Source organism: Chenopodium quinoa, unplaced genomic scaffold (genome assembly GCF_001683475.1).
Source record: "Chenopodium quinoa cultivar QQ74 unplaced genomic scaffold, ASM168347v1, whole genome shotgun sequence".
In the NCBI taxonomy this organism is placed as follows: domain Eukaryota; kingdom Viridiplantae; phylum Streptophyta; class Magnoliopsida; order Caryophyllales; family Amaranthaceae; genus Chenopodium; species Chenopodium quinoa.
In genome coordinates, this window is record NW_018743327.1 from 755,337 (window position 1) to 899,515 (window position 144,179).

Below are 144,179 nucleotides of genomic sequence, written 5' to 3' on the forward strand. Positions count from 1 at the left end.
TAGGAAAGTGGTCTGACCAAGTAAACATGAGTATTCCTTTACAAGCGGCGGGTACCGGTTGTTTCCCTTTATTGCCAATGTTTGTTGGCTTTTAACTCATAATTTGTTAACCTAGCAAGAGTAGTGGTTGAGAGCCCCTGTTTGTTAAAAACAGGCGGACGACTCATACCTTTTAGGCTCCATACTAAGTTTGAGTGACTATTAAGTTAACATAGGAGTTACTTAGTCTTCGTCACAATCTAGATTGAGTAGTAGAGGTACCAGGCGGCGGAGGCCGGCTGATCCCTTGATTTCCCTAGTTTGTTGGCTATTAACTCAATAGGTTACCTAGTAGGAATAGGGGGTTTGAGTGCCCCTGTTAGCCAAAAAACAGGTGGTCTACTCAAACCTTTTAGGTTCTAACCAAATTTGAGGGAGTGACTATGAGTTAACGTTGGAGTTACTCAGTCGCCGTCACTTTTGCTTGAGAAGTAGAGGTACCAGGCGGCGTAGGCCGGCTAGACCCCTTGATTCGCCAATGTTTGTTGGCTATTAACTCAATAGGTACCCCTGCATTTATCCCAAGTAATACAGGCGGTCATCTGACTCAGATGTCAACTGCTACCACTGGTTTGGTTAGTGATAGAGTTATCCTTGTCTCAAAAACGGCTACATGGTTGCCCTTGGGGACAGTCGTATAGGTGCCGTGTAATTAGTTTATAGAACAATGTTCCACCCAAAAGGGAGCTGCTCTCTGCGACGAATTTCATCCGGAGGGATGCCGTCGGACGCCTACTATGATGTTGGGACAGGTCGTATTAGTTTTGTAGATTTGATCAGTTGGCTTGGCGCCTGGTCTGATCATTTGGCCTGTGGCCTTGGTAAGTTCTTGGTGAACGTAGGTGCTAAGTAAAAGGAGGGTAGCCGCCTGTTAGCCACAGGGTCGGCCAGGCCCTAATCTTTTTAGCTAAGTATTAGGGGGGTGGCTATGTGTTTGGAACCAGTTGGCCATCTTCTTATGGAGAGTAGCCGACTATATGCCCAGACGACATGCCCCTATTGTGAGTGAAATACTCAATGGAGAGTAGCCGACTATAAAGGTGCAGACGGCATGCTCCTCTGAAGATAGAGTGAAAAACTCAATGGAGAGTAGCCGACTGTAAAGGTACAGACGGCATGCCCCTCTGAAGATAGAGTGAAAAACTCAATGGAGAGTAGCCGACTGTAAAGGTACAGACGGCATGCCCCTCGTAGTACAAAATTGAATAGTAAGTGCAAACTTTTATTAAGTAGCTCTTCACTTTACATCATTCAAAAGAAATATTTCTTAAGATTATCTACATTCCAAGTTCGAGGCAACGGTTGTCCGTCTGGTGTTTCCAGACGGTAGGTACCGTCCCTGACTTCCTCATAGATTCGGTAGGGTCCTTCCCAGTTGGGAGTTAGTTTGCAAGACTCATTAGCCCTACCAACTGCTTCCATTTTTCTAAGTACAAAGTCCCCTACTTTGAGTGGACGCCTGTGTACTTTTTTGTTGTATGATCTAGTCATTCTTAGGCGATAGATCTCATGGCGCAAGACAGCATTGCCCCTCTTTTCAGGAAGTGAGTCTAATGCCAGGCGCATGGCTTCCCAGTTTGCCTCTTCGTCATATAGCATTACTCGAAGAGTCGGCTCGTAGTGTTCTATTGGAAGAACAGCTTCCGCACCGTAAGTTAGGAGGAATGGAGTTTCTCCATTTGCCCCTTTTTCAGTCGTCCTAATGGCCCAGAGAACATGTGGTAGTTCATCCGCCCATAGGCCACCTGCTCGTTCAATCTTTTTCTTGAGACCGTCTGAGATGATTTTATTAAAGGCTTCTACCTGGCCGTTTGCTTGTGGACGGACGACAGATGCAAAGTAGTTTGCAATTCCTTGGTCACCCAACCAGCTTTTGAGAACAGGCGTCTCAAATTGGGGACCATTATCAAAAACCATAGACATGGGAACCCCGAACCGAGTGATGATATTTTTCCAAATGAATGAAATTACATCTTTCGTCTTGATTCCCTTTACAGCCTCCGCCTCTACCCATTTAGTGAAGTAGTCGACGGCAACAAGTATGTACCTCCTTCCGCCTGTAGCAGGCGTATATGGACCCAGAATGTCCATGCCCCACTTAGCAAACGGTAGTGGGCTGTGAATGGTAGTGAGGTCAGTAGCCGGACGGTGAATTAGTTTGCCAAACCTTTGGCACTTGTCACATTTTTTTACCATCTCCATTGCATCTGCTTCCAAAGTAGGCCAAAAGTAGCCCTGTCGCCTTGCCCTTTGAGCAAGCATCCTACCACCTATATGAGAAGCACAGTAACCAGAGTGAAGATCGTCTAGTATTTCTCGTCCCTTTTCTGGAGTAACACACTTTAAGAAGGGTTGAAGGTACCCCATTTTTGTGAAGTTCTCCCTTTATCATTTCAAAACAGGTGGCTCGTTTTTTCAGTGCTGCCGCCTGTTGAGTATCATCCGGCAGTGTACCGTTTGTCAGATATGCCATGATTGAATCCATCCAGGTTGAGCTTCTGTCTAGGATTCCAATAGGGTTTTCCTCGATGCTTCTCTTCTCCATTACTTCCCAAAAAACAGTTCGAGGAGTATCAGAGGAGGCGGATGATGCTAATTTTGACAGTGCATCCGCCTGGTTGTTTTCTGATCTCGGCACTTGGATCAGATGGAAATCCTCAAGGGAGCCGACTGCTTGTCGGACCGCCTGTAAATACTTGATCATGGCCGGATGGGTTGCTTCGTATTCGCCATTGTACTGACTCACTATCAATTGTGAATCGGAACAGGCGTCTATTTTTCTTGCCCCTGCCGCCTTGCACATGCGGATCCCGGCTAGTAAAGCTTCATATTCTGCCTCATTGTTTGAAGCCTGAAAACTGAAGCGTAGAGCATACTCGTACCTGTCGCCCTCTGGCGACTGACATATGACGCCTGCTCCACAACCATTTGAAGTAGAGCTTCCGTCCACATATACCTTCCATACTTGGTATGGAACTTGAGAGTCAGGAGGACGAGTCATCTCTACAATAAAATCAGCAAAGGCTTGCCCCTTCACTGCTTTTCTAGGCTCGAATGTAACTTCGAGGCTCTGTATTTCTATGGCCCATTTGATCATTCGGCCTGACGACTCCATGATGGTAAGTGGCCGCTTGATAGGTTGGTCTGTATACACGACGACTGCATGTGCCAAAAAGTAGGGCTTCAATTTTGTAACAGCCATGAAGAGTGCAAGACCAAATTTCTCCACTAAGGGATACCTCAACTCGGCATTTTTCAGTACGTGACTGACAAAGTAGACCGGGAGCTGACAGCCGTCTCTTTCAGCAAGGAGAACAGCGCTTAACGCATGATCAGAGACGGCCAGGTACATGTAGAGTACCTCTTTGGGCAAAGGGCTGACCAGCCTCGGCAAGGAATGCAAGTGAACTTTTAATTTCTGGAAGGCGGCCTCAGCATCCGGCCCCCATTCAAACCTTGCCTTTTTCTTAATTGCCTGGAAAAAGTATAGGCATTTGTCGCCTGATCGGCTTAGAAATCTTCCCAAGGCCGCCAGACAACCTGTTAACTTCTGAACCTCTCGGACGATACGAGGCGACTGCATGTCGATGACCGCCTGCACCTTCTCAGGGTTCGCCTCTATTCCTCTCTGATTGATAAGGAATCCGAGAAATTTCCCAGACTCAACTCCAAATACACATTTCTTGGGATTGAGCATGACATGGTGCCGCCTGAGTGTGGCGAAAGTTTCTCGGAGGTCCGACAGATGATCTTTCTGAAGTTTAGTCTTGACAATCATATCATCAATGTATGCCTCGACGTTTCTCCCAATCTGATCAAAGAACACAGTGTTTATCATTCGTTGGAAGGTAGCCGGGGCATTCTTAAGACCAAACGGCATGACCGTGTAACAGTATAACCCCTGATCAGTGACGAAGGCCGTCTTCTCCTGATCTTTCTTCCATAAAAGAATTTGATGGAAACCAGAGTAGGCGTCCATAAAGCTCATCAAAGCATGGCCGGCTGTTGAGTCGACCAGGTTATCAATTTTAGGCAGAGGGTAACTGTCTTTGGGGCACGCCTTGTTTAAGTCTGTGTAGTCTACACACATTCGCCAGGTGCCATTCGACTTTTTTACAAGCACCACATTTGCAACCCAGTCTAGGAAGTAACATTGCCGAATGAACCCTGCATCAAGTAATTTTTTAACTTCGGCGGCTGCCGCCTGACTTCTTTCTTCGCCATGGTTCCGCTTCTTTTGCCGTACCGGCTTCTTTTTTGGATCCACGACCAGTTTATGTACCGCCAGATCAGGACTAATGCCTGGAATTTCATGGACTTCGAATGCAAAGATGTCCTTGTATTCTTTCAATAGTTTGTGAAAGTTGTCACCAAGGTTTCTCAGAGCAGTCGTCCCAACTTTGACTGTTCGGTCAGGACGTGAGTCGTCTAAGATCAGGTCCGCATGTTCACCAGCCGGCTGAGGGCGGAACTCATCCGGCCGCTCCTCTGCCAATGATTGCTATTTTCTTTCTTTTCTTGCGGCCCCTGTCTGGGATGCCTTTCTCTTTTTGCCGCCTGCTTCTTGAACAGGCGCACTCTCCTTGTCAAGGTCTGCTTTTTCACCGCTTGACCCAGTAGCCATAACAGTGGGCTTGACATCCGAGAGATAGCACTCTCGGGCCATCCTCTGATCTCCCCTTAGGGAGCCGACTGTTCCATTATCCCTCTCAAACTTGAGCAACATAAGAGATGGGATTATAACAGCCTTGGAATTATTCAGGGTAGGTCGACCCAGAATCATGTTGTAGGCCGAGAGTTCCTCTACTACCAGGAACCGGACTACCATGTGTAGTCCTTCCCCTTTTTCGCCCAGGCGGATGGGTAAATTTACTCGTCCCAGTGGGTGGACGACTCCTCCTCCAAACCCTACTAAAGGGTGGGAGGCCGGATGTATGCAATCAGTCTGATATTTTAGTTTCGACAGACATTTGCTCTTGATGAGATCTGAGGAGCTTCCAGTATCTATGAGGATTCGGCCAACTCTCTGGTTGGCCACTTTACATTCAATAACGAGAGGGTCGTCATGCGGCCCCCTTACCCCTCCTAGATCTTCTTCAGTGATGACAATCTTAGGAAATGAATATTTGGACGGCCGTTCTTGGTGAACGGAATTTACATCTAACCGCCTGATATTGTCTTTGTTGCCCCTAATAGTGGGGCCGCCTCCTGAGAAGCCGCCTGCAATGGTGTAGACGACTGCATCATCTGTATCAGAGCTGTCGGCCTGCTGATTCTTTTTGGCCGACTGCTTTTTTGAGGAAGTGTTCCCCGTAGATTTCTTGACATAAGTGTCAAGATCACCTTGCTCAGCCAGGCGGTCTAGGTACCGCATGAGACTGATGCAGTCATTGGTGTGATGACCAACATCATCATGATAAGCACAGAATTTATCTTGGTTCCGGTTGTTTGCAGAACCCTTCATGGGGACCGGCTTCTCAATTGAGATCCGTCCCTTGATTTCTTTTAGGATAAACTGGTTATCCTTGTTAAACGCATACTTTGGGGAGTATGGTTTGAATTCTTTTTTCTTTTTCTGGGCCGGCTGTTTAGAGGAATCAGCCGCCCAGACCTCTTTTCTTTTCTCATCTTTGTTTGACGACTGTTTCTGTCGTCCTTCTCTTTTGTCGAACCTTTTCCCGTCCGACTGTTTTATCGTACAAAGATCAGTCGCCTGTATATAGGCTTCTGCTTCAATCAAGGCCTCTTGAAGAGTCGCCACCCTTTTTCGAACCAAATCAAATTTGAAGGTAAACCCGTCTTTTAGACCTCTGAAAAAGTCAGTATAAGCTACCTCATCCGGTAACCCTTGAATCTGTATTCTCATCAGGTTAAACCGCCTGATGTAAGAACGAAGCCCCTCCTTCTCACCCTGCTAAATTGTTCCCAAATCAAGGGTCGTTTTCTTCGCAGGGATGTTCATGGCGAAGTTGGAGGCAAATAAGTAAGCAAGCGTCCTGAAGCTATTTACACAACCAGTCGGCAGGTTGCCGAACCATTGCTGTGCAATTCCTTTGAGAGTCGCTGGGAAACACTTGCACCAAGTGGGATCATCCAATCCTTGAAGGTACATCAGGTTGGTGAATGCCATCAGATGGTCTTCTGGGTTAGTAGTGCCGTCATAGGCGCCTACTAGTACATTTTTCACTTTGGCCGGCTGAGCGGCTTCAGTAATTTCCTTGGAGAAGGCCGACGGCTGTTCACCAAGTCTAAGCAACCGTAGCTGCCAGTCCATAGGTTGGACGTTTTTTGCTGCAGGTCCACCAAACGGAGGTGGCTGCAAAAAATACTGTTGTTGCGGCACAAATGGTAAGTTTGGTACCGCCTGGTCGCTATGAAAGCCGGACTGACGGGAGGTGCCGCCTGACTGACTCTCATGGTACGACTGAGTATGCCTCATCGAGGCATTTCGCAAACTGTCTTGAAAGTTTGAAGTAGAGGCCGACTCTGACAATCGGTCACTCTTCTTCTGCTCTAGCAGTAGCCGAGCATCTGTGAATGTTTGCTTCGACCCGTCCGCCTGAATATGACGAACAGGTTTCCTATTTCCTGTAGGATAACGGAATTTTTGTGAAATCAAGGGCAGGTGGCTCCCGCTTCCTAGATTTAGGATGAGGAGTCGCCTCTCGCCCTTGAACTGGCTTCCTCTTCAGTGAAGTGGAGGGTTTCTTGGCTGACTGCTCCTTGACTGAAGCAGGCGGCTTCTTGTTGATCAACTCTTGAATCTCTCCCTTGAAGTCCCTCATGAAGGTCATGAGTTCGTTCCTTGTGATGGGAGCAAACCCATCAGTCGGCTGTTGCCGAACAGGCGGTGCGCCTGCTGGCTCGCTTCCTGTTTGAAGATGCTCCCGTTCCCCCCTTTCGGTATGACGGGTACGTCGGGCCCTTAGGGTCCCGTCTGAAGCTGTATGAGCTTCAACTTCAAATTCACTTTCGGTATCATGGTCCGACTGTACTTGAGGGTCGTCTAGGGGACGCCTCTCTTCAGGAGTCGGTACAGACTTGGATGCCATCTCAGAAGTACTCTCCCCACAGACGGCGCCAAATGTTTCGGGGTTTTCTGATGTCCTGCGGGAGAGTTACAATTCCGAGACTGGAACCGGACGCCTGTACCTGCAAAATAACGGAGACTCCTGTGAGCTCCGCCTCCAACGGTCAAGTTAGTACCTGATTAAGGAGTAATTAATGCGGAAATTAAAGTGATTTGGTCTCTCTAGGTGAGAGTGTTTAATGTAGGTAATCTGCTTTGTTAGCGAGATCAGCCGGTTATTACTGTGTGTAACTAATGTGTTTTTTCCGTAATGTTTCTGTTCTCTTTTTTGTAATCCCCCTTAATGAGGATTAAGGGAGGTATTTATAACCTTGGGAAACGTGCCCATCCTAGGTTTAGGTTAACCTAGGGCCGGTTGGGCTTCCCTCGGAAGTTGGGCCTGGGTGGCCGGTTTCTCCATTAGGCATGGAGTATGCCACATGTCTTGACATAACAGGTCCAAGGTGGACGAATAAGCGCGTGCCACGTGGTAAGCCCTGACTGTTCCAACTGGGGGACACTTGGCAGGACCTGATTGGTCCACGTGGCGCATTCCGATTGGTGGGAGCAAAATCCCCTAATCAAGTACCTTTTATCATTTTATGTTTATCTTACTAACTTTATAATCGATGTACAATATTTAATTTGTTGTACCCCGATTTATTTCAAAAGTTTAATGAAAAAAATTGTAAAATTAGTAAGATAATGTAAATCATAAAAAAAAAGATAAAATATGTGAGAGGATATATGTAATAATGTAAATATGGCAGTATGTTAGGGTAAAGGTAATTAGAGAGTGCTAACAATTAACTTCATCATAGTGAAAGTTCATATGCTTTCTTTTCTCCCAACTTTCTCTTTACTTTTTCATGAGTTCTTTGGCTCTTAAGTTTAACAACATTTTTTCACTTCTTCTAGACCAAACCCCTTTTTTGTCCCCTACTATTCGTCCATTTGTTTATCTTTTCTAACTTTTTCAATGATGGTCCATCACTTGTTATTAACTCATTTACGGAGTACTAATATATTACTTTAATTTTTTTAAAGGAAATATATCTCATACACTAGTATAATTGTAAATATATGGTTGACAAAAATTATCACTTACTCACATTTTTCATACAATGATACTAAAATTATTTAATATTTCTTCTCCTAATTGCATGAGAGTGGTGGAAGATTTGATATTTTATTATCTTTTGTGCGTGGAGCTTCCGCAGTTGTTCCGTGTAAGAACTTTTACATAAAATAATGTTTATTTAACAATAACACACATGCTAATCAACTACAGAATCAATTAAAGTTCTCAAAAAAGAAAGCACCATCAATATGCACACTTCACTTCACTTTCACTGTTTTATACAAATATCACTCTCAAATTTTAAATCTAATCATGAAATAACCTATTATTGACTGGATCCTATAAGAATCAAATATGTTAGAATTTGTGAGCTATGAACCAAAAATCGACCCAATCTGAAATGTGGAACAAACTGAATTTAACTCATCGAATTATATTGAATCCCGTATGACTTGTACGTCCTGATGTCAAATTAACCCGTGACACTCTAACATGGAACTCAATTGAACCAAATATGTTCTAACCTATTAGTGACTCGTCTCATTTAATTTCAACCTAAAAAAATAAAACATATAAAATATTAAAATAGAACCGGCCCACATTTTCCCAAGTTTTGATTTTCTAAAAGTTGTCAATGGAGGAAGTACTAATGATGGTTGCAAATGCATAACAAATACTAAAATATTAAAAAGCACATGGGGGTGAGAAAAGGTTAAGTCTTGGCGCATAGCGCTTATAGATTTTTTTTTTTGACAATAGCAAAGGAAAAGCAAAATTAAGAGAAAGAAGACAAAGAAAGACGACAGATCCTAGCAATGTCGTTAGCCCTTGAGACCTGTTCTCGTGGCACCTTTAGGATTGCACATCTTTAAAATGTAGCCCCCACTTCCCTAATTTCCTTAACCAACCAGGAAATCGAAACATCCTTGCCAAGATTATCATGCAAGTTGTTAAGGAGGGAGATAGAATCAGAAAGCAGAAGGATACCATGCTTCCCCTGAGTTTTGGCCCATTTCATTGCTTCCAGACAAGCCCATGCTTCACAATGTACCACTGATGAAGTCGCTCCATATTTTCCCCCTTCATTGGGCATAGTCGTTGACCCATTCCCAACAACCGCCCAACCAACCCCTGCCCTCAATGTCTTCTTGTCCCATGAGCCATCCACCTCTACCATAAAGCTGTCATACTCCGAGAGGTCTCTACCCATCTGCACATGATTAAACCCTGGTGGAAAAACAGGGTCTTCGCTCCTTGTCACCCTGTCAGGATTATCATTTCCCCCCTTATGAGTGAAGCCCTCATGGTCTTGCATTGCTTGGTTTATGAATTCCCCAACCAAGCTCGCATCCCCATTAGCATTCCTGAAGCACCTCGCATTCCTTGCTTTCCACAGGCCCCATAATGTTGCTATGAAAAGTGCGTTACGAGTGCTATGCTTACCGTCCTCGCTATGAAAGAGCAAGATATAGTGCTGGATCCATTTTCTCAGAGAGCTGGAACCAGTAGAATCATGGCTAATAGAGAGTGGGGAGTTCCCCCATACGTCCGTAGCCAGAGAACAATAACGGAAGATGTGCTGGCCATCTGCTTGCGCAGAACCGCATAAATCACAAGTTTCCTCAACTTGAACACCCCTTCTTGCTAAGTTAGCCTTAGCAGCAATACCATCATGGAAGAGCCTCCATAGAAAGAGTTTACACTTTGTCTAGATGTCAATCCTCCAAATCATCTTAACAAACTCTTGATCCCTACTAGATAAGGAAGAGTTGCCAAGCCCCACATCCTTCAAAAGGTAGTAGTAACCTGTTTTTAATGTGTACCTTCCAGATGGGTGAAACTTCCAATAAGTGAAGTCATCATCCCCTTTATGCGGAAGCTCCATTGCCAAGATAGTTCTAGCACTATCCCAATCAAAACAACTCCTGACTTTCCCTGCATTCCAGCTCCCTGACTCCTTGTCGATGAAATCTTCAACCTTCCACCTTATGGCCGCTCCTAGAGTCTGATTAGCATTCACCATTGGGACCTTACCATCCACCCAAGGCATACTGATGGCTCTCACCTCCTTACCATTACCAATTTTCCAAGCAAACCCATCATTAAAAACCCGAGAGACTTTTTGGAGGCTTGACCTTCCCAAGGAAGGAATCCCCTTCCTTTCATAAGGCCTAGCCATGCTGCACACACCACAAGTTTGTAACCCCCCATGTACTCTAGAAATCAGGAGCTGGGGATTGAGGTGCATCATGTATGATTGTTTGAAAAGGAGAGCGTCATTAAGGGTGGAAGTCCCTCTAATCCCCAAACCTCCCATACTCTTCGGGGTTTGAATGATGTCTCTACTCACCCAGTGCAGACCTTTGCACCCCTTATTGGACCACCAAAACCTTGTGATGAGGGAGTCAATCTTGTTGGCAATACCTTGAGGAAGCTTAAGGCACTTCATAACATGTGCTGATATACTTACCAGAACTGTATTGATAAGTATTAACTTAGCCGCCTGTGAAAGATTAAGAGAGGCCCAAGACATCACCCTATCAGAAACCCTGTCAACCAGGAATTGAAAAGCCAGCTTTTTCTTGCCCTAAATGTCAATGGGGGCCCCTAGATGAGTCCCCATATTATCCGTCTCTGGCATCGAAAGAATACTTTTCAACACTAACCTCTTGTTGTTGTCAAAACCCGGAGAGAACTTAACAAAAGATTTTTGGAGGTTTAACTGTTGCCCCAAAGCTTTACCAAATCTCAGGAGAATATCGTTAATACAAGAGCACGCCTCCTCATCTGCCTTGAAAAATAACATGGCATCATCTGCGAAGAACAAGTGTGATATAGAAGGGGACCTCCTTGAGACTCTCAATCCTTTGAACTGGTTGATGTTCTCTGCCAGAGAAAGCATCCTTGATAGAATGTCCATACAGAAAATAAAGAGATATGGAGAAAGAGGGTCCCCTTGCCTCAGGCCACAATTGGGGGAAAAATGCTCCGAAGTCTTCCTGTTGATGACTGCTTTAAAGCTAGCAGTCGAAACACATTGCGAGATCATTTTTATCCAGTGCCCAGAAAACCCATAAGCCTGTAGGACCTTAAGAAGGAAGAGCCAATCCACTCTATCATATGCCTTTGACATATCAATTTTGACTGCTGTGAAATTCGAGCCTTTCCTCGAATTAACCAAGTGCATAAGCTCATGACTCAATAGAATATTATCCTCCATGTACCTACCCGGGATGAAGGCATACTGGTTCTCAGAGATTAGACCCGGGAGAATATCCTTTAACCTGTTAACCAGACACTTTGAGATGCATTTGTAGACCGTATTGCATAAACTAATCGGCCTAAACTGACTTGCGGTTTCTAGAACCTTAACCTTAGGGATGAAAACCAATAGGGATTGGTTCCATTCTTTGAGCATATTCCCTATCCTCAGAAATTGATGCACACTCTCCACTACCAGCTCTCCTACCTCTCCCCAGTACAACTGGAAAAAGTTGCAGTAAAACCATCTGGCCCTGGAGACTTTGAGCTATGCATCTTAAACATAGCCCTTTTAATCTCATCTTCGGTGAAAGGTTTGTCTAGCCTCCTCTTATCCTCCCTAGAAATCTGAGGGATATCAAGCTGTCTAAGCAGAAGGTCAATATCTTCCCCGTGGCTATCCGTATGGGAAGGATTGAACAACTCCTTTACCGCAGTTAAAACCACATCTTCCACTTCTTTTTGACCCTCCACCCACTCGTCCCTTTCATTCTTCAAAGTTAAGATTTCATTAAGATGAAAAATGTACCACTACATGTATAATAAGTGACAGGTGAATGAAAAAATGTACCACTACATGCATAATAAGTGACAAGTGGTAAGTATTTTGAGGGAAAATATTCAACCTATAGGATAGTAAAAAGTACCACTACACACGTAATAGTCCATAAAAAGTATTATTCAGAAAATTTATACTTTAGTGGTAGATTATACATGTATAATGGTACATTATAATGTACCACTAGACCTTTGGTTTTAAAAATTAAATCACCGGAAATTACTTCTTACCCTCCTATGTACATAACTCGCCCATAGGTGCTATGCGTCCAGACTCACTCGTGAGAAAAGGAAGAGAGAGATGGATAAGTGGGGCCACTTTTAAATGTCTAATTGAAAGATTAGATAATACCAATGACTACGTCATGATATTATTTCTACACGTAGTGAATAGTGAGTACCACTGAACGAATATATAGTAGCACTACATACATACATGGTACCACTGAGTGTTCAATGATACTATTTGATCATTCAGTGATTCAATTAATCACCCAATGGTACTACTCTAAATTCAAAAGTGCATTTTTGTGAAATGACCCCCATGCCCCTTGTTATGCATTAACTCATACATCACAAACCTCCCTATAGAAGGCCTCGTTGTCAATGCATGGTTCCTACATCCAAGTGTACCATGCTTGGTACACCTACAAAGAACAAAAGGCAAAATGAAAGAACACATTTTTTACAGAGGGGATTTTTCAAAAATAGTAAAGATAACTACTGAATATTTTTTTAATCCAAAAATTAATGAGTAGATTTCAAAAATATTTACTTTCATCCCAATCATTTCCTTTCTTTCCAAAAAAAAAAAAAAAAAAAAAAAAAAAAAAAAAAAAAAAAAAAAAAGTTCCTCATTAAAATAATTATCACTCCCTAAAATTATTTTCTCTTAAATAAAATTTAAGATTTCATTTTGAAAATTCAAAATTGTAATTCAAATTGTATTGTCATGTGTATTATTACTTGTGTTGTTCTTTATATGATTTAATATTGTTTTTTATCTGAAAACATGATGTACTTTATATTTGTTGTAATTTATAATTAATAATTAACGTTATGTTAGTTCATATGTTTATTTTTGCTCAGCCAACTTTGGTGTATGTTCTGCTTATCGTGCTGAACTGCTTGCTTTGGAAGTGGGACTTCGTATGGCAGTGGACAAAGGCATCTCTAAGCTAGTTGTACAAATGGATACCAAGGCTTGCTGCATTGAAGCTTTACAAAATGGACAATTGCAAGGAGAAAAAAGTGCGATTATACTAAGAGAGTGTCGTGATATCATTATGTCTTTTGAGCTTAATTCTTGTATTTTTCATTGTTACTGGGAGGGGAATAGGGTGGCCGATAGGCTTGCAAATATAGGTGTTATCCAAAAGGAGTGGGTAATTTATTATGATAGTCCTTAGATCGAAATAAAGGAACTTCTTCGGGAGGATAACTTAGGAGTTAGGAATCATTACTCCCCCGTTTGTAATATAATTTTGTTGCTCTATTTGAATAAAGGGCTTGGCCTTCATTTGCACCAATATATATATACATATATACATATATATATATATATATATTGTAGGGAATAATTTCAAGCTTTAATCCCACTAGCTTGAACCCCACTGTGATCATACACTAAAGTACGGTGACGTCCAAAAGGGAAGAAGATAGAGCAAAAGAGTCGCCAACAAGTTTTTTTAGGAACTTGTAAACCGTTCATAGGATGAAGGTTACACCCCTTAACGATCCAAGAGATCGTCAACTCCATAAGGTCTAGAACCAAATAAGGGTTCGGGGATGAAGGTACAAATCCAACCTAAAAGAGATTGAACCTGCCCTAATAATAGGCCTCTACTTTATTCTGATCGTATTCATGTGCGCTTTCTGATTAACATGCAATCATTAGATTAACCCTAAACCTGTTTAATCTATGTTGGTTGAATTTAATGCACAAATAAACTATTATTGGCGATCACTTGAATTTATAATCACATTAACCTTAAACAAGATTATTAAATATCTTATTAAGCGTGATTACAAGTATAAATTCCCTTTAAACATGAATAAAAGGCGTGATCAAGCAATAAAAATAAATATCAAGCAATATAATAAATAATAAAAAATAATAATTATAATCATCACAAATATAATTAAGAATAATCATCATGATAACACCCATATTAATCATAATAATAATTATTATAGCGATAACAAAATTATAATCATAATAAAATAATCATCATCAAAATAATAATAATCATAAATTATAACAATTATAATTATAATCATGTTCTTGTTAATATTAAAGCATAATATACATAGCAAGATCCTAGGCATGATACTAACAAGATTAATAACAAACCCTAGCATGTCACTAAACAATAAAAATCAAAGCTTTAGCCCTAACATGATACTAACATTCATAAATATTAGGAAGAACATAGGAAGCATCGTAACAATCATATTTAATATTAAAATTACCCTAGACATGATACTAGGAATATCATAATAACAATGTAAACATGATTTCTACATCATAACATCAATTAAAACCATTAAAGCACTTACTTTGATGCCTCATACCTCTTTTAAATAACAAAATACACACGTTAGTACCTTCAAGGAAAATAATAAAACAAAACAATTAAATTAAATAATTGAAAGAGAGATTTGGGACCAGACCCTCAGAAATTAAACCTTTCCCGTCTAGGGCGAAGGCAACTTCGAATATGGCTAGGTGTTTCTAGATCTTGCGAATGCGGAATTTTGTATAAGAAACAAAGTTTAGAGAAAGAAAGAAAGAGATGAATGAAAGAATGTTAATTAAAACTGATTGTAGATGATTATCGGTGAGAATTGGTGAATGTTGGTGAATGAAAACGAAGTTTTTAAATATGTTATTTATAGAGAAAAATCAGCCAAAAGATAGAATAAACAAAACAGAGTCTGACGCACAAAAAACAGAGTTGGCGCAAACCCTGGCTAACTGGCGCCAGGCGCCAGGCCTGGTTCCAGGCGCCAAAGCCTGGGGTCAGGCGCCAAGCCTGGTTTTAACGCGTTTTTAAAAATCTGATAAGTTTGCCGTACTGGAGGATAAAATCATATAATTTCCTCGAAAATGCTAATTAAAACTCTGAAAAGTCAAAAGTCAATTTATCAATGCTAATTGAATTAGGAATGAAAAGAACCTTCTAGAAAATTCTAGAAGACTAAAACCATTCCTAATTGCATTAGGAATGATAAATACATATTAGGCCCTCCCCAAGATCATTGAGCCGTATATAAAGCTCAAACCGGACCCAGTTTGGTAAATTGACCATAACTTCCTCAATATTCATCGGAATTGGGCTTATAATATATCGTTAGAAAGCCCTTGTCAAGCCTCATCCAACTACACTATTATTGGACCCATATCATGGACAAACCAAACTGGATTGGCTGTTTTCTTAAAATAAGTTTTCAAAAACAGAGAGAAGAGAAAAGAAATTAAAACTATCCGCAACGCTAGACTTTCCACACTTTCACTTCATTCGATTATGATTCGACGTGAAAAGTGCTCATCACTGGGTTTGGTTTTGGGGAGACACAAATGGGTGTCTACTGTCTACATATGTATGTATAAATATTTTGAAGTATATATTTGTAATAAACTATTTTATATGTTACTGTTAGTCACATATTCATTGCTTACAGTGAAATTTTTTTGAATTTTGTATCCGTATCATGTTCAACTTTCAAGATGTACTTTTTTCATCACATAACATTTATTGTTTATTGTGAAATGTTATTTAAATTTTGTCTTTGAATAAAGATTGGTAAATGTACATAATGTCCATTACATAATATAATCATGTTCTTCATTAATATTACAAAAACATAAGGAATTAATTCAAAGAACAAAAGCCTTAAAGCACATAAAAGTTTAACATTATGAAAGTTAGGATAATATGAAATTATGAAATCAACAATGGAAGTATATATCGTACAATAAAATGTACATAATATTATAAAAGAAAGATCATGGAATCATATATATACAATGTACATGACATCAATAACTATATATTAAAAGACACACTAGCAATGACACGAGCACGTGTCATCATCACTTGGTGTGTCCTTAGGTTTTTTTTTTTAATTTTTTTTTTTGTTTTTAATTATTTTTGAAATTATATTAAAGAAACAAATTTTATACAAAAATAGTTCCCTAATGTTATACAATATAACTAATAAAAATATTATATTTTTTGACATATCTTTAACACAAATTTTTATATACCTATAAAAAAAAAACTTTCTTAACATAATTTTGATTATTTCCTACATCATGTTATACCTAACATATCTTTTGTAATTTAGTACTTTGATCAAAATTTGTCAACTATATTCTTAGATTTTTTTTTTTGTTTATAAAAACTAATTATAATGATAGCTTAATAATAGTTATTGAAAATTACCGTGCATGACACGAGAACTAACCTAGTGTTATAAAAAGTACATCATGACCTAATTGAAATATTGTGCAATTGAAATATTGTACAATTAATATAATATATTTTTGGGAAATTCTCTTCCGTAATACCCAATTTCTTATATTTCTCTATGGTAACTTGGAAAAAAAGTTATTATATTTGGTAAACTTGAATTTTTGGTTACCAAGGAGAATAACTATTTTAATTAAAATAGCTAACCATGGTTAGTTTCTAATAATTAAATATTTTTTTTTAAAAAAAAAAGAATCCTCCCCCACCAGCCCAGCCACCCTGTTCTCCTCCCCTCCTCTGCCGGCGTCGTCGACTCACCTTACACTGCCGGCAATTTGTCAGCCGACCCTAGCCCGACACCAAGACCCACCCCCGATTCCCCGACTCCCTTTTTCCCCCACCAAGACGCCCTCTTCCCCTTCCCCCACCACGACCCTAAACCGGCGAATGAAGTTTTAATTTGCACCCAGTTTGTCATCACCCCCATCAGCGATTCCCCACCATTAATTGAAAACCTACAAATTCTTGAAGTCTAGTTAGTCGTTTGCCATTGTTACAGAAATTCGAGGTTGTTAAGCTTCTGGTTAGTTGCCCTTAAGCTTCAATCGAATTCAAATTTGGGTTTTTTCGGCATGAAAGGCTTTTAGAGGGTCAAATTGGGGAGATTTAAAGACAAATTCAGTGGATATCGTTTGAAATGGAGAGATTGATTAAGGATTTGAGGGGTTGTTTAGGGAGGCAAGGTACGGTGGTGGTTTATTAGAGGGAAGGAGAGGTGCGGCAAGGGTGGGGGAAGCTAGCACACGGTGAGGGAGGGGCGCCTGTGTGCGCCGATGCCAGCGTGGGTGGCGGCAGCTTCGGCGGGAGAGAGGTGGCTGGCTTCCGATGAGTGAAGGTGGTGATTGAGAAAGGTGAGGAGGAAGAAAGAGGGGAGGATGAAGATGATGATCTTGATGATTGAGGGCATTTTAGTAATTTGATTATTTAAGTGAATTAAGTGGGGGGTATTTTAGGGATTTTAAGTTTTTTATTTAAAAAATATGCTAACCATGGTTAAGAATTAACTACATTGTTTCATTAAGTTCACCATTGAAAAATTATAACTTATTAAAGTTTACCAAAGATAATAAGAATTTTTACAATTTACCATTGAGAAAAATAAAAACTATAGTGTTACCAATGAGAATTTCCCTTTTTTTTTACTAATAACATTAATCTCATAATCTAAATAATTACAAATTTAATCAAATAAAATTATAAATCAAATCATATCGACATTCATTTCAGTGACAAATTAAAATTATTAATAATTTTACAATAGATTTTGAATCACGTTGTCAAAGAACATAAAACAATGCAATAAAGAACATCATCTTCATCTTCTAACTTGAATGTCATGATTAAAAAAAAAAAAAAAGATTTCCAAAACAACTATTGATCATCATAATTCATATCAATATTGTTTTTAAATAATGTAAGCAACATTAATTTAAATTAAATATGTAAATATAACATAAAATACCTTATTCTTTAGATTCAAATTCAACAAATTCACCATTATAATCAAAATAATCTTCATTGTGATCATCCTTAGCAAATCGCCGATCGGAATCGTGACAAAATTCATCTTGTTCCATCATTTTTGTTGTAAACCTTCAACTTCTCCCTCTAAAATTTGAATTTCTCTCTCTAAAAATTATTCTCTCTGTTTTGAAAACTCAAAAATGAATAGATGTGGAATATATCTAATTTCAAAAGTAATAACTATGGAATGAATAGCAGAATTCCTATAATTAAGCAAGAAAAATCTTTATTTTATTTAAAAATAAAATGTACAACTAATGCTTTACATTTACTGGTGTACCATGCTTGCTACACTTGGGTGTTCTTTAAAATTTTCAGCAAAGCTATGACATTAATTTTCAAATTGGGGAAAATGCGCGATGGTTTTTTTTAAAAAAATTAAATAGAATTTGGAAATGCACGTTGGGGTTTTAAAATACAAGCAAGTTTTAAAACAACTTGGGAAATGCGCATTTTATGAGTCCAAGTTGGGGGGGGGGGGGGGAATGCGCGCTGGTTGTTTGAAAATGTGCTGGTTGTTTTAAAAGTTTGTGGAAAACTCGTTTCATTCCCAAGTTTTGACTCTTCTAAAAAACCAACACGCATTTCCCCCAAGTTGCAATTAAAATAGAATGAAGTATTTATTATGTTTTGTTTAAACCTAGTCATATGCTTGTATTATATTATTGAAATTATTGCATTATATTTGTGTATATTATAAGTTGAATAGTTATAAAATTATGCCTTGATTTGTGTGCTTAAAAGTTGGCTTGATTTGTGAGTTGAGAAAATTGTTTCTTTAAGATTAAGGAGTCACTTTGCTACTTAAGGGTCCAATTTGAGGTGAAAATTATAATAAACATTATAGAAATGCCTCAATTTGCATGCTAAGAATGACTTGGGTTTCGTACTTCGGTTTGCATGCGAGAAAATAGATCTAAAGGGTTCAGGGAGGCTCATTTATTATTTAAAGATTATATTTAGCAATGAACTTACTAGATACGCATACACTTTGTGTTGCGTGTGTGGTATTTATTGTAGGCAAGTTAGCCACCTTAGGACGTGTGAATCTACTTAGGAACGGTTGGCAAATATGGAATTGATATTGAATCAAATAGAGCAAGGTACAAAGTAAGGAACTACCAACAAATCATTTCGAAATCAATTTTTTTTTTAATGGATCAAAAAGGACAAGACAAATCACAATTAGGGACAAATCCAAAATCAATCAACAATGATTTGATTTATGCAAAATAAACAGCATTTACAATCCATGAAATTGCTACCCACATGCGGTTACGAAACATCACGGTGGGTTCGGGAATGATGATAGATACAAAATTGCACAATTCCGTTGTAAGGAACTTTACTCATTTTGTATAGCGACATGTATTATTTTTAATTGTAAAGACACAAACAATCATTCAATTTGCTCCAAACTATATTATGCTAACTCGGTTAAATATGTATTGTACATTTAATTGCTAAATTTTGTGATTACTTTGTTAAAAGATTAATAGGATATGAACAGGTTATCCATAATTATCTTATAGTCATGATTTTAAAATACTAGTCTTGATTAGTGTTGGGAGCAGATTCTAAGCAAGCTACAAAATAGGAAAAGATTAATCAAAGAATACAATAATTGACTTCAATCCCACATAATAAAGAAACAAGCTGAAAATGGAAAGATGCATGGTTAAAGATATAAAAGAATATTCAATAAAATTACAGCTCATCAATCAAGGACTTGATTGAGTCAATCAGAGTCAACAATCAATTAAAGATTTTATGAAGACTATGGAATCAATAAAATAAAGCTAAATCAGAAAATGAAGCACTTGCTTGACGAAATATTATTTGTGCGGTGGTCCTTACTGAGTACGCACAATATGTACACACTCAACTACACCTTTCTGAGTTAGTCAACCGCCTTACTGAACCTTTTTGTAAAAGGCAACTTTCCTTCAAAACTCGAACCATTTAAAGAAGCGTAATAAATGCTTGGGCAACAAGCACAGTTATGTCCCATGATTGAAGGAGTGAATCAAAGAAATATCAATCAACTAAGTCAATATTTCTTAAAAGATGAACATGTCAATCAATATTGTCAACATTACCAAAATAACAAGGATTCTACAATAATTACCTTTATTAGATTTATAAGTCATTATAAATAGGATACTCTTTGTAATCAAATTCATTCACACATTCAAACATCATCTAATACAATTTAGTACACTTTTATACCAAAATCTCTGATATTATGTCATCTTTTCCAGATATTATTTTGTTCTTACTCATAAATGCCTTTCTTTTACGTTGTTCTTTGTTCTTCAATTTATAATTATTATTATGGTTATATTATTGTATTGCTTTTAACTAATTCATTTGGAAATTGTGTTTATTTTCTTTTGGCATATTTGATTACTAAAACCCCATAAAACCTTTGACAATTCCTAGAAACTCATTTCTAAGATTTGTCCAAATCAATTAGTGTAGACACCTGATTGTGTCTCCCCAAACACCAAACCCAGTGATGAATATCTTTCACGTCATTTATTATCGAACAAGGTGAAAATGTGAAAAGTCTTGTGATCGATCGTTTTCAATAAAATATTTCTTTCTGTTTTCGAAAATATTTCTTTTCGTACTCTATTTATGAAAAATTTCCAGTCTAGTTTAGTTTGGTCCATGATAAGGGTCCAATAATAGTGTAGTTAGATTGGGCTCAAAAAGGGTTTGCCAACGATATATTATAAGTCCAATTCAAATGAATAATGAGAAAGTTATGGTCAAAATACTAAATTGGGCCTGAATGAGTTTTATACACGACCTAATGATCAAGTGGAAGACCCATTAATTATTATTCCTAAATTCATTAGGATTAACTTTAATCTTCTAGAATAATCTATAAGGTTCTCATAAATTCTAGTGGAATTAGGATTAATAATTATATCATTTAGAAAATAAAGAATTTTATTTGGAATAAAACAAGTATTTTAAAAGAGTAAATCTGATTTTAAAAAGATAATTAGGGATGTTAATTAGTCTAATTTAATAAGATTAAGGACTCCGTAAAACTTTAAATTAACACGTTGACCATCGCGAAACGACAGCTCCATCACGCTGCGATAAATGGGCACTGTCGCGCCGCGATGGAAGCATTTTACTCCGAATCGAATTTGATCTTCTTCTAATCGTTTTGAGACTATTTTTTTTCTATAAATAAGGTCCTTATTCCCCGTTTTCAATCATCAACAATCATCTAATTCTATTCTTTCTCTCTCTTAAAGCTAGAAGCTTGTACTTTCCCCCTCTTTCTAAGCCTTCCCTTTTTTGAAACACAATACCGTATTCACGAGTTCTAGACATACCTAGCCAAGTTCAAAGTTGCCTTTGCCTTAGACGTGAAAGGTTGATAATTTCTGAGGGTTTGTTCCCAAATCCCTATTTCAATTATTTAAATTAATTGTTTGATTTAATATTATCCTGGAAGTTACTAACATATTTATTGTTTTGATAGAAAGAGATATGAGGCAACAAAATAAGTTGTTTGATTGTTATATATCTTTAGAAAGCATGCTTAGATTATATTAATTCGTAGTATCATGTTAGGATATCTTTTATTGCTTTCTAGTATCATGTTTAGATTGCTTCCTAATTTCTTCTATAATGTTAGGGCTAAAGATTTGATCTTGATTGTTTATTGACATGCTAGGATTTGTTATTTATCATGCTAGTATCATATCTAGGATCTTTATAATATTATTATGCTTTATTGAGAATATTATAATGATGATTTGTTATCTAATTTATATGTTGCTTGATAATATTGTTATCGCTTGATCACGCTCTCTCTTGCAGGTTTAAAGGAAATTTATACTTGAAATCACGCTTAATAAGATTATTAATAATTTTATTTAGGCTAATATGATTTTAATTCAAGTGACCGCCAATAATAGTTTTATTTGTGCATTAATATTCAACCAACATAGATTAATTAGGTTTTAGGATTAACCTAATGATGTATGTTCTTTAGAAAGCGCACATGAATAATTAGAAGAATAAAGTAGAGACCTATTTAGGGCAGGTTTAATCTCTTTTAGGTTGGATTTGTACCTTCATCCCCGAATATTCAGTTATGGTTCCAGACCACTATGAATTTAGCGATCTCATGGATCTTAAAGGGGTGTAACCTTCACCTTGTGAACAGTTTACAAGTTCCTAAAACTTGATGGTGATTCTTTTGCTCTAGTTTCATTCCCTTTGAACGTCACCATGCTTAAGTGTATGATTACAGTGGGGCTCAAGTGTGGAATGCTTGAAATATTACCTACAATTAGCAAATAATATTGATGATTATGCATTTACAGAAATAAAATCATGTATATAAAATAAATATCATGTGACAAAAAAATATTAGAAGGAACCTAACATAGTACATACTATTACTAATAACAACATGATACAAGCAATTAAAGAAATAAAAATAATTAGAGTTTTAAAAAAATTAAATATGCACACGCCCAATTTTGAATAATACATTACAAATAAATTATTTTTAGTGAACTTCAAAATAATTTTAATTCAATTGATATAAATTAAAGAGTCGAAAAATTGATATGGTCGGAAGGATCGAATTCTCTGATCTTGTTTTGGAATGTTGGATTATTACTTCAACATGGATAGCCTAAAATAGTAAAAAGTTACATCTAGGGTAGGAAAGTCATATTAATTAGCTCAGTTTCAGGCTATGGTTCTGAGTAGATCGAGGAAATTGAGTTAAGGTTAGTTTGTGGATTTAGAGCTAAACAAATGAGATTAGTCTATAAAAAGGCTAAAGGCGGAGGAACTGAAAATGGATGAGAAAAAATGGCTTTGGGGGATATTTAAGTAGTCATCAAACCTATTACACGAAACTAACCAAATTTGTTAGGTTGTTTAGTCATCAGACTTTATTTAGAGAGGCATATTTTTGTATTTTTAGCTATAAAATGTCTCGATTTGCTTACTTCAGTATTTAAGTCGGGTAAATTACACAGTTAAGGTAAGAGGGCCATTTTCACTCTATAAGTTCAAATTTGGGGTTGAACTTGGAAAAAAAAAATCCATCTAATCTTCTTGATTTGCATGTGCTTGCATGAATACATGATGTTCAACTGAAGTTAAAAACTCATTTATGTACGTTATATTCACCTTAGAAAAAATCAATTAGATCTAATCAAGTGTAATCAGGATTAATCATGTCGAATCAAATTTAAATATAAGGTGGTGAATATAACAGACCCTGAACTTTTATACCTATCTAATCTAATTATTTTTTAAGGGCCGAGTTGGGCCAAGCTATTTTAATTAGTTTTACCATAATCCAGTGTAATACCTTGTATTTTTGAAATGTATTTCTAATTAATTAATTAATTAGTATACTCTTAAAAAGGGTATTTTAGTAATTAATTTTACTATTCGAATTTTGGAGCCAAAATGATATTTGAATTTTGGCACCAAAAGTATTTTAAAACACAATTATTATTTTTGGATTTTGGATAAGATTTATTATCCATTTATTTTATTTTAAAAAGTGAATTATTTATATATATATTTCGGATGTTTTAATTAAACAAAATTATATTTTCTTATTTAATTTTTAAAGGGCCGAATTTCCCTAATTAATTAGATAAGATATTTGGATTTTGTAAGTTGACAATCTTATTTCTCTTAGTTAAATTAATTAGTGAATAATTGGTATTTTCCTAATTAATTATTTTATACAAAATATATTACTTACACAATTATTTTTAAGCTTAAAATCTAGCAAAATAATTTCCTAAACACTACTAATATGGTCCGAAATTTTGAAGCTATGGAAGCTCAAAATTTTCGGCCACCTTGGTTGATTTATGGGTGATTTATTTTGGTAATTTGTATTTTTAATTATTTCCCTTAAATCTATAATTTTCCTTAATTTTTATTTCCCATCTATTAAATATTTGATCATCTTATTTTCCTACCTTATTTCATCTTTGATTATTCCCCAAGTAATCTCTTTTGCCATATTATTTTCATGACAAACACACTTTCCTAAATTCTATTATTCTTAATCACATTAATATGAAAAGTTTACATATTTCTTTTTTCACTTCTCCAAGTAATTTCCTAAGTTCTTTTTACTATAATTCTTCCTACATTCTCCTACCATAATTCTTTCATTCATGAGTCTATAATACCCCCTCATACCTTTCATATTCTTCACACCAAAAGTCAATTCTCTTCTTCTCTCTTCTTCTTTTCCCTAAACCTTTTCATACTTTTCTTACAAATCAGCCCGTATACCTTTGAAGCCACTTTTCAGGCACTTCTGGTCAGTTTTTGTGGTATTAACGTTTCACAGAAGATTGTTCATCTCAAAAATTCCTTAAGGTTAGGCTCAATAGTCACCCAATTCGGAGTTTTATTGAAGGAGTTATGGCCTCTGCAAATTCTGCCTATTCTTTCCAACGAAAATTTAATTCTCTTTAAACCTATTCCTTTATATTCTTCATGGTTAGTTTTCTAAAATACAAATACCTATTTCAAAGCTATAATTTATATTTTAAAAGAGTTTTATAGTCCATGCACATTAGATTTGTGTTTATGTTGTGATAACCTTATGGTTATGTTATTTGCAAGGTGTATTCATGATTGAACTTTGAAAGTGTGAAGTGTTGATTGATATTCGAAATCAAGGTTCTTGAGGTTCGTTTTGTGTGGTTTTGCTAGCAAGGATCAAGGTACGTTTAGGTGGCTAGATACCTTTGAAAGTGACTGGTTTGAATAATATGTTTTACATGATTTGATTAGTGATTGAATTAAATTGATTTGAATTATGATTTTGAAATAAATTATGTTTGAAGGTATTTATTTTATAAAAGTATTTTGAATGATTGAATTTTAAATCATGTTTTGAATGGTTTGGATTACTTATCGTGTTTAAATAAAGGAATTGATTTTTTAAACAAAAAGGTTTGTTGAATTAAATGAAGATTTTCAAGGAAGAGTTGTTTATTTTGAAAAGTTATTAATATGAGATTTTATTCTCAAGTATTTATTTACAAGGTTTGATCTTGAAAGCATGTGGAATTAATTAAAAAGGATTTTGAATTATATTGGAACTATTGGATATTAAAATTAAAGGATTTGTTGAACAATTGAATTATTATTATTATTATTAGTATTATTATTATTATTATTATTATTATTATTATTATTATTATTATTATTATTAATGCTTTATAAGAATGCTAATAATCCCATTATACGGATTTGGTTTATTAATAAGGCCTTGGACATTAAATGACCGAGTTTTTTTTTTCTCAAGAATAGCCTTGTAATATAAGGAGACTAGCTTGGGGGTGTGCACACTTGGGTGAGGAATTGGATTAAAAGGAATTGGTTATTAATAAAGGAATTGGTTTTATTAACTATTATTTTGAATATGAATCATTGGAATCGGTTTTGCAATAATGAGTTTTGGATTTATTGGATTAATTATTGGAATTGGTTTTAAAAGCATGTTTGCAATAAATTGAGTTTACATTATCTTGCACTTATCGTACTTAGCATAATTTGCTAATCCGTATTTCTTATTTGTTTTGGTTCGCCCTATTTACCGTAATGGTAAGCAGAGTTGACTATTTTCAGGTGGAGTCATGAATGAGCATATGGGAGTCCCGGGATTTGCTTCACCTAATTTAGGAATGTTGTTGTTGTCTTTATTTTTGAGCACTTACAACAATGTTACTATTTTTATAAGTATTAATAAAAGAAAGTTGAGTTTCCGCTGCAAGTTTTGTTGTTGAGTTAAGTATTTTGAGTAGCCTTGCATAATCACGCGACGGTAATATGCCCAAATCTATCTCTACGGTATAACTATACATATTATACTAGTATTTCCGCAGAGGGAGATTTGGGGGTGTTACATCCAATGCTTTAAATCAAGCTATGGAGTATGCTATATTTTTAGGCCAAATAGGTAAACTTATCAAAATGCAGGCTCAAAATGATGCTCAAAATGGAACAATTACATTGAAAAAAATGTAAGATTTGTACAAAGTTTTTTTTTTTTTTTTTTTTTTTTTTTTTTTTTTTTTTTTTTGAAGTTTTAGTTTAATTGTTACCTAATCATAGGTAATTTAATTGATTTTGGTATAGTATTACGTAAGTGAGATAATTGTTCCTACTGTAATATTAGAAACTTTATTGAAAGATATTACGAAAACTATGAGTGGGTAACACAAATTGAAAATATGCACCCGATTACATGAATACAATTGAGTTAGATTTAATAATTTTCTTACATAACAAGTACAAACATATTGAACAAAAGTACAAAACATTTAAGAAAAAACACATGAACTATGATACAAATACTTTGATAATAACTAAACCACATAGACACTAATGGGATATAAAAATTCTACCGTAGTCGTCGACAACGGATGACTACGGTAAGAGATTAAATCTCATCTTTATTTTTTAATTGACTAATCCTAGCCGTCCAATTCGATACCACAACAAAACAGTCATCAAGTCTAGTCATCAAGTCATTAACACAGTCATCAAGTCTAGTCATCAAGTCATTACACAGTCATCAAGTCATTACACAGTCTTCAAGTCTCGTCATCAAGTCATTACACATTCATTAACTCTAGTTTGGTTAAATTTATTTGGTTAAAAGCTTTTTTTTTCTTCTTTTAGACAGTTGAATAAAAATATTTTATATTCATTTTCAACCTATATTATCTAAAACCTTCATGTTCAACCTACAACATTCATTCTTCTGGTTCAAATTAATTAAATTCTTATATTTTGTTTAATTTCATAATTAAACTGATCATCATGTAATCAAAATTTTGGCTTCATATACTCGTTTTTCCCTTTATTCATGGAGTACAAAATCAATCAAAAACTTCGTTCAATTTTAAAGTAATTTAACGATTTTCCTTCAAAAAAAAAAGGTAATTTAATGATTCAAATACTTATTATTTCACATTAGTCAAAATTATATTGTGCTTGAGTTTGATATATTATCCGCAATTGTTTTTTCAATATATTTTTTTTTGAATAGCAATTCGCAATTGTTAAATGATAAGGTTGAATAAAGGTTGAAGATGAGTATAGGTTGAAGATGAATATATTTGATTTTTTTTTTAAATTCCTTTATTACGTGCGTTTTATTAGGGAAACAAATATTCCCTACTCCTTATACGTTTAACGCTCAATCTTTTCAACTGATTATGATGCGTTTTTTGTTCTTTTTTTTTTTTAGGAAATATGATGCGTTTTTTAAGAAAAGATAATTGTTACAATAAAAATTCTAGCGTAATCGTCGACTACGAATGACTATGGACAATTATGTTCGACTATGATAAGAAATTAAATCTAAACCGTTGATATTTACTCATCTAACCCTAGACATCCAATCTAACACCTATGCTACACAGTCATCAAAATCTTGTTTGGTTAGTCAATAATTTTTTTAACCATGTACAAGAAATTTATTTTAACTTTAATTGGAAAAAAAATTAGCAAATTTTAACCAATCATCTCCAACTTAAATCATCTTTTACATTAAAATTAAACTTAATCATCAACCTATGTCATCTTATTCATTAAACATTCCATCTTCAACCAAAATACTCTTTCAATAAATTTGTTTATCTATAAACATTATTCAAATCAGTTGTAGAAATAATTAATTGTATTCATCAATATAATTATAGTACCGTGATTCGAATATTAAGTATATTAAAATAAACTTTTGAATTGTAGTATTAATCGAGTTGTGGTAATTTATTTGGACATTCAAATGTAATAATTAAAATTATTTTGTGCTTAATTTTGATATATTTTTATGATTAATCCGTCATTGTTAAATGTTGAAAATACATACAATGCCGTTGATGAATGTAGAAGATACATGAGGTTGAAGATGACTAGTATTATTCTAAAATAGTTTTTTCAAAAAATCCATTGATTAAGTGTGTTTTTTTTGGAAAACAAATTAATATGATCTTGATTAGGAGGCGTTTTTTTGGAGAAATATATTATAAGATATTTCCCTAAATATAATTATAGGTTTTATGTCTAATCTTCCATTGATGAATATAACTATATAAGTTAATGATTATCATGTCAAAATGCTTAGCAGCTATTTCATTATAAATATTCCGTTAAAAATTCATCCCATTGATTTTCTTAAAAAAAAAAAAAGGAGAAATTATATGTGATAACTAGGGATATCAGTGGGGCGGGTCAAGTAGGAGACCCGCCCCATCCCCGCCCCATTGGGGCGGGGATGTTCTCGATTTGGCGGGTGGTGGGGTGGGGATGGGGATAAAAACCAAACCCGTCATAGGTGATGGGGCGGGGGTGGATTTTAAGTTATACCCGCCCAATCCCCGCCCCATCCCCACCTCATACCCACAACTATATATCTTTTAAAGCAAAATTACATACTTTTATTCTATAAAATAATTACATAAAATACAATATTAATTATAATACTTTGTACGACACATATTATAACACAAAAATGTGTATAGAATGTTTTATTTTATAATTCGTATTAATTATATAAGATTGTGTATTTGAGATACTAATATTAGGTGAATCTTGGGTGGGGATTAGGCGGGTCTTTGGTGGGGATTATGTGGGGATGGATATCCAAGTGGGGGGGGGGGCGGGGATGGTTTTGAAGTTGTATCCGGTGGGACGGGGATGGGGATGAAAATTGGACCCGCCGCGGGGATGAGGATGGAGATGGGGATGAAAATATTAGGTGGGGATGGGGATGGGAAGACCAACATCCGCTCCGCCCCGCCCCATTAACATCCCTAGTGATAACTGATATGCGTGATCATAGGAAATCTTTTGTTCTCCAATACTCCACTATCTTTGCCTAAGATAAGATTGTAAGATTTTTGTTAATTAGATTATTTATATATATATCTTTTTTTAAAACATAGATTATTTATGTATTACATAAAACTAGCGTATATTTTTAATATATGAAATAATATTTTCACTTTTTTTTACTATACATATGTTAAATTACTTAATGAAATGTAATGGAAGTTTGAAATATAGGCTTTGACATATAAAATTTATGAATTTGTTTAAATTTTAGTCATTTTCAATTTTAAAAATACAAAGGTCCTTTTTTTGTTTTTTTTTTTTTTTGTTAAAGTGTAAATAGGTTAAGTTCTCTTCACCGTAAATCTTCTATAACTATAATTAAAGTAGAAACCACTGACATCACTGCTGCCTATGTGTTAGCCTTTTATCAAAAAAAATTCCTGCCAAAACTACAAGTGACATCATCCTTTAATTTTTTTATTCTTTTTTCCTTTCAAGACAAAGCTAATGTTTGGAAAAGCTAAATTAATTACATAATTTCATAAAAACTGAATTTTTTTTTTACTAAATTGACTAACTAACACAATTTTCTTATAGTGAAAAAAATTACTACGTAATTGGTCGTAGCTCTTTCATTTTTCCTTCTTTCCTCATATATTAACCACTAAACACTAATGCTATCATTTTTTTTTAATTATGAATTTAATTAGAATATATAACATCATGTCTTCTACGGAGTAATATATATGATCAAATATTTTATTGCTAAAACCGTGCATCGCACGGGACTAACCTAGTTAATAATATTTTATAACTAATTCGGTTTGTTAGATAAAGAAACCTTATAAGAGTGATATCTGGTTTCTTGAGTTAAATAAGAAAACCAAACTTCACTAAAATCCTGTATTTAAAATTTTAAAACGTTTGCAGAAGGTTAGTAAAATTAAGAAAACCAACTAGATTTGGCAGAATCTTTACAGAAAGATTTGACATAGGAGCAAGTTGCAGCAAAGAAAAATGAGTATTGATTTGGGATTGGTTCAGATGAGTCCTATTCATGGGAAGATTTCAAATAATCTACGAGTAAGCAATAAAGAAAATGTTGACCCTCAGAATAAATTTGGAAAAGGATAATTTCCGATCTTTTTAATTAAACTAGATTAACCCCGTGTGATACACGGTTTTAAAATAAGAATTGAATTATAGACTTTTAACAACACCAACTGAAAAAAAATAACTTCCTCATTTTTCCTAACTAAGGGTCTGTTCACATTTGCTGAACTAAGCTGAACTGAACTGAACTGATTAGAGTTGAACTGAAATTAACTGAACTGAATTGAACTGATTGGAGCTGAACTAAATATTTTATAAGAGAGGAAAATTAGGAGCTGAACTGCATTGAGCTAAAGTGAACTGAACTAATTGGAGCTGAACTGAACTAATTGGAGCTGAAATTAAGGGCTTGTTCACATTTACTTAATTTCAATTCAATTCAATTCAATTCAGCTCCAATCAGTTCAGTTTAGCTCTAATCAGTTCAGTTCAGCTCCTTATTTCCTTCTCTCATAAAATATTCATTTTTGCTCAGTTCAGGTTCAATCAGTTCAATTCAGTTTACTTCAACTCATTTCAGTAAATGTGAACATGCCCTAAGTAAATGTGAACATGCCCTAATTTCTAATTAAATATGTATGCAATTCTCGAAAGTGCATAATTTTCATTTTTAATTAAGAAATTTCAATTAAATTAATAAACAATTGTTAACAACTCGTAAATAGCTAAATAACACAATATGTGTAGAAAACCCAAAATTTAAAATTTTAAAATTCAAATATATTTCAAAGCTATGTAAAATAGGATAGCTTAAAAAGGGAAAAAATATGACATCATCCTTGGATTTTAGAGGGAAAAAAATAAATAAAAAAGTGACATGTAAGCAATGATGACATTAGCGATTGCTATTTTAGTATATACTAGTTAAGGACCTATTTTGATTTTAAGGTTGTAAAATTTGAGAATATTCTCTACTTTTTGATGAGTTATCATCAATTTGTTGTACTAATAATGATTTTTTACATCAATTTCTGACACTTTCTCTCTCCCTCTTTTTAATTATTCCCAACCACTAGATTAATCCCGTGCGATGCACGATTTTAAAATAAGAATTGAATTATAGAATTTTTACACGTACTAAAAGAAAATAACTTTTTCATTTTCCTAACTAATTAATTTATAATTAAATATGGGAAAATTTGTCAAAAATAACACCACCTTTAAGCGGTCTTCCCTAAATAACACTACCTATTGATTATTCCACAATAACATCACCTTTGACACACATCTGCCAAAAATGAAACGTAACCTGTTGGTAACCTGTTAAAAAGGTTACTAGTGATACATGTCAGATCACAATATTATGAGTCAATTTTTGTAAGATATTTTTTAAAAAAAAAATTAAAATAAAAACAATACTTAAGATAAAAAAAAATAAATAATATAAAAAAAAAACCTCCCCCCTTGGCAGCCACCCCACCGTTGGGCCTCCCCATAACCGCCGGCGGCCAGAGCCCCAAAATCCTACCCCGGCGTCGGCGACACCTCTCCTGACCCAGACCCCGACCACCAGCTCCTTCCACTGAACCACCTTCCCCTCGCCCTAAAACCCACCTCATTCACCTCAAAAACCATCCTCTCTCCCCTAGAAAACGCTCCTCTCCCCACCGGCCGGCGCCAAACCGCCTCCACTATTCCGGCGAATCAATTTCGTCCTTCCAACAACCGTCTCCACCCCCTTCCCCCCTTGAATCACCACCCGAAACTTTAACCCCAAATTGTTGTGGTGGTTTTTGTTTCCCGAATCACCACCCCCCATCAAACTTTAACCCCAAACTTTAAGCCCTCGGATTTGTTTCTTGATGTTCGAGAAAGAGGGGGGGTGCTGCAAAAGTATCGGGAAGGGGAGGAGGTTGCAGGAAAGTGGAGGGGGTGCCGAAAATGGGGTCAGAAAGGAAGGGGTGTCGAAAATGGGGTTCGGAAGGAAAGGGGTTTCGGAAAAGGGGTGAGGAAGGGGAGGGGTGCCGGAAATTGGGAAGGGGGCCGAGGAGAGGGTGGTTTCAGGTGGGTGGTCTTGGTGGGGGGTGGTGGAGGCCGGTGCAAGGGGGTGGGAAGAGGGTTTTATTTTTAATTTTTTAGTTTTTTTTTATCTTTTTTAAAATAAAAAATTAAAAATAAAACTGACAAATCATACTAAGACACGTGTCCCAGGGTAACATATAAAATAGGTGATCGGTTTTTTGTTTCATTTTTGGCAGATGTGTGTCAAAGGTGGTGTTATTGTGAAATAATCAAAAGGTAGTGTTATTTAGGGAAGACCACTTAAAGGTGGTGTTATTTTTGACAAATTTTCCTTAAATATGAATATACAATTCCCGAAAGTGCATAATTTTCATATTTAATTAAGAAATTTCAATTAAATTATATTATTAACTATTGTTAACAACTCGTAAATAACTAAATAGCATAATATGTGTTGAAAACCCAAAATTTAAAATTTAAAAATCCAAATGGAATATATTTTGGAGGGTGGCTTAAAAAGGAAAAAAAATTATTTTAATTGAAGGGTAGCTTAAAAATGGGAAAATAAGCATAGTAGGGTAGCTTAAAAAAGGAAAAAAAAAATTATATCATCCTTGCATTTTGGAGGGAAAAAATTAAATAAAAAAGTGACACGTAGGAAATGATGACATCAGCGGTTGTTATTTTAGTATATATATATATATATATATATATATATATATATATATATATATATATATATATATATATATATATATATATATATATATACTTTTGAATTATCCAAATTATCCCTTAAAGTTTTTTTAATTATTATTTTTTTTGAAATAACCCTTTAAGTTTAATAATGATGATAATTTGTTTTTTTTTTTTAATAATAATGATTTAAAATTAATAATATTCGAATTTAAAGTCTCAATCCATACAAGGATCATTGTGTAAGGTAATGTATTGGCCTATCTATTTTCAATATTTAAATTTAGAATTTGTACTTTAATAATAAGAACCATGATTATGTTTATAATATCTTGGTTGGATAGAGTGACAGTAAATCTGGACAAGAGTACTAAAAATGGATGTGATTACACGAAATAACCATAAATTTCTATAATTTGTAAAGAAAAAAAATTGAACCACTTTGTTTTAGGTACCTCCAAAATTAACTTAGGTATACCCAAAATAGGAAATAATTTATACACCGTAATCTATATGTTAATCAACTTTTATATTTGTCAATTGTCCTGGTTGACTAATTATAAAATTTCAAATTTTAGGTATGACAAAAATTGAATCCCAAAATTTGAATTGGGGATTTGGGGTATCTAAAAGAAAATTAATTTAATTATATTGTAGGGCTCTCGTGAGTTTTTTTTCTATGCAAGAGTAATCCATTGCGAATAATTGGACTAATAATCGAAATTGTTAGGATTCTTGTGTGTTTGAATTTTGATGACCATCCTTCGATTAAAAGCAAACTAATCTTTAGCAATATATTTTAGGACTAACTAGTCGTCATTTAGGACCACCTAATTTTATTGTTTATTACGCACAACGTACATTCAAGTATACATTTTCGCATATCTCTAAATTAATTTAAGATTAAAGGATCTCAATCCAAACAAGGATCGTTATGTAATAGGTAACAATGTTTTGGCCAAGCAACTATTTTCAGCATTTAAAAATTGGTCTTTTTATTTTAATAAGAATCGTGATTTAGTCATTAAGCTAATGAGACCATGATTAGATAGAATTGCAACAAATCTAATCAAGAGTGCTAAAATAGATGTGAATATGCTAAATAACTTTACACTTCTGTATTTTGTAACAAACGTATTGAACCACTTTGTTTTAGGTATTACCCAAATAAAACTTAGGTATATCCAAATTGGGAAATATTATATATATCATGATATATATTTTAAACAAGGATCATTATGTAATAGGTAATGTTTTGGCTGAACAACTATATTCAGCATCTAAAATTGGTCTTTCAATTTTTATAAGAGTTGTGACAAGCTAATAAGATCTTGGTTAGATAGAGTGCCAATAAACCTACTCAATACTAAAAACGGATGTAATTATTTTTTTGAAATAACCTTAAACTTCTGTATTAAAAAAATAAAAAATTGAACCACTTTGTTTTAGGTACGCCCAAATATAAATTAGGTATACCCAAAATGGAAAACATTTTATACACCGTGATCTATGTCTAGGTCAAGTCTTATCTTTGTCAATCGTTCTAATTAACTAAAAAGAATTATTTGAATATGCCTATTTTGGGGTTTTTTGTCCCTCGGGAGAGTTACAACACTAAGACTGGATCCAGCAAGGGGCGCCTGTACCTGCAAAGCAAATGGACCGCCGGATGGTCGGTGGTCCACCTCCAAAGATTAAGTTAGTAATGTATTTGGAGTAAACGTGCGGAAATAAAGTTATCTGCTTGGATTCCAAGCTTAGGCGTACTGTATCTTGAGAGTGACAGTTCAGACAATGATTGGTATTTAATCAAGGTTAGGTCATAAAAGTTGTCTCTCAATTCTGATCTCCATAAATGAGGGGAATGTTCCCTATATATAGGGCTCTAGGTAAGTGTGCCCCTTTTTAGGGTTTGGTGCCCTAAAAAAGGGCACGCCATTTTTTGCAGGGGCCCCTTGGGATCTTGAAAGCCGCCATTTCCAGGGGGGCCAGATCTTCCCTCCACGTGTCATCACCTGGAGGGACCAAAGTGGCATCCCATCCATTGACACATGGCTGGCTCGGGTTGGGCCAGCTGTTTGGGTAAAAATACCCAAATCATTTGCCCCTCACAGATCTTCCCATCCACTACAATTAAGCCAAGTGTAGACATGGAGGCATATTGTAAGATGGTCTTAGCTTGCATGCCAAGAGAATAAACGACACACAAATCTATACCAAAGCTTTCAAATACTTTGGGATAAAGTGGCTAAGATGTTATGTCATGATCGATAGTAAATAAATTTGAAATTACTGCCAAGACAATAAATTAAAGCACAATCATGAAAGTCTACCTCCATCCATATTTGAGACAGAAGAACTACCCCCTTTCGAACAATGTTGAATAATACCGTAGTCGTGTTTTCATCACACTCAGTACCACCAACATACTTCACAATTTGATCATGATGCACTTCACCAATTTTAACAGTATGTTTATGTTTATATAATCTGAATATCCATCAATAAGTATTCCAAAGAACCTTGATAGATAAGTTGCATTAAAAGAAAAGGTAATATCATTCGTTCTACTTGAAGAAACACCTTTTTACACAACAAAAGTTTGTCAAAAATTCATTCACAGCATTCATAATTAAGGGTTTTTTTTTGCATGTACATTCAACAATTGAACCCATCCTTGAAATTCTAGAATGTCAAGTAGTTCAATACTCACTGATTGACATCAAACGTTCCTTTGCTTTCCCTTTAGATGGACCACCATCTTTAACTTGCGTCTCTTGGTTTGGGCTTATTATAGGTGGGTGAAAATGAATATGGAGATGCGTCCATCAGAGTTGGGGATTCCGTGGAGGAAGATGAAGTATGAATTCTTTTTCTAATTTTGTGAGGGAGCGGTGTGTTGGAGCGTCTTCTTGCCATTGATGAATTTTGGTGAAGATTCTAGTTTATGAGGAGAGAGAATAAGAAAAGGTAGATAAATGTATTTAGAGTAGTTTATTTGGGGAAGAAGATTTAAGTGGTAGGTAATTATAGTGGAGGAAGGTAAGTGGATTTTTGGTTTCTTTTGATTTAGTCTGCCGTAACGTTTTGGTTTATTTTCTAACATTTGAATAAGATTAAAATATTAGAACATTTATAACAAAAAATAAATAAATAAAAATAAATTTAAGAATTTGAAAAGGTCATCGACTATTTTTATGTATGGAAGAATTTGTTCAAGAAAATAAATAAAATTTTTGTAAATAATAATAGAAAAAAATATACTACCTTCGTTTATTTTTAGTTGACACATATTCCTTTTTAGGAAGTTTTTTTAGTTGACATGTTTCCTTTTGGGGTAAATTTTTTACCTTGCATTTACAAGGCACCCTACTTGCTTTTTCGTTCTCTCTCATCTCCTTAACATATGTGCCTAAATCAAACGTGTCAACTAAATAGAAACTGAGGAAGCAAGGTTGTGAGGAACGGGATCCTACCTTGGATCGATGAGGGGGTGGGATCTAATCGATTGAATCGGATCGTAGGATTGTAAGATCCTACTTAATAACGAATAATACTATATATTATGCTATAAATTGACATAAAAACATTTCTTCTAAGGGGTTTTAATGCTAAAAGACGTTGGTTTGCTTAGATCTTCATCTAGCTTTGTGTGTATGGTAGTTTCAAGATTAATAACACAATTTTTTAATTGATAAATTATGTGCAAATTTATCAAGAATGAAACCTTAACTATGCTATTTGCAACTTGTCAATTGATAAAATCATATTAATGTCTCGGACTTGTTAATTTATTAGCGATAATTATTGAGTACATTAACTTTAGGTGCATATAACCTAATGAGTAATAAAAAAATGTTAAAATAAATTCAAGTCTCATATAATAGTGAAATGTTAGATCGGATCGTAGAATCGTAATAAAATCGTAGGATCGTGTTGAGATCCTACCACTCATAAAATATCGGAGTAGGATCATAAGATCCTACACACTTTAAGATCCTACCAAAGATCCAGATCGATCACACAATTTTGGATCGTAGAATCATAGGAGCGTAAGATCCGGATCGAGATTTTAACAACTATGGGAGGAAGTATATGATCGAATGAATAATATATAGAATAAAATAAAACGATATATGCCACATAGGCACATAACACAACATGAACTTTAACAAGTAAACATGCTTATTTTATTCATACGATCAATTAATTTGCACACATTTCAGTTAACAAGTATTTACCCTGTATGATGATCATTTATCGAATAAAACTCTAAATATGCTTTTGCACAATAATTTTATGCAAGATTTTTTCTGTCACATATATACTAGTTATTTGAGTCGTACCTGTTTAGGATACTTGTGTGCATTCATTGAATTTTTATCATATCAAGTTCCAACCTCATCTTTTCATGGTTCTCCCTACTTAAAGATTCAGTCAAAATATTTGCAATTTTATTATCAGTTGGCCAAAAATCTAAGTTAATTAAAACATTTTCAACAGTATCCTTTATAAAGTGATGATGAATTTGAATATGCTTTACTCTAGAATGATGTTCTGGATCTTTAGAAAGACATATAACACTATTATAATAATCATAATAAATAGGAACGCATTCTATAATAATACTAAAATATCTTAGCTGTTGTTTTATCCAAAGTAATTGAGAGTAACAAGCGGTCACAGCTATATATTATGCTTCAGCAGTGGATATAGAAACTGTATTTTGTTTCTTGGAACCCCAAGAACCTAAACATGCATGGATCAAGAAATTGAACCAAACATGATGTACTTTTGTGGTTACTTAGTCTCCAACATAGTCTACATCTACATATCCTCTCAAATTGAACGTATCACTCTTAATTAGGATAAAATATCTAGATATAGATTGTTTGTTCTATTTAGATACCTCAATATCATCTTCACAACAGTCATGAGATTCCATGGGATTTGATTTGAACCTAGCACATAAAACCTCATTAAAAGAAATATCTAGTCTACTAGCCGTTAGATATTACTAGCAGTGAATCACATCCCACGATAAATGGTTTAATTTACACTTTTTCCTTTATGATTTGACATCTATTTGATATAATTTAAAACCCATGAAAGCAGCAAAACAATTAAAAATTCGAATAGCTTTTAATCTAGCAATGGGAGAAAAATTCTCCTCAAAATCAATACCTTGTTGTTGGTTGTAGCCTTTAAAAACTAATAGAGCCTTGTTCCTTGTGATGGTTCCATGTTCATCTAGTTTGTTTCGAAACACCCACGTCCAATTACCTTATGATGCTTTGGTTTAGAATTTAAGTGCCATAGCTTGTTCCTTTTAAATTCATTTAGCTCTTCTTGCATGGCGTTGATCCAATGCGAATCACCTAAGGCTTCTGTATGATTTTTTTTGGTTCTATAGTGGATAAGTAGGCATAAAAGGCACAAAAATTTCTGATCAGTTGGGATCTTGTTTAGGTTCCTTTGCCAAGGTCACTCATGATTTGATCAATTGGTTGTGATCTTTGGTGTTTCCAAGGTTTAGGTTGGAAATTATGCAAAGTTGCTCGATTGGATCATTCAACATTTGTTTTTGCAGCTTCTGCATTTACTTCATCCACAACCTGTTTCAAATCTTCATTATGTGATTCATTGTTTTGTGGAACAAATGTTTATACTTGCTCTTGCAATAGTTCAGCTACAATTTTGACTTGCTACTTTGCTGGTAAAGGAACTTATTCTTCATCTTGGTCAATGGAACGGATCAAACCAATTTAGTCGAGATTTGTAATTGAAAATCATGCTTAATAAGATAATTTGGATGATCATTTAAGGTTTCGAGGCTAGTTAGAGTAGCTTAATCTAAGTGGTCACAATAATTAATTTATGTGTGCAATATTATAATATTCAACTAACTTAGATTAATTAGTTTGGAGTAAATTGAATCTTGTTTGCATGTCTTTAGGGTTGCAATTAATACATGTCTTTATAAGAGTCGAGTAGAGGACAACACAAGCAGAATTGACTTCATGACTCAATTTCGTACCACGTACCATCCTAGAATATCCACTTAAATTATGATTTAGGTTCACTATGGAGTTAGTAATTTCATGGATTAAGAATGGGGTGTAACCTTCATGGATCAAATTGTTGTTGCCTTTCAGTTTGATCCTTTTTGTGGTTGTCTTAAATGATCCATAAACATTCTACAAATTCCTTATAAACTTGTTAGTGGCTCCCTTGGTCCCTATTGTTATATATCAAATCTAAATTCCTATGATTTCCAAGCTTATTTACAACATGCTCTATGTAGGCGCACTTCATGTGATGCTTAAAATTTGGCAACTACACTAGGTAGATTGGTTTGAAAAGGTATTGCACCACCACCACACGAGTTGAGCTTGAGCTTAAAATTTTCATGCCTTTTTCTTTCTTTTGTTTTAACCCTTTCCTCCTTCATTAGTCTAGTTTAGGTCTCCATTTGTCCTTTCATACTATGTATTTCTTTCATAGAACAACTTTTCTTTTCACCATTTTCATTCAACAATAAGGGCATTTATATCCCTTGCATATGATTATTTAATTTTTCACAAAAAAAATAAAAATAATGTCGAACTAAGAACAAGGTATGCCAATGATTTGAAGCAACCTTTTTCGCTTATTATATTTTCTTAACCCTGCAAACACATATCTTCTTTTCATTAGGCACTTTGAGCCTCGTCCAGTGATCATATTTATTTCAACCTCCATGTACCAAATATTGAGATGGAAAGATGTGCAATATGTGTAATAACAAAATCAAGTAATAATAAAAAAATAATAATAAAAAAATAAAACAAAAACAACGAGGATTTCACCAAATGCCACTAAGTCATTTAAAAATTCACCAAATGACATGAAGTTTTTACAAAATCACCAAATGACACCTGTAGGGAATATTTCAAGCATCCCACACTTGAGCCCTACTGTAATCATACACTTAAGCATGGTGACGTCAAAAGGGAAGGAAGCTAGAGTAAAACAGTTGCCAACAAGTTTTAGGAACTTGTAAACCGTTCACAGGGTGAAGGTTACACCCCTTAACGATCCAGGAGATCGTTAACTCCTATAGTTCTGGAGCCATGACTGGAAGTTCGGGGATGAAGGTACAAATCCAACCTAAAAGAGATTGAAGGCCTCTACTTTATTCTTCTCGTATTCATGTGCGCTTATTGACTAACATGCAATCATTTGGTTAACCCTAAACTTGTTTAATTTATGTTGGTTGAATATTAATGCACAAACAAATTTATTATTGGCGATCACTTGAATTATAATCATGTTAACCTAAACAATATTATTAATTATCTTATTAAGTATAATTACAAATACAAATTCCCTTTAAAAATGCATAAAAGGAGTGATCAAGCAATAACAATAATAAACATAATATCCAGCAACATAATCATAACAATCGTCATCATAATAATAATATTCTCAATTCAAAGCAAGTATCATTAGCAAGATCCTAGGCATGATACTAACAAGATCCTACCATGTCACTAAACATTAAAGATCAATTAGCCCTAACATAACACTAACATGATATTTGGAAAGAAATAGGAAGCATCATAATATCAGAAATATTAGTTAAACCCTAAACATGATACTAGGAAGCAATAAAAACATCCTAACATGATACTAGGAATCAACAAAATACTCTAAGCATGATTTCTATATCAAAAGATCAATAAAGTTATTAAATTACTTACTTCGATTCTTCGTATCTCTTTCTAATAACAAAATACACGCGTTAGTAAATTCGAGGAAAATAATAAATCAATTTAATCAAAACAATTAAATTAAATAATTGAAATAGGGATTTGGGACCAAACTCTCAAAAATATTAAACCTTTCACGTCTAGGGTGAAGGCAACTTCGAACTTGGCTAGGTGCGTCCAGAACTAATGTATGAGGAATTTTGAGAGAGGGAAGGTTTAGAAAAAGAATAGAGAGAGAGATAGAGAGAGAGAGAGAGAGAGAGAGAGAGAGAGGAAGCTTCAAGATTTTAGAGAGAGAGAGAATGGAGAAAGATGATGGTTGTGAATGATTCAAAACGGGGAGATACGACCCCTATTTATAGAAAAAATAGTTCGGAATCAAATCAAGTCTCGGAATAAAATACCTTTTGTCGCAAATGACAGGAGTTAGCGCCAGACGACAGGAACAGCGCCAGGCGGCAACTTTGTCGTCTCGCGCTAAGTCAAAAGTACAACGCGCTTTGTACGCAAAATCATCTTCTTAATACGATTACGCAACTATTTTTGCGTTAAGTATATTAAAATCATATTTGTGACTAATCATATATTTTATTCAAAAAAATACTCTTTAAAATATAATTATCAATCCTAATCTCATTAAAATTAAAAAGAACCTTCTAGATATTCCTAGAAGACTAAAATCAATCCTAATTACTTTAGGAATAATAATTAATAGGCCCTCCTCTAGATCATTAGGCCAAACATGTAAAATCATTGGGCCTTATTTAATCCATAATTTCCTCATTATTCATCGGAATTGGGCTTATGTATAATATATCGTTGGAAAGCTCTTTTCGAGCCCAACCCAACTACACTATTATTGGACCCTTATCATGGACCAAACCAAATTGAACTGGCTATTTTCATAAATAGAGTAAGAAAAGAAATATTTTTTGAAAACAGAAAAGATATATTTTAATAAAAACATTCTCATCATTAGACTTTTCACACTTTCACTTCGTTCGATAATCAAATGACATGAAAGATATTCATCACTGGGTTTGGTTTTGGGGAGATACATTTGGGTGTTTACACCACCGAACTTTTTAAAAATTCACCAAATGCCTTAATGACTAACGACCGTTAGTCATTATACCCATAAGGATTAATCATGACACGTGTCATGACATGACTAGTTTATTTTATCATTTATTTCTCTATTTTTGTAGTGAAAATTGCTTAGGTAAGGTTTTGGGGTCATGATGACCCTTTAACTTAAATGACCGTCTTGTGTGTGGAGAAATATCTAGATTTGCGTGTTGTTATTTTTTTTTATCCCAGAAAATTGATCAGAGTAAGGTTTTGGGGGTCATTTTGACTCTTTATGAGTTTAACTTAAGTTTTGTTTTAGAAAAAAAAAAGATAATTGCCTAATTTTGCAATTTTAACAGTAAAAAAATAACGATCTTAACACGAAAAATGGAGCATTTACATCATTTTTTTTTGCCAATTCCCTACTTAATTTGGCCCATAAAGGGCCCAAATGACCCCTAAACCCTTACCCAAACAATTTACATATTAAATAAAGGCACGTAAATTGAGATATTTCATAACACACAAAATGATTTATTTATGTTATTTTGTTTGCCAATTATGAGCATTATTTGTATCCTTAATGCTTTGTTTGGATAGCAAAGAAGGAAGGAAAAGAAGGGGAGGAAAAATGGAGGAAGGGAAGGGAAAAGAAAGGGAGGGGGAGGTGAGCTCCATTTTCCCTCCAAATCTCTCCAATTTTGGATCCCTCCTTCTCCTTCCCCTTCCTTCCCCCAATCTTGTACCCAAACAAGAGATTTTGTCCCCCTTCATTTCTCTTCTCTTCTTTTCCTTTCATTTCTTCCTATCCAAACAAAGTGTAAAGGGCCAAAATGACCCCTAGAAACTTACCTTAGAAATATACACAATTAAAAATAACGAGATGCTAATTAAGACATTTATCGATATGCAAAACAAGGTATTTTACGTTATTTTTTTTTTTTTGCAATTCTTAGCTTAATTTAGAACTTTAAAGGACCTAAATGACCCTCAAAACCTTACTCAAACAATTCACAGAGCTAAATTAACCGACTCATAAATTAAGATATTCTCGACACACAAAACGAGACATTTATGTTGTTTTTTTTTTGCCAATTCCAAGATTAATTTATACCCATAATGTTACAAAAACCCATTCTTCATGCTAAATCAAAGTTGAAGTGTTTATGGACTCCGAAATGCATTGTGAAGTAAGCTAAAACTCGTATTTGAGACCAACTTATCTTAGAGACTTGTTCAATTACTAATTGGGCCTAAGACGTGCCCATACATGTTTAAACTTGATTAATAACGAACTCTAATGTGTCAAATGCAATGATTGGATCAAATGGATCTTACATTGTTGAAAACCGTGCCAACCAGAGCATTTTACCACCATCCCTTTCAAAGGGCTTTCCAAAGGTATATTATAAGCCCAATTTTGAGTTAAAACGAAAAGGTTATCATCAAAATACTACAACCAAGCACTACAACCAAAACCCCTATACTCAAACAACCATATCTTTTGATCCATAACAGGTTTTAACCTAATTCCAACGGCATTGGAAAGTAGAAATTTAGGTATTACCAATGATATCTTATTTGTCTTAATCAATCCAACTTGTTAATCTAAAGCTATGGAAGTTTTAAAAATGCGTTATTGTATAAGTCAAACTGTACCTTGTGCAACTTTGAGAGTTGCACGCACCACCTCACGTCACGGATCCAAAACCCTAAACCTAGATTCACATGCCTATAAAAGGGTTTGTAGGGAATATTTCAAGCATCCCAAACTTTGAGCCCCATTGTGGTCATCCATTTAAGCATGGTGGCGTCCAAATGAAAGGAATCTAGAGCAAAAGAGTCGCCAACAAGTTTTAGGAACTTGTAAACCGTTCAAGAGGTGAAGGTTACACCCCATTCACGATCACAGAGATCGCTAACTCCATAGTGGTCATGAACCATGACTGGATATTCGGAGATGAAGGTACAAATCCAACCTAAAAGAGATTGAGCCTGCCCTAAATAAGCCTCAACTTTGTTCTTCTCATATTCATTTGCGCTTTTCGATCAACATACAATCAATATATTAATCCTAAACTTGTTTAATATATGTTGGTTGATTATTTATGCACAAATAAATATATTATTGGTGATCACTTAAATTAAAATCATATTAGCCTAATTCAAATTATCAGTTATCACATTAAGCATGATTTCAAGTACAAATTCCCATTAAACCTGTAAGAGAGGGCGTGATCAAGCAATAACAATAATATCAAGCAACATGATAATATTGATACAACAAACCATCATCATCATAATAATCTCATCAAAGCATAATAATATTAGCAAGGTCCTAGGCATGATACTAACATGATTACTAACAAATCCTAGCACGTCACTAAACAATAAAAATCAAAGCTTTATCCTAACATGATACTAGAAAGCAATAAAAGCCTCCTAACATGATACTAGAAATAAATAAACTAATCTAAACATGATTTCTATAGAAATACAACAATTGAATTACTCACTTTAAAGCCACGTACCTCTTTCTATTAAAAGAATACACAAGTTAGTAACTTTAATGAAAATATTAAATCAAACAATAACAACAATAATAATTGAAATTAGATTTGGGAAGAAACCATCAGAACTATTAACCTTTCATGTCGAGGTCTAAGGCAACTTCGAGATTGATTATGTGTGTCTAAGTCTCGTGATGGACGTATGGTGTATTTTAAAAAGGCTAGCTTTAGAGACCAAGAGAGATAGAAAGAATAAGCTTTAGCTTAGAGAGAAAAAAGAAAATAGATGATTGTTGACGATTGAAAACGAGGAAATTGGCCTTATTTATAGAGAAAAATCGACCGTAAGCGATAGTAAAGAGTCAGACTCTGACTCGAAGTAAAACCAACTCTATCGCGACTCGACAAGGTTATCGTGACGCGATAGCTCCATCGCATGGCGACAGGCCTGTCGCGGCGCGATAGTAGCTGTAAGTTAAACTTTCTGTACGGAGTCATTCTTCCAATTTAATTGGGTTACCTAGAGTCCGTACTTATCTTTTATTAAAATCGGATTTAATCCTTTTAAAACACTTGTTTTATTCCAAATAGAATTTTGTATCTTTTAAAAAACAATCATAATTATAATTACTAATCCTAATCCCTTTAGAACTTAAAATAACATTCTAGATGGTTTCAGAAGATTAAGATGGATCCTAATGAATTTAGGAATACATTTATAATTAATGGGCCCTCCACATGATCATTGGGCTGCCCATAAAGCTCATTTAGGACCCAATTCAGTATTTTGACCATAATTTCCTCGTTATAACTCGAAATTAGGCTTATGATATATCGTTGGAAAAGTCTTTTCAAGACCTATTTAGCTACACAATATTGGACTTATATCATGGACCAAACTAAATTGGATTGGACGGTTTTCATAAATAGGATATGAAATGAATGATTTTCAAAATAGGAAATGAATTATTTTTATTAAAAGATTTTAGTAAACAGAAGAATTCATAAGACTCTTCAACACCTTGCTTAATATTCAATGATGTGAAAATTACTCATCATTAGGTTTGGTTTTTAGAGAGACACAATCAGTGTCTACAGTCTTCTCACAGACTTAAACACAATAGAAAAATCCGAATAATAACCCTAGAATTATGATGAAACCGTAAATAATCTCTCAAAATCTTTTCATATCATACTACTTTTCTCCTTTCTTCCTAAATATTCTTCAACCCTAATCCATCCATTTGAATTCCTTGGAGTTAAGAAGATGAAAAGAAGTCCATAAACATATAAAACTAAGATCTAAGAAAGCAAATAAAAACGGTTAGTTTCCTGAGCACTTAGATACATCACTTTTCTTTTCTTGTTTAAATAACATTTATTGATTAATTAGTTTTTTTATCACTTTTGATAAAATTTTAATTTATTAATTAATTTCACATAATATCTTGCATTTTTTAAATACTAGAATTAGAATAATTAATTATTGTTTTATTACTTAAGTCAAGGCGAATATTGTATAAATCTTGTTCTTTTCACGAATTTGAATAACAAAGAATAATGACATTTGTTGCAATGTAATCTTTATGTGATTAATGATTGTATATAAATTAAACTAACTTAGTCTTTAGAAACCACGTTGTATATAATGTTTGGTGATGAAATTGTGAAAAAGGAAGAGCTAGTAGAGGCCGCACTTGGGCTGAAATAGCGATTCCTCCCTAAAAGGAACATTATTTTAGTATCCTTGCTCCCGAACCCATTTCTGGTACAAGTAGATCAATTGGGGCATGGGTAAGCTTAAGATTCATGATAAATACCCCTTGAACCCTACTTGGGAGAAAGGCATGAACGAGGTTCATGAGTTTTCCTAAAACTCATTGGCGACTCCTTATTATTTTCTTATAAAAAAAATGTAATGATAGGATCAACTGTAATTCAAGATCCCCCAAATAGTCAAGAATTCAAATCCTAACACACCCTTAAAAAGTGTAAATTCCTAAGATTTTAAAGGGTCATGGGCATAGAGGAAGTGTTATCCTCAATGACGGGCCACCCCCCACACAGTGGCGGCTCCTTTTGGGACTTAGAGGTTACAAGATTAGATCTTAGTTATGGTTCAAGGTTTCCAACTTAGGTTACCGATGAGCTGTGATGAGGGTTAACTTGGATAGGCTCTAGTTAGAGAGCTAGAATTGAACGCATAATATCTTCCTTTTTCATAAAAGTAAAAGTCAAACAAGCAAGATTGTATTGCATCATGCATAATCATAACACCTTCTAACCATTGGTGTTTGGCTCATTGACTATGGGTCACCAACACTACTCTTCTATCTCAAAATCAATAACAATTGTCCCACCTATATCGCCAACAAAATGTTGGGAGAACCATGTCATGAGTCAACACATTGAGTGATTGATCCACACATCGTTCTTAAGATATGGTGTCTTTGGACACCCAAGCCTTAACCATAGAACGACATTATATGCTTTGACGGCTCCTTTTATGTGCTTATGTGACTACATGGCTATTGTATTTATGTGCTTTGTGTCTAATCTAATTAATATATATATATATATATATGTGTATATATATATGTATATATGTATGTATATATGTATATAATATATATATATATACATATATACATACATATATACATATATACATATATATATACATATAAACATATATATACATACATATATATATATATATATATATTAAAAAGGAAAAGTCAAACCTGCCATATGTTAATTTTGACTCATTACGAGCAACGTATTACCGCTTCAAGGTTAATGTTAAGTAGGTGCTAATAATATCTCTTTAGCTAACAATGTTGTCTACTCCCTCCATGTTTTAATAAGTGTTACGCTTATCAAATCTGACCTTTTTTAATAAGTGTTACACTTTATTTTTTGACAAAAAACTACATTTAAATATTATATCTCTCTCTTCTCATGGTTCCTACCTAAACGGCTAAACCCACTACTACTTTTGAATAAACTATTAACCCCACTATCTTTCTTTTATAATTTTTTAATACTCGAATTACCTCACTACCTCTTATTTTATTTAAGTCAATTAAATTGCCTAAAACTATGTGTCGGTCAAACTATAACACTTATTAAAACACAGAGGGAGTAACTTAGTCCATTGTTTTTTCTTTGCCTCAAATTGGGGCTAAAAAGCTAGGACATCCCCATTTCTCTCTATTTACTAATTTGAACACGCTATTTATACTGCGAAATCAATTCATCCAAAACTTATTACAAACCATCTTAGTAACTTTAAATGACAAAGAGAAGAATACTACTTCCTATTATTTGACTAAGATAATTAATTATGTTACTTGATCTAACAATTCATAATAAATATATGCAAAATTTCATTATTGAATATACAAATCTTGGGGCTTAAGACCTGAGAAACATCCCTTAACATATGTATACATGAAGTCCAAAAGTCTCCTAAGTTTACACTTGGGAGCTACAAAAATATAGGTCTCACCATAACTTTTGTTTTGAAATAAAGACCATATATTGGATATAACACCCATCAAATCTTAGTTTGATAAATATGAATTTTCAAAAAATGGTGCCTGCTTAATGGGAAGAACTCACTTTCAATTAGCAAAATATGACAATGATGACAAACACTAAAAAAGGGAGAAATAACAAAAGTTTGCTCACATTTCAACATCTTTTTTGAAATGATTTGAAAATTACAACTTTCCTTCATCAATTTTTGACAAAAAAGCCCCCTTGATTACGAGCTAGGCTTTTCTTTCCATTTTGGGTCCAATTTCGAAAATAACATGTTTATGTACTAGAAATAGTAGCTTCACTTTATTTTTAAAACAAACTTTCGTTAAATTTATCGAACCATTTCCAAATTTTGAATTCTAGTTCGAAATAACGTGTTTCCTATTCTCTACAAAAGAAGTTTTCAAAATTCCCTTTTTGAATTTTGTTTGATTTTTTCCCAAAATAAATAAATTTTTAAATTTTGCATAACCTTTTGGACAATACATGTATTCTAATAAATATTTCCAAAAGGAATGAACTAATTAAGTTTCTGCTTGTTCTTAACTCGAATTTATTCTCACCTAGTTATCCTGCGAATTTTGGCTTAGGGATGGTAAACAAACCACATACAAGACCATAATCAAAGATTGAAAAGAATGAAAAAAATAGTGATGTTCTAAATCAACTTTAAGAATGTTATATTCGTAATGATCTCTACAAATGTTTTAAAATTAGTTGAAAAATTGTAAGTCATGTCACTATCATAAATGTTCTCAAAACACAAAAATATGGGATATATGGGCTCATTCCCACATCATGATGATACAAATGGCACAAACAATAATACGTCATTGGAAATACCCCAAATTGGGGGCTCCAAGACTTGAAAAATAGCAAGAATGTGCATAACCCGACACATAGGGGCTCTAACATTCACAATGAAAAAAATGAAACATTCATGCCATTCAAGCTACTTTTGAGAATCGGCTAAGCTATAAATGGTTTACATAGATCTCAAGCCTTACAATTTTCAAATGCATTACAATGATTTATTAATCATTTTGTTCCTTTGTAAACTAATTTTTCAACCGAACATGGTCATAGAACAAACTACACACATATGACATAACTGTGGTTTCAATACTTCAATTTACTCTAAATATTAGAGAGTATGACTAATATAGAGCGAAAGAAACAGAATCATGAGTATCAAATATAGAATTCAAACGCATACAACATGCCTGCTCATACGAGAATTTAATATTCAATTGTTCATCATGACAATTGTATCAACAATTGTATCAAGACTTCATTAACATAAGAAAAACATTTTCATGAGTTACAATGTCAATAAAAGACTTTAAATTCAAAATTAAGGGTTCTTCATTCTCTATTGTTGCACGAATAATGAAAATTTTTGAAAACATTGGAACTTCACAAATAGGATAATATCTACTTTCTCAAGCTTTAATCGGTAACAAAATTTGAGTTTAAGGGAAAGAGTTCAAAAGTAGAGAGAATAGAGAAAGAGATAAAAAATGGCGAATAACGAAGAAGAGCATGACCCGTGGATTGTGTTTCTTCTAGAATTGCTCTTTGCTTAAATTCTACTCGAAACTCACAAAGTTGGGAGAGACAATTGCGTGCAACACCCAGCGCAACCTTTAAAGTTGTGCGTGGATATTGGTTAGTCCAAATGATAATTTTTCTCAGTTTTTCTTGTCTTTAAAACCAAATGTTTTAGCTCATTGAATTCGCACCTCGACAGGTGTAGACACCCAAATGTGTCTCCCCAAAACCAAACTCGGTGATGAGTACCTTTCGCGTCGAATCATAATCGAATGAAGTGAAAGTGTTGACAGTTTAGTGTTGCGGATATTTTTTTATTTCTTTTCTTTCTCTCTATTTTTGAAAACCTATTTTAAGAAAACAGCCAATCCAGTTTAGTTTGGTCCATGAAAAGGGTCCAATAATGGTGTAGTTGGATGGGGCTCGAAAAGAGCTTTCTAACGATATATTATAAGCCCAATTCCGATGAATAATGAGGAAGTTATGGCCAAATTACTAAACTGGACCCGGTTTGATGTTTATGTGCGGCCCAATGATCTAGAGGAGGGCCTAATACGGATTTATCGTTACTAATGCAATTAGAATTGATTTTAGTTTTCTAGAAGGTTCTTTTCATTCCTAATTCAATTAGCATTGATAAATTGACTTTGGTTGACTTTTTAGAGTTTTAATCGTAATAAAAGAGTGTTTTTAAGGAAAATACGATTTTGCCCTTCTGTACGGCTAAATTTTATCAGAATAAAGAAAACGCGTGAAATTAATGATTAGCGCCTGGCACTAATGCTTGGCGCCTGGCGCTATCCTTAGCGCTTGGCGCTATCCTTAGCGCTTGGCGCTAATGTCCAGCGTCTGGCGCTAACCTGTTTTATTCTCGTCGAAACTCTTATTTGTTTTTTATCCGTCCGGCTGATTTTCTCTATAAATAGCCTCCTAAAATCTCCGTTTTCCATCATCAAATATCATCAAATCTCTTATTCTCTCTAGCTTTCAAGATCTTTTCTCTCTCACTTTTCTAAACCAACCCTTTTGCATACAAAATTCTGCATTCACAAGATCTAGAAACACCTAGCCAAATTCGAAGTTGCCTTCGCCCTAGACGTGAAAGGTTTGATATTTCTGAGGGTTTGGTCCCTAATATTTATTTCAATTATTTAATTTAATTGCTTTTTTTTTTATTTTCCTTGAAGTTACTAACGTGTGTATTTTGTTATTAGAAAGAGATACGAGGCATCCAAGTAAGTGCTTTAATGGTTTTATTGATATTATGATATAGAAATCATGTCTAGGTTGTTATTATGATTCCTAGCGTCATGTTAGGGTGTTTTGATCTTCCTAGTATCATGTTTAGGGTAACTTTAATATCAAATATGACAATTGTGATGCTTCCTATATTCTTTCCTAATAGCATGTTAGTATCATGTTAGGGTTAAAGCTTTGATTTTTTTTGTTTAGTGACATGCTAGGGTTTGTTATTAATCTTGTTCGTATCACGCCTAGGATCTTTCTATTATTATGCTTTAGCGTTATTATGATTATTTTAATTGTTATAAATATAATTGCTTATTATTATGTTGCTTGATATTTGTTGTTATTTCTTGATCACGCCTTTTATGCATGTTTAAAGGGAATTGGTACTTGTAATCACGCTTAATAAGATAATTAATAATCTTGTTTAGGGTTAATGTGATTATAATTCAAGTGATCGCCAATAATAGATTTATTTGTGCATTAATATTCAACCAACATAGATAAACAGGTTTAGGGTTAATCCTATTGTTTGCATGTTAGTCGAAAAGCGCACATGAAGACGATCAGAATAAAGTAGAGGCCTATTATTAGGGCAGGTTCAATCTCTTTTAGGTTGGATTTGTACCTTCATCCCCGAACTACCAGTCATGGTTCCAGACCTATTGGAGTTGATGATCTCCTGGATCGTTAAGGGGTGTAACCTTCACCCTGTGAACGGTTTACAAATTCCTAAAACTTGTTGGCGACTCTTTTGCTCTATCTTCTTTCCCTTTGGACGCCACCGTACTTAAGTGTATGGTCATAGTGGGGTTCAAGCTAGGGATAATGCTTGAAATATACCCTACAACAGGATTTCTCGTGAAGTTTTTAAAACCTTCAAAAACATTTTATTTTTTGATTTGCATCTAGTAGTTTCTTTTCTTCTTTGATAATTTTTTGCATCATCCTGCATATACACCATGATTTGTGCATGTCCCAAGCATATGTTTTGGATATTTTCATGAAGCGTCTTAAAATATTCCGTCGTGGCGCTTTACGCATAAGCTCCCATAGATAGTTTGGAATTTTCCTGTACAGCCCCTTTTAGAAATGTCATATTTTCGTATTTTTGGTGTCCATAACAAAAATGCCGCGTTATCATGCAATGTAAAATTGTATGGTGTTTGTGCTGCGCAAAATTACACTAGCAACGAGATTTGCCTCCCGTTCAAAAAAGGTAAAACTTCTTTTTTTGTCATAATGCGTTAACTTAAATGAGTCGTCGAGCGCGTTAAACCATCGGAGCCAGATGCCCCTCATTGGTAGAAAATATGGTTAGCTAGGAATCACTCTAACTTTACCGGATAGTTTGGGTGTTCGTCAACCCCCTGTATAAAGAACTAGCCCTTGTTGAAGCCTACAACTGAGACGTGCCCCTAGTCCTGAGACGCGTGTTTTCATCTTGTAGAAAAAACTAATGAGAGAGTTGTCGATTTTCTTCTCTCTCACTGGATTTGGATATGTGCCTCCAGTCTTGAGACATGTATTTATATCCTGTGGACCTCGAGTATTTGTTTTGGGAGCGTATGTCAATCTTTTATTCCAGTGCTAGGCTACAAATGTCAGAACACCCTCTATTTATCATCTTTTACTTTGTTAAAATCATGGACTAAAGTTTCAATGAAAGATCAAGGAATTTTAGACTGTCGATGACATATTGAGAGGGTATCATCCTCTTTTACTCTTTTTAAACCTGGTATATTCTCAAAACATGACATCACCCAAGACAACCTTTGCATGTAAAAGTGTTCTATACTTGTAAAAGGTCAATCTAGATTCTTTAGTGCACTAAATCCAGAAAATACCTTTTCTTGTCTTAGGAGATACTTGTCTTGAAAATTTAGAAAATCAAGGATAGTTTTCACATTCTCAACACTAATGAAAGATTCCTTATCTTTAAGGAACTTCGCATAATGAGTCTCGGATTTATTTCCTTGACTACTTTGATCATCGTCTATTCTATACTCGATCAAAGTGGGGGCTAACTATAGAAACCTACTTTTGGCCTTCTGTCCCGACAGGAAGTGGGATAATGTTATAAAAATCCGTTCTTCATGCTAGATCAAAGAAGTGTTTATGGACTTAGAATTGCATTACAAAGTAAGTTAAAACCCGTATTTGAGACCAAGTTATCTTAAAGCCTTGTCCGATTACTAATTAGGCCTAAAACGTGCTCATACATGTTTAAACTTGATTAATAACGAACCTAAATGTGTTAAATGCAATGATTGGAGTAAATGGAATTTACATTGTTGAAAACCGAGCCAACTAGAGCATTTAACCACCAAATATACATTTAAAGCCTATACATTTGGGTATCCCTTCCAAAGGGATTTCTAAAAGTATATTATAAGCCCAATTTTGAGTTAAAAAAAATATCATAAAAATACTAAACCAGGTACTAAAATACACCCTTCTACTCAAACAGCCGCATCTTTTGATTCAAAATAGATTTTAACCTAATTTCAACGATTTTGGAAAGTAGAGTTGTGGGATACCAAAATAGATTCTAACCTTATTTCAAACAACCATATCATTTGATCCATATCTTTTGATCCATATCTTTTGATCCAATGATATCTTATATTCTTTAATCCAACTTGTCAATCAAAAGTTATGGAAGTTTTTAAAATGTATTTTTGTATAAGGCAAACCGCACCGCGTGTAACTCACTAAATTGTGCCCGCCTAGCGCGGACAAGTCCTAGAGTTGCACACGACACTCACTGCGGCTCTAAGAGTTGCAAGCACCACCTCACAACACGGCTCTAAGAGTTGCAAGCACCACCTCACAACACGGCTCTAAACCCTTAACCTAGATTCCCACTCCTATAAAAAGTGGTCATCGCTTAGACCTAAATGCAACAAAAGAACTAGAATAATAACCTTAGCAATGTGAAAACCCTAAATCTCTCAAAATTTCTTACTTTCATACTACTTTTCTCCTTTCTTCCCAAATACTCTTCAACCCTAATCCATCCATTTGAATTACTTGGAGGTATGAAGAAGAAAAGAAGTCCATAAACATATAAAATGAAGATCTAAGCATGTAAAGAAGAACGGTTAGTTTCCTCAGCATTTAGATAAATCACTTTTCTTTTCTTGTTTATATAACATTAATTGATTAATTAGTGTTGTTTGATCACTTTAAATAAACTTTTAATTAATTAATTAATTTCATGTAATATCTTGTGTTAATTAAAGACTATAATTGAAATAATTAATTGTTGTTTTATCACTTAAGTCAAGGCGAATATTATTTAAATGTTTTTTTTTACGAATTTAAATAATAAAGAATAATGACAGTCATTGCAATGTAATCCTTATGTGATAAATGCTTGTAAATAAAATCAACTAAATTCGTTTTTAAGAACCACATTGCAAATATTGTTTGGTGATGAAAATGTGAAAAATAAAGAGCTAGTAGAGTATGCACTTGGGCTAGAATAGTAATTCCTCCCTAAAAGGAATGTTATTTTATAGTACCTTTGCTCCCGAATTCATTTCTGGTACAAGTAGACCAATTTGGGCATGGGTAAACTTATGATTCATGCTAAATATCTCTTGAACCCTATTTGGGAGATATGCATGAACGAGGTTTATGAGTTTTCTTAAAACTCATTGGCGACTCCTTATTAGTTTCTTACAAAAAAACGTAATAATAGGATCAACTCTAATTCAAGGTCCCCCAAACAGTCATGAATTCAAATCCTAACACATTCTTAAAAAGTGTAAATTCCTAGGGTTTTAAAGGAGCATGGGCAGAGAGGAAGTGGGATCCCCAAAGATGGGCCACCCTCCTCACCATATGCGAATAAAGGTACTTCTTAATATGCAAAACGGAGCTTTCAATAATTTTTTTTGCTAATTTTAAGCTTATTTTGGTTCCAAAAAGATCAAAATAATCCAAAAAACCTTGGACAAACAAATTTTACAAAAAAAAAAAGAAAAAATTGTTATTTTTATTAATTAAAACAAATGATTAAAAGAAAATAATCATATTATGACACAAACCATAATTAATTCTAATGACTAACGGAGTTAATGACCGTCAGTTATTAAGGACATTCGATGAATTTTTTAAAAGGTTTGTGGTATTTAATTTGGTGAATTTTTTTTTTAAAAAAAAACTCAGTGGCATTTGGTTAATTCGTCAAAAAATAAAAAACGATATCATAGATAAAATAGAATATTTAGGACATCAAAATAATATTTTCAATATATTTCCTTATTCTATCATAACAAATCCAAATGTTTTTTTTTAAAAAAACAAAATTAAAACTACGTTATAAAGATAGATAAACAAAGCCTACAATCATTAGCTAAATGATGTGCCTTATAGCACGATCCCCGTTAACCTTCCAAATGACACAAATTTCAAATTTAAGTTCTCACTTTCGAATGTTCTCGAAAGTCGAATGTTTACAAGAATATGTAAAAACAACAATGTTAGCACAACCTTTAGTTTCAACCTACATGAGCGCATATAAGAGTGACACGGCTTCCACATGCAAAGCTGAAACAACTCTGTAATATGACCTTCCGTCATCATGAAATGCCTCTCCATCTATAGAGAAAGTCCAGCCTATACCAGAGTTTCATGTGTGCTTCTGCCAAGACCCATCAATTAACAGCGTTATCCCTATTCTGCCGTTTGGTGGCCGCTCAAAGTGGAAGGCTTGCGTCCATATTGATGTACTACCTCCGTTACAAGTTATGTGCAACGATTTGACCTAAAGTAAAGAGGAAAAATGTCTAATCGTTACACATAACCTGTAACGGAGGTAGTATAAACAAATCCTAGGAGGGGGGGCTTGATGTTGGATAAACATTAACTTAGAAAAGTGACAGCCCTGTTAGGCTATTAATGTGACCGTGTGATAGGGACCCTCCTTCCCCTTTAAAAACCTGGTAATTCCTAATAACCCAAGTACTCCATAGGATAGAAATGAATTCCCCAATCACACAATTGTGTATGATGTATCCTATCCTTGCTATAAAATAGCAAGATATAGTAATTAAGTCAAATTTTTTTACAATAAATAAGCGGTTTTATTAAATAAATTCAAATGTTGACACTACCTAAAGAGTGTAATAATGAATGCTCTATTTGTCAAATGAACTAATTAAGTCAAAAATTTTAATGATAAATTAGGGGTTTAAAAAATAGCTATAAATATAATAAGTAATTGGTCTGGATCCAAAATATTGGGTTCCACCTTATCAACATTTGTTTATTTTATCCAAAATATCTTCTATAATTTGGATTTTGTTAATTTTTATTGAAGACCGTAAATCTAAGGGTAACTTCAACTATTTAATGGTAACTTTACCTTGTTTAGGGGTAACTTTTAATTTGTAATAATTTTGATTGTATTTCGATGTGTATTTTCTAATGGATATATGTTACTCCCTCCGTTTTAAATACTTGCTCCATTTTTCCATGCGCGTAGTTTTAGGAGAAATTAGAAAAATTAATAAAATATAAAGATAGTGGGGTTAGTGGAAGGTAAATTGGAAGAGTGAGAATATAAAAGTAATAACATTGGGTCCTACTAGTTGAGATATATGAATTAAATATTATAAAAGCTTACCAAATAAGGAAATGGAACAAGTATTTAAAAATGACCGCAAAAGAAAAGTGAGAAAGTATTTAAAAAAGGGAGGTTTTCTAAACGGAGGGTTGTGATACAATGAAATTATGTCTCGCAAGAGCATTATAGGCATTTCAGACGTCATTTTAGAGATGTCTCATTGAGCTGTTAAATCATACCACTAGAACTTCAGTGGTACAAAATACACTCTCAGTGGTATAAAATGTAGTCTCAGTGGTACTAAAAAAGATTCAACTAGAGTTTTAGTTGAACAAAATATAAACTCAGTGGTAGTGGTTCCGTTTAATTTTTGTCCATTTTGCACGTGAAGTGGGGCCCACACTACCTTTTTCACTCTTCCTATCTCTCTCCACATTTCTCTCTCTTCATTGTACCTTTTATTTTTTTAATAATTGTGAGACACTTTACTATGTCTCACAACCCTACAATTTTACTTCCTCAAAAAACGGAGGGAGTATAAAAGGTAGGTAATACAATTAATCTAATATATTATGAATGTGTAGAATACATAAGAGTAACTATAAACACTTTTAGGGTAAATTTAACCTATATTAGGCCCTATTCACTTCACCTTATAAAAATAATATTAAGTAAAAATAATTTCAGTTCAGTAAAATTAATTTCAGTTTGGTAAAAATAAGTTAAGTTCAGTAAAATTCAGTTATCTTAAAGAAGAATTATATTAGAAAATCAATAAAAATAATTTCAGTTCAGCAAAAATAATTTAATTTCAGTAAAATTAATTTAAGTTTAGTAAAAATAATTTAAATTCAGCAAATATAATTTTGTTTCAGTAAAAATAATTTCATTTTAGCAAAAAATAAGGTAAAGTGAACGGGGCCTTACAATAAATTAGTAAAATTCCGCCTTATTTAAGAATTTGTGTTATCTTATTGTGGATGCCAACGCGTTTAGTAAATTTGAACGTTGAAAGTTTACATTATTACTAGCTCATCCAGATAATTATCTTTATGACTCATTAATACAAACCAATAATTATTGATTATATTTATGAATTAATTGCTAAGAAATCAATGTGTATCTCTATTTTCAATTATATATGTCAATAATTAACATTTTTCCCATACATAAACAAAGAAATCCATATTTATGGTATGAAATTGGAAGAATTAAAAACAAATTTTGAAATAACCGTATTTGAATTCTAAAGTAATAACATAAGCCATTTGGATATGAATCACTTAATGACATTATTTGACTTATGTTTGACCATAACCATTTGGATTTGTTATGATTTGTTTTTAAATTTTGGTTATTTATTTCCATCTTTTGTTGATTTGGTAATTACTAAAACATTAAATAGATTATGAAGGTTGGGTTGGTTTGTGTTGGGTTAGGTAGAAAATAATCAAGTACTTGAATGAACAGTGTAGTTGTTGTAGTACTATTATTATCTAAAGGTTAGGGGATTAGTGCTTGATTTATTTATGAGAGAAAAAAATAATTATTAATACAAATAAGATTTTCGGATTTTCACCAAATACCATTGAGTTTTAACATAATTCACCAAATACCACCAACATTTTTCAAATTCACCATATACTCTTCAGTTTTATAAAAATGTCACAGTATGTCATTAATGACTAACGGATGTTAACACCGTTAATCATTAAGGTTAATAATGCCACGTGGCAATATGTAGTTGGTTCCCTTTTTAAAATAATTTAATTTTAAAACAATTATTTAATTAATTATCAAAAAAAATTTAAAAAAGAGAAAAAAATCAACCACCCATGTCTCTCCAGCCAGCCACCACCAGCCGACAAAGCATGACCAGAACCCTTGCGCCGGCACAAAATCCGATCAGCACCTCCGTACCGGTCTGAAATTCGACCAGAACCCCCGCCGACGTTACTTCCTTTCCCTTGAACCGCGGTGTCCACGAAATTAATCAACCGAACCACCATCCGTGAAACAACCTATCTCCCACGAAAAACCCTCCCTAACCACCGGTAGGCGTCCAAACCTACCTCAGTTCCCCCGTGTTGGCAAACTGATTTCGCCCCTCCTGGTGTAATCTCCACCCCAACTAAACCACTACGTACGTCGAAACCCTAAAACCAAAATCTAGGGTTTCAATTTTGGAGTTTTAGGGTTTCGGGGTAGTTGTTTTTGGCAAGTTGGGCAGCGACGACGTGTTGGAGAGGGTTGGGCCTACCGGCGAAAATGGTGGTTGGATATTTCAAGAGGGAGAGTGGAGTTTGTAGGTGGTCTAGGGAACTCGACAGGGAGAGGGGAATTTGTAGGTGGTGGCTGGGAATTCGGGAGGGAGAGGTGGCTGGGGTCGGGAATGTAGCCGGCGCGGGAGGGGGGTTGGTCGCCAGCCTGCCGGGGGTGGAGGTCGGGGCTGGGGTGGTGGCGGCGGTGGCTAAGTTAGTGTTTTTTTTTTTAATTTTAAAAATAATTTCTCTAAAGTTAATTAATTAAATAAAATATTTATTGTTTCATAAAAATAATAATAAAAACAAGTTACAAGCTACCACGTGGCGTAATTAATGTTAATGACTAAATGAGTTAATGGAAATGGCATGTTGTGACATTTTTATTAAATTGAATGTTATATGGTGAATTTGAAAAATGTTGGTGGTATTTGGTGAATTTATGTTAAAACTCAGTGGTATTTGGTGAAAAATCCGTAAGATTTTTTATTAATCTAATGTTACAATAAAAACCTATAAATAGTAATAGTAATTAATAATTATATTAATCTTATCTTTACACTATGTAATAATTTAAACATACTTGAGGGATCTTTCTAAAATGACCGCGGCATCAATACTAATCAGTTTAATAAGCCATCTGACACATTATAATTCATTGGTATGAAATTTAGTTGGGTCGATTTATTTAGGAAATATATTAAATTTGTAAATTGACAGTAAAATATAGTATAAATAGGAGAAACAAAAGTAGACAGCATAATAACAAGTATTGCGTATGATGATCTTATTTATTGCATTAAAATTGTATTTACTTATAAATTTACATCTTTTAGTTAATAAAATTAAAAAAATAAATAAAATAATGGCGGGGCCGGTGCCACTCAGGCCCCTTAATAGCTCCGCCACTGGTTATGAGAAAACCTTGAAAAAAATCGGAAGAATCATGAAAGTTTGATATAAGGAAGGGTCTGTTCTCTTACGTTGAAATTCATTTCAGTTCAGTTCAGTTCATCTCAGTTCAGTTCAGTTCAGTTCAGTTCAGCTCAGTTCAGTTCTGTTCAGTTCAATTCAGATCCTAATTTCCTTCTCTTATAAAATATTCATTTCAGTTCAGTTCAGCTCAATTCAGTTCAGTTCAGTTCAGTTCAGCTCAGTTCATTTCAGTTCAGTTCAGTTCAGTCAATGAGAACAAGCCCGAAAAGGTTAAGCTGAACTTCTTATAAGTTTGCCCAAACTTTTAGGTGAAATGTTTCATACTTGGATTGTTCTTTGTGAAATGGCCATAAGTTGCTATCCTCTCGTTGTAAATGGAGTTATGACTAGTCGTTAGAAATATATTGAGACAAACTATTACATCTAACTTGATCTACTTAGGGCCTGTTCTCATACGTTGAAATTCAGTTCAGTTCAATTCAGTTTAGTTCAGCTCCTAATTTCCTTCTCTTATAAAATATTAATTTCGGTTCAGTTCTTCTGAGTTCAGTCAATGAGAACAGACCCTTAATATTGTAAATTGAGAGGTATGTGTGTCTATAGTCAAGCATTTTCCATTCATACTTGATTTCAAGATACAATTAACATTATTAATATTTAAAGTTGGAAATTTTGTCAAGAACTACCAAAAAGTTGTAAAAAGTTTAAGTAGCCCTACCACTCTAATAATTCCAAATAGAATATTCGGCATATAGGTTCCATTTTTTAAAGGCATATGGGGCATGGAGCTTGCATGCTTAGATACTCTATAGGTAAGTGAGTAATTTGGCTATAATCTAGGAGTATTATGAATTAGGTGACTTTAATTCCTAGGAAGTTTTTAAAGGTGTATTATTAGTTCTAAATTCGCATACATTTGGTAAATGTGATAAACTAGAAGGTGGTTCACGTAAGGCATTACCATTACCTTAATTTGAATGCATGCCATGTTTATGGATTAGAGAGCTCATGGAAGTCTTTATTGGAGAAGGATTCTAAGTTGAAATAAGAAAACCAAACTCACTAAAATCCTATATTTAAAATTTTAAAACATTTGCAGAAGGTTAGTAAAATTAAGAAAACCAACTAGATTTGGCAGAATCTTTACAGAAAGATTTGACATAGGAGCAAGTTGCAGCAAAGAAGAAAAATGAGTATTGATTTAGGATTGGTTCAGATGAGTCCTATTCATGGGAAGATTTCAAATAATCTACGAGTAAGCAATAAAGAAAATGTTGACCCTTTGAGTACATTTGGAAAAGGATAATTTCTGATCTTTTTAATTAAACTAGATTAACCCCGTGTGATACACGGTTTTAAAATAAAAATTGAATTATAGACTTTTAACAACACCAATTGAAAGAAAATAACTTCCTCATTTTTCCTAACTAAGGGTCTGTTCACATTTGCTGAACTAAGCTGAATTGAACTGAACTGATTGGAGTTGAACTGAAATTAACTGAACTGAATTGAACTGATTGGAGCTGAACTAAATATTTTATAAGAGAGGAAAATTAGGAGCTGAACTGCATTGAGCTAAAGTGAACTGAACTAATTGGAGCTGAACTGAAATTAAGGGCTTGTTCACCCTTACTTAATTTCAATTCAATTCAATTCAGCTCCAATCAGTTCAGTTCAGTTCAGTTTAGCTCCAATCAGTTCAGTTCAGTTCAGTTCAGCTCCTTATTTCCTTCTCTCATAAAATATTCATTTTAGCTCAGTTCAGCTTCAATCAGTTCAATTCAGTTTAGTTAAGCTCATTTCAGTAAATGTGAACATGCCCTAAGTAAATGTGAATAGGCCCTAATTTCTAATTAAATATGTATGCAATTCTCGAAAGTGCATAATTTTCATTTTTAATTAAGAAATTTCAATTAAATTAATAAAAAATTGTTAACAACTCGTAAATAGCTAAATAGCACAATATGTGTAGAAAACCCAAAATTTAAAGTTTAAAAATTCAAATATATTTCAAAGCTACGTAAAATAAGATAGCTTAAAAAGGGAAAAATATGACATCATCCTTGGATTTTAGAGGGAAAAAAATAAATAAAAAAGTGACATGTAAGCAATGATGACATTAGCGGTTGTTATTTTAGTATATACTAGTTAAGGACCTATTTTGATTTTAAGGTTGTAAAATTTGAGAATATTCTCTACTTTTTGATGAGTTATCATCAATTTGTTGTACTAATAATGATTTTTTACATCAATTTCTAACACTTTCTCTCTCCCTCTTTTTAATTATTCCCAACCACTAGATTAATTCCGTGCGATGCACGATTTTAAAATAAGAATTGAATTATAGAATTTTTACACGTACTAAAAGAAAATAACTTTTTCATTTTCCTAACTAAATAATTTATAATTAAATATGGGAAAATTTGTCAAAAATAACACCACCTTTAAGCGGTCTTCCCTAAATAACACCACCTATTGATTATTCCACAATAACATCACCTTTGACACACATCTGCCAAAAATGAAACGTAACCTGTTGGTAACCTATTAAAAAGGTTACTAGTGATACATGTCACAATATCATTAGTCAATTTTTTTAAGATATTTTTTTAAAAAAAAAACTAAAAAAAAAAACAATACTTACAATTTTTTTTTAAAAATAATATAAAAAAAAACCTCCCTCCTTGGCAGCCACCCCATCGTTGGGCCTCCCCATAGCCGTCGGCGGCCAGAGCCCCAAAATCCTACCCCGGCGTCAGCGACACCTCTTCTAACCCAGACCCCGACCACCAGCTCGTTCCACTGAACCACCTTCCCCCCGCCCTAAAACCCTCCTCATTCACCTCAAAAACCCTCCTCCCTCCCCTCGAAAACGCTCCTCTCCCCACCGGCCGGCGCCAAACCACCTCCACTATTTCCGGCAAACCAATTTTGCCCTTCCAACAACCGTCTCCACCCCCTTCCGCCCTTGAATCACCACCCGAAACTTTAACCCCAAATTTTTGTGGTGGTTTTTGTTTCCCGAATCACCACCCACCATCAAACTTTAACCCCAAACTTTAAGTCCCCGGATTTGTTTCTTGATGTTCGAGAAAGAGGGGGGGGGGGTGCTGCAAAAGTGTCGGGAAGGGGAGGAGGTTGCAGGAAAGTGGAGGAGGTGCCGAAAATGGGGTCGGAAAGGAAGGGTGTCGAAAATGGGGTCCGGAAGGAAAGGGGTGTCGGAAAAGGGGTCAGGAAGGGGAGGGGTGCCAGAAATTGGGAAGGGGGCCGGGGAGAGGGTGGTTTCAGGTGGGTGGTCTTGGTGGGGGGTGGTGGAGGCCGGTGCAAGGGGGTGGGAAGAGGGTTTTATTTTCTTATTTTTTTAAGTTTTTAGTTTTTTTTTATTTTTTTAAAAATAAAAAATTAAAAATAAAACTGACAAATCATACTAGGACATGTGTCCCAGGGTAACATATAAAATAGGTGACCGGTTTTTTGTTTCATTTTTGGCAGATGTGTGTCAAAGGTGGTGTTATTGTGAAATAATCAAAAGGTGGTGTTATTTAGGGAAGACCTCTTAAAGGTGGTGTTATTTTTGACAAATTTTCCTTAAATATGAATATACAGTTCCTGAAAGTGCATAATTTTCATATTTAATTAAGAAATTTCAATTAAATTATATTATTAACTATTGTTAACAACTCGTAAATAACTCAATAGCATAATATGTGTTAAAAACCCAAAATTTAAAATTTAAAAATCCAAATGGAATATATTTTGGAGGGTAGCTTAAAAAGGAAAAAAAAAATTTAATTGAAGGGTAGCTTAAAAATGGGAAAAAAGCATAGTAGGGTAGCTTAAAAAAGGAAAAAAAAATGTCATCATCCTTGCATTTTGGAGGGAAAAAATTAAATAAAAAGTGACACGTAGGCAATGATGACATCAACGGTAGTTATTTTAGTGTATATATATATATATATATATATATATATATACTTTTGAATTATCCAAATTATCCCTTTAAGTTTTTTAATTATTATTTTTTTGAAATAACCCTAAAAGTTTTATAATGATGATAATTTGGTTTTTTTTTTAATAAAAATGATTTAAAATTAATAATATTCCAATTTAAAGTCTCAATCCATACAAGGATCATTGTGTAAGGTAATGTATTGGCCTATTGGGCGAGCAACTATTTTCAATATTTAAATTTAGGATTTGTACTTTAATAATAAGAACCATGATTATGTTTATAAGATCTTGGTTGGATAGAGTGACAGTAAATCTGGACAAGAGTACTAAAAATGGATGTGATTACACGAAATAACCATAAATTTCTATAATCTGTAAAGAAAAAAAAAATTGAACCACTTCGTTTTAGGTACCTCCAAAATTAACTTAGGTATACCCAAAATAGGAAATAGTTTATACACCGTAATCTATATGTTAATAAACTTTTATATTTGTCAATTGTCCTGGTTGACTAATTAAAAAATTTCAAATTTTAGGTATGACAAAAATTGAATCCCAAAATTTGAATTGGGGATTTGGGGGTATCTAAAAGAAAATTAATTTAATTATATTGTAGGGTTCTCGTGAGTTTTTTTTCTATGCAAGAGTAATCCATTGCGAATAATTGGACTAATAATCGAAATTGTTAGGGTTCTTGTGTGTTTGAATTTTGATGACTATCCTTCGATTAAAAGCAAACTAATCTTTAGCAATATATTTTAGGACTAACTAGTCGTCATTCGGGACCTCCTAATTTTGTTCTTTATTACGCACAACGTACATTCAAATATATATTTTTGCATATCCCTAAATTAATTTAAGAGTAAAGGATCTCAATCCAAACAAGGATCGTTATGTAATAGGTAACAATGTTTTGGCCAAGCAACTATTTTCAGTATTTAAAATTGGTCTTTTTATTTTAATAAGAATCGTGATTTAGTCATTAAGCTAATGAGACCATGATTAGATAGAATTGCAACAAATCTAATCAAGAGTGCTAAAATAGATGTGAATATGCTAAATAACTTTACACTTCTGTATTTTGTAACAAACGTATTGAACCACTTTGTTTTAGGTATTACCCAAATAAAACTTAGGTATATCCAAATTGGGAAATATTATATATATCATGATATATATTTTAAACAAGGATCATTATGTAATAGGTAATGTTTTGGCTGAACAACTATATTCAGCATCTAAAATTGGTCTTTCAATTTTTATAAGAGTTGTGACAAGCTAATAAGATCTTGGTTAGATAGAGTGGCAATAAACCTACTCAATAGTACTAAAAACGGATGTAATTATTTTTTTGAAATAACCTTAAACTTCTGTATTAAAAAATAAAAAATTGAACCAGTTCGTTTTAGGTACGCCCAAATATAAATTAGGTATACCCAAAATGGAAAACATTTTATACACCGTGATCTATGTCTAGGTCAAGTCTTATCTTTGTCAATCGTTCTAATTAACTAAAAAAAATTATATGAATATGCCTGTTTTGGGGTTTTTTGTCCCTCGGAAAAGTTACAACACTAAGACTGGATCCAACAAGGGGCGCCTGTACCTGCAAAGAAAATGGACCGCCAGATGGTCAGTGGTCCGCCTCCGAAGATTAATTTAGTAATATATTCGGAGTAAAACGTGCGGAAATAAAGTTATCTGCTTGGATTCCAAGCTCAGGCGTATTGTATCTTGAGAGTGACAGTTCAGACAATGATTGGTATTTAATCAAGGTTAGGTCATAAAAGTTGTCTCTCAATTCTGATCTCCATAAATGAGGGGAATGTTCCCTATTTATAGGGCTCTAGGTAAGTGTGCCCCTTTTTAGGGTTTTGTGCCCTAAAAAAGGGCACCCCGTTTTTGCAGGGGCCCCTTGGGATTCTGGCCTTGAAAGCCGCCATTTCCAGGGGGCCAGATCTGCCCTCCACGTGTAATCACCTGGAGGGACCAAAGTGGCACCCCATCCATTGACACATGGCTGGCTCGGGTTGGGCCAGCTGTTTGGGTAAAAATACCCAAATCATTTGCCCCTCACAGGGGACACATGCTTGGCACGTGTCGCCGGTGACAGATTCGATTCGATTGGTCGGATTTTTAAATTTACTGTTGGAGGGAAAAATTAGGGTTTTACCCCCTCTATAAAAAGAAAGGTTTGACCCCCCACCTTTGAATTCACACCTTTGCAAATCTTGGAGAATCTCTGGACTTCTAACTTTCAAAGACTCTCAAAGACTTAAACTTATCAAGTATCCGACGCTCGGCTTTTTGTCCGTCAGTTCCAGCAAACCAAGCGTCTCCTAGTACCTTCTTCTAAGGTAACCGCCTTATCTCTTCTTTTACTTATTTTTTTTGCATTTTTATTTATCAAAATGGTTTCCCAAACGCACCCAGCACGGCCTAGGTTAGCGATCAGGCGGTGACCGGGGATGGTTGAATCTAGAACTAGGAGTGCCGAATGCTCGTTCGAGAACTTTGCTTTAAGTACATCTCCAAATTCGATAGTGTCTGTGCCTCTGCAGAACACGATGACCAGAACAAAGCAAACAAAAAGGAGATTTAGGGCGGATGATTCCTTTTACCATTCGGATAGTGAGACTGTCAATTCTGATGGCTCCATTAGGGTGCCTGCCAGTGAAATCTCTGAGAACCCCCCAAACCCTTCATCTGACCTTCCCCCAACTCCAACTTATTATTCTCCCCCTTCTTCGAGCGGCACCCCCAACGATACCATACTGTGGGAAGCCGACAATGAATACAAACCTGAGCCTTCAGAACAGGCGTCGAAAGAGAGTCTGGGGGAGGACCCTGCTGGCCCCGGTCGGTAGTCCCCCAGCTCTGGTGAGAGCTCCGATGATGATTCGGCCTCGTCATCCTCTGAAAATGCCTCCATTACTTCAGGAGGTCAGAGCAAAGATAGGCACTACAAGGGAGTCCTTGTCAGTGAAGAGGGGAGAAGGATGGGCCGAGCCGAGTGCTTCTAGGCGCCTGGAACGTGCTCCCTACTATCACCATGTTCTGCAAAGAAAGAGGACTTCTATGACATCCGGCCTTGCCAATTTTAAGCGTATGATCGTAATGGGTCATGGCTTTTCCTTATCTGTGCCGAACAAGGATGATACAATAACCTGGCCGATCTTGGGCAGCTATAAGGACCAAGCATTCGGCTGCTACGAGGCGGTCCTCCAAGCTGGCCTGCGCCTCCCTCTCTATCTGGCCGTGGAGAGAATATTGGACGGATACCAACTGGGTATCTAGCAACTAGTCTCGAATTCCTAGATTAATATTATCGGGTATGTTTTCGCATGTGAAATGCTGGAGGTGGAGCCTAGCTTTGAGGCATTCTCCCACATGCACTATCTCAGCCGAGCGCCGGCTAAGGGCGGCGAAGGCTGGTACACCTGCAAGGGGTACATGATGGCAGTCGGTAAGGAAAATAAATGGAAGGATTGGAGAGCCAAGCTCAACATCGTCCATTCCTCTGATAGCCGGCTGGATCAGAAATACAATAGGTGTAACAAGGATCCGCCCCTCCTGGCTGGCAAAAGTTCCTTGCCGCCTTTCCCTAGGCGGTCCCAGGAGGAAATCTTTGACAGGGGTTTGTTCAAAGTGTCCGTCCGGACAAATGAACAAGGGGAGTAAATAGTCGTCCCTTAGAGCTACATTCCCCTATACAAATGGTTAGAGGATGGGGTGTTCTTGGCCGCTTGTGGGCTAAGTTTTGATATGCCGAGAGGTAGTCGGCCGTATGATTTTATGCAACTTTAAATTGCTTTTCAATGCTCGTTTACAAATTCTAACTCCTACGTTTGGTGCAGACAAAGCCATGGAAAGATCTCAGCAACAAGGAAGCCGGCTGCCGTCTCTGCGGCGAAATATCGCTCGAACGTCCTTAATCGAGCGGGTGACGAGCAGAAAACAGTCAGGACCCCCAAGGTAGTTTTTTATAATACTTGATATTTTTGAGCAAGGTCAGTTTTTGCCCGCATGTTTTCTGACGCCTTTTCCTTTTGCTAATGCAGAGTGGCTCCACTAGACCTTCTCCCTCTAAGCAATCCCAATCCAAAATCCAAAAGACTGGGACGGGTGATGTGAGTGCATCCGGCAAGAACCGGAAGCACATTGCTCACAAGCCTAACAGAGGAGACGACTCTACTCTCAAAGCTGACAGGGAGGTCAGCAAACTAGATGTCAATCAGGCATCGAAGGGTGGCTTTAAGCAACCCACTACTGCTGTTGGCTCAGCAGGAGAGAAGAGGCACCATGGGAAGGAGGAGGAGATTCAGGCGGATGGTATCAACCACCTTTATATTGGATACCATCATATAGATAGTTTCTTAAAATTTTCTTGACTAATTTTAATCTTGCAGCTCCTGTGCAAAGGCCGACCGTTGTCCAGATGGCCAAGGAGATGCTGAGGGCGCTTGATCTAGAGGACAAGGCGTCCGTGAGAGGAGTCGACACCCTTAATTTTGATGCCATCTTGGGGAATCTCTGTGAGGTAGAGAATTATCTTGATTTACTTATTGTCAAGTATATATCCGACTGGTCTTAACCATTCGGCGCTTTACTCATATCCAGGCTATGCTGCGCATTAAGGGGCTAAGGAAGCCTCTCCAGGAAAATTCCAAAGAGGTAACATCCGCTAAAGCTCGAGCCGAGTCCGCCTTAGACCGAGCTCAATTTGAAATTGCTCAAAGTAATCTACTGAACCTTGATATGATGTATTCCCAAGCGTACGTCAACCTACAAGTAAACAAGGACCTGGATTCGGCTCGCTCCAAAATTAATGGTCTTAAAGCCGAAATTAAAGGTCTTAAGGAAAAGCTTGAGCCTCTGCAAGAGGCCAAGAAAGAAGCCGAGAGGGTCAAGGAGCGGGTTGGTCGCCTAGGGAAGCGCCAAGCGAACCAGGAGAAGTAGCTGAAGGCCAAGTTTGAGTCCCGAGCTGATGAGGAGAAGGAGGCCCTTGTCAAACAAATGATGGAAGATTATGAGGCCATCATGCGAACGGTATGGGAGGCGGTACAGCCGGGTGCTGACTATAGGACTTGGAAATCCAAGTTTGACCAAGCCAACGAGGATTTCAATGCCGACCTTCTTCGACAAGCTCAAGAGGAGGCGACCAAGGCTGCTGCTGAGGGTGAAGAGTCCGAATCCTCATCGGGCTCTTCTGGGGACGAGCAGGGGGACGAGGAGGATGGTGAAAATGCTGAGCAGCCGGCGGGTGAAAATATGGATGATACGGGTGCCAACGTTAAGAACTTCTCCCCTGATACTTAAGCTTTTGATAATTTTCTTCTGCGGCCGAATGGCCATGTGTTTGATCTTCCGGCCTGTGTGCCGAGTAAAAATGTATCTTTACCGACCAAGGGGTCGGGTAATTCAACAATTCTCCTGGCTTAGCTAGTTAACACTTTACAGTCGTCAGTTTTGACGGCTGTTAATTTTTATAAAGCATCCGGTCATTTGGTCGGTTTTATTTATATTGGTGTTTATGCTTTTAAAAATTTTCAAAGCTTCCAAATTTTATGCGTAGAATTTTAGCTAAGTATTTTAGCCTGTATAGTATGCGAATGTTCTTGCCCCTGGACGGATGTCGATTGATTTTGGTTGATTGGATTGATTGACTTAGAAATTATTGATACTTAGAAGAGTATGCATGGTTTCTAGGTCAATCAATCACTATGGTGATTTCCCCAAATAAAGCAACAGACGGCCATGCAGAGTAGTCGATCCTATGATTTCATCCGGCCATAGGCCTCGTTAAAATAAGATGCTAAGTTTTAACTTAGCTTATTCGTTAAGGAAAAATATTCCGCCTGGTTTGTCCTAGAACAAAGCACAGGCGCATCTGGCCTGAGGCCTCTCTTTTGTATAAATAGTCTGCTAAGTATTTTAGCTCGTTTTCTTAATAAGAAAAAGGTCCGCCTGTCCAGCCTTATAGCAGAAGCAGACGCATTCGGCCATAAGCCTCGTGTACGTAGAATGCTAAGTTTTTAGGCTTAGCTTTTTGATTGAAAAAGAATTTTCCGCCTGTCTTGCCCCAGAGCAAAAAACAGGCGCATCCGGCCTTATGCCTCGATAGCTTCTGGTGATGAAATAGTGACCACTTTCCAATTGTACTAAAACAACTTGAAAAACTCTTGGACTTTTAGATTTCACTTTCAATTTATTCAAACAACTGCGGATGCTTCCTTAGCATTCGGTAGGGCTTTTTGATGTTTTAGTAAAGCAATGTGCCACCCAAATGGGAGATGCTTCTCCTTGACGAATTTGCCCGAATGGAAGTCGTCGGTTATCTGACTCATGTTGGAGCAGACTGTGGCCGTCGGCCTCTATCGTTTTATTAATATCCGGCCATTGGCCTCTTTAAAAATGGTAAATAACCGTTAAGTGTTGGACTTAACTTAAAAATGAAGAAGTTAGTAGGGTCAACTGCTTTGGTGCAGTCGGCTCCTTCAGACGGATTAGGGCATCTGCTGTTGGGGCAGACGCTTTACAAATAGAGTGGTCGTCTGCACATTGTACAGGAGACGCTATAAAAAATTAGCAAAAAGACAAGTTTGGGAAATGAAGACATATTCTCATTAATCAAAACTTTGAAACATTTACAAAAATTCTTATAAGTATTACTTTTTTAAGTTGTCTACATTCCTAGTTCTAGGCAGCCGCCTACCGTCTGGTTCTTCCAGTTGGTAGGTGCCGTTTCTTAGTTCATCATAGATTCGGTAGGGGCCTTCCCAATTTGGGATTAGCTTTCCCTGCTCATTCGCCCTACCGACTGCCTCCATTTTCCGTAACACAAAGTCCCCCACTTTTAGAGGACGCTTGTGTACTCTTTTGTTGTAAGCTTGAGTCATTCTCAGACGAAAAATCTCATGGCGCAAGGCAGCATTACCCCTGCGCTCTGGAAGTGAGTCCAATGCTAGTCGCATGGCCTCCCAGTTTGCCTCTTCGTCATACAACATGATTCGAAGAGTCGGCTCATAGTGTTCGATGGGCAGGACAACTTCTGCACCATACACCATGAGGAATGGGGTTTCTCTAGTTGCCCTTTTGGCGGTTGTTCTGATGGCCCAGAGGACATTTGGTAATTCATCCGCCCAAAGGCCACCAGCTCTCTCTATTTTCTTTTTGATCCCGTTTGAGATTAAATTGTTGAAGGCTTTGACTTGTCCGTTTGCTTGGGGCCGACCAACTGATGCAAAGAAACTTGAGATCCCCTAGTCTCCCAACCAAGTCTTGAGCTGAGGCGTCTCAAACTGAGGACCGTTGTCAAAAACCATAGACATAGGCACCCCGAAACGAGTGATAATATTCCTCCATATGAAGGAACTGATATATTTAGTCTTGATGTTTTTGACCGCCTCCGCCTCTACCCACTTGGTAAAGTAATCCACAGCTACCAATATATAGTGCTTGCCGCCTAGGGCGGCTGTGTAAGGCCCAAGTATGTCCATGCCCCATTTAGCAAAAGGTATTGGGCTGTGGATGGTCGTCAGGTCTGTGGCCGGACGATGGATGAGCTTGCCAAACTTTTGGCACTTGTCACAAATTTTTTACCATTTCCATTGCATCCGACTCCAGAGTCGGCCAGAAATAGAGCCGCCTGGCCTTGGCAGCTAAGGACTTGCCGCCTATATGGGAGGCGCAGATACCCGCATGCAAATCTTCGAGAACTTCGTTACCCTTCTCTGGGGTAACACACTACAACAGAGGTTTCAAAAAACCAGTCTTGAAGAGTTCTCCTTGTCTCAGCTCGAAGTTTGCCGCTTTCTCCTTCAAAACAGCCGCCTCCTGGGTGAATCAAGGAGCATGCCGTCTGCAAGGTAGGCCTGGATGCTGTCCATCCAGGTTGAGCTTCGGTCAAGAATTCCAATGGGGTCTTCATTAGATATACTTCTCTTTTCCATGACCTCCCAAAAAACTGACCGGGGCGTTTCACAGGAGGCGGATGATGCCAGTTTTGACAGAGCATCCGCCTGATTATTTAAAGACATGGGCACTTGACTTAGATGAAACTCCTCAAGTGTCCCGACTTCATTTTTGACCGCCTGCAAATATTTTATCATGGCTGGATGAGTGGCCTCGTACGTTCCATTGACTTGAATTACGACCAGTTGGGAATCAGAGCAGGCGTCAATTTTCTTTGCCCCTGCCGCCTTGCAATATCGAATGCCGGCTAGTGATAGGCCGTCGTCGAGCCTACCAAAGATAAAGTCCTATCTTGGTCTCACTAGCTAATAGCAAGGGTAAGAAAGGGTCGAACCCAAGAGAGGCGTTGAATCAACCACCGAAATACTACCGCATAAATAAGCTAAATGAAGTCGAAATTGGTTTGGTTTTATGTAACAAGTGCTAGTTCAAGTCAACTTAAGCTAGGGGGAGATTAAAAATATTTAGAGATTTCTAGGGCTTGGGATATACCACTCAAATTTGTCACAATCACAATTTGAGGGGATAATATAGGGGAAGTCATCTAAAGCACCCAACTACTTTCTCAAGCTAGAGGGATTACTCGAATTATGAATACAACCTACTCTCGTGGTTACAAAGCATAAAACAAGTATTAAAGCATAATCATGATGACAAAAACATTCCCTTGACTGGAAATTCCTATTCTCATGGCATTTCAAGTCAATTAAGCATAAGGGAGCTAACTCAAGTTCATCTCTCGATCCTTCGTTGAGAAAGCTTAGATAATAGTTCTAAAAATGGCCATATACAAGAAATAAGCAATTAAACCACTTAAGCTCAACTATTTAACACCCAACAATTACCAAATTAACACATGCAACAAGTAATTAGTGACTACATTGAGGGTTTTACCCACCCTAGAAAATTAGACTACTCACAATCCATGGAGATTTAAGCAATTAAGGATTTCAAGTAACTCATGAACAAGAATTAACTAAAGATTAAGCTAAATAACAATCTAAGCATACAAGAATTAAGCAAGATAATTAACAATCAAAGCAATTAATATGGAAGAGAAGAGTGAGAAAATGTTACTAGAAGCTTCAACTTGAATATCAATGGTGGAACTTGTCTTCTACAATGATTGAGAATGAAATTTTCAAGCTAATAATTATAATCTAACTAATGATTTGAGAATATTTGTGTTTCTACAATTGCAAACTAAGAGGAAACACTAAAAACTTGGATGTTGTACAAATGAGCTCAAGAAGTTATTTATAAAGATCCCCAAATAAAAAGGACGGAGAAAACAAGAGTCGGGCACGGCTACAGGTCAGCACGGACGTGCTGAGGTTGGCACGGACGTGCTGAGGTTGGCACGGACGTGCATCTGGGAGGCAAAAGGTACTGTTTTGGCCAGGGCATCCTGCACGGACGTGCCAAATATGGCACGGACGTGCAGGCCTTGTTCAGTAGAATCAGTTTTGAAACTGATATGGGCTGAGCAAACTGCACGGACGTGGAGGATCAGGCACGGACGTGCTGAATATCCTGCACGGACGTGCTGAGCTCTGCACGGACGTGCAGGCCTTGAAAACAGTAGGCAGTAGCTTCTGGTCGTGCTGGAACACTTCTGCACGGATGTGCCATACTTTGCACGTCCGTGCAGACTCTCTAAAGTCTTTATCTTCACTTTTCTTCGGTTTTTCTCCATTTTTTCGGCTTCTAACCTCGGTTTATCATCCAAATGCCTCAAATGGTCGTCTTTGAACCTAAAAACCTAATAAAAACACTAACAACCCGTGAAGCAAGGGATTTACAAAAGTTGAACAAAAATAGAGTAAAAGTGAACCAAAATGCCAATATACCAAGTAAACAAGGTTCGAAATCACTCTAAAATCATATCAAATAACAAGTTATCAAATCCCCCCAAGCTAAGCTTTTGATAGTCCTCGAGCAAAACAAACATGTCAAATTAAGAAGGAAGGTTACTTCATAATGATCAAACCATGGAAAGATACTTAAAGTGAAAACACAAACACAAATCCGCATGGCAAGAACCATAAACACTTTTAGCACAAGTGAAAAGCAATTTAAACCTCTAAGTCGCCTAAGAGGACGAGTTTTTATCTCGTGAGGGTTTCCCTTAATCTTAACCCACAACTCACAAAAACCATGCCAAAATTGTCAAAACACATCATCATCATCAAGGTGATCAATACACACCAAAACCAGTGTTTTTATTACCTAAGTCAACTCATCGGGATATAAATCACAAGCAAGGAAAGTGAGCGAATTTCAAGAATTACCGATCATACAAATGTGCACATGAGTTGGGGGTAGAGAGGAGAATTAAGCAAGGTTGCACTAGGATACTTCCTTATACCTTTTACTAGTTCATTAGAGCACGTCTAGATATTCCAAAGTTGCAAAAAGCCCTCTTTCGGTTATAAAATCTCAAAATGCAAGTCCATCTCCCATAATGCACTCCCAAGCCTTTTCAACTACGCTCTAATTCGGAAATTTACACAAGAAACATCTTAATAGATAGTGTGTGGGAGGCATCCACAAATTGACCTCTAGAGAAGAAAAAATGAAAACTTTGAGAAATTTGGAGGAGTTTTTTATCTCCTTTTCTTTTTTTATTTTTTTCTTTTTTTTTTTCTTTTCCTTTTTTTTTAACATTCATTGCCCTCGCCTCTTTTAACTGTGAGCGACTCTTTCTTTTATTCGATACATGTGGCTTATTATGCCACTTATTACACAAGATACAAATAGAACCAATTCCCTAATAGAGTTTCATTTTGGGGGAGGAGGGGAGGAACATCAAGGGCACAAGGGATCGCAATTCGATTCATACATATCCTACTTTGGGCAAATTTGACAATATCCTATACTAGACGTGCAATTGAGCATTCATCGGTTTTCATTTCATATACTCTAATGCAATCAAGATTAATAGGCCTCTAAATGACCCCAACTCTTGCACACACCCTTCTAACAGAACTTTTACTCATCACTCAAGACTCAAGCAAGCAAATCATATAAGCATCGTCATTTGAGTCTCATCCAAGGGCTATTTTTCCTTTTTTTTTTTTTTTTTTTACTAAAGGTTACTAGAAAGCAAGAATAGATAAAAAGTTAAGAAAACTAAGTTAACCATAAAAAAAAAATTTGAAGCACAACTATACATCTAAATAAATAAAGAGGGAAGAGAAGAGAAGTGTTCACATATTAAGAGATTTGGATTTAGGGTGTTGGATTTCAAAAGGATCAAATTTGGATGTTTAGGGGTTTGGATGCAAGGGGAAGGAACAAACAACATGCAAAGTTTATACCAACAAGAACATACAAGAACCAACATATGAACCAAAGATAAAGACTCCCCCCAAGCTATCATAAACATTGTCCCCAATGTTAAAACAATTAAAGCACAAGAAGGGGGAGAAAGAGAACTAACTCGTTGGCTCGGGCCTCCTTGGGAACTTGAGCCCCCGGGGTACCAATGTCGGTAGACGTTTCGGAATTCACCCAATTCCGATCGAAGATCCTCAAAGATTGTCCTCATATTGTCGTAGGAGGACCTCATGTCTTCGTGAGACTTTCTCATAGTCTCGAACTCGGTGGACATGCGGTTGAACTCAACATTCATCATTTTCATTTGTTGCTCGAAGGAAAGGGGTGGGTTGCCCTCACCCATGCCTTGACCTTGGTACCCTTGTTGGTGCTCATATTGTTGTTGTTGTTAGAATTGTTGTTGGAATTGTTGTTGTTGCGGTTGTTCTTGCTCTTGCTCTTGCTCATGCTCTTCTTCATCATCACCGGGAATCCAAGGGTGGTCCCTCTCAAAGACCCAGTTTCTCTCGTCGTAGATGAAGGTCCGCTCTGGATCGGGGAGGTAGGCATAGGGGCAGCCACTCACGTGCCACAAATAAGGATGCGGCCCTTCCGCGTCCGTAACCCATCTCACGGTCCTAAGCGACTGCATGTCTAGCTGCGTCGGCCCTGGGCAAACCTGCTCATCTGCAAAATCAAGGTTAAGAGCAGAAGCAATAATAGTGATCATGCCACCTATGGTGATGTTGCCGGACCTAGTGGCAACATCCTCTAGGTGGTCGACTAACCAGGCCCCTACATCTAGGGTCGTACTACCCTCGCTCAAGTGTCATAGGAAGTGAAGCTCCCTAGTGAACACTACACCCGAACTATCACCTCTAGCAAACGTCGTGTTCGCTATGGTGCGCTGTGACATCCTAAAGGCGGGGTGGATTATGGTCGTAGCTTAATCAGTCCTAGGGTTGTAGTCGAAAAGGCCGGTGATCTTCCTCCAAAACTCACCCGCACAATAATTACAGGGGGCCTATCCTTTGGTCCTATGGTGCCGTCAATTGGCCACCCAAAAGCTTGGTTTACCCTCTTTATGTTCAAGTTGTGTTGGGTGTTCATGAGTTGGAAGGTAAGGCGGCGGGGGGATCTATTGTTGTCTCGTTGCACTTGAAGGGTGGAGAGGAATTCAAGTGTCAACCTTTTGTAGGTCGGGGCGCTTAAATCTAGCCAATTTCCTAAGCCACAACCCTCGAAAAGCATCCTAACATCGTCCCCTACCCCTAAAGCCTCGGCAACACTCTCGTCATAGAACTTTGTAGGTTGAACTCTCCTCCTACTTATTCTTATATAGTTGTTCAAAAATGTTGGGTCATTGAACACAATTCCCATAGTGTCTACTTGTGGTGGATCAACGGGAGGAGGAGGAGAGGGGTTGCGGTACCTAGCATCCGTGTTTCTAGGTCGATTTCTTCTAGACATGGTCGGTCTTAATGTAATGCAATCAAACAAACCAAGACAAAATAATCACCTCGCAACCACACAAAGAGACTAAGTCCACAACTCGACCAACCAAAGCTCAAACAAGGCCAATGAACACAACACAATCAAGTCAAGTTCTAAGTCTCCCACCTAAAACAAGAAAATCACCAAGCAACAAAGACTACTTCAATAATGCATCTACAACAATTCTACATCGATTTCATGCAATATTATCAAACAAACCAACACAACAATCCATCTAAACAAGCATGTTCTTCCTTCATAAAAATCAATTTTTCAACCTCACTTACAAAAAATCCAATTCTCAAAACACACCAAAATTCATTCAAACTCAAAAATGCTTTTCAATTATCAACTATCAATCACTCACAACCAATTCAAACAATATTTCTCAAGTAATTTCATGCAAAAATTTAAGGAATTAAACATGAAATTAGTGAAAGGGAGGAACGATTATACCGAGCTTATCGTGGGTGTAAAACCCGCAAATGAACCTTTCTAACCTTCCTTTTGCTTACTTGAACTTACTCCTTCAACCAATTGTCTTGAACTTTAACTCCAAAGAAAACCCCAAAATTGATTTTTCAAGGTTAGGGTTTGAGTATTTTGGGTGATTTTTGGGTTTGAATGTGAGAAAAGAAGTAGTAGATTGTGAAAATGTTGAAATGGAGTGAAGATTTTGGAGAAAATTGTTGAATTTGGGTGAGGATTTGGGTGAGAATGGAGAATTGAGTGGGTTTTGAAGGAGGAAGTAAGAATTTTAGAGAGAGGAGGAGTGAGAATCGTGAGATAGAGAGTGAAGGAGTGAATTTTTTTTTTATGTTATAACTATGCTGCTACCAGCCATTTTTGGGGCGGCATGGACGTGCAACATGTGGCACGGACGTGCAGCCTCAGACAGAAAAGTGGGTAGGGTACTGAATTATTTGGCACGGACGTGCAACATGTGGCACGGACGTGCTGAGTTGCACGGACGTGCGTAATTTAGCACGGACGTGCAGCCTCAGACATAAACTTAGGTAACATACTGACTTGTTTAGCACGGACGTGCAGGACTTAGCACGGACGTGCTTAGCCACCTTGCACGGACGTGCTTAATTTGGCACGTCCGTGCCAATCTGGAGAAATTTATTTCAAAATTTCTGATTGCTTCTGATTGCCTCTGCACGGACGTGCTATTCTATGCACGTCCGTGCAAACCTGCTGCTGCAAGTTCCTTCCCTTTTTTTTTTTTTTTTTTTGAGAATAACAGTAATAGTAAGGCATAATAATAATAAAATTATTATCATTACCATTATTATTATTATTATTATTATTATTATTATTATTATTATTATTATCTACTACTTCACTTCCACAAAAACCTTTTCTTACTTTTCTTTTCATCAACACCTACAAAAGACATTGAGAGAAAAGTTAGTAATATCAAGAGTGATGGAAATTAAATAATAGTTTGTGAAAGAGAGAGAAAGTTGAGAAACTCAGGTTGCCTCCCGGATGCGCTCTTTTAACGTCACTAGCTTGACGACATTGCGAGATCAATGAGAGTAGGGAACATCAAACTCATCAAGGTAAACAACCTTGGCTTCCTCATGCACAAAATCGTCAAAGTATGCCTTAAGCCTTTGGCCATTCACTTTGAACGGTTCACCATTGTCATTTGAGATTTCTAACGCTCCATATGGAAACACCTTCTTAACGGTGAAAGGTCCACTCCATCTTGAATTAAGCTTACCCGGAAACAACGTCAACCGGGAATTGAATAGTAGGACCTTATCACCTTCCTAAAACTCCCTTTTGCTAATATGCTTGTCATACCAAGCCTTGGCCTTTTCTTTGTAAATCCTTTTACTCTCATATGCATCCATTCTTAATTCTTCCAAGGTGTGGAGGTCAAGCAACCTCTTCTCACCGGCGCTTTGAAGGTCGAAATTCAATGTTTTGATAGCCTAATGAGCCCGATGCTCAAGTTCTACCAGCAAGTGGCATGACTTCCCATAAACAAGCTTGTATGGTGTGGTGCCAATAAGAGTTTTGAACGCGGTACGATAGGCCCATAGAGCATCATCAAGCTTTGTAGACCAATCTTTTCTAGACCTATCCATCGTTTTCTCAAGAATCATTTTTACCTCTCGGTTTGAAATTTCAGCTTGACCACTTGTTTGGGGGTGGTAAGCTAATGACGCCTTATGCCTCACACCATATTTCTCAAGGAGAGCTTGAAAGGATCGCTTTGCAAAGTGTGAACCTCCATCACTAATTACAGCCCGGGGCACTCCAAACCTTAGGAAAATTACTCTTTTGAAGAGCTTGACCACAACCTTAGCATCATTATTAGGAGATGCAACCGCTTCCACCCACTTTGATACGTAATCGACGACCACTAGAATGAACTTGTTCCCAAAAGAGCTCGGGAAAGGCCCCATAAAATCCATGCCCCATACATCAAAAATTTCAAGTTCAAGGATGTTGTTCAAAGGCATTTCATTTCTTTTTGAAATATTACCGGTTCTTTGATACCGGTCACAAGCTTTCACCACACCCCACACATCTTTGACATTGTTGGCCAAAAGAAACCGCATTGCAATATTTTCGCCAAGGTCTTGTTGGCACTCATATGTCCTCCACAAGGTGAGGATTAACACATTGTGATAACATCTTCAATTTCATTATCCGGGACACACCTTCTAAAAAGGCCATCAACACCTTGTTTGAAGAGTAAGGGGTTGTCCCAAAAGTATTGGAGAACATCATGAAGAAACTTCCTTTTTTGTTGGTAGGAGAGGTCGGGAGGAAAAATAGAGCAAGACAAGTAGTTTGCAATGTCTGCAAACCATGGTGCCGGTGCTTGGAGAATAGCAAATAGTTGATCATCCGGGAATGAATCGTCGATTGACAAGTTATCAAGATCACCTACAAGGATAGGCAACCATGAAAGATGATCGGCCACCACATTTTCGGCACCCTTCTTGTCCCTAATCTCAATGACATAGTCTTGTAAGAGCAAGAACCACCGTATCAATCTTGGCTTTGGTTCCTTCTTGGACAAGAGGTACTTCAAGGCCGCATGGTCGTTGAAGACTATGACCATAGATCCCAACAAGTATGACCTAAACTTCTCAATTGCATGAACAATGGCTAGAAACTCCTTTTCCGTGGTTGTGTAATTCCTTTGTGCATCATCCAAAGTTTTGCTAGTGTAGTAGATAGCATGGAGCTTCTTATCCGAAGCATCATACATTAGCTCAAAAGGAAGCTTCCAATTAGGGGGTTGAATGATAAGAGCCAAAATCAATGCCTCCTTTAATCTATCAAATGCTAGAAAACAATCATTAGTAAACGCAAAAGGGGCATCCTTTACCAACAGTTGAGTGAGAGGCTTTGCGATTTTTGAAAAATCCTTTATGAACCGGCGGTAAAAACCCGCGTGTCCAAGAAAGCTCCTTATCCCCTTCACATTTGTAGGGGGTGGGAGGCGCTCAATGACCTCAATTTTGGCACGATCTACTTCAATGCCCCTACTAGAAATTACATGACCAAGAACAATTCTTTCTTCTACCATGAAATGACATTTTTCCCAATTCAAAACCAAGTTCACCTCTTGACATCTTTTTAATACTTTAATCCAATTCGAAAGGCAAATGTCAAAAGATGAACTAAAAACAGAAAAGTCATCCATGAATACATCAATTGATGATTCAAGCATGTCGGAAAAAATAGACATCATACACCTTTGAAATGTGGAAGGTGCATTACAAAGTCTAAATGGCATCCTTCAATAAGCAAAGGTGCCAAAAGGGCATGTGAATGTAGTCTTCTCTTGATCCTCGGGTTGGATTAGGATTTGGAAGAATCCCGAGTATCCATCCAAGAAACAATAGTGACTATGTGATGCTAGTCTTTCCAATATTTGATCGATGAAGGGGAGTGGGAAGTGGTCTTTCCGGGTGGACTTATTCAATTTTTGATAATCAATACACATCCTCCACCCGGTGACCGACCTCGTAGAAATGGTCTCACCCTTATCATTCTTGATGATGGTCATTCCTCCTTTTTTAGGCACAAATTGAACCGGGCTAACCCACTTACTATCGAAGATAGGGTAGATTATGCCCGCTTCAAGAAGTTTTAAAACTTCTTTTTTCACAACTTCCTTCATGTTTGGATTGAGCCTTCTTTGTGCTCAATCGAGGAAGCATGATCATCATCAAGTAAAATCTTATGCATGCATATAGTAGGACTTATCCCCTTAATGTCATTAATTTTGTACCCAATGACACCTCTATACTTCCTTAAAACAACTAGGAGTTTCCCAAGAGAGGTATCATCAAGTTTAGCATTGACAATAACGGGATAACTCTCACTATCATCAAGAAAAGAATATTTAAGTAAAGGAGGAAGGGGTTTAAGTTCAACCTTGTAAAGAGGCGTAGTCCTCTCCTCTTTTACCTCCACATTAAGCACTTCCACTTTCTTTTCGTTGTGGACTAAAGGTTGGTTAAGAAAAAGATCATACCCCCTTGTTTCTTCACCTTCCTCAACTAAGCCTCCCGTTAGGATAGCTTGTAAAGGATCTCCTTCAAACAAATTCTCTTGGAACTTCTCTAAGTCCCTTTCCAATGTATCAACTCTATGAACTTCATCATACAACAGCTTTTTCAATGTTTGTGGGAATGAAAATGATATTTTCTCATCTCCCACATTCAAGGTCAATCTTCCTTGCTTCATATCAATCACAACACTCGCGGTGTTCAAAAATGGTCTTCCCAAGATTAGGGGCACCGTAGTATCTTCTTCCATTTCCATTACCACAAAATCACATGGCACAAATACTCTTCCAACTTGAACCGACACATCTTCAAGAATTCCCAAAGGTAGCCTAACCGTGCGGTCAGCCAATTGTAAGGACATTCTTGTTGGCTTCAAGTCTCCCACTTTCAAACTCTTAGCAATAGAATAGGGCATCAAACTCACACTTGCCCCAAGATCACATAAAGCATCCATAGCCTCCAAGTCTCCAATCTTCACCGGTATTTCATAGCTACCGGGGTCACCAAGCTTTTGAGGAAGCTTGTTTTGAATGATTGCACTCACCTCCTTAGGAAGGGAGATGGTTGCACTCTCTTCAAGCCTACTCTTGTTGGATAAAAGATCCATAAAAAAATTTTCATATGTAGGAATTTGTGACATAGCATGAAGAAAGGGGATATTCACTTGAAGTCCTCTCATGACTTTAAGAAAGTTTGAAAACTTTTCATTCAATTTCTTTTCAACAATCCTATGAGGGAATGGAATGGGAGGCTTTTATACTTTCATGGGGGGATTTTCTACCTTTTCCTCATCTCCCTCATTCTTACTTTGTGGCTCCTTTCTCTCAACATCAACTATCTCATTTTCAAACTCACCCTCATTTCTCACCACAACTCCCTCATCTCTCTTTTGTGGCTCCTCTTCACTCATAACCGGCCCTTCATAACCTCTCCCCGATCTCAAAGTAATGGCCTTAGCTTGCTCCTTTGGATTCACAACCGTTGAGCTTGGGAAGTGACCACTAGGATTGGAGGATGAACTTCCAACTTGTTGCGCAATTTGAGCCAATTGATTCTCAATTATCTTGTTGTGTGCTTGAAGTTGTTGGATGTTCGCTTGCATATCCGCATTGCTTCTTCCTTGTTGTGTAATGAAGGTCTCAAGTGCGGCTTCAAGGTTAGATTTTTGAGGAGGTGGAGGAGCGGGTTGGTTATATTGTTGCCTTTGTTGGTTTTGGTCCCTTTGGTTAGGGTGACGGTAATGAGCTTGTTGGGTTTGTGGATGAGATTGGTTGTATTGGTTTTGAGGGGGGCCTTGATTTTGTTATTTCCAACCCGTGTTTTGTTGGGGTTTCCAACCTTGATTGTAGGGTTGAGAGTATTGATCGTTTCTTTGCCCAATAGCCGTAGCTTGTTCTTGGTTAGTTGATTTGCAATAGGAGGACAAGTGATCATTTCCTCCACAAGTTTCACAAGACATGACTTGTTGTGAAGAAGAGCTTGGAGATGTAAGCGTGGCTTGATCTAGCATGTGAGCTAGCATGTCAAACTTTGATGCAATAAGGTCTATTGCACTAAGGTCGTGGATCCGCCCTTCTTTGCTTGAGGTTGCCGCCTATCACCTCCGTATGCATAGTGCTTTGCCACTTCTTCAATCATCTTGTATGCATCATCCACCGATAGCTTTTTAAGGCTACCACCGGCCCCGTTATCAAGGTTGGCCCTTGAAGTAGGAGTAAGACCATCATAAAAGCTTTGAACAATGATCCATGATGTGAAACCATGGTGTGGGCATTTTCTAGTGTAGTCCTTGAAACGCTCCCAAGCTTCACTTAAGGTTTCATCAATCTCTTGGTTGAAATTGGTGATTTTCCTTCTTAGTTCGGCGGTCTTTTTGGGTGGACAATACTTTCCAAGGAAAGCTCTAGTGACTTCATCCCATGTGGTCAATGATCCCTCTTCTACCGTTCTCAACCAATGCTTTGCTTTGTCACGGAGGGAGAATTGAAACATGTGCATACGGATGAACTCTTCCGTAATGTTGTTTTGCTTGATGGTTGTGCACAATTCGAGAAAGTTGTCCAAATGAGCAAAAGGACACTCATGAGAACTCCCACCAAATTGATCACTTTGTATCATACGGATGAGTTGAGGTGAAAGCTCAAAATTATTTGCATTTGTAGTAGGGAGACGTATGCCACTCCGAAGTGTGAAGGCATTGGGGTGGTCATAATCTCGTAACAATGGTGGAGGAGGATTATTATCACCCATGTTATCTTCTTCATTGGTTGCAAAGATTTCCTCCGGATCGGAATCTGAATATACAATAGAGAACTCAGGTGTGCCTTGCAAAAGCCTCCTCACGTTTCTCAAAGTCCTATTTAGCTCTGGATCAACGGGAATAAGCGGTACTCTTCCGTGTCATGCAAGGTCAAACAAAGCTAAGAAAAACGTTAGCAATGACTTTCACAAGTTGAAAACACAAATATACAAAAATAAAAAAGAAAAATTATGATACACATATACACACTTAGACTCATTTAACAATAATACATTCAATGTGACTTTGCCTCCCCGGCAACGGCGCCAAAAGTTGATAGGCCGTCGTCGAGCCTACCAAAGATAAAGTCCTATCTTGGTCTCACTAGCTAATAGAAAGGGTAAGAAAGGGTCGAACCCAAGAGAGGCGTTGAATCAACCACCGAAATACTACCGCATAAATAAACTAAATAAGGTCGAAATTGGTTTGGTTTTATGTAACAAGTGCTAGTTCAAGTCAACTAAAGCTAGGGGAGATTAACAATATTTAGAGAGTTCTAGGGCTTGGGATATACCACTCAAATTCGTCACAATTAGCAAGTAGCAAACAATGGTAATTTTAGGGGATAATATAGGGGAAGTCATCTAAAGCATCCAACTACTCTCTCAAGCTAGAGGGATTACTCGAATTATGAATACAACCTACTCTCGTGGTTACAAAGCATAAAACAAGTATTAAAGCATAATCACGATGACAAAAACATTCCCTTGACTAGAAATTCCTATTCTCATGGCATTTCAAGTCAATTAAGCATAAGGGAGCTACTCAAGTTCATCTCTCGATCCTTCGTTGAGAAAGCTTAGATAATAGTTCTAGCAATGGCCATATACAAGAACTAAGAAATTAAGCCACTTAAGCTCAACTAATTAACACCCAACAATTACCAAATTAACACATGCAACAAGTAATTAGTGACTACATTGAGGGTTTTACCCAAACCCTAGAAAATTAGACTACTCACAATCCATGGAGATTAAAGCAATTAAGGATTTCAAGTAACTCATGAACAAGAATTAACTAAAGATTAAGCTAAATAACAATCTAAGCATACAATAATTAAGTAAGATAATTAACAATCAAAGCAATTAAAATGGAAGAGAAGAGTGAGAAAATGTTACTAGAAGCTTCAACTTGAATATCAATGGTGGAACTTGTCTTCTACAATGATTGAGAATGAAATTTCCAAGCTAATAATTATAATCTAACTAATGATTTGAGAAAATTTGTGTTTCTACAATTACAAACTAAGAGGAAGCACTAAAAACTTAGATGCCGTACAAATAAGCTCTAGGGGTTATTTATAAAGACCCCCAAATAAAAAGAACGGAGAAAACAAGAGTCGGGCACGGCTACAGGTCAGCACGGACGTGCTGAGGTTGGCACGGACGTGCACCTGGGAGGTAGAAGGTATTGTTTTGGCCAGGGCATCCTGCACGGACGTGCCAAATATGGCACGGACGTGCTGAGCTCTGCACAGACGTGCAGGCCTTGAAAACAGTAGGCAGTAGCTTCTGGTCGTGCTGGAACACTTCTGCACGGACGTGCCATACTTTGCACGTCCGTGCATACTCTCTAAGGCCTTTATCTTCACTTTTCTTCGGTTTTTCTCCATTGTTTCGGCTTCTAACCTCGGTTTATCATCCAAATGCCTCAAATGGTCGTCTTTGAACCTAAAAACCCAACAAAAACACTAACAACCCGTGAAGCAAGGGATACACAAAAGTTGAACAAAACTAGAGTAAAAGTGAACCAAAATGCTAATATACCAAGTAAACAAGGTTCGAAATCACTCTAAAATTGTATCAAATAACAAGTTGTCAGCTAGCAAGGCTTCATATTTGGCCTCATTGTTAGAGACCTGAAACTTGAACCGTAATGCATATTTGTACTTATCTCCCTCAGGAGATTAACAGATAATCCTTGCACCACAGATGTTCGTAGTGGAGCTCCCGTCCACATACACTTTTGAAACCTGGCTAGTATTGTCCGGTGCAACCGGCCTTGTCATTTCAACAATAAAGTCGGCGAATGCTTGCCCCTTTATTGCCTTCCTTGTTCGTAAGTGATTTCCAATCCTTGCATTTCAATCGCCCACTTGAGCATTCGTCTAGAAGACTCCAAGGTTGTGAGGGGCCGCTTGATCGGTTATTCAGTATAGACTACTACCGCATGCGCCAAGAAGTAAGGTTTTAGCTTCTTGATGGCCATGTAAAGGGCAAGGCCAAAATTTTCAACCATGGGGTACCGAAGCTCTTCGTTCCTAAGAACATGGCTAATGAAATACACTAGGAGCTGGATGCCGTCTCTTTCAGCTAAGAGAACGACACTGAGGGTATGATCGGAGACGGCCAGATAAATGAAGAGCTTCTCTTTGGGCAAAGGGCTAACAAGCCTCGGCAAAGAGTGCAAATGAGTTTTTAACTTTTGAAAGGCCGCCTCTACATCATCCCACCATTCAAAGTTGGTCTTCTTCTTGATTTCTTGGAAGAAGTAGAGACACTTGTCACCTGACCGACTGAGGAATCTCCCCAAGGCCGCCAGACAACCTGTTAACTTTTGCACTTCGTTCACAGTATGGGGCGACTGCATGTCGATTACCGCCTGTATTTTTTCAGGGTTAGCCTCTATTCCCTTTTGTTCGATCAAAAATCCGAGAAACTTCCCAGACTCAACACCAAAGACACACTTTTTTGGGTTCAGCATGACCTTGTGCCACCTGAGTGTGGCGAATGTTTCTCGGAGATCAGCAAGATGATCCGCCTGTTGTTTGGATTTGACTATCATGTCTTTAATGTACGCCTCTACATTCCTTCCGATTTGATTAATGAAGACCGTATTAATCATTCGTTGGAAAGAAGCATGGGCATTCTTCAAACCAAATGACATCACTGTATAACAGAAAAACCTCTAATCAGTGACGAATGCCGTCTTTTCTTGATCTTTTTTCCACAGGGGGATCTTGTGGAAACCTGAATAGGAGTCCATAAAACTCACCAGGGCATGTCCGGCTGTAGAATCGACCAGACTATCGATCTAAGGCAGTGGATAGCTATCCTTTAGACATGCCTTGTTGAGGTCTATTTAACCAACACACATGCGCCAAGTTCCATTCGGCTTCTCTACTAACACAATGTTAGCTACCCACTCAGGGAAATTGCATGGCCGAATGAACTTGGCGTCCAACAGCTTTTTTACTTCGGCGGCTGCCACCTGACTTCTTTCCTCGCCGTGGTTTCTCTTCTTTTGCCGAATGGGATTCTTTTTGGGGTCCACGGTGACTTTGTGGACAGCGAGATTCGGGCTGTTGCCTGGCATCTCTTCCACTTCAAAGGAAAAAATTTCTTGAATTCTCTCATCAGCTGGTCCAGGCTCTCACCCAGCTTAGCAAATGCAACCGTCCCCACATTAACCGTCGGCTCTGGCTGAGTGTCGTCTAGAGGGATATCAATGTGTTCGCCAGCAGGCTGGGGATGAAGATCATCTGACCGTTCCTCGGTTAGTGATTGCTATTGACTTTCTTTTTTGACCACCACCAGCTGATCAGTCTTTCTTTTCTTACCGGTTGGTGGGGCCAAATGTTCTTCCTTGACATCATCAAGGTCGATTGTCTATTTTCCCCTGCCGACTGCTGCGGCCGCGGGCTTGACGTCCGAGAGATAACACTCTCGAGCCGTCTTCTGGTCCCCATTGAGGGAACCGACTGTTCCATCATCCTTCTCATACTTGAGCAACATGAGATCAGGAATGATGACGGCCTTACACTCGTTCAGAGTGGGTCGGCCAAAGATATGGTTGTAAGTTGTGAGCTCTTCAACCACTAGGAAACGGATGGTCATGTGCCGACCGTCTCCCTTATTCCCTAGGCGGACGAGCAAGTCAATTCGTCCGACTGGGTGCACAAGTCCTCCCCCAAACCCAACAAGGGTGTGAGAGACCTCCATCATGCTATCCGGTTTATACTTGAGATTGGATAAGCATTTGAGGCTGATAAGGTCAGAGGAGCTGGCTGTGTTAATTAAAATTCGACCAACCAGTTGGTTAGCCACTTTGCATTTAAAGACCACAGGGTCATCATGTGGCCGAAGGACTTTGCCTCTGTCTTGTTTGGTGATGACAACTTTTGGGAAGGAGGATGTGCTTGTCGCCTCTCCTTTTTTAACAAAGTTGACCATCTTTCTCAGATGGTCCTTGGTGCCCCGAATGGTCGGGCCATCCCCGACAAATCCGCCTGCTATTGTATATACCGTATCTTCATCTGTTTCGGCACTAATAGCAGGTTGGGGAGTCTTCTTCTTGGACTGCCCCGGATTTTCCTTAGAAGTCACTTTGGACTTCACATAGGACTTCAGCTGTCCCTTGTTGTCCAGACGGTCAAGCTCCCGCTTGAGACTGAAGCAGTCGTTCGTGTCATGGCCGACATCCTCATGGAAATGGCAGTGTTTGCTTTTGTTCCGATTTTCAGTGGAACTTTTCATAGGGGTCGGCTTCTCAAGATTCAGCCGATCCTTGATCTCCAAGAGGATGGAGCAGTAGTCCTTGTGGAACTCGTACCTAGGAACGTACGGTTTCCACTCTTTTTTCTTCTTCTAGGCCGATTTATCAGAGTTATCAACGACCCAGATTTGTTTTTTCTTTTTGCTCTCTTTTGGCTTAGGAGCCGGCTGAGCAGGCCGACTTTCTTTCTGTCGGTCGGACTTCTTAGAGTCCGACTGCTTACTGGAGGAGCAGAGTTCGGTCTCTTGTATATAGGCTTCCGCCTCTCGTAATGCTCCTTGCAGAGTGAAAATTTATTTGCGGACGAGTTCGTACTTGAAAGTAGACCCATCCTTCAGACCCTTGAAGAAGTCTATGAAGGCAACCTCATCAGACAGCGCATGAATCTGGATTCGCACCAGATTGAACTGCCTGACAAAGGAACGCAAGCCTTCTCTATCTCCCTACTGTACATTGCCCAAATCGAGGCTTGTCTTTTTGGCAGGGATGTTCATAGAGAAGTTTGAAGCGAACAAGAACGCAAGCGTCTTTAAGCTATTAATGCAACCAGCTGGCAGATTGTCGAACCACTGTTGGGCTATGCCCTTTAGGGTGGCTGGAAAACAGCGACACCATGCAGCATCATCCAGCCCTTGTAAATACATGAGGTGGGTGTATGCTAGCAGGTGGTCTTCCGGGTTTGAGGTCCCATCATAGGTTCCAACCAAAAAAAATTTAACCTTGGCCGGCTGTTCGGCTTCAGTTATTTCCCTAGAGAAAGTAGAGGGTTGATCTCCAAGGTGTTGCAGCCTAAGCTGCCAATCCATCGGCTGATAGTTGTATGCCGCCTGGCCTCCAAAGAGAGCAGGCTGCATGTAAGGTAAAGTAGGCGATTGGTACAATGGCGGAGCCATGTACTGGGCCGACTGTATTATATGAGGGCCAGACTGAACCCGAGGGCTGCTTGCTGGGGTCTAATGTACAGATTGGGAATACCTCACAGAGGTATTCCAAAAGCTATCATGGTAGGTCGACATAGAAGCCGACTCTGATAGCTGGGTTCTCTTTCGCTCAATGTATTGTCGAGCATCGGAAAATGTTTTCTTGCTACCATCCGGCTGTATGTGCCGAATGGCTTTTCTTGTCCCCGTTTTTGGGAAACGGAGTCTAGAGAGGTCGAATTAGGGCGAGCCTTCTCCTTGGGGGCAGGATGAGGAGTCGGCTGGCGGTCCCTGACCGACTTTTGTTTACCAGACTGGGCTAGCTTCTTGGTCGTCTGCTCCTTTCTAGGAGTACGCGACTTCTTGGTGGCAAGCTGTTTGATTTCACCCCTGAGACTGCTTAGGAGTTTCATTAGTTAGTCTCGGGTGACGGGGGTTGATCTTGCCGCTTGGGAAGGATCACCCGGCCGCCCTAAGGACTTTTTTGGCTGACTAGCAGTTTTGCTTAGCCTCGCCTGATCATGGTGACGCTCCCGCTTTTCTTTACTGCAAATGCGTCTAGAGATGAGGGGCCCGTTAAGATCCACATAGGTTTCGACATCAGTGTCGTCCCCTGAGTCATGGTCCGTCTGGACCACTATGTTTTCCAGAGGCCGATTGGTCTCAGGATTCAATACATGTTCTTGTGAAGCCATCTTAGAGGTACTCTCCCCACAGACGGTGCCAAATGTTTCGGGGATTATTGTCCCTCGGGAGAGTTACAACACTAAGACTGGATCAAGCAAGGGGCGCCTGTACCTGCAAAGCAAACGGACCGCCGGATGGTCGGTGGTCCGCCTCCGAATATTAAGTTAGTAATGTATTCGGAGTAAAACGTGCGGAAATAAAGTTATCTGCTTGGATTCCAAGCTCAGGCGTACTGTATCTTAAGAGTGACATTTCAGAGAATGATTGGTATTTAATCAAGGTTAGGTCATAAAAGTTGTCTCTCAATTCTGATCTCCATAAATAAGGGGAATGTTCCCTATTTATAGGACTCTAGGTAAGTGTGCCCCTTTTTAGGTTTCGTTCCCTAAAAAAGGGCACGCCGTTTATGCAGGGGCCCCTTGAGATTTGGGCCTTGAAAGCCACCATTTCCAGGGGGCCAGATCTGCCCTCCACGTGTCATCACCTGGAGGGACCAAAGTGGCACCCCATCCAGTGACACATGGCTGGTTGGGTTGGGCCAGCTATTTGGGTAAAAATACCCAAATCAATGCCCAAAATTAAATTTTGGGTCTGCCTAAAATTAGATTGGGGATATCAAAAAGCCAACTTTATATATGTATGCACTATTGAGGTTGAGATTTTTTTCTACGTAAGAGTAATCCTTCTTTGTGAATAATTGCACTGACAATATAATTGAAATTGCTAGAATTCTTGGTTGTATGAATTTCAATAGTTATCCTTCGATTAAAGACAAACTAATCTTTAGCGTTTTATTTTGGGACTAACTACTAGACATTTGTGACTGTCTACTTGTGATAGATATTCTTACGTATTGTGTACATTCAAGTAAATGTTTTCACGTATCCTTAAATTAATCTAGGATGAGGGGGTTTCTCAATCAAAATAAGGATCGTTATGTAATAGGTAGTTTTTTTGTCGAGTTTTTATTTTCAACATATAAAATCGGGATTTCTACTTTAATAAGAACCACAATTAAGCTAATTTATAATACCTTGGTTAAATAGAGTGGTAATTAATCTAGTCAAGACTCAAGAGTACTAAAACGGGATGTTATTATCCAAAATAATCTTATATTTCTGTATTTTGTAAAATAAAAATAAAAAAAATTAAAATTTGAACCACTTTGTTTAGGAATTTAGGTACGCCCAATTATGACTTAGTTATACCCAAAACAAGAAACATTTATTACGCCGTGATCTATTCTTTCATCAAGTCTTCTTTGTCAATCGTCTATTCTTTCATCAAGTCTTCTTTGTCAATCGTTCTAATTGACTAATAAAATTCAAATGTTGGGTACACCCAAAATTAAATTGAGGATACCTAAAAGCAAAATTTATGCATGCTCTAGGGGCTGTGAGTTTAAATATACGCAAGGTTATTAATTTGTTGCAAACAATAGGATTTTTATTTTTATTATTTTTTTAATACCATTAGGCAATAATAGAATTTTATTATAAATAAAAGGGTTGAAGAAATAAAGAAAAATTTAACTTCAGAATAGCATTAGACAATACAAAGGTCAATTTTGATAATCAGTATTATTTTTTATACATATAATGTGTTACATAAATGAATGAGGTAAGCCCAATCATATAGTAGGTACTCCCAAATATATAATGTAGAATAAAACGTGTAAGACTTTATTCTCATTATCTTATTTTACTAAATTAAATTATTTTGCATAGCAAAAAATTGAGAAGTGTTGCACGTAAATAAAAAGTAAGTATTTCACTAATAAATCAAATAGAGAGTATCCATAACCAAAAAAAAAAAAATTAGGATATCCCAAACAATTGTTCTTTAAATAACAAAAATGAAGAAATGTTTGTCTTTTACTAAAATAAAGTGGAAGATATCAATAAAGATATTTTCTTTAATTACTTATTACCTCAATAATTTTGATTTCCCAACCCAAAAAAAAAAAAAAAAAAAAAAAAAAAAAAAAAAAAAAACTCAATAATTAAAGTACTCTAATTATGTGAAGAAAGGTTTATAATGTTCTAATTATGTCAATTTTTTTTTTTTTTTTGAAACGCAACTATATTTTAAGTGCTCCCAATAGTAACACCATACTTTTGTTTAATCGAATTATTCTTAGGCTTTAATTATCATACTTATTATATATAGAGTCCTTATAAAAAATATTTGAAGGCTATTATAATTAATGAAGACAGTGCCAATTCAAATAAGTATTATAGAGTCTCAACAAAGAATATTTCGAGATAATTATAATCAAATTCGGCAGTCGTAATTTTTTTAAATAAATATTATAGAGTCTCAATAAAGAATATTTAGAGATATTATAATCAAATTAGTCAGTCCCAATTAAGTATTATAGCATCCTAATAAAGAATATTTCGAGGTTATTATAATCAAATTAGGAAGTCTCAATTAAGTATTATAGTGTCCCAATAAAGAATATTTGGAGGTATTATAATCAAATTAAGCAGTCCTAATTAAGTATTATAAAATTCCAATAAAGAATATTTTGATGTTATTTTAATCAAATTAAGCAATCCCAATCTATAAATATAACTAAAGTAATTACCGCTGATGTCATTACTTTTCACATGTCAACTTCTTGTACAAAAATTTCCCTCCAAAACTAATAATGACATCATTAATTTTTTTTTCAACATAAATAAAAATTTGAAAATGCTAAATTCATTATATATTTTTCTAATAAATTTTATATTTGAATTGACTAATTATGCAATTTCCATTGGAGAATTTAAGAAAGGTCGGACTATTTCATTTTCTTATAAACATTACAGAATATCTTTTTCTCCTACTCCATATATTTTATACAGATTATATGAATTGAGGTGTCCACTCTTTATCAATTTTATTAGATTTTTCTTAAATTATTTCTACTACGTACATATTACACACAAATAAGCTAAAAGATATTGTTAAAATCATAAATTATTTTAAACTCGTGCATCGCACGAGCCTAATCTAGTTAAGAATTATAGAGTCCCAATAATAAAGAATATTTGGAGGTATATATTATAAACAAATTAGGCAGTCTAAATTAAGTATATAGAGTCCCAATAAAGTATATTTGAAGGCTACTACAATTAAATTAGGCAGTCCCAATTAAGTATTATAGAGTCCCATAAAGAATATTTGGAGGTATTATAGTCAAATTAGGTAGTCTTAATTATGTATTATAAAGTCTCAATAAAAAATATTTGAAGGTTACTACAATCAAATTAAGCAATAGTCTAATCAAAAGAAGACACTCAGGCAGTAGTCCTAATTAAGTAATCCCTTTTTTATTTTATTTTTGTCACCTACTCATTTGTTGTTTATGTAAAGCTGTTTATAAACATTAGGATTAATTTGGGCTAAGTGGTGAGGTAATAAAAAGTGTAAAAGGGAATTTTTGACTTGAATCGAACTCGACTTGAACCCGATAATGACCCTAACTCGTTTTATCCCGTTAAAACCCTAATTAAATACGACTTATTATTTACCCGACCCGAATATAAATCGACCTATTATTGACTCGAATGTAACCCAACCTGTTATTGACCTGACCTAAACTCAGCTCGGCCCTAACCCAATAAGATATATGACCCGACGTGATCCGATTTAAGCATGACCCAACCCAAACCTGACCTGCATAGGTTACGACATAAAATCGAATTAACTCGACCCAAGTTGACCTAACATACACTAACCCGACCTAAACCGAACCTGTTTATCCGAATTGACATCTCCATATTACGTAGCTCCGATTAAGAATATTTGAAAGTTATTACAATAAAATAAGCCAATAAGGTAGTCCTAATTAAGATTGTGTGTGTACGCGTGTGTGTGTATGAGTGTATATATGTGTGCGCGCGCTATAAACTCATAATCTAATGGAATAACCCATTAAATCCAAAGAGCGATATAAATAATGAACCAATCACATATACTCCCTTCGGTTTGTAGTCCATCACTCAATATCTTAGAAAAATGTAGTAGAATATTTACACAGAAAACATAATCTTTTATTTCATTTTTCTTAAACATTGGACACAAAACATATACGGGTATACAACTATTTGCAAAAAAAAATAAAAAAAAATAAAAAATAATATATAGTTTTGCTTTATTGTATATCTATTTTGATTAAACTCTAATCATTTGAGGTTGCCTATATATTAATTGGGAGGTCCCATGTGACTGTTACAAAATATATATTTCAACATGAAAATATTTAATTCAAATATATACACACCTTTTTAATGTCTTTTTGACTCAAAAAGTAATTTTAATTTAATTTTTTGAGTCAAAAAAAGACATGACAACATAAAAATAAAGCAAGCAAACAATGATCTAGTACCCATTACTATGTAGAAATTGTTTTATACACCCGGGTGTATCGTACACCCATGATTATTTGCTCTCATTTTGATTTTTGTTTTTCATTCTATCATCAAATGAAGATCGAGCAAAAACTAACCTTGGGGTTAGTTGGGTGTACAGTACACCCTGGTGTATATAACAATCACTCTATTTTAAGGACCATATGTTCATCCTAACTTAAATAATTATACTTGACTTACACCGAAAAAAAAACTTGTATAATTAGACAAGAGAGATGAATCTAGATTTTTTTTATTATTTTTTTTTTAAGAAGAAATAGATGCATATAGTTTATGTTATTCAATTACATTTACTCAATGTATTTAGTTTGAAAAAAAATAATTATCTTCATTAATTAAGAGTATGTTAATTATTAGAAAATCTGTACTTTTAGAGATTCCAAAATGTTAATTATTAAATGTCAATGCTAATTAGGGAAAAAAATAACTATCATATTTCAGAAAAAATAAAACAAATTTATCATATATATTTATATAATGTAAAATTGAAAAGAAAAATAAATAATTAAAGAAAGATTTAGTCAAAAACTACTAATCACCCTACCCCCAAATCACGAAGGATTAAATCAAAATCACTTTTTCTTTTTTTCTTTTTTTTTTTTTTACTTTTGGAAAAATTAAAATCACTTTGTTTATCTGTGCTAAATAACTGAAATTTTCATTTTGTTCAACGAACTGAAGACTAATTAATTTTTTCTTGTAAAAAAAAAGGCTAATTAATTTTTATTGTCTCAATCTTTTTCCTAATCTATCGTTATATTGTTATAGCTAAAATATTCAAATTGGTTACATAATCTCTAAAATATAGAAAAGTTTTTTTTTTTTTTCATATAATCCCTCTTCCAATTTAAATGACGCTTTCTTATTCAAATGTTCAAATGAAAGGGCTAAAATAATGGAAGTCTGTAAATTTTTTTTTTAATTTATTTTTGTACTATTTTAAAGATAATTATGTATTATGTATTTATAAAATAATTCCGTATTTTTCTTAAAAGAGTAAATATTTCTTATTGTGTATTTATACGTATTTAAGAATTAATTGTGATATTTTATTTAAGGATAAGAATATATTTTCATATTAACATAATTGTAACAATTATCTTTTCCTAAAGAAACGCTTCATATTTCCACAAAAAAAAAAGGAAAAAAAAAAGAAAAAGAAAAAAAACCGCATCATAATCAGTAGAAAAGATTGAGCGTTTAACGTATAAGAAGTAGGGAATATTTGTTTCCCTAATAAAACGCATGTAATAGAGGAATTTAAAAAAAAAAAAATCAAATATATTCATTTTCAACCTATACTCATCTTCAACCTTTATTCAGCCTTAACATTTAACAATGGCGGATTGCTATTAAAAAAACGAAAAAACAATTGTGGATGAATCTTGAAAATATATCAAACTCATGCACAATATAATTTTGACCAATGCTGAAATATTAGTATTCGAATAATTAAATTACTTTTTTTTGAAGGAAAATCGTCAAATTACTTTAATTTGAACAAAGTTTTCCATTGATTTTGTACTCCATGAATAAAGGGAAAAACGATTATATGAAGCCAAAATTTTGATTATATGATGATCAATTTAATTATGAAATTAAACAAAATATAAGAATTTAATTAATTTGAACCAGAAGAATAAATGTTGTAGGTTGAACATGACAGTTTTAGATAATATAGGTTGAAGATGAATAGATATTTTTTATTCAATTGTCTAAAAGAAGGAAAAAAAAGCTTTTAAACAAATAAATTTAACCAAACTAGAGTTAATGACTTGATGACTAGACTTGATGACTGTGTAATGACTTGATGACGAGACTTGATGACTGTGCAATAACTTGATGACTAGACTTGATGACAGTGTAATGACTTGATGACTAAACTAGATGACTTTGTTAATGACGTGATGACTAGACTTGATGACTGTTTTGTTGAGGTATCGAATTGGACAACTAGGATTAGTCAATTAAAAAATAAACGGATGAGATTTAATCTCTTACCGTAGTCATCCATAGTCGTCCGTAGTCAACGACTATGGTAGAAGCTTCGAATTGGATATTCATAATAGCATAAAAACATAAATGTCATTATAAATGCATACAATAGCAATGTCAATATTGGGCTAAAAAATGTCCATGAGAAAAGTTGTCGGGCGTGGCCTAAATTTTTTAAGCCTATTATTTTGATGGAGTTTTGTGCGTATTCTAGAAGCTTCCATAACGATCAAGCAAGGTCAGTACTTGCTCATGATTTCTTATAATAACCTACTTAATTGTTCTAGAGAAATATTGATATTGGAAGCAATTACATTACATGGTTCGTGAACATTATGGATACAAGATGATGGAGGAATTTTTGGAATCTTCCGGCTATTTCTTCCTAGCTCTATCTTCAACTACATATATATGTTATGACATTCAATAAAATATATACATACACATACAAGAAGCCACACACATAATAAGCCTTTCACCCCTTTATAATTCTCTACCAAGTTACGAATCAAATATCCTTATTTTTGTAATACACCTTGGTGAGTTCCTAGAGTGAGGTTTTCTTGCAATACTCACAGTTTTAAGAGTTCTTGTATTCTCGTTTTTAAAGAAGAAGAGAGAGAGTTAGTGAAAACACATAATTACTATAATAACATAATAATTTATGTTTTTTCACCTAATTTTAGAGTACTAGTGTTTTTCTTTCTAGTTAGTACTAAAATCAATTAAAGTCTAGTTAAGGAAATAAGTTTGACCTAAGCCACAGTTAGGCATTGTAGATTAGACAACCTTTAAACAAAGCATTTCTTTGAATTCATCATTTTACAAAAACCTTGGTGTTAGGTTCATACTCTTTCTTCCTTATGTATCCTTTTGATAATTTAGGACAAAAACTTTTTATTATCAAGTTTACTTATGTATCCTTCATATAATTCGGGAAAAATACTTTTTAATATCAAGTTTGATAACAATAATTTTTGTAATTTGAAGAGATCTATGTTAATTAACAATTCTGCTAAGATCAAGTTAGGTTTTATTGATGGTGATATAATAAAGCCTGATGTAACGAATCAATCTTACAAATCTTTGGAACGTAATAAGCAAAGTCTTTTAGTCATTAATTAGTTTATTTAAGCATATTTATAATCACAAGTCAAACCAAACGGTTAGTGTAAACACATATAAACTATGCAAAATCAAGATATACACAAGTAGTCAAATAAGCACAATATGATGTATTGAGTTTGCAACCTAACCATGGCTCTAGTTCTGTAAAGTTCAAGGATTTTGGGTAGTCAAAAGAGGGTCCATGGTTATGAGTCCGAATGCATCGCGCGGAAGCCTTAGCTTTGGAAGGGTTGGCGCATATGGATAGGACCCCACAAGTAAAACTTGTTTCCATGGTTTGGTGAATTCACAAACTCGGACGTACCCTTCGTTGCAATGAGCGTTTGATTGCGTAGATGGAGCGTGAATTCCCAGGGGCTTATAGCCATCTGTAGAACACATATGGGTTTCAGAAAAGAGGGAAAACTCAATCAGAAAGTAAAATCGTCCAAATAGTACTAAAACCGGTCAAAGCAAGAAGGCAGAATTCGTTCTGGCTCGGTATTGGAAGAACTTGAAGCGAGACATCATGGACCATCGAGAGGAGATGGCCCTATCGCGCCGCGATATTGCTTCGCGTCACGACAAAGTATCGCACTGCGATGGGCTCTGTTCTCTCAGCAACGGTTCCTACATGCCTCTGCAATTTTCTATGTTCTTAGAATTTTTCGATTTTCGCAGCGTTTTTTCGATTCTAGTTGTGAAAGATATTTTCCTAATTTCCTACGTGTAAATATACTATGTTTTTGACGCATTACGGATGGTCTTTCCAATGCAGACCTTTTTTATGCTTATGCTAATAATGTCAATCAAAATTACGCACATGAATACTTAGAATGTTTCGAGTCTCATCCACTCATTCTAAATTATTGCCAAAATAAATTTTGGGAATTAAAATAGAAATCCTCCTAGTGGAGTCGCCAAAAACTGTAGGGAATTATTTCAAGTATTCCACACTTGAGCCCCACTATGATCATACACTTAAGCATGGTGGCGTCCAAAGGGAAGGAAGCTAGAGCAAAAGAGTCACCAACAAGTTTAGGAACTTGTAAACCGTTCACATGGTGAAGGTTACACCCCTTCACGATCCATGAGATCGCTAACTCCATATTGGTCCTAAATCATGACTGGATATTCGGGGATGAATGCATAAATCCAACCTAAAAAAGAGATTGAACCTGCTCTAAATAGGCCTCTACTTTGTTCTTCTCATATTCATGTGCGCTTTCCGATCAACATACAATCAATATATTAACCCTAAACTTGTTTAATCTATGTTTGTTGACATTAATGTACAACAAATCTGTTATTGGCGATCACTTGAATTAAAATCATATTAGCCTAGATAAAATTATTAATTATCTCATTATGCGTGATTTCAAGTACAAATTCCCTTTAAACCTGCAAGAGAGGGTGTGATCAAGCAATAACAATAATATCAAGCAACATAACAATATTGATATAACAAATCATCATCATTATAAATATCAATCTCAATTTCATCAAACCATAATATTAGCACGATCCTAGGCATGATACTAACATGATTGAAGAAATAGGAATCAACCTAATTATGATAGTAGAAAGCAATAAATAATATCCTGACATGATACTAGGAATCAAAAACATGATACTAGGAAACAAAATAATCTAAACATGCTTTCTAAAGAAATATAACAATGAAACTACTTACTTTATTGTCTCGTATCTCTTTCTATCAAAACAATACACACATTAGTAACTTCAATAAAAGTATTAAACAATAAATCTAATCAAAGAATTTAAATAAGATTTGGGACCAAACCCTCATAAATTATCAACATTTCACGTGTAGGGCAAAGGCAACTTCGAGCATGGATAGGTGTGTCTAAGTCTCATGAGACGTATGGTGTTTTTGAAAAAGCAAGTTTAGAAAGAGAGAGAAATAAAGAATAAGCTTTAGCTTAAAGAGAGAGACAGAATAAAAAGATGATTGTTGGTTATTGTTAGTGAATTAAAACAGAGGAAAATACACTATTTATAGAGAAAACGACCGAAAACGATCATAAAAGAATTAGAATTTGAATCGGAGTAAAATACCTTTTGACGCGGCGCGATAAGATGTATCGCGGTGCGATCGGATTATTGCAGCGCAATAAAAACAGTTTTTTTGTAGATTTTGTTTTTATCATATCTTTTGATCCAGAAGTCAAAATAAGTTATATAATATGTCGTGGGAAAGGTCTTTAAGTCTAATTTCCAACCCAATTATAATTAGAATAATTTTTTTTTATAATTAAAGATATTGCCGAAATAGTGGAAGGGTGTCGATTTTGGATAGAGTTTCGTATTTCTTTTATATCTTTTTTTGTTATAGATCGGAATTAATATTATAATATATCATTGGAAATATAATTTCAATAGCTATCTAAACATCTAAGATGGATATAAATTATGAGGCAGAAAAAATAATATTTGACTGTCTTTGAACGTCTTTCATTTTGAGTAGAATTAGGACTTTCAAAAAGAGGAGTTTTATTGAATTTCAAATTCTTCAATCCTACCTTTTCTAAATAGATAATTAAGATCCTTTAGAAACTTGTATAAGCTTCTAATTAATATTAATTGGTTTAGGAATATAATTAAGATTAATAGACCCTTCACATGATCATTGGGTTGCATATTAAACTCGTTTAGACCTAGTTTAGTATTTTGGCCATAACTTCTTTGTTATAACTTGGAATTGGGCTTATAATTTATTGTTGGAAAGGTATTTTCAAGCCCCATGCAACTACACAATTATTGTACCCATATTATGGACCAAACTAAATTGGATTTGACGTTTTTCATAAATAGGATACGAAATGAATGATTTTCGAAAACAGGATTGAATTATTTTTAGAAAATAAAAGAATTCACGAGACTCTTCACATTTCACCTTGCTTGACATTCAATGACATGAAAGGTACTCATCACTGGTTTGGTTTTGGAGAGACACAATTTGGTGTCTACAATAATCAAGATGCCCTTAGAGGTTTGCTTGGGGTTGCTGATGGTGCTTTCCCTTTTTAATACCTTGGTGTTCCCTTTTCTTTTAAAAAGTTTACTATAAGTCAATGTAAACCTCTTGTTGAAAGAGTTACTTCTAGAATTGAAGGGTGGGAATCTAGACACCTTTCTTATGGTGGTAGGCTACAATTGGTTAAAAGTGTGATTTTTGGAGTTCAGACTTATTGGGCACAAATTTTTATGTTACCTAAGAAGATTTTAAAGGAGATTGAAGCTAAATTTAGAATTTTCCTTTGGACAGGGTAAGCTAATCCATCAAAGAAGTCTCTTGTCTCTTGGTCTCAAGTGTGCCTTCCCAAAGATAGTGGTGGCTTGAACCTTATTTCTTTACCAAAATGGAATCATGCTGCTATCACTAGGTTGCTCTAGGATCTTTCTCATAAAGCTGATAACTTACGGGTAAAATGGGTTCATGTGTACTATTTCATGAATAAATCATGGTAGGATCTTCCAGCACCTAAAAAGATTTCTTGAGTGTTGAAAAAGATTCTGAAATGTAGAGATGAGAAGATTGGAAGTTGGGATACAGTTATGCATGCTGGTACAATGAAGATTAAAAGGGTTTATCAGAAAACAATTATGCAGATGCCCAAAGTTGCATGCAAAAGAATTATCTACAATAACCCCGCCTCACTAAAGAGTCTTTTTATTACTTGGTTAGTGAAGGGAATATTTCAAGCATCCCACACTTGAGCCCCACTGTGATCATACACTTAAGCATGTTGGCATCCAAAGGGAAGGAAGCTAGAGTAAAAGAGTCGCCAACAAGTTTTAGGAACTTGTAAACCGTTCACAGGGTAAAGGTTACACCCCTTAATGATCCACGAGATTGTTAACTCTAATAGGTCTGGAACCATGACTGGAAGTTCGGGGATGAAGGTACATATCCAACCTAAAAGAGATTGAATCTGCCCTAAAATTAGGCATTTACTTTATTCTTCTCATATTCATGTGCGCTTTCTGACTAACATGCAATCATTAGGTTAACCCTTAACTTGTTTAATCTGTGTTGGTTGAATATTAATGCACACACAAATCTATTTTTGGAAATCACTTGAATTATAATCACATTAGCATAGACAAGATTATTAATTATCTTATTAAGCGAGATTACAAGTAAAAATTCCCTTTAAACATGCATAAAAGATGTGATCAAGTAATATCTATAATAAACATCAGGCAACATAATAATAAATCATCATCATGGTCATCATCATGTTAAAAATAAAGCATAATAATATTAGAAAGATTCAATACATGATACTAACAAGATTAATAACAAACCCTAGCATGTCACTAAACAATAAAGATCAATTAGTCCTTACATGATACTAAAATGATATTAGGAAAGAAATAGGAAACATCATAAAAACATACATGATATTAGAAATCTTAGTTATTACCCTAAACATGATACTAGGAATCAACAAAAATATTCTAACATGATACTAGGAATCAACAAAATAATCTAAGCATGATTCTATATCAAAAGATCAAATAAAGCAGTTAAATTACTTACTTCGATGTCTCTTACCTCTTTCTAATATCAAAATATACACGTTAGTAACTTCAAGGAAAATACTAAATCAAACAATTAAATTAAATAATTGAATTAGAGATTTGGGACCAAACCCTCAGAAATTATCAACTTTTCACGTCAAGGCAACTGCGAACTTGGCTAGGTCTGTATGGGGAATTTTGAGAGAAGGAAGGTTTAGAAAAAGAATAGAGAGATAGAAATCTTCTAGCTTTAAAGAGAGAATAGAGAGAGATGATGGTTGTAAATGATGAAAAATGGGAAGAGACGACCCCTATTTATAGAAAAAATAGCTCGAAATCAAAATCAAGTCATATCCGGAATAAAATACGTCTTGTCGCCAACGACAGGAGTTAGCGCGAAACGACAGCTATTAGCGCCAGGTGATAGCCTTGTCGTCTTGCCCTAAGTCAGAATTAAAACGCGTTTTATACGCGAAATCTTCTTCTTGATACGATTAAGCAGCTAATTCCGCGTTAAGCAGATTAAAATCATTTTTGTGATAAATAACATATTTTATTCAAAATAAAACTCCTTAAAATATAATTATCAATCCTAATCTCATTAGAATTTAAAATAACCTTCTAGATATTTCTAGAAGATTAAAATAAATGCTAACAACTTTAGGAATAACAATTAATAGGCCCTCCTCTAGATCATTGGGCCACATGTAAAATCATTGAGCCTAATTTAATTTAATCCATAACTTCCTCATTATTCATCGGAATTGGGCTTATAATATATCATTGGAAAGCTCTTTTCAAGCCCAATCCAACTACACTAATATTGGACCCTTATCATGGACAAGGGTAAATTGTACTAGCTATTTTCATAAATAGAGTAAGAAAAGAAATATTTTTTGAAAACAGAAAGAGAGATATTTTAATAAAAAAAAATCCACATTACTAGACTTTTTACACTTTGACTTTGTTCGATAATCAAATAACGTGAAAGGTATTCATCACTGGGTTTAGTTTTGGGGAGACACATTTGGGTGTCTACAGAAGCCCTCACTTTGACTGAGTTTGGAGAAACGCAAGTTTCGAAAACAAAAGTCAAAGTAGCGATAGGGTCGGAGAATGATTCAGCATGTTCTACATCCTTAATCATTCTTGTAAAGCCAATACCTGCAAACTATCGTTAGTTAAAACAAATAAGAGAGTTAAGAAACACAAATCTATCACCTTCAAGCACACGTCTCTAGAAGTAACCGATTTTTGTTGTTGCATTTTTTGGTGACGACCTCCACAGTGCCTCGTGAATGCCATCTGAAGGTAACAGTGCCTCGCTATCTTCATTTGCTTGTGACAATCTTCCATAGTGCCTCGGGAATATCGTCGAAGGTGACTGTGCCTTGCCATCTTCAAGCTTTGTGGCAATGCCTCGCCACGGTAGTGCTTCGCCGCTATATACAATATCCTCTCTTCTTCGGGACATCGTCGAAGGTGACCGTGCTTCGCCATCTTAAGGGTTTGTGGAAATACCTCGCCACGGATGTGCCTCGCCGCTATAGACTATATCCTCTCTACTTTGGGACATCGTTGAAGACTGCTTCTTGTAGCTATCTTCCATTTTAATGTGATAATTTTTTGAGGAAAATTACCAAAGACCATCGACTATTGATCCTCAATGCTTTGCTTGAATATTTGCTGTTGTGCCTGTACCTCGGTGCATTTTGTGAATGAGCCGGTACCTTACTGCTTGTGCTTCTTTGTGAACCATTACTTCGATGCTTGCGATGAGCCAATACTTAGGAGCTTTAAGCTAAGTGAAATGATCTTGTACCAGGTCGATCACTTACTGTGATTGTAATCGAGCCGATTACTTAATCATGTCGAATTGCCTATAGGGGCTAACTGGCGTACCAAGGAACCTAAATTTCTGTATAAGGTCCGCATAATCATTTAATCATGTAGACGCACCAACGCTTGCTGGAACATGCTGTCGCCAGGATTTCACTTTGTCGCCAAACGATAGGGATTAGCGCCTGGTGGCAAGCTTGTCGTTTACCGCTGCTGTCGAGTTTTCCGAAATAAAACCCCTTCTTCCTTGTAGACACCCATTTGTGTCTCCCTAAAACCAAAACCAGTGATGAGTGTCTTTTACGTCGAATCATAATCGAATGAAGTGAAAGTGTGGAAAGTCTAATGTTGCGGTTAGTTTTTATTCTTTTCTTTCCTTCTATTTTTGAAAACCTATTTTTAGAAAACAGCCAATCCAGTTTGGTTTTTTCCATGGCAAGGGTCTAATAATAGATTAGTTGGCATGGGTTCGAAAAGATCTTTCCAACGTTATATTATTAGCCCAATTCCGATGAATACTGAGGAAGTTATGGCCAAATTACTAAACTGGGCCCAAACCGATTTTTACCTACGGCCCAATGATCTAGAGGAGGGCCCATTATGATTTATTATTCCTAATGCGATTAGGATTGATTATAGTTTTCTAGAATCTTTTAAAAGGTTCTTTTTAATCCTAATTTAATTAGCATCGATAAATTGACTTTAGTTGACTTTTAAGAGTTTTAATCAGAGTAAAAGAAGTGTTTTTAAGGAAAAATACAGTTTTACCCTCTTGTACACTTAAATTTTATCAAAATAAGAAAACGCGTGGAAAATTAATTGCAGCGCCATACGACAAGTCTGTCGCCTGACAACAGACCTGGCGTCTGGCGACAGGCGCAGCGTCTGGCGACAGGCGCGTGTTTGGCGCTGCAGTCGTGTTTTATTCTCTTTGAAACTCTGATACGTTTTTTTATCATATCTGGCTGGTTTTCTCTATAAATAGCCTCCTAAAACCTCCGTTTTCAATCACCAATAATCATTAATTCTGAGGAATTCTCTCTATCACCAACCCTCATCAAGAAATTCTTGATATTCTCTCTCTCTTTTCTAAACTAGCATTTCTCAAATACAAAATTCCGCATTCACAAGATCTAGACACACCTAGCATAATTCGAAGTTGCCTTCGCCCTAGACGTGAAAGGTTTGATATTTCTGTGGGTTTGGTCCCAAATCTAGTCTAAACTTTCTTAATTCTTTCTTTCAATTAATTAATTTAATTATTTGATTTTATATTTTCCTTGAAGTTACTAACGCGTGTATTTTATTATTAGAAAGAGGTACGAGGCATCCAAGTAAGTGCTTTAATTGTTTGGATTGTTATTATGATATAGAAATCATGTCTAGGTTGTTATTATGATTTCTAGTGTCATGTTAGGGTCTTTTGATCTTCCTAATATCATGTTTAGGGTATAGAATAAGTTCCTTAGATCAATTGTGATTCCTGCGATGCTTCCTACTTTCTTTTTAAATATTCATGTTAGTATCATGTTAGGACTAAAGCTTTGATTTTTATTGTTTAGTGACATGCTAGGGTTTGTTATTACTCTTGTTAGTATCATGCCTAGGATCTTGCTATTATTATGCTTTAACATGATTATTATTTTGATTATTATAATGATGATTATTATAATTGTTATTATTATAATTTGTTATCATGTTGCTCTATATTATATTTGTTATTGCTTAATCACACCTTTTATGCATGTTTAAAGGGAATTGGTACTTGTAATCACGCCTAATAAGATAATTAATAATCTTGTTTAGATTAATTTGATTATAATTCAAGTGATCGCCAATAATAGATTTGTTTGTACATTAATATTCAACCAACATAGATAAACAAGTTTAGGGTTAATCCTATTGATTGCATGTTAGTCAGAAAGCGCACATGAATACGAGAAGAATAAAGTAGTGGCCTATTATTAGGGTAGGTTCAATCCCTTTTAGGTTGGATTTGTACCTTCATCCCCGAACTTCCAGTCTTGGTTCTAGACCTATTGGAGTTCACGATCTCATGGATCGTTAAGGGGTGTAACCTTCACCCTAATGGTTTACAAGTTCCTAAAACTTGTTGGCGATTCTTTTTCTCTAGCTTCCTTCCCTTTGGACGCCACCATGTTTAACTGTATGATCACAGTGGGGTTCAAGTTTAGGGTAACGCTTGAAATATTCCCTACAGTTTTTGGCGACTCTACTGGGGAGTTTCTATATTAATTCCTGAAATTTATTTCGGCAATGATTTAGAATGAGTGGATGAGACTCGAAAAGTTCTAAGTATTTCATGTGAATAATTTTGATTAACATTATTGTCATATGCATAAAAAAAGATCTCATTGGAAATACCATTTGTAATGAGTTAAAACATAGGATTTTTACACGTAGCAAATTTGAGGAATATCTTTCACAACTAGGATCGAAATAATGCTGCGCGAAACTAGAAAATTTTATCGAGCACAAAAAGCTCCTGAGGCATGTAGGAACTGGCGTCCAGAAAACAGAGTATGTCACTGAGGATTTGACTTTGTTGCCAGGCAACACTCCTGTCGCCAGGCGAAAAAACCAAATTGCGGCAACATCCTCTGTTCGCTGGCGCCAAGTTCTTCCAATACTGAGACAGAACTATGCGTTCTAATTTTGACCAGTTTTTAGCACTGTTTTCTCGATTTTACTTCCTTATTGAGTTTTTCTCACTTTTCTGAAACCCATATGTGTTCTACATATGGACATAATCCTCTGGGAATTCATGCTCCATCTACCTGATTGAACGCTCTGTGCAACAAAGGGTACATTCGAGAATGTTGAATTCACCAAACCATGGAAGCGAGTTTTTAACTTGTGGTGTCCCATCTACTCGCGCCAACCGTTCAAAAGGTAAGGCTTCTGTGCGGTGCATCCGGACAAGTGACCATGGACCCTCTTTGACTAACCCATATCCCGAACATTAGAGAACTAGAGCCATGGTTAGGTTGCAAACTCATTGCATCATGTTGTGGCTACCGCCTAATTGTGCATTATTTGTTGTGCATACTCTATGTGTTTTTCCTAACCGTTTGTTTGACTTGTGTTTAAGACTAAATAAACTGATTAATGACTAAAAGGACTTTGCCTAATTAATTAATTAATTAATTTGAGTAATTTAAGTCTTATAATTTAATCGGAATTGACTTAGTACGACTTTAGGCATGTCCCGTAAAGTAAAAATACTTAAAGTAGTCCCAGATTAACGCTCCAATATTGGCACCATGATTTGGGCTGCAGCGCCACACTTTGTTGTGCAACGCCTAGCAATAGCTCTGTCGTCTGGCGCTGCACTGTAAAGTGCGACGATAGTCCTGTTGCTTTGGCGACAGTTCAGTATTTTGATCGAGTCATAACCATGAGTCTAATTAAACAGTTTGCTAATTAATTCGATTATTTTGTTAATAACAGTACCCTCGTTAAGTCCTTAATTAAGTCCAGTCGCATAGTCTAGCCACGTGGTCTTACACAAGAGTCTTAACATGTCACCTACACTCATAAGTCACACTTTATATGTCACCATGACCATGCCTTAGGTTCATGCATGAGTCGGTTTTTTCCGTCATTTGAGTTGGGGGTACATTCTATTCCTAGTTTGAATCAAATAATTAACAATGAATATCCCTAATTTCCCTTTCCACAACACTTGGTCAAGGAGAGAAGGGCGATTAATCAAAGACAACGTCTGTATTTAAGTTCAACTTTTTGATAAACCAGTGAGTCGGAAAAGAAAAGCTAAGAAGATAATGACAAGTCAAGAAGAAGTCAATGAACTTAGGAATCAATTGACTGACGTAACTGAAGTGTTGAAGGCTTTAATCCTTCAAATTAATGAACCTGTGGAGCAACAACAAATGGATCTTATGCAAGAAAGCTTGAACAAGCTATCTAGTGACTATAAATTCTAGGGCTTCAGCTCGCAAGGGGTCTCAGTAGACAAGGAGCTTCTTCCGCAGAAGTTCAATGCCACTGACATCCCTATTATGAACATTATGAACATCCTTATCTTCACTTAAGAGTTTTTGAAACTATTATGAACATTAAGGGGATTGATAGGAAGGTCTTTCATTCCTTGTTTTCTTTATCTCTTGAGACCGTTTGTCAGCAATGGTTCTTTTCTCTTGATAAAGAGAAAACTTCTACTTGGGATGCTATTGTAAAAGCTTTCATTGATATATATAAATGTAATATTCAAGTCAAAACCGATTATAGACAACTTGAGATGTTAAGACAGAAAGAGAGTGAAGGTTTTACTTCTTTCTTTAATAAGTGGAGGGAAATTTCCGCTAAAATGATTGAGGTGCCCTCCGAAAAAGAATCCGTGAGGATGTTCATAAAATATTTACAAGAAAAGTATTTAAAGCACTTAAAATATCAACACAACTTGAATACTTTCAAAGCTGTCTATGACATAGGCATCGAGATCGAAGATGATCTCGCAAAGCAAAAATCTACTAACAATAATAACCACGGTTGCTGGAAAGGAAAGAATAACGACAATCCTTCTTCTTCCAAAAACGCCCACTCTAGCAACAATGTTAGTACCTTTGATCTCAGTGAAGTTTTAGCCATGGATAACCAAGGATCTGAGAAACAAATAAGGAAAGACATCACCCCCATTGGAATGAGCTACGATACTACCTTCGATCGACTTCATGCTAAGGGACTCATTACTCCCATTGGACCTATTCAAGATCCTGCACCTGAAAAGAGATTGCCTAGTTGGAATCCAGATGCACATTGCAAATATCATCAAGGTAGGGGTCATAATACTGAGAGCTGTTGGAAGCTAAAGGAGGCTATCCAACATTTGATCGACAATAACAAGCTTCCCATGCCTCCAGCTAACAATAAGAGAGAGTGATGATAAAGCAAACTACACAAGACAAGAGGCGAGCTTCAACGACAAGATTTCGTGACCTCTTTTTCTATTTCCTTTTTTTATTTCTTTCCCCAATAAGTCTAGCATAAGAACCTTTCATTTTCCTTTAGATTTGTCTTGTGGGACTTTCATTTACTTTTTCGTTCCTTTTAATAAAATGAGCATTTTATTTCTTGCATACGATCATTTCATTACATTGCCAAAAAAAAAAAATCATTGTCGAACTAAGCACAAGGTATACCCATGATTAGAGGCACCCCTTGTAGCCTATCAATATATACCTTTCACCTTTTAAATATGCAATCTTTTCTTGATAAACCACTTTGAGCCTCGTCTAACGATAAACCTTTCTTTCTTCTACCCACATCTACGTAACTTTGGGATGGGATGGTGAGCAACTTATGCAATTTTCAATTCATAAAGCTTGAGTGACTTCAAAATATTAAAATAGCAAAAAATAAGAAAAAAAATAAAAATAAAAGTGTACAAAAGGGCAAGTGTTCCAATGTCTTTGATATGAAAATATCTTTGATAAGAATACGTCTCGGATTGCGTTTCTTATCGAGTGCTCAGTACCGTGCCTGAGAAACATGAATGCCAAGTGAGTGATAGACTGCATGATCGAGATTGCCCACACTTATAAAAATAAAATAAATAAGGAAAAAAAAAGAGCTAAAAAAGAGTGAGAAACCTCAAGCATGAAAACAAAAATATTCAAAAGCAAAGTTGCACACCTTGGGGGCTTATCCCCTTCTTCTTCAACCTTTAGCCTAACCAAATTACAACCCTTTAAAAGACCTTTTTGAGGTATACACACACTTGTGCGAGGTTCGGCTAGAGCTACGTTCGGCTTGATTCCTAACGGATACGTAGGCAACCTCACATTGAGGTACGGCCGTAATAAAAATGCATTCATATTTACGTTCATAATTGATCATATCTAGGAATCTCCTATGCTGATCCCTATCTACTTAGAGCTAGACTTGGGGGCTTGATCCTTACATTATTAGCCTACCCAGCCTAAGAGTCACCACCATTTGACTCTTTTCAATATATTTTTCCACACACTTAGCCCTTGCAGCCTAGCTTTAGTGTCACTTTCACACACATCACAGATACATGACCAAATATACTTCCCTTAGGAACCATTTGTCATGAAATCTTAACACAACGTTGAAACATGCCTTGTCATATCAAGATCAATCATCATTGCGCCATAAAATTATGAAGTACTTAGCCTCCGTGCCTAAGTTACCTAAATACTTTCATTATCGAGTCAACTAGGATAGTCTAAGATGTTACAATACCTGTACTGTGAGAGACAACGTTAACGGATTAAGCTCATTCAACATGCACCTTCAAAAGTTTTGATTCTTTTTCGCGTCTTTCTTTTTCGGGAGAAAGTCGGTACCCTCCACAAAAATGACGGAAATTTTTTGCTTTTTTGCATTTTCGAGTCGTGCGATCACATTACAATGCACACACGAGTCATGTACACATTGGTTCATGTCGTGTTATCACATTGAGTCGACACTATGCACACATGAGTCACGCAAAGTGAGCCATCATTGAGTCAAGTTTATACATTGAGTCATGTCGAGTCAATGAGTCAAGAAACACTAAGTCTTAGGTCAACCCTAAGATAAATAAAGAGATGAGCAAAGTCCTATAGTCAAAAATATAAATGCAGGTGCATCCTAGGAAGCAAGAACATTCCCGGATTTTTTTAAAAAAAACCGTGAATACGCCGCATGAGGTTCTTCCAAGATGAGAGGTGTTACATGGATCAGTAAATTAAAGATGAAGAGCTTTAATTCACAAAAGATTTGAGCAGATTTGGTTGAAAGGAAACGACCAAGTTCAAAGTTAGGAGCAAAACAGACCAGTAGCAGCTGCAAGAGAAAAATAGGGAAGATTCGACTCCAGCGCCGGACGACAAGGCTGTCGCCTGGCGATAGAGAAATGTGGCGGCGCTAGAGGTGTTTCAGCGGCGACAGAGCTCGAAGCCTCTCGGAATGGTTATTTCGACCTCATAAAGAAATTTTGGGTTCCTTGGTACACCAATTAGCCCCTATAAGGAATTCGACATGATTAAGTAGTCGGTTTGATTACAATCGCAAATAAGTGATCGACCTGATGAAAGATCATCTCACTTGGCTTAAAGCGCCTAAACATTGGCTCATCGCAAAGGCACCAACATAATGGTTCATAAACAATAGAAGCACTGACATACAGGTTCACAATTCAAAGGCACCGACATAATGGTTCACAAAGAATTCCTTGGATGGAAGATTTTCACAAATCGATTAAAGCCTTTAAGAACCACAAATATGGTTGTTGAAAAAGATTTTCCGAAGATGGAAGGGTTGATTTGAAGATTTAAGATGACGAAGCTTTCAATAGAGGGGCTATAAGATTAAAAAAAAGTCTCTCGCTTAGATTTGAGAAGGACGGTTTGAGATGAAGCGACTTTCGATAGCTTTCACTATAATTGAGGAGGTTATTTGAGAAAATAACGATTCAAGATGAAGCGGTCTTTGATAGCTTTCGCTACGATTGTGGAATTTATCACTCGATTTGAGAAGATAGCACGAGATGGGTGGTCTTCGACGGCATTCGCTAAGACTGTGGAGGTTGTCACCAAGATTTGAGAAGATAGCACGAGATGGGCGGTCTTCGACAGCATTCGATAAGATTGTGGAGGTTGTCACCAAGATTTGAGAAGATAGCACGAGATGGGCGGTCTTCGACAGCATTCGCTAAGATTGTGGAGGTTGTCACCAAAGATTGGGCGGTTTTCGACGGCATTCGCTAAGATTTTGGAGGTTGTCACTAAGATTTAAGAAGAGCGGTTCGTGATGAGGCGGTCTTCGACGAATTTTGCTATGATTGGAAAGGTTGTCACTATGATTCAAGAAAAAAGGTTCGAGATGTAGCAGCATTGATCGGCGGCGTACCGTAGCTTGTGGAAGGTTGTCACAAACAACTGGAGGTGATTTCAAGAGAAGTTATCTTCGATAGCATTCCCTAGCTTATGGAAGGTTGTCACAACAGCAAACACAACAAATCGGTTACTCCTAGAGACGTGTGCTCGATGGTGCAAGATACGCGTTTGTTAACTCTCTTATCTGTTTAACTAACGTTAGTTTGCAGTTATCGGCGTTACAAGAATGATTTAGAATCGCAGAATGTTCTGAATCATTCTCCGTCCCTATCGCTACTTTGACTATTGTTTTCGAAAGTTGCGTTTCTCCAAACTCAGTCAAAGTGGGGGCTTCCATAGATATCCATTTGTGTCTCCCCAAAACCAAACCCAGTGATGAGTACCTTTCACGTCGAATCATAATCGAATGAAGTGAAAGTGTGGAAAGTCTAGTGTCGCGGTTAGTTTTTATTCTTTTCTTTCTCTCTGTTTTTGAAAACCTAGTTTTAGAAACAGCCAATCCAGTTTTGTTTGGTCCATGGCAAAGGTCCAATAATAGTGTAGTTGGGTTGGGTTCAAAAAGAGCTTTCCAACGATATATTATAAGCCCAATTCCGATGAAAACTAAGGAAGTTATGACCAAATTACTAAACTGGGCCCAAACCGGTTTTTACCTACGGCCCAATAATCTAGAGGAGGGTCTAGTATGATTTATCATTTCTAATGCGATTAGGATTGATTATAGTCTTCTAGAATCTTCTAGAAGGTTCTTTTGAATCCTAATTTAATTAGCATCGATAAATTGACTTTATTTGACTTTTAAGAGTTTTAATCAGAGTAAAAGAAGTGTTTTTAAAGAAAATACAATTTTACCCTCTTGTACGCTTAAATTTTATCAAAATAAGAAAGTGCGTGGAAAATTAATTGCAGCGCCATACGACAAGTCTGTCGCCTGGCGACAAACGCGTGTTTGGCACTGCAGTCGTGTTTTATTCTTTACGAAACTCTGATACGTTTTTTATCATATTGTAAACACCTAAAAATGTCTCCCAAAAACCAAACTCGATGATGAACAACCTTTCATCGTCATTATTAGTCGGGTTGAGTATTTAATCTTAGAGTTCTTATATCCATATTTCTATTTCATAAACCAACCAATTCTTAGCCCATTTCCCCAAACCATAACTTATTTTCCTCTTTTCGTGCCTTATACCCAAAATAATTCATTCGTGTCTTTTAAAATCATTCATTTCGTGTCCTTTTTATAAAACTGTTTAGTCCAGTTTATTGTGGTACATTCACTGGGTTCAATGATTAAATAGTTGGATGGGGCTTTAAAAGAGCTTTCCAACGATATATTATAAGCCCAAAACCGAGTTATAACGAATAAGTTATGGCCAAAATATTAAATTGAGCCCAAACCAAACCTAAGCCCACCTTACCTACGACTCAATGATCATGTGGAGGGTCCAAATTATTTAATCCCATTCCTAAACCAAATAAGATTAATTGGAAGCTTCTATAATTTTCTAAAAGATCTTAATTATCCTTTTTGAAAAGATAAGATTAAAGAGTTTGAAATTGAATAAAACTTTTCTTTTTGGAATTCCTATTTCTATCCAAATTGAAAGACGTTCAAAGATAGTCAGATATGATTTTTGTGCCTCATATTTTTTATCCAACTTTTATATGCTTGGATATCCCTTGAAATTATCTTTCCAATGATATATTTTTTATCAATTCCGAGCTATAACAGAAAAGATATGAATAAAATGTCAAACTCTATCCAAAACTAACACAGTCTCACTATTTCGGCCATATCTTTTATTCTACAAAATATTTTAATCTGATTCTAATTGGTTTAGAAATTATACTTTAATATCTTTCCAACGATATCTTATTTATCTTATTCCAATTTCTAGATCAAAAGATATGATAAAAACAAAAATTGCAAAAACTGTAGTCTATCTAGTTTTATTCCGATTTAATTCGGATCTTATCTTGTTTTTTCTACCCTTCTTTTTTCTTTTTAAATAGAGGTCATATCTCCCCTTTTTCATTTATCAACAAGCTTGATCACAAAATAACTCTCTTCTCCCTCTTTAAACACTAGCCACCTTATTCTTCCATCATTTCTTCCTTAAGCACTCCAAGGAGTCCATACAATATATGAAGTTCTATACTTAAACTAAGGCGTAAAAGGTAAAATTGACTGAGGGTTTGGACTAAATCAACTCTACTTTTTATTTAATTTAATTATTTCAATTTGATTTATATTTTAATTGAAGGTACTAAAAGTTTATTCATGATGTAGCAATTTAAAGGAACGTGCGGAATGTGAGTAATTAATTAATTTAATTACTCTTATTTTATTTTAATATTGCTATTATCATGATTTGGGTTATTTTATATTTGATTTGACTAACGCTATTATTGTTAAATTGCTTCCAGTATTAATGTTTATTCTATTATATTTATTGATCACCATATTGCATGTTAAAGGGAATATGTAATTGAAAATCACGCCTAATAAGATAATTTGGACAACCGGTTTAGGTTCCTTTTTAATCTTGTTGTTTAATCAAGTGATCACAAATATATTAGAATTATGTGTTGCATTAATATTAAACCAATTTAGCTTAATAATAGATTGGAGTAAACTGAATATTTTGTTTGTATGCCTTTGAGATCGCAGGAATCACTTTTCACTATAAGAATCGAGTAGAGGCCAATACGGGCGAATGTGACTCCATGACTCACTTCGTACCATCATCCCCGATCCTCCTTTCATGGCTCTGAATCATATTGAGTTAGTAATATCATGGATTATGAATGGGGTGTAACCTTCACGAGTTAATCGTTGTTGCCTTTCGTTGTCCCTTTATCGTGGTTGCCTTTTATGACCCGTGAACGTTTTACAAGTTCCTTAAAAACTTGTTGGCGGCTCCCTACTTTCCTTGTCCCTAATCCTATAAGTCAATTCCCATTTCCTAAGAGTGCCAAGCATATTCACACATTCTTTTAACGTAGGCGCACTTCGAGCGACGCTTACAATTGGGCGACTCCACTAGGGAGGATTCTTGGTTATTTATCGTTTTGAGTGATCGGTATTTAATTGAGATGAGTGGATGAGACTTGAAAGATTCTTGAATTGTATTCCTGCAATTTAAGTGGCATTTTCACATATGCATATGCATTTTAGCTTACCTATTTTGCCACAATAGTACGTGTTCTACGTATGTGGCTAGCTAGGGGGATTTAAGCTCTAGCAACCCGAAAACGCTCATGGCAATAAGGGTTCATCCGAGTTTTTAAATCCACCCAAACCATAGAGTCAAGTTCGATTTCATCACGAACTCGCGGAGCCGCCCGTTGGCATACACCCTCAAGGGAGGCTACCTTGCTAACGCGTCCAAACTCTTAACCATGGTACCCTTTGACACCCAAATGCTTGACCATAGTCGAACATAGAACTTGACTTTAGGTTGCGAACTTCATTGCATCATGCGTGACGATATGCTTATATGTGCATTTTTTTATTGACTTTTTCTATTTTTTTTTCTCTTATCAAACCCTTTTTTTTTATTAGAGTCGAGTCATTGATGTTTTTTTATTATTTTTTTATTTTTCAGTCACCCGCATTTTTATTCCCGTATAGTACACAAGAGTCAACTTATTTTGGTTATAGCCCGAGTTCTAGAAAGAGTTACATGTCTTACAACCTATGGATCTGTAGCCCCGAGTTTTATCTTTCATTTAGAGGTGGTTTCGTCCCAGTAAGAATCACAAATCAAAAGTTATAACCGATATACTACATCATGTCCAGTTTAGGTGTCTTTTTAGCGTCAACTTTCTTTCTTTTTTTTTTTTTAATTTTTTAATTTTTCTTTATATCTTTTCACGTCAAGCTAGTCTTAGCCAAGTCCTTTAATCTGTGTCAACTCAAATAACATAGGATTATAGATTTTTATTTTTTTATACCCTTGAGTCCTAACTCTTCTAGAATTCTAGTCCTCTTCCTAGTGCTAACCTTAACATGTGTTCTTTGTCTTTGATTGTGGTTGATCTTATTTATGACTAATGATTGCCAATGGACCGTTTTCACCTAGTAAATATCATAAACATTAAAGTTGGACAAAATTAATCAAGTTAGTTTGTCTTTTAGTCTTCCGTGCTATTTGGGCATTGGGTCTTTTGTTTTTCACAACGTCCTCATGTCTAGCCATGCGATCACACCACGAGTCTTAATATACTCACCTAATCACACATTTTGAGTCATTGCACACACTTTGTCTTTGAATAATGCACTATATTGTTTATGATCGTATACTAGGACCATGCATGCATCGTTTTCCGTCGTAATAAGAATAAGTGGAGTATTTCCTATCAATTTTCAAAATTGTTTCACACACTCTTCCTTTGCAATCCGAGTATTGAGAGAATGCATTAAGTGAGTTAATCCTTACACAGTCCTTGAGTCTAAAATAACTAGGCAATAGTTGGAAGAAAAAGGGGAACGTCACTCCTTCCTTCTTTCCTTCCAATCAAAGCATTAACAACAAGAAACTTTTTTCCTCACCAGGCGGCAAGAAGTTACTCATAAACAACCATGAAGAAAAAGCATGATGCAAGCTTCTCACAAAGATTTCATGTTTTCTTCTTCTTTTGTTTCAAACCATTCCCCCACTCATGTCTAGCATAGGTTTTCCATTTTGATTTTTTATATGTTTCATGTATTTCGTACACCTTTTCCATTAATAAAATGAGCAAATTTCCTTTACATCTTGATCATATCATTTTTCATTCACTCATTCGAAAAAAAAAAAAAATCAATTGCCGAACTAAACATAAGGTACATTAATGATTTGAGGCGCCTTTGAAACCATGTCATTCCTTGTTACCTGTTCAATCACATTCCATTTCTTCATCAACCCCTTTGAGCCTCGTCTAACGTTTGGCCTTCATTTCTTCAACCCACATTCACTTAACCCTGAGATTGGAAGATGTGTAATTGTATAACATTCAAAAAGCAAGTAAAAAACAAAAGCAGCAAAGCAACAATAAAACAATGTCTAAAGGCAAGTGTTCCAATGTCTTTGATATGAACACGTCTCAAATTGCGTCTCTCATCGAGTGCTTGGTACCGTGTCTGAGAAACATGAATGCTAAGTGAGTAATGGATCGCATGATCTGATATTGCCCACATTGATTCAAAAGAATGAAAAAAAAAACGAAAACAAAAAAAAAAAAAAAAAAAGAAAGAAAGAAAAAAAAAAGAAAATAAACTTGCAAAATTCAAAATTTTCAAATTCACAATTACACATCTTGGGGATTCTCTCGGGTCTTGAGCCTTGTACCCTTTTCTTCTTTAAACCATCAACTTAACCATATTACAACTCTTGAATGACCTCTTTGAAGTGTACATACACTTGTGCAAAGTTCGGTTAGAGTTATGTTTGGCCTGATTCCTAATGGATACATAGGCAACCTCACATCAAGGTGCGGCCACATTCATATTCATATCCATGCATGATCAAGTCAAAGAATATCCAATGCTTACCCCTACCCATTTAGAGCTAGACTTGGGGGCTTGAACCCACATCATTTAGCCTACCCAGCCTAAAGAGTCATCATCTTTGACTCTTCTCACATCTCTTTCCATCGCCATAACCCTTGCAGCCAGCCTTAGTATCACATTCACACACTTCACTCACACATCCATATCCATATCAATCATCCTTCCCTTTAAGAGCCCTTTATCATGAAATCTTGTTTCAACATTGTGCATGTTTCATCATATTTAAAGACAACATTCATTAGAAGAAACATTGTATACTTGCTTAGCTTCCTGACCTGAGCAATATTCATTGTTTCATGCATCGCATAATGTACTGAGAAACATTTATATATCAATGATTTTAATCATAAAAAGCATATCATTCTTAGCTCCTTGACCTAAGCAACGTTCATTATGCAATAATCACTTCATCTGTATACATGCTTAGCTTCCAGACCTAAGTGACGTTCAAGATCGTTTCTTTACACCATATATGATGTTTAGCTCCATGATCTAAGGTCATTCATTGTGTCACATGATGTAATTGTCCTTAGCCTCCTGGACTAAGGATATGCATCATGCATACATTACTTTCAAGAAAAACAATTCAATCCATGCGATTCATTTTGTCTTGCTCAATGAGGAAGTTCAAAACTTCTTTCCTTTTTTCGCATCTTTTCTTTTAGGGAAGTTTAAAAAAAAATTCAAAATTTTCTCATCGAGGGAAGTTCGAAAATAAAATTTCAGTTTTCACATCTTTCTTTTTCGGGAGAAAGTTGGTACCCTTCACTCATGACAAAAATTGAAGGAAAATTTTTTCTTTTGCATCTTCGTTTGCTTGTGTCTGCACACACACATATACACTCACAAGTCATACACATGTCATGTCACATCAAGTCAAACTTGGTCAAGTCAGTGGTCAAGTCAATCACAATATATACCAGTCCATTGGCAAATTTATTTTTGCAGGTCTCATCTACAGCCCACGTTCGGGGACAAGCGGACCAACTACAACCCACGTCCGGGGACAAGCGGACCATCTACAACCCACGTCTGGGGACAAGAGGACCATCTACATCCAACATTAGAGGACAAGCAGACCATCTACAACCCACATTTGGGGACAAGCGGACCATCTACAGCCCACGTCCGGGGACAAGCGAACCATCTACAGCCCACGTTTGGGGACAAGCAAACCAACTACAGCCCACATCCGGGGACAAGAGGACCATCTACAACCCACGTTCGGGGACAATCGAACCACCATCATTTCATGACGCAAGGTTCTCGATACACAGAGACTTGCAATCTCATCATCTGTCGACTTTCCTGAAGCATGGAAAGTATTATCTGGTGGATTTCTTCAAGCATAGAAAACCGCCAAAATCATTTGTCGACTTTCCTCAAGCATGGAAAGAATTATCGGTGGGTTTCTACAAGCATAGAAAACCGCCAAATTCATGTCTACTTTCCTCAAGCATGGAAATTATCATCCGGTAGATTTCTTCAGGCTTAGAAAGCTACCAAACTCATCAGTCGACTTTCCTCAAGCATGGAAAGTATTTCAGCAAAACGTCATTTGGTGGATTCCTTCAAGCATAGGAAGCTACCAAACTCATTTGTCACCGATACACTGTGTCAGATAAGCGTTCTATCCCTTTACTCTTTTATATGTGGAACTAATATTTTTCTGCAGGTATCGACGTATACAGAGTGATTTAGGATAGCAGAACGTCTTAAATCATTCTCCGTCCCTATCGACTACTTTGATTATCGTTTTCGAAACTGACATTTCTACAAACTCAGTCAAAGTGGGGGCTTCTGTAGACACCTAAAAATGTCTCCCCAAAACCAAACCCGATGATGAACAACCTATCACCGCCATTATTAATCAGGTTGAGTATTTAATCTTAGAGTGCGTATATCCATATTTCCTATTCATAAACCAACCAATTCTTAGCCCATTTCCCCAAACCATAACTTATTTTCCTCTTTTCGTGCCTTAAACCCAAAATAACTCATTTCGTGTCCTTTTTAAAAAACTATTTAGTCAAGTTTTTTTTGGTATATTATTTGGGTTCAATGATTGAATAGTTGGATGGAGATTTAAAAGATCTTTCCAACGATATATTATAAGCCCAAATCCGAGATATAACGAATAAGTTATGGCCAAAATATTAAATTGAGCCCAAACCGAACCTAAGCCCACCTTACCTACGACCCAATGATCATGTGGAGGTTCCAAATTATTTAATCCCATTCCTAAAAAAATTAGGATAAATTAGAATCTTCTATAAGTTTCTAAAATATCTTAATTATCCTTTTTGAAAATATAAGATTAAAGAGTTTGAAATTGAATAAAAATTTTCTTTTTGAAAATCCTATTTCTATCCGAATTGAAAGACATTCAAAGATAGTCAAAAATGATTTTTGTGCCTCATATTTTTTATCCAAATTTTATATGTTTTGATATCCCTTGAAATTATATTTCCAATGATATATTATAACATCAATTCCGAGCTATAACGGAAAAGATATGCATAAAATGTAAAACTCTATCCAAAACTAACACCGTCTCACTATTTCGCCCATATCTTTTATTCTACAAAATATTTTAATATGATTCTAATTGGGTTAGAAATTATACTTTAATATCTTTCCAACTATATCTTATTTATCTTATTCCGATTTTTGGATCAAAAGATATGATAAAATCAAAAATTGCAAAAACTGCAGTCTATCGAGTTTTATTCTGATTTAATTCGGATCTTATCTTGTTTTTTCGACCCTTCTTTTTTCTCTATAAATAGAGGTCATATCTCTCCTTTTTCAATCATCAAGAATCTTGATCACAAAATAATTCTCTTCTCCCTCTTTAGCCTAAACAATAGCCACCTTATTCTTCCAACATTTCTTCCTTAAGCACTCCAAGGAGTCCATACAATACCTGAAGTTCTATACTTAAACCAAGGCGTGAAAGGTAAAATTGACTGAGGGTTTGGACTAAATCAACTCTACTTTTTATTTAATTTAATTGTTTCAATTTGATTTATATTTTAATTGAAGTTACTAAAAGTTTATTCATGATGTAGTAATTTAAAAGAACGTGCGGAATGTAAGTAATTAATTAATTTAATTACTATTATTTTATTTTAATATTGCTAGTATCATGATTAGGGTTATTTTATATTTGATTTGACTAACGCTATTATTGTTAAATTGCTTCCAATATTAATGTTTATTCTATTATATTTATTGATCACCATATTGCATGTTAAAGGGAATATGTAATTGAAAATCACGCCTAATAAGATAATTTGGACAACCGGTTTAGGTTCCTTTTTAATCTTGTTGTGTTAATCAAGTGATCACAAATATTTTAGAATTATGTTTTGCATTAATATTAAACCAATTTATCTTAATAATAGATTGGAGCAAATTGAATATTTTGTTTGTATGCCTTTGAGATCGCAGAAATCACTTTTCACTATAAGAATCGAGTAAAGGCCAATACGAGTGAATGTGACTCCATGACTCACTTCGTACCATCATCCCCGATCCTCCTTTAGTGGTTCCGAACCATATGGAGTTAGTAATCTCATGGATTATGAATGGGGTGTGACCTTCACGGGTCAATCGTTGTTGCCTTTCATTGTCCCTTCATTGTGGTTGCCTTTTATGATCCGTGAACGGTTTACAAGTTCCTTAAAAACTTGTTGGCGGCTCCCTACTTTCCTTGTCCCTAATCGTATACGTCAATTCCCACTTCCTAAGAGTGCCAAGAATATTCACACATGCTTTAAACGTAGGCGCACTTTGAATGACGCCTACACAAATCCGCCTGATTTTCTCTATAAATAGCCTCCTAAAACCTCCGTTTTCAATCACCAATAATCATTAATTCCGAGGAATTCTCTCTAATTCTCTCTATCACTAACCCTCATCAAGAAATTTTTGATATTCTCTGTTTCTTTTCTAAACTAGCATTTCTCAAATACAAAATTCCGCATTAACAAGATCTAGACACACCTAGCATAATTCGAAGTTGCCTTCGCCGTAGACTTGAAAGGTTTGATATTTCTGAGGGTTTGGTCCCAAATCTAGTCTAAACTTTATTAATTGTTTCTTTCAATTATTTAATTTAATTATTAGATTTTATATTTTCCTTGAAGTTACTAACGCGTGTATTTTGTTATTAGAAAGAGGTATGGGGCATCTAAGTAAGTGCTGTAATTGTTTGCATTGTTATTAAGATATAGAAATCATGTCTAAGTTGTTATTATGATTCCTATGTCATGTTAGGGTGTTTTGATCTTCCTAATATCATGTTTAGGGTAAAGAATAAGTTCCTTAGATCAATTGTGATTCCAACGATGCTTCCTACTTTCTTTCTTAATATTCATGTTAGTATCATGTTAGGGCTAAAGCTTTGATTTTTATTGTTTAGTGACATGCTAGGGTTTGTTATTAATCTTGTTAGTATCATGCCTAAGATCTTGCTATTATTATGCTTTAACATGATTATTATGATGAGGATTATTATTATTATTGTTATTATTATTATAATATGTTATCATGTTGCTCTATATTATATTTGTTATTGCTTGATCACGCCTTTTATGCATGTTTAAAGGGAATTGGTACTTGTAATCACGCTTAATAAGATAATTAATAATCTTGTTTAGGTTAATTTGATTATAATTCAAGTGATCCCCAATAATAGATTTGTTTGTGCATTAATATTTAACCAACATAGATAAACAAGCTTAGGGTTAATCCTATTGATTGCATGTTAGTCAGAAAGCACACATGAATACGAGAAGAATAAAGTAGAGGCCTATTAATAGGGCAAGTTCAATCTCTTTTAGGTTAGGTTTGTACCTTCATCCCTAGATCTGCTTTAGCATTTATTGATATTTCTTTATTCTCGTAGATCTGGTTCTACAAGTATTTTCCGTCTCTCGCGCCGGCGAGACCCTCACCTCGCGAGCTCCCTGTTGCTGCCGAGTGGGGAGGTCGTCACCGTGATGAGGCTACTAACAGGCGCGTTTGAGAGTTAATCCTCTCGGTATGTTCCTTGAATGCTTGCCTTTTAGTACCCTTAGTAGGATTTTATTTTATGAATATTCATTTTTAGGAGTCGGCCGTAGAGTTTTGGTCGTGGGCCAATTTCTACGTTCCTGCGCTTGCTGCGCAGTACACTGCTCAGCGTTGGTACTTCCAGGGGACGTATGACGCTACGGTGGATCTAGGGGAGAGAGTAGCTATTCAGCACTCCTCGGAGGTTTTTGTTGTTCCTGCTCGCCCTCCTCGTCATATGTTTTATAAAGCGAGATTGAGGACCTTGGCGAGTAGGTTTCCAGTGGGCACACCTTGGCGGAATCATGCCCGTCCGGAGCTATGCTATACGGAGACGTTTCTGCCGCTTTTGGCTCCACCACCTTTTTTTCTAGAGGGAGCGGATGATGTATTCCTCATTTTCCGTTTCTGCCTTTTATATAGCCCCCAGGTATGTATTGACTACTCAGATTTATTTTGCCAGAATGCACATGCGGAGTTCGTTGCTCCACGACCCATATCCATCACCTACCAGGGGATGTATGGTCTAGCTGAGGAGATGATTCCCTTGGCTCCTCCAGATCATTGCTTTATCGAGCAATCAATACCTCAGCACCAAACTTGGGTAAGTCATTTATTTGCCATTTTACTTGTACATATATCTTTGATTGTTACTAACTTGTCTCTTAACAGTTCTCTCGCAAGGTGGTAACGAGGATGGCGAGGGGTTTTGACGTCTTTCGCTACCAACTGGTGAGATTGAGGGATCGAGCCTTCTGTCGACGTGACGACACTGCTGCAGAGGTATTTCTCTTATCCTTATCTCATGCTTTATTTACTCATTTTACATCTGAAATGATTCATTTTAGCAAGGACATCCTATTCCTCCTCCACATACTTGGATGAGACCCGAGTCTAGGAGAGAGAGATCCGAGTCTGGCTCGAGGTGTCGTCGTATCTCTTCTAGGGGTAAGGGTTGCCGATCACAGACGACTCCTGCTGAGAGATCAGAGGGTTTAGGATCTTCGTCTGAGGGTACACATGTTAGGTCGACAGGCCAAGGAGGCGTGACATAGACTCCTTTAGGGGGTGGTGGGACGTACGAGGTTGGCTCGTCGTTGCTGGAGCTGCTGCAGCCTCAGCCATTGGCTATTTAGCATCAGGGTGAGCTTGGATGGGCTGGCCGTACTTTGACGATCCCGACTGTCGGTGATCCTAGAGCTAGTGTGGGCATACCCCGCGATCTGCATTGTTCTTTGACACTTTGGGAGTGCTTCCCCATTTGCGTCCTCCGGTACCGTAGTTGTTCCTTTATTTATTTCATTTGACTTGTAGGACTTTGCTAGCTTGTATTATATGACTGCTATGTTAGACACAATGTACATACAAACTTATAATGCTTATTTTATCTATGCATTTAAATTTTTATGGGCATATGAGTGTGTGAAAAAAATGTGACTAATTTTGCTCAAAAATTTCCGTCATATTTATAATTAGTGGAGGGTATCCAACTTTCTTCCCCAAAAAGAAAAAAATGAAAAATAAAATAAACTTTGACTAAAATAAGCCTAAAATTAATTAAGCATAAATTAATCGAAAAGTGTTTGGAATGGGTTTTGAGACAAATGATCAAAAAAATGTAAAGTTAATGTACAAAATCGAGTCGTAATTGGAAAAACATGATTTGTATAGCGCAAAAAGCTGACGTCGTGCCGACACTCTATTGCCAAATGTTGACTTCTGTTGTCAAACACTGACCTTTATTACTAGTCGACAGGCTTCGTCGCCAGATGATGCTCATGTCGCCTGGCGCTAAACTTTTTTCTTCGAATCCTTTCGGGAAACAAACTGTACCAGTTTTGTGCATAAATAGCCCTAAATCTACCGATTTTGTATATTTTGATTAGATTCAAACAATAGTTATAGCTTTAATTCTCATTAAGAAATCATGTCTAAGAGTTTTAGTGATTTTACTCGTGAGTGGTGTCGATCTTTGACTGCTAAGGAGAGAAAAGAGCTTGATTTCTTTCACTTAGGAGGTATTTATGGTATTAAGGGGGTAGAGATAGATATAGATTTTATTCATACCATCTTAGAATACTGGGATCCAGTCACCCATTGGTTTAGATTAGGCTATAATGAGCGAATATAATTATAAGGATTTTAAGCGAATATAATTATAGATCTTGCGGTAATTCCTTATGTGAGCGAATATAATTATAAGGATTTTGAGCGTTTCTTTAATCTTAAAGACAGGGATATAACAATTATTGTATATGAAAATGTAGTTAATTTGAAAGAATTTGCACGCCATTACTTTGATAGACCATATTCCGAGTCTTTTCATGTTTATAGGAGGAGAGCTTTCCTCTTTTGCATATTTAGCTAATATCTCCTCACTAGTGGAAATAATCGGAGATCATTTTGAACATATTAGCATAAGTGGTCCCAATTGGAGTGTAGGACTTATTTCTCCTTTTGGGTGTTTCGACTACTTAAAACGAAAATGGCTTCTTCTTAGTAGTCTTTATGGTGTCACCTCTTCATTGACATGTTTACTTTGTTCTTGCTTTGTGTGTTCATGAAATTCTCTACACATGCCTATTGTTTTCTCTATTGTATATATGAAGAGCAACACATCTTCCTTAGTGGTTGGTTACTGAATTAGGGACCAATCACTCATGGCGTCAGAAAATACTTCTTCTTTAAGGGCATGAGTTTCTTTGACTGGTTTGATTAAAGATGAGGGATCAACACAACTTTTCTCATCAGAATTAGCCAAGGAGTCAGAAAGTGGTGCACTGTCGATTCTTGGATTCTTGCTTGCAGGAGGCACTGGGAGTTTATTGTTATCAATCAAGTCCTAGATAGCTTCCTTTAGGTTCCAACAATTATCAGTAAGATGGCCTCTACCTTGATGGTATTTACAGTGTGCATTGGGGTTCCAATTAGCCGTTCTCCTTTTGACTGGTGGATCCCCAAATGTTCCAATAGGAGTTATAAGACCTTTTTCATGAAGACGGTCAAATACGGTGTCATAACTCATACAAGTAGGAGTAAAGTTCCTCCTAAATGGTTTCTTTTGTCCTTGATTATTCATGGCAAGGACTTCATTCAGGTTAAAGGCTAACATTATTTGAATGGGTGGTTTTGGAAGAAGAAGGATTATCGTTCTTCTTTCCTTTCCAGCCACTGTTGGAGTTAGTGTTAGCAGCTTTTTGCTTTGTAATCATCTTCAATAACAATTCCAATGTCATAAACTAGTGTTCAAGTTGCTTTGGTACTTGAGATGTTTGGAATACTTATCCTAGAGATTCTTTATGAAAAATCTCATACTCTTTTTCAGTAGGTACCTCGATCATTTTAGCAAAGGTTTCCTTCCACTTATTAAAGAAAGAAGTAAAGCCTTCATTCTCTTTTTGCTGAAGTATCTGAAGTTCCCTATAATTAGTTTCAACTTGAATATTAAATTTATACCTATCAATGAAAGCATTTACAATGGCATCCCAAGTAGAGATTTTTCTCTTTGTCAAGGGGAAAGAACCATTGCTGACAAACGATTTCGAGAGATAGAGAAAACAATGAATGAAAAACTTTCCTATCTATCCCCTTAATGTTCATTATTGTCTCGAAAACTCTGAGGTGGAAGTAAAGATTGTCTGTTGCCTTGAACCTAGGGATGTCATTGGCATTGAACTTCTGCGGAAGAAGTTCCTTGTCCACTGAGGCCCCTTGTAAGCTAATGCTCTGGAATCTATAATCATTAGATATTTCGCTCAATCTTTCTTGCATGAGCTCCATTTGTTGTTGATTCATAGGGTCATTGATTTGAAGAGCCATACTCTTCATCAATTTAGTTAAGTTGGCCACGTCCTTCCTGAGTTCATTGACTTCTTCTTGAGACGCCATTATCTTCTTGGCTTTTCTTTTCCGACTGATTGGTTTGTCAAAAAGGAGTACTTGAACAAATGTATTGTCTTGATTAATCGCCCTTCCTTTCTTGACCAAGTGCTGTAAATTAAACCATTTATTTGTTTTAATGACTTGACTCAAATTGACATTGACTTTGACTTTATTGGTTTTAAAAAACAAAAAACAAGCAAAAACAAAGTGTTTTGAGGATAAACAAGTATGGTTTAATTGTAAAATTAATATCCGACTTACCCCCCTAAAAAAATGACAGGAAATATGCACATACAAGACTCTCTAGACATGGTCAAAATGTGACATATTATGTGTGTGCTTTAATAGTGAATGTTAGTGACATACTTTGACTCTTGTGTGAGACCATGAGACTATGTGCCTAGGCTCAATTAAGGACTGAACATGATACTGTCATAAATAAACCGATTAAACCGTTTAAGCAAATTGACTAATTAGACTCGTGGTGAAGACTCGAGCAAAAGCATGGACTGTCGCCAAACACTAAGGATCAGCGCCAGACGACAACATTGTTGCCTGGCGCTAATTATTAGCGCTTGGCGCCACAGCTCGTACCTCTGAGCCATTGTTGGAACATTGATCTAGGACTGTTTCTAGTATTTAATTTTATTCTAAAGGGACAAGCCTAAAAGTCGTACTAAGTCAAGTTTGATCAATTTATTTAGACTTTAATTATTTATTAATTAAATAATTAATTTAGAAAAGTCCTTTAGTCATTAATTAAGTTATTTAAACTTATTCACAAGTGTAGGGAATATTTCAAGCATTACTCTAAACTTGAACCCCACTGTGATCATACACTTAAGTATGGTGGCGTCCAAGGGATAGAAGCTAGAGCAAAAGAGTCGCCAATAAGTTATAGGAACTTGTAAACCGTTCACAGGGTGAACGTTACACCCCTTAACAATCCATGAGATCGTCAACTCCAATAGGTCTGGAACCGAGACTGGTAGTTCGGGGATGAAGGTACGAATCCAATCTAAAAGAGAAAGAACCTGCCATAATAATAGGTCTCTAATTTATTCTTCTCGTATTCATGTGCGCTTTATGATTAACATGCAATCATTAGGTTAACCCTAAACCTATTTAATCTATGTTGGTTGAATATTAATGCACAAATAAAACTATTATTGGAAATCACTTGATTTATAATCAAATTAACCCTAAACAAGATTATTAATTATCTTATTAAGCGTGATTACAAGTACAAATTCCCTTTAAACATGCATAAAAATTGTGATCAAGCAATAACAATAAATATAATCAAGCAACAATAATCATCATAAATTATAAAATTATAATCATAAGTAAAATAATCATATCAATGCTAAAGCATAATAATAGCAAGATCCTAGGCATGACACTAAGAAGATTAATAACAAACCCTAGCATGTCACTAAGCATATAAAAATCAAAACTTTAACCTTAACATGATACTAACATGCTATTAGGAAAGAAAATAGGAAGCATCACTGAATTGATAATTAATATAAGGAACTTATTCTTTACCCTAAACATCATACTAAGAAAAGCATCTTAACATGATACTAGGAAAAGCATCCTAACATGATACTAGGAATCAAAATAACAACCTAAACATGATTTCTATATCATAATATCAATAAAGCAATTAAAGCACTTACTTGGATGGCTCGTACCTCTTTCTAATAACAAAATACACGCGTTAGTAACTTCAAGGAAAATATATAATCAAGAATTAAATTAAACAATTGAAAGAGAGAATTAAGAAAGTTTAGACTAGATTTGGGACCAAACCCTCAGAAATCAAGCCTTTCACGTCTAGGGCGAAGGCAACTTCGAATTATGCTAGGTGTGTCTAGATCTTGTGAATGCGGAATTTTGTTTGTAAAATGGTTGGTTTAGAATAATAAGGAGAGAGTATCAAGAATTTCTTGATGAGAGTTGGTGTGAATTAGATGGAGAATTGATGATTAAAAACGTAGGTCTAAGGACGCTATTTATAATGAAAACAGTTCGAATGTGATAAAAAAAAGAATAAGATTTCGAAGAGGAATAAACTCGACGCTGTCGCGGCAACTGCCTCTATCGCTGCGCGACAGGGTGCAGCGTTGCGCGACAGGCCTATCGTCCGACGCTCCAAGATAATTTTTGCGGATTTTGTTTTTATCATATCTATTGATCCCTAAGTCCAAATAAAGCATATAATATGTCGTTGGAAAGATCATGAAGTCTAATTTCCCACCCAATTAATAATGAGATTAAAATATTTTGTAGATAAAAATATATGGCCAAAATAGTGGAAGGGTATCAGTTTTGGATAGAGTTTCATATCTTTTCCGTTATAGCTCGAATTTAATATTATAATATATCATTGGAAAGATAATTTAAATATCTATCCAACCATATAAGATTTGGATAAATATTATGAGGCACAAAAATAATATCTGAATATATTTCATTTCGTACAAAACAAGGATTCTCAAAAGGAGTAGTTTTATTTAATTTCAAACTCTTTGAAACACAATTAACAATCCTAACTGCATTAGGATTTAAGAGATCCTTCTAGAGTATTCTAGATGACTATAACCAGTCCTAATAGCATTAGGGATGATTATTAATAATAGGCCCTCCTCTAGATCATTGGGCCGCATATAAGAACCAAACCGGGTCTAGTTTAGTATTTTGGCCATAAGTTCCTCATTATTCATCGAAATTAGGCTTATAATAAATCATTGGAAAGGTCTTTTCAAGCCCTATCCAACTACACTATTATTAGACCTATTTCATGGACCAAACTAAACTGGAATGTACGTTTTTTATAAATAGGGTAAGAAAAGAAATATTTTCAAAAACAGATAGAAGAGATATTTTAATAAAAACTTCCTCATCACTAGCCTTTTCACCTTTTTCCTATGTTTGATAATGAAATGACATGAAAGGTATTCATCACTGGGTTTGGTTTTGGGGAGACACATGGGTGTCTACAGAAGCCCCCACTTTGACTGAGTTTGGAGAAACGCAAGTTTCGAAAACAAAAGTCAAAGTAGCGATAGGGACGGAGAATGATTCATAACGTTCTGCAATCCTAAATCATTCTTGTAACGCCGATACCTGCAAACTAGCGGTAGTTTAAAACAGATAAAAGAGCTAAGAAACGCGTAACTTGCACCGTCTAGCACACGTCTCAAGAAGTAACCGATTTAATGTTGCATTTGTCGTTGTGACAACCTTCCACAAGCTAGGGAATGCCATCTTGTTGTTTTGATGTTCACTTGTCTCTAAAAAATAGATCTTTTTTAGATACGTTCACGCGTCTCTAAACAAAGAGCTTCGTTTTAATATGTCCACGCATCTCTGAACAAAGATCTTCTAAATGATATGCCTACGTGTCTCTGAGCAAACGAGCTTCTGAATGATATGCCCACGTGTCTCTGAGCAAAAGAGCTTTGATGATAAGTCCATGCGTCTCTGAACAAAGAGATTTTGATATGTCCATGCGTCTCTGAACAAAAGAGCTTTGATGATATGTCCACGCGTCTCTAAATAAAGTGCTTTGAATAATGAGTCCACGCGTCTCTGAGCAAAAGAGCTTTTTTTTATATGTCCACGCGTCTCTGAACAAAGGAGCTTGAAAGGATTGTCCATACTTTTCTGAACAATACAGATTTGATACTTGAATGTTTGTTGCGATCGTTCGGTTGGCTGCAAACAGGAGCTTTGCTGAATAGTTGTATCTTGTAAAAATATAAAGATTGCCAAAAGACTTTTTTCTTAGGGTTGACCTAAGGTGATTGGACTGACTTGATGTTAACCTAAGGTGAATTTACATGTGTGACTCATGACTCGTGCATGCATCGTATTGTGATGTTCTTGACTCAAAATGCGAAAAAGCAAAAAACATTTCCGTCATTTCTGTGGAGGGTACCGACTTTCTCCCGAAAAAGAAAGACTCGAAAAAGAATCGAAGTGTTTGATGGTGCATGTTGAATGAGCCTAGTCAAATGTTGTTTGCTAATATTTCTCAAGGTGCAAGGATTAATTCATCCTAGGCTATCTTTGATGAAAATATTTAAGTAACTTAGGCACGGAGGCTAAGCACTTCATACTTCGTTATGCAATGATGATTGATGATGATATGACAAGGCATGCTTCAGCGTTGTGTTAAGATTTCATGACAAAGGGTTCCTAAGGGAAGCATATTTGGTCATGTATCTGTGCAGTGTGTGAAAGTGACACTAAGGTTAGGCCGCAAGGGCTAAGTGTATGGAAAAGTATTTTGAGAAGAGTCAAATAATGGTGACTCTTAAGCTAGGTAAGCTAATGATTTAAGTATCAATCCCCCAAGTCTAGCTATAAGTAGATAGGGATGAGCATAGGAGATCCCTTGATATGATCATGATGTGTGAATGTGAATTCATTTTATTACGGCCGCACCTCGATGTGAGGTTGCCTACGTATCCGTTAGGAATCAGGCCGAACGTAGCTCTAGCCGAACCTCGCACAAGTGTGTATACCTCAAAAAAGTCTTTTGAAGGGTTCTAACGTGGTTAGGCTTAAGGTTGAAGAAGAAAGGGATAAAGGCCCAAGACCCCAGATAAACCCCCAAGGTGTGCAACCTTGCTTTTGAATCCTTGTACTTTATGCTTGAGGTTTTCTACTCTTTTTTAGCTTTTTCCTTTTTTTTTTTTGCTCTTTTTTTTTCTGTTACAATTTTTTATTTTGAACCTTTTTAATAAGTGTGGGTAATCCCGATCATGCAATCTATCACTCACTTGGAATTCATGTTTCTCAGGCACGATACCGAGCACTCAATAAGAGACGCAATCTGAGACGTGTTCATATCAAAGACATGTTCATGTCAAACACATTGGAACACTTGCCCTTTTGTACACTTTTATTTATTTTTTTGCTTATTTTTTGCTATTTTAATCTTTTGAAGTCACTCAAGCTTTTTATGAAATTAAAAATTGCATAATTTGCACACCATCCCATCTCAAGGTTAGGTAGATATGGGTTGAAAAATGAAAGGTCTATCGTTAGACGAGGATCAAAGTGGTTTATCAAAAAAGAATTGCATATTTGAAGGGTGAAAGGTAATATGATGTGGCTACAAGGGGTGCCTCAAATCATTGGTATACCTTGTGCTTAGTTTGACATGTTTTTTTTTCTTTTTTTGTGGCAATACAATGATCATATGTAAGGAAATAAATGCTCATTTATTAAAATGGGAAAAAGAAAAAATCTACAAAGTAAATCTAAGGAAAAATAGAAGGTGTCTATGCTAGACTTATTGGGAAATGGAAGAAATAAAAAATAAAATAAAAAATAAAAAAAATAAAAAAAGAGAAAAAGAACACGAAATCTTGTCGTTGAAGCTCGCCTCGTGTCTTATGCCTTATCATCACTTGGATTTCTTTCCGTTTAGAGGTATGGGAAGCTTAGTATTATCAATTAGATATTAGATGACCTCTTTTATCTTCTAACAACTCTCAATAGTATGACCCCTACCTTGATGGTACTTGTAGTGTTCATTTGGATTCCAACTAGGTAACCTCTTCTTAGGTGCGGGATCTTGAATAGGTCCAATGGGAGTTATGAGACCTTTAGCATGAAGACAATCGAATGTTGTGTCATAACTTATGCCAATAGGTGTAAAGGTTCTCTTTTGCTCTCGTTTGTTCATGGCAAGGACATCATCCAAGCTAACGTTGTTTGAGTAGGTATTTTTGGAAGAAGAAGGATAGTCGTTCTTCTTTCCTTTCCAGCCACTGTTGCTATTGTTACTAGCCTTGGCCTTCTTGTCGCGCGGAGGAATATGAAGGAGATTTGAATCAATGAGGTCTTGAACGCGATCTTTGATGGCGAAACATACTTCGGTGGTGTGACCACGACCTCTATGGTATTGGCAATAAGATTATTTAAGGTCCCAATTGGGAGACCGCTTTTCAAGCGGAGGGTCTTGACTGGGACCAATGGGGTGAATGATACCTTAATCGTGAAGACGGTCAAAAGCTTCATTGTAAGTCATCCCTATTGGTGTGTATTCTTCAATGGTCCGTTTTGCGCGTGGCTTAGGAGCATTGAGTTCTTCATTAAATCCTTGGTGATAATTTTGTTCGATAACCATCATCCGATTTGCTAGTCCTTCTACCACATTCAAGAGCATGGAAATGACATCTTGGAGTTTTCAAACGTCCTCTTCTAGACTTGACAAGTTTTCCCTGGTATTATCTAAGAAAATACTTTCATCCTCCTCAATCATGGCCACTTCATCGAGAGAGGTTATATAAGCTATCTCGATCATGGGCTCACCTACAGGTGTGATAAGGAGTGAAGGATCAAAGGATGTTTGATCTTCTGCGATGGCTAGAATCTCGGAAGTTTTATTGTCATCGATCAGATCTTGAATAACTTCTTTGAGTTTCCAACACTCCTCAGTGTCGTGACCCTTTCCTTGGTGATACTTTCAATGTTTATTAGGATCCCACTTGGGTGGTCTAGCTTCTGAAACTAGATCTTTGATAGGTCGTATGGGCATGACTAGACCTTCATTGTATAGCTTTTCGAAAGCTGTTTCATAACTCATGCCAAGTGGAGTGGACACTCTTTACGAACTTTGGATTTGTGGTTTAGAGGTGTTCGTAGCATGTACTTCGTTAATGGGAGAAGAAGAATAAGGATGGTCGTCTTCTTTCCTCTCGCGCTATTATCTTTCAGAAGGTCATCTTCAATGTCAATGCCTATATTATACACAGCCTTGAAAGTATTCAAGTTGTGTTGGTGTTTTAAGTGCTTTTCATATTTTTATTAAAGGTTCTTGATGAACATCCTTACAGACTCTTTTTCGGTAGGCACCTTAACCATATTAGCAGAAGTTTCCCTCCATTTGTTGAAGAAAGAAGGGAACCCTTCGTTTTCTTTTTGTTTTAACATCTCAAGTTTTATGTGGTCTGTTTCGTCTTGGATGTTACACTTATATCTATCTACAAAAGTGTTTGTTATGGAATCCCAAGAAGAGGTTTTCTCTTTGTCAAGGGAAAAGAACCATTGTTGACAAACGGTTTCAAGAGACAAAGAAAACAAGGAATGGAAGACTTTCCTATCAATCCCCTTAACGTTCATTATGGTCTCGAATGCCCATAAGTGGAAGTAAGGATTATGTGTTGGCTGGAACTTAGGGATGCCATTGGCATTGAACTTCTGCGGAAGAAGCTCCTTGTCCACTGAGACCCCTTGTGAGCTAATGCCCTGAAATCTATAGTCATTGGATATTTTGCTCAAGCTTTCTTGCATGAGCTCCATTTGTTGTTGTTTCACAGGGTCATTGATTTGGAGGGTTAAAGTCTTCAACACTTCAGTCACGTCTATCATTTGCTTCTTAAGCTTATTGACTTCTTCTTGAATTGCCATTATCTTCTTAGCTTTTCTTTTTTGACCGAGTGGTTTATCAAAAAGTTGACTTGAATGAAGGTGTTGTCCTTGATTAATCGCCCTTCTCTCCTTGACCAAGTACTGTGGAAAGGGAAATTAGGGATAAATTTGTATTATTTATTTTGACTCAAGCTCTATTTAGCATGAAAGAGATGTAAGGAGGTTTGAAAAATGAATATTCTTATATGGAGAAAATATTTAGATAATGGAAAGATGACGTAGAAGGAAAACAAATAGGAATAAAATGTATCCCCAACTCAAATGACGGAAAAAACTGACTCATGCATAAACCTAAGACATGGTCATGGTGTGAAAAAAGTATTTAAAAAGTGTGTGCTAAGACTAGTGAGCGTAGGTGATATGTTAATATTCATGTCATGACCATGTGCCTAGACTATGTGACTAGACTCAAGCAAAGACTAAGTTAAGACCTCACATATATGCATTAAACTAGACACACTGTGGTAATTTAGTCATTACTTTTGATCTGTGACTCTGATTGGGACGGAACCAACGCCAAATTAAAGATAAAACTCGGGGCTACAGACCCATAGGCTGTACAACTCGTAACTCTTTCTAGAACTCCGGATATGACCCAAATAATTTGACATTTGTGTAGTATACGGGAATAAAAATCCAGGTTGACTTAAAGGAACTATGACTCAATTTTAGACATATTTATTAGCTCAAATTAATTAATCAATTGATTAAGCAAAGTCCTTTAGTCCTTGGTTAGTTTATTTAAGCATATTCATAATTACAAGTCAAATCAAACGGTTAGTTTAATCACATGTAAATATGCACAAGCAAATAATGCACAAGTATTCAAATAGTCACAGCATGATGCAATGAGTTTGCAACCTAACCATGATCTAGTTCTCTAAAGTTCGGGATATGGGTTAGTCAAAGAGGGTCCACGGTTATGAGTCCGGATGCACCGCGCGGAAGCCTTACCTTTGGAAGGGTTCGCACGTGTGGATTGGACCCCACGAGTTAAACTCGCTTCCTTGGTTTGGTGATTTCAACATTCTCGGATGTACCCTTTGTTGCTCAGAGCGTTCAATCAGGTAGATGGAGCATGAATTCCCAGAGGGTTATGTCCATATGTAGTACACATATTGGTTTCAGAAAAGTGAGAAAAACTCAATCAGGAAGTAGAATCGAGCCAACACTGCTAGAACTGGTCAAAATTAGAACGCATATTTCTGGCTCGATATTGGAAGAACACAGCGCCAGCCAACAGGGACTGTCGCCGCGATATAGCCCTTTCGCGCCGGCGACAGAGCCATATCTTCGGCGACAGGATCTGTTTTATAAACGTTAGTTCCTACATGCCTCAGCAGCAATCTGTGTTCTTAAAATTTTCTAGTTTTTCGCAGCATTATTTCGATCCTACTTGTGAAAGATATTCCTCAAATTTCCAATGTGTAAAAAGTCATATGTTTTTTAACTCATTACGGATGTTCTTTCCAATGAGAACCTTTTTTTATGCATATGACAATAATATTAATCAAAATTACGCACATGAAATACTCATAACTTTTCGAGTCTCATCCACTCATTCTAAATCATTACCGAAATAAATTTCAGGAATTAAAATAGAAATCCTCCCCATTTGAGTCGCCAAAAAATTTTAAAGAATATTTCAATCATTACCCCAAACTTGAACCCCACTATGATCATACCCTTAAGTATGGTAGCGTCCAATGGGAAGGAAGCTAGAGCAAAAGAGTCGCCAACAAGTTTTAGGAACTTGTAAATCGTTTTACAGGGTGAAGGTTACACCCCTTAACGATCCATGAGATCGTCAACTCTAATAGGTCTGGAACCGAGACTGGTAGTTCGGGGAAAAAGGTACAAATCTAATCTAAAAGAGAAAGAATCTGCCCTAATAATATGTCTCTACTTTATTCTTCTCGTATTCATGTGCGAATTCTGACTAACATGCAATCATTAGGTTTACCCTAAACCTGTTTAACCTATGTTGGTTGAATATTAATGCAAAAATAAAACTATTATTGGCAATCACTTGAATTATAATCAAATTAACCCTAAACAAGATTATTAATTATCTTATTAAGCGTGATTAAAAGTACAAATTCCCTTTGAACATGCATAAAAGGTGTGATCAAGCAATAACAATAAATATAATCAAGCAACAACAATCATCATAAATTATAACAATTATTATCATAATTAAAATAATCATATCAACACTAAAACATAATAATAGCAAGATCCTAGGCATGACACTAGTAAGATTAATAAAAACCATAGCATGTCACTAAGCATATAATAATCAAAGCTTTAACCCTAACATGCTATTAGGAAAGAAAATAGGAAGCATCACAGAAAATCATAATATATATAAGGAACTTATTCTTTACCCTAAACATCATACTAAGAAAAGCATCCTAACATGATATTAGGAAAAGCATCCTAACATGATACTAAGAATCAATATAACAACCAAAACATGATTTCCATATCATAATATCAATAAAGCAAATAAAGCACTTACTTCGATGTCTCGTACCTCTTTCTAATAACAAAATACACGTGTTAGTAACTTCAAGGAAAATATAAAATCAAAAAATAAATTAAATAATTGAAAGAGAGAATTAAGAAAGTTTAGACTATATTTGGGACCAAACTCTCATAAATCAAACCTTTCACGTCTAGGGTGAAGGCAACTTCGAATTATGCTAGGTGTGTCTAGATCTTGTAAATGCGGAATTTTGTTTGTTAAAAGGTTGGTTTAGAATAAGAGAGAGAGAGTATCAAGAATTTCTTGATGAGAGTTGGTGAGAATTAGATGGAGAATTGATGATAAAAAACGGAGGTGTAAGGACGCTATTTATAATAAAAACAGTTCGGATTTGATTAAAAAAGAATCAGAGTTCGAAGAGGAATAAAACTCGACGCTGTCGCCGAGCCTGCCTCTGTCGCCGCGCGACAGGCCTGTCGTCCAGCGCTGTAAGACAGTTTTTACAGATTTTGTTTTTATCATATATTTTGATCCATAAGTCCAAATAAGGCATATAATATGTCTTTAGAAAGATCTTGAAGTCTAATTTTCAATCCAATTAAAATCAGATTAAAATATGTTTTATATAAAAAGATATGGCCGAAATAGATGAAGGGTGTCAGTTTTGGATAGAGTTTCATATCTCATTCATATCTTTTCCGTTATAGCTCGAATTTAATATTATAATATATCATTGGAAAGATAATTTCAAAATCTATCCAGCCATATAGGATTTGGATAATGATTATGAGGCACGAAAATAATATCTGAATATATTCCATTTCGTACAAAACAAGAATTCTCAAAAGGAGTAGTTTTATTTAATTTCAAACTCTTTGAAACATAATTATCAATCCTAACTCGATTAGGATTTAAGAGAACCTTCTAGAGTTTTCTAGAAGACTATAATCAATCCTAATATCTTTAGGAATGATAATTAATAATAGGCACTCCTCTATATCATTGGGACGCATATAAGAACCAAACTGGCCGGGCTTAGTTTCGTATTTTTGGCCATAAGTTCCTCATTATTCATCGGAATTGGGCTTATAATATATCGTTGGAAAGGTCTTTTCAATCCCTATCCAACTACACTATTATTAGACCTATTTCATGGACCAAACTAAACTGGAATGCACGTTTTTTTAAATAGGGTAAGAAAAGAAATATTTTCAAAAACAGATAGAAGAGATATTTTAATAAACACATCCTCATCACTAGATTTTTCATCCTTTCGCTATGTTTGATAATCAAATGACATGAAACGTATTCATCACTGGGTTTGGTTTTGGGGAGACAGATTTGGGTGTCTACAGATCCCCCACTTTGACTGAGTTTGGAGAAACGCAAGTTTCGAAAACAAAAGTCAAAGTAGCGATAGGGACGGAGAATGATTTAAAACGTTTTGCGGTCCTAAATCGTTCTTGTAACACCGATATCTGCAAACTAGCGTTAGTTGAAAATAGATAAAAGAGCTAAGAAACGCGTATCTGGCACCGTCAAGCATACGTCTTTAGAAGTTATCGATTTGTTGCTGCATTTGTCGTTGTGACAACCTTCCACAAGCTAGGGAACGCCATCTTCCTGTTTAGTTGTTCACTCGTCTATGAACAATAGAGCTTTTTTGGATATGTTCACGCGTCTCTTAACAAAGAGCTTCGTTTTAATATGTCCACGCGTCTCTAAACAAAGAGCTTCTAAATGATATGCCTACGTGTCTTTGAGCAAAAGAGCTTCTGAATGATATGCCCACGTGTCTCTGAGCAAAAGATCTTTGATGATAAGTCCACGCGTCTCTGAACAAAGATATTTTGATATGTCCACTCGTCTTTGAACAAAAGAGCTTTGATGATATGTCCACGCGTCTCTGAACAAAGAGCTTTGAATAATGTGCCCACGCGTCTCTGAGCAAAAGAGCTTTTTTTTATATGTCCACGCGTCTCTGAACAAAGGAGCTTAAAAGGATTGTCCACGCGTCTCTGAACAATAGAGCTTTGATACTTGAATGTTTGTTGCGTTCGTTCGGTTGGCTACAAATAGGAGCTTTGCTGAATAGTTGTATCTTGTAAAAATCAAAAGATTGCCAAAAGACTTTGCTACTGCTTTTTTTAGGGTTGACCAAAGGCTTGATTTTTTTTCTTAGGGTTGACCTAAGTTGATTGAACTGACTTGAGGTTGACTCAATGCGATTGACTGACTTGAGGTTAACCCAAGGTGAATCGACATGTGTGACTCATGACTCGTGTGTGCATTGTATTGTGATGTGCTTGACTCAAAACGCGAAAAAGCAAAAAAATTCCTGTCATTTTTATGGAGGGTACCGACTTTCTCCCAAAAAAAAAAGACGCGAAAAAAATCGAAGTGTTTGATGGTGCATGTTGAATGAGCTTATTAAAATGTTGTTTGATACTATTTCTCAAGGTGCAAGGATTAATTCATCCTAAGCTATCTTTGATGAAAATATTTAGGTAACTTAGGAACGGAGGCTAAGCACTGCATACTTCGTTATGCAATGATGATTGATGATGATATGACAAGGCATGCTTCAGCGTTGTGTTAAGGTTTCATGACAAAGGGTTCCTAAGGGAAGCATATTTGGTCATGTATCTGTGCAATGTGTGAAAGTGACACTAAGGTTAGGCCGCAAGGGCTAAGGTATGGAAAAGTATTTTAAGTAGAGTCAAATAATGGTGACTCTTAGGCTATCTAAGCTAATGATGTAAGGATCAATCCCCTAAGTCTAGCTCTAAGTAGATAGGGATGAGCATAGGAGATCCCTTGATATGATCATGATGTGTGAATGTGAATGTGAATGCATTTTATTACGGCCACACCTAGATGTGTGGTTGCCTACGTATCCGTTAGGAATCAGGCCGAACGTAGCTCTAGCCGAACCTCGCACAAGTGTGTATATCTCAAAAACGTCTTTTGAAGGGTTGTAATGTGGTTAGGCTAAAGGTTGAAGAAGAAAGGGATAAAGGCCCAAGACCCTAGATAAACCCCCAAGGTGTGCAACCTTGCTTTTGAATCCTTGTATTTTATGCTTGAGGTTTTCTACTCTTTTTTAGCTTTTTCCTTTTTTTTTTAATTTTTGATCTCTTTTTTTTTTCTTTTGCAATTTTTTATCATCGGAATAAAGCTTATAATATATCATTTCCAACTACACTATTATTGGACCTATATCATGGACAAAACTAAACTGGAATGCACGGTTTTCATAAATAGGGTAAGAAAATAAATATTTTCAAAAACAGAAAGAAGAGATATTTTAATAAAAACATCCTCATCACTAGACTTTTCACACTTTCACTATGTTTGATAATCAAATGACATGGAAGGTATTTATCATTGGGTTTGGTTTTGGGGAGACACATTTGGGTGTCTACAACAAGTCAAACAAAAGGTTAGGGGAAACACATATAAGTTATGAAAAACATATAATACACAAGTAGTCACATAGTCACAATATGATGCAATGAGTTTGCAACCTAACCATGGCTCTAGTGTTCTAAAGCTCAGGATATGGGTTAGTAAAAAAGGGTCCATGGTTATGAGTCCGGGTGCAACGCGCGGAAGCCTTACCATTGGAAGGGTTGGCGCGAGTGGATGGGACCCCGAGAGTTAAACTCGCTTCCATGGTTTGGTGAATTCAACAAACTCGGATGTACCCTTCGTTGCCAGGAGCATTCAATTGGGTAGATGGAGCCTGAATTCCCAGAGGGTTATGGCCATATGTAGAACACATATGGGTTTCGGGAAAAGGGAAAAACTCAATCAGGAAACAAAACCGAGCAAACAGTACTAGAAAACTAGTTGAAACAAGAAGGTAGATTTCTGGTGCAGTATTGGAAGACTTAAGCGCCAGAAAAAAGCGTATGTCGCCAAACGATGCCACTGTTGCCAGTACTGTCTCCGGATGACAGCGTCGTCTCTTGGCGCTGATGTTGTTTTCTCAGCACAAATTCTTACATCGGCAGCTTTCTGTTCTTAAATTTTCCAATTTTTTTTCGTAGCGTTATTTCGACTTTAGTTGTGAAAGGTATTTCCCTAATTTCCTACGTGTAAATATACTATTTTTTGACGCATTATGGATGATATTTCTAATGCAAACCTTGTTATGCTTATGTCAATAATGTTAATCAAAATTACGCACATGAAATACTTAAAACTTTTCGAGTCTTATCCACTCATTCTAAATCATTACCAAAATAAATTTTAGGAATTAAAATAGAAATCCGCCTCAGTGGAGTCGCCAAAAATCTATAGGGAATATTTCAAGCATCCCACACTTGAGCCCCACTGTGATCATACACTTAAGTATGGTGGCGTCCAAAGGGAAGAAAGCTATAGTAAAAGAGTCACTAATAAGTTTTAGAAACATGTAAACAGTTCCTAGGGTGAAGGTTACACCCCTTAACAGTCCAGGAGATCGTTAACTGCAATAGGTCTAGAACCATGACTGGAAGTTCGGGGATGAAGGTACAAATCTAACCTAAAAGAGATTAAATCTTCCCTAAAAATAGGCCTCTACTTTATTCTTCTCGTATTCATGTGCGCTTTCTGACTAACATGCAATTATTAGGTTAACCCTAAACCTGTTTAATCTATGTTAGTTGAATATTAATGCACAAACAAATCTATTATTGGCGATTACTTGAATTATAATCATATTAGCCTAAACAAGATTATTAATTATCTTATTAAGCGTGATTACAAGTACAAATTCCCTTTAAATATGCATAAAAGGTGTGATCAAGTTATAACAATAATAAACATCAAGCAACATAATAATATATCATCATCATGATCATAATCATGTTAAAAATAAAGCATAATAATATTAACAAGATCCTAGGCATGATACTAATAAGATTAATAACAAACCCTAGCATGTCACTAAACATTAAAGATCAATTAGCCCTAACATAATACTAACATGATATTAGGAAATAAATAGGAAGCATCATAAAAACATACATGATATTAGAAATCATAGTTATTACTCTTAACATGATACTAGGAATCAACAAAATTATTTAAGCATGATTTCTATATCAAAAGATCAATAAAGCAATTAAATTACTTACTTGGATGCCTCGTACCTCTTTCTAATAACAAAATACACACGTTAGTAACTTCAAGGAAAATAATAAACAAACAGTTAAATTAAATAATTGAAAGAGAGATTTGGGACCAAACCCTCAGAAATTAAACCTTTCACGTCTAGGGCGAAGGCAACTTTGAATAATGCTAGGTGTATCTAGATCTAATGAATGCAAAATTTTTATATTTGAGAGAATCTAGTTTAGAAAAGAGAGAGAGAGAAAGTAATCAAGAAAATCTTGATGAGAATTGGTGAACGAAAACGTAGTTTTTACGAAGTTATTTATAAAGAAAATCAGCCAAAAAGATAAAAATATCAAAACAGAGTCTGGCGCACATAAAAGTGAATTAGAGCCAACGCTGGTTATTGGCGCCGGGCGGTATAGCTGGTGTTTGGCACTCATTCAGAAAATCACGCGTTTTCCTAAAATCAGATAAAATTTGTCGTATAGGAGGATAAAATCGTATTTTACTCAAAAATGCTCTTTGATTCTAATTAAAACTCTGAAAAGTCAACAAAAGTCAACTTATCAATGGTAATTTAATTAGGAATGAAAAGAACCTTCTAGAAGAATCTAGAAGACTAAAACCATTCCTAATTGCATTAGGAATGATAAATCTATATTAGGCCCTCCCCTAGATCATTGGGCCGCATATAAGGCTCAAAACGGGCCCAGTTCAGCAAATTGGACTTTCCACACTTTCACTTCATTTAATTATGATTCGACGCGCAAGGTACTCATCACTGGGTTTGGTTTTGGGGAGACACAAATGGGTGTCTACACGCCTACGACAGGAATTAGTGCCAGACGGCAGGAGCAGAGCCAGGCGACAGCCTTGTCGGCTCGCGCTAAGTCAGAATTAAAATGCACTTTATACGCGGAATCTTCTTCTTAATACGATTAAGCGGCTAATTCTGCGTTAAGCAGATTAAAATCATATTTGTGACAACTTTGACTGAGTTTGGAGAAACGCGAGTTTCGAAAACAAAATTCAAAGTATCTATAGGGACGGAGAATGATTCAGAACGTTCTGCGATCCTAAATCACTCTGTAACACCGATACCTGCAAACTAGCGTTAGTTAAACAGATAAAAGAGTTAAGAAACGCGTATCTTGTACCGTCGAGTACATGTCTCTGAAAGTAACCGATTTGTTGCTGCTTTACTGTTGTTTTGATGACCTCCTGCCAAGAGAATGTCATCCCGCTTGAAAACCGCTACGCTTGTAACTGCTGCCAATATAGAATACTGCTTCGCTTGAAACGATCCTCTCTCGCTTTGATAATATTCCATGTCCAAGGGAATACTATCGAAGATTGCTTCTCTTGAAACAACCCCCATCCGCATTAATAATATTCCACGTTCAAGGGAATAATATCGAAGATTGCTTCGCTTGAAACCACCTTCAGTTGTTTGTGACAATTCTCCACAATCTAGGGAATGCCATCGAAGATATCCTCGCTTGAAGCTATCCTCATTTGTTGCGATAATTTTCCAAAGAAATTACCGAAGATCTCCGCTTGTCGATCATTAAAAGCTCGCTTGAACTTTGCTTTTGCTATGCCTGTACGTCGGCGCTTTGTCGCTTTTGAACCTGTATGTCGGTGCCTTTTGTTAATGAGCCAGTGCTTACGCGCTTTAAGCTAAGTGAGACAATCTTTCATCAGGTCGACCACTTTATGCAATCAAGTCAATTACTAAAAATCGTTTCAAATTGCTTAGAGGGGCTAACAGGCGTACCAAGGAATCCAAAACATATTGCAAAAAGGTGGAACAACCTCACTGAGTGGCTGAGGGTCCTGGCGCCGCTAAAAACTCATCAACGCCACACAAATAGCCGTAGCACCAAGCGTTGGGATTGGCGCCAGGCGCCAAGCCTAATTGTTGATGCCAAGGCCTGGCGCTTGGCGCCAAAATGGGGTTTTCCTTAAATACCCCTTCTTCTTCATTTTCGCTGTTTTGCTCGTCGCGTTTTGCTCGAAAATCTCCAGAAATTCGCTTGCTTCGTTCTTTCTCGTTTCTCAACCAAATTCACTCAAATTTGTTGCAAATCAAAGCTCTTTTCATCCACTTTCTCGATCTATGTAAGTTTCCTTCAAACTCACACTGGTTTTTATGAATTTTGCACATGTTTATATTCGAATTTCATGAAATTTTGAAACTTAGAATGCTTAATTCTTTTTATTTGTCAAATTTTATGCCATGAAATTGCTTGATTATGTTTATATATTGCATTAGGAGTAATTTGAGACTTGTTTGACTCAATTTGGTGAAGAAATGAGCGAATTGCCATTGTTGAACCTCTTAAGGTCGGGAATGCAATGTGGCCCGTTCTTGATGTTTTTGCTAGCAATTCTTGTCCAATTTGTCACAATAATTACTATAGTATTGCAAGAAATTGTTTGATTGCTTGAAAAATTGTCGTTATGCTCAATTTGAATTTGTGCTCTGTTTTAGTACTACGTATTCTGTTTTTTTGCGAACATAGTATCATGCGGCTAGACGAACCTTAGATACTATAGAACCTTAATTTATGATAATTCTGCACAATGTAGCATGGATAGACAGCGAGTCTCTGGTTCACGGTCCCGAGACACTCGACGGGAGCATGAGCCCGTGGAGGACGATGCCGCGTCGTCCACTTAGCTTGGTCGACTCCCCGAGTGGGACGAGCGGACCTTGTTCTTTGCCCCCGTCCACCACATTTCTGAGAGAGTGAGACGGGGTATCACTATTGGGAGGACGCGCTGTCATGGCTCTGGCTGTGACGGTTTGGGCGATCTGTACAAGATGTAAATCGCCAAAGATGTCGAGACGAGACTCCTATGGGAGTCTTACGGTCTCGCTGCGTTGTATTAGACCTCCGAGGCGATGGTTGCCTCCAGCGGGGGTCACCATGTAGTGCGTGCTCTGGTGGAGTTCTTCTGGGACACTGCCAACACTTTCCACTTTCCCTAGGTGAGATGATGGTCACTCATACCGACTTCAGTCTCATCACAGGACTGGAGTTTAGCTCCGTGCCACTGCCGTTCGACAGTGGGATCGAGGTCTTTTCTCCCGAGGTCGAGGAGTTGTTGGGGGCGATTACTATTCGGGCTCGAGCTGAGGTGGAGTCGTCCCAGTTCAGCGCTAGGGGGATTCGCCGCTCGACTTTGGCAGCGGCTTTTGACGATGGTGCGACCACCCGAGAGCAGCGGGTGCGCATCTTTGCGCTTATTTTGTTATCGGGGACGTTTTCCCCTAACAAGGGTAGTAGGGCGCTGCTTTACTACCTTCCTGTCGTCCGCGATCTACATCGGATCGGGACTTATGACTAGGCCAGCTTGGCCTATGCTGACTTCATTCGAGCGCTGAGGGACTCTTGTGGACACCGGTTCTTTGGGACGAATGTTGCTCTGTCCAGCTTTTGGAGGGTCGTAGAGGTAAACATTATTCACTATAAAGTTTAGCTCTACATTTTAGCTAGCACTTGCTGATAATTTTAACTCCTTGTAGATCTGGTTCTACGAGTACTTCCCTTCTGCTGCGCCGGCGAGACCGTCGACGCGCAGGTTTCCAGTGAGTGCTTCCTGGGGCAGCCGCCGTGTGGGGATGTCCACTACGTATGTCCGAGACTGGATCATCGCGGTATGATTCTTTCTTATTTACCATTTTGTGATGCTTTAGGTAGACTTTTGCCTGATTGAAGTTCTTTGCAGGAGCCTGAGGTGTTATACCGGTCGTGGGTCAGCCTGGCAGTCCCTGGATTAGCCGCACAGTATTCTGCTGAGCGTCGCTATTTCTTGGGGACTTATGGAGCGATCGCATACCAGGGAGAGAGGGTTGCTAGACAGCATTCCTCCGATACCTTTGTCGTTCCTGCTCCTCCACCACGTTACATGTTTGACGCCACGAGGTTGTTGAGCATGTCAGAGGGAGCTGGTACCCCTTGGTGATCTTGCACGATTCCTGGGCAATGCT

At 36.3% G+C, this 144,179-nt stretch overlaps 2 protein-coding genes across 2 annotated transcripts; both read right to left on the minus strand.

The window, feature by feature from the left end:
* Positions 1–9,057: 9,057 nt before the first annotated feature.
* Positions 9,058–66,042, minus strand: LOC110737444. Its single transcript, XM_021917806.1, has 6 exons — positions 65,913–66,042; positions 12,642–12,655; positions 11,659–11,981; positions 10,856–11,473; positions 10,013–10,738; positions 9,058–9,871 (listed from the first exon to the last, which is right to left on the minus strand). The coding sequence occupies exons 1-6, from the start codon at positions 66,040–66,042 to the stop codon at positions 9,058–9,060; spliced, it is 2,625 nt and encodes an 874-aa protein (XP_021773498.1).
* A 14,006-nt stretch (positions 66,043–80,048) lies between these two features.
* LOC110737446 lies at positions 80,049–81,122 on the minus strand. The gene has a single exon (XM_021917807.1). The coding sequence runs from the start codon at positions 81,120–81,122 to the stop codon at positions 80,049–80,051; it is 1,074 nt and encodes a 357-aa protein (XP_021773499.1).
* Between the last annotated feature and the right edge of the window lie 63,057 nt (positions 81,123–144,179).

Coding starts and splice junctions, on each gene's coding strand:
- LOC110737444 (XM_021917806.1), bottom strand. CDS start 66,042: ATGGAGGCATTTTCAGAGGATGACGAGGCCGAATCATCATCGGAGCTC. Junction 10,739..10,855: donor GGTTTTGACAACAACAAGAG/GTTAGTGTTGAA, acceptor CCTGGTTGACAG/GGTTTCTGATAGGGTGATGT. Junction 9,872..10,012: donor AAGTTTCACCCATCTGGAAG/GTACACATTAAA, acceptor CTTTCTATGGAG/GCTCTTCCATGATGGTATTG.
- LOC110737446 (XM_021917807.1), bottom strand. CDS start 81,122: ATGAGAGGACTTCAAGTGAATATCCCCTTTCTTCATGCTATGTCACAA.